Below are 144,179 nucleotides of genomic sequence, written 5' to 3'. Positions count from 1 at the left end.
ACTCCTTCCTGGTGACAAGGTTAAAACTAACAAAACTTTTAATACATAGATTTTTGTTTTAATTTTAAATATAAATTTTTAAAAAACCTGATAAGACAAATTTGCCTTGGATATGAATTATGAGCTAATGGTGGTATACAAATGACCACAGTGGGTGATTTAGTCTGAAGAATGTGGGAGGATTTTTAAAACCTGAATGCTAGTTCTTGGCATTTCCAGGTGTGTATGTATGTGTGCTCGCGTGCACACATTTAAATTCTCTTTTTGCTTCCCATTCTTGGCCTACATATAATTATGACATTCCAAAAGAGGCATGGATTTCTGAGCCAATGTTAGGTATTAGATTGTGAAATTAGAATTTCCAGCTTGGGTATTTTATATTCTCTTTATTAAGACTTTCTCAGTGGTTGATCCTATCCTGTCTACAATTATAATGTTGTATTACATTCACAAGATCATCTGAATTCTCATGAGGATTAACATATTTCCTCTGAGGATCGCTCTGGAGGATAAGCCTTTAGGAAGCTTTTTCTAGAGAAAAGCCAGAATGACCGGCGTGGGAGTTCAATGAGCTAGATTATTCCAGAACTTCACAGCCATTCTCACCTCTGAGCCTTACACATATGGGGATTCACTGTAAGGTATGTCACAAGTATTTTTCTTGTAAGTAAAATACAAATGTTTCTAAATGAAATGCCTAAATGCAAGTGGATTGAAGGTTGTCCCTAAAATTATGTGGTTCTCTGGGGTGGGAGAGAAAGGAGCTGTAGTCACAGACATTTTGTATATGGCTTAAAACAGATGTCCCCAAACTCTAGCCTACCTCTGAATCCTCTGGGGAGATTGGTAACATTCAGATTCCTGGGTCCTACCTCCAAGAAGTCTGATCTTGTACATCTGGGTTGAGGTGCCAATGTGCATCTTTAACAAGCAACCCAGGTGACTCTGACCCAGGTGGGTAGAGATCATATTTTCACAAACAGCCACTGGACTTCACAAAAGGCAACCGGTCTCTAACAGATCTCACGACTTCCTTCCAGCCTGACTGCCTTCTCCTAGCTCCCAGTCTAAGACTTGCTGGTATGTTCTCAGTCAAAAGTGGGTTGGCTCACAGACCTTAATTTCCTATGGCAGGTGCTGACAGCTGTCAGTTCCTAACATGAGTCAACCTCCTCCTCACCTGCGCTAGCAGAGATTGTAGAGGACTTCTCTAAATTAGATGTCACTGCCACCTACAAATAACAGCACAGAAAATGGACAAACAATTTTTTTCATTTCTAAAAAGAACATATTACATGAACAAAGCTACTAAATGGGTGGGATAAGAGAGTCCAAAAAAGGCTAACATTATGAGTGACTTATCTAGTATGAGGAGAGATGATAGGAAGGGAGAAAAGGAGCAAAACTTTTCTAAATATTCATAGCTTTCCCCAGAAATGCTACAGACAATATTACAGTGCTTTTGGTTTTGCTTTTTGTCTGCAAGCTATAACAATGTGAGCTATGTTTTATTATAAATTAATACTTCTTATTAATTATGCTCTTTGCTTTGGGCTTTTAAATTTTTTCTACTGTTTTAAAATACCTACTGACAAGTTTTTTTAAAATACTGACTGTTCTTGAATCCCTAATCATTGATGTTTGAGATTTTTGCATCAATTAGTGTCATGCTTTCAACAACATTGTGCCAGAGCTAAAAAGATAGATGACTCATGCTTCATTTGTATACAATGGAAGGTCCATCCTTCCTTACTAGCCATTCTTTCATGTCTCTGTCCATTCACACATGTAAGGAAACTATTTCTTTTGACTTTCTATCAATGCAATTGATGATCTCTTTCAGAATCTTATAATTATTCAATTCTGGAATAAGGCAAATATTCTACTTACAGTCGGATATGTAAAGGCAGTAAGTAGCTCCTTTTTAAAAAAAAATTGAAGTATAGTTGATGTACAGTACTACTTACAAGAGTACAATATAGTGATTCATAATTTTTAAAGGTTATACTTCATTTAGTTATTGTGAAATATTAGCTATATTCCCCATGTTGTACAATATATCGTTGTAGCTTATTTTGTACCTAATTGCTTGTACCTCTTACACCCCTACTCCTATATTGCCCCTCCACCCTTCCCTCTCCCCACTTGTAACCACTAGTTTGTACTCTATATCTGTGAGTCTGCTTCTTTTTTGTTATATTCACTAGTTTGTTGTATTTTTTAGATTCCACATATAAGTAATATCATACAGTATTTGTCTTTCTCTGTTTGACTTATTTCACTTAGCATAATGCCCTCCAAGTCCATCCATGTTGCTGCAAATGGCAAAATTTCATTCTTTTTTATGGCTGAGTAGTATTCCATTGTATGTATATACCACATCTTCTTTATCCATTCATCTGTTGATGGAGACTTGGGTTACTTCCATATCTTGGCAATTGTAAATAATGCTGCTATGAACTTTGGGGTGCATGTACCTTTTCAAATTAGTGTTTTTGGTTTTTTTGGTTACATATCCAGGGGTGGAATTGCTGGGTCATATGATAGTTCTACTTTTAGTGTTTTGAGAAACCTCCATACTCTTTTCCATAGTGGCTGCATCAATTTACTTTCCCACCAACAGTGTAGGAGGGTTCCCTTTTGCACCACATCCTCACCAATATTTTTTATTTGTGTTCTTTTTGATGATAGCCATTCTGACAGGTGTGAGGTGATATCACATTATGGTTTTGATTTGCATTTCCCTGATGATTAGCAATGTTGAACATTTTTTCATGTGCCTGTTGACCATCTGCATTTCCTCTTTGGAGAAGTGTCTATTCAGTTCTTCTGCCTATTTTTTAATCGAGTTGTTTGTCTTTTTGATGTTGAGTTCTATGAGCTGTCTATATATGTTGGAGATTAATTCCTTATCCATCATATCATTTGCAAATATTTTCACCCATTAAGTAGGTTGTTTTCTCATTTTGTCAATGGTTTCCTTTGCTGTGCAAAAGGTTTTAAGTTTAATAAGGTCCCATTTATTTATTTTTGTTTTTATTTCCTTTACTTTAGGGGACAGATCCAAAGAAATATTGCTGCGGTTTATGTCAGAGTTTTGTCTATGTTTTCCTCTAGGAGTTTTATAGTATCTGGCCTTATATTTAGGTATTTAATTCATTTTGAGTTTATTTTTGTATATGGTATTAGAGAATGTTCTAATTTCATTCTTTTACATGTAGTTGTCCAGTTTTCCCAGCACCACTTATTGAAGAGACTGTCTTTTCTCCATTGTATATTCTTTTTAAATTTTTACTTATTTATTTATTTATTTTTGGCCGTGTTGGGTCTTCGTTTCTGTGCGAGGGCTTTCTCTAGTTGCGGTGAGTGGGGGCCACTCTTCATCGCTGTGTGTGGGCCTCTCACTGTTGTGGCCTCTCTTGTTGCGAAGCACAGGCTCCAGACACGCAGGCTCAGTAGTTGTGGCTCATGGGCCTAGTTGCTCCGCGGCATGTGGGATCTTCCCAGACCAGGGCTCGAACCCGTGTGCCCTGCATTGGCAGGCAGATTCTCAACCACTGCGCCACCAGGGAAGCCCCTCCATTGTATATTCTTGAAGGTAGTAGCTATCTCTTTTTTTTTTCTTTTTTAGTAACTATCTCTTAAAGCTCTAGGAATCTTTGTTTCATTTGTTTGTATAGAGAAGTGAAGGATAATATTACGATTTTATTTGAATTTTTAATGTTTACCTGGCAACTCTCAGCCCTGGCTGCCCACTGGAATCATCTGGGAGCTTTTATTAAACAGTATGCCTTGACCTCCCTGCCCCCAGAGATTATGATTTAATTGCCGTGGGGTGGGGCCCAGGCATTCATATGTTTTAAAAGACCCCCAAGTGATTCTCATGTGCAGACAAGCTTGAGAATCACTGCTGTCAAGTAAGGGAACACCTGCCTTGCCAAATCAGCTCAGCGGGAAGAAATCCAATAGGATAACTAATGTGTGTGAAAGTATAATCCTATTGTAAGAGGGTATTGAGGAATAGAATAGCAAAGTTCTAAGAAAGCAACACGAAAAGGTGTTTGTTTTTGTTTTGTTTGTTTGTGGTTTTTAACCTTAAAAGATACCTCTGCAAGGACGAGCAATTGACTCAGGCAGTAGACAGTCTTAGAAGTTTCTGTGCTCCTCCCAACAGCCAGGAGGACCATGAAAGCCCTCCTGTCTGAGCAGGCATTTTACGCAGCCCCACCCACTCCGATGGAATAGCTGTGCTAGCTGTATATTTATAATTGCTTACCTTGGGATTTCTGTGCCTTTTTCCTGCTTTCTAAGCTATCCACTTGCCTCTCCACTTTCTGTACATGTCTCCAGGCAACACATTCCAAGACTTGTATTCTGTCTTGTAGGCTTGGCCACTTAATAATTGTTTGGCCTTGGGCAAGTTATTTGAATTCCTTTCCCATCCATGCTTTCATCTGTACTCAAGTTTGTTGTGAAAATTAAACCAGGTAATACATCTAAAGTGCTTAGCACAGTGATAGATGGATTGTAAGCTCTCCAAAATGGGTAAACCACAGGGCTCTGCAGTGCTATACATTAGTTTTACTTTATTTTATGGTTTATTTATCCTCCACATAGCCCAGATGTTCCCCTAAAACAAAATATTTCTATGAGCATTCACAGCTACATTCAATGTAACAAACAACAGAAGAATTAGAAAGATAATATACCTGTGTAAGTTAATTGGTAATTTGTACGTAGTTTATTTCATTGCATAATTTATTTCATTTAGTCACATCCAATAGTTTTGCTATTTTATAAAGGACTAAGTTAATTCCCAGACCCCCAATGTCATACACACTCATACAAATGGTGTTTAGAAGAAATATTCATGTTAGCAGATCCTACAGTTTTTGTAGATTTTCTACCGATACTTAGAGAGGCTGGACCTGTTTACAGAGAGATAGCTGATTAAGACTGTTTTCTTTGGATGTGCACCTTTGTTACATAAGTTGTGTTAGCTATATAAATATAGGTTATTGTTACTGCTGTAATTATTATAAAGTATTGACTTTCCTGTGAAAGGAAAGAAAAATGTTGGAAATGGGACATTTTCTTTATAGGGCATATTGCTCTGTTGACACTTGGAAATGTTTGTTTACTTGTATTTTAAAAAATCACTTAAAACTTTCACCTAAAGGAGAGTTTTTGGATCCAGAAATAGTTTCTCCATAGTAACACACTATGATTGGTTCCTGAGAGATCTTCTAGGATTCCTCCCCTATGGGACAATGTAATTCTCACAACTGCAGATCACATTAAATGACAAGTGGGCAGTGTCCCTTTCAAGGCACTTTGGCATTTAACCTCCTCATAACTAAAGAGAGCCCCAATAACATGGGCCAACAGTATGGACTGCATGGGATCATCATTTAGCTGTAGTTTTATAGTGCAAACACCTGGTCTGACCCCAGATCCCCATGATTATTAACATTCAGTTTGAATTCCTGATAGGAAAAGTTGATGATAGCAAATGCCCCTGTTCCATCATAGCCATCAGAGTTCCATCAGCCAAATGAATCTATCAGAAAGTAACCTAGATGTCAGTGAGCAACGATCATGTAGAAACATTGCACAAGACGATGCTGAATATTACACTGAGAGCATATAACAGTGTTACCACAATGCGGTTTTGGTCCAGAGGCTTGCATGAAATCAAAAGCAATTAACCCATGGAGACCTCTGTCCATTAATAGTGCCTGCACTTTGATTGGCTATTTCAATAGAGATCTGAGTAATATGATCTTTTTGCAGTTTGTGTCTCTATACAAAAGGGAAAACATCTATCACTGAGTAATGAAGAATGATAACTGAATAATGTCATCAAACTATTGAAAAAAGTGTGAAATGATCATTGATCTGTCAGCCAGGTAATTCTATTGAACTTGACCTCTACTATAGGCGTACCTCAGAGATATTGTGGGTTTGGTTCCACACCACTGCAACAAAGAGAATATCACAATAAAGTGAGTCACAGGAGTTTTTTGTTTCCCAGTGCATATAAAAGTTATATTTACACTATAATCTATTAAGTGTGCAATAGCATTATGTCTAAAAAACAATGTAGTACCTTAATTAAAAAATACCTCATTGCTAAAAAATGCTAACCATCATCTGAGCCTTCAATGAGTTGGAGTCGTAACATCAAAGATCACTGATCACAGATCACCATAACAAATATAGTAATAGTGAAACAGTTTGAAATATTGTGAGAATTACCAAAATGTGACAAAGAGACAGGAAGCGAGCAAATGCTATTGGAAAAATGGCAATAGACTTGCTTGATGCAGGGTTGCCAGAAACCTTCAATTTGTAAAAAGCACAGTATCTGCTAAGCACGATAAAGTGAAGCATAATAAAACGAGGTATGCCTGTACACAAAAATCAATAGGAATGATCCAGGAATGACCAAAAACCTTGCCTATTTCCCCCCCAGTGATATTTTCCTTAAGTAACAGAAAGACCATATGAAAATACCATTTTACATTTCCCTGGAATCACTGCCACCATTTCTGCCTTTTCTTGATGTCTACAATTTGCTCCTCTTTCAACCGGAAGCCCCTCCTTTCTATTACACATTGCATCTAACTGATTCATTCTCCCAGGTTGTTTTAAGTCTCTCTACATTGACACATTCACTGAGAACCCCGAATGCTAGTTCAATTTTTCCAGATTATAAAATACTGCTTTACTAGCATGCATTTTGTCCCGGCCCCCTCTTCTTGCCCCTGGGAACAACACACTTTGTTCAGAACTACCTATTCAGCGTGGCAGGTAAGGGACTGTTCACTCTGGAACTGGTGTTGTTCAATGGAAATCTTCTCTGCTGTGTCCTGGGCTGGATGTATTTATGTGTCTGGACAAGGCTAGTCCCAGGCCAAACTGTGATGTACATTTGTCTAGTTTACCTTAGCACTATGGCAGATACTCATGTTAAATGAATGGATGAATGAATGGATGCATGCATAGATGAATGGATGAAGAATGAAGGTGATAAAGGAATGAACTACTAAGGTCAGTTGAGAAACTATTTTGCTTACAAGAAAATGAATTTCCTATACCTGTCACCTTAATCTTCAGCAAGTTTTTAATTTCCAACTAAGCTTTCATGCTGCATATAAGTAAACAACTTTTAGAGTAATTCTCATTGAGACAGTTCATCCAGATCTATCCCACGTGGCGCACAAGTGGTAAGGGCTTCAGATAGGGTGGTCCCTGCAATGGTCGCTAGAGGTCAGGATAGAGCTGGGAACCAGATGGGCAGAGGGCCATTACACTCAAAGCAGCCAACTTAATGGGAAGACCAGGCCCAGGCAGCAGTCCTGGTTTTAGAGCAGGAGTAGACAAAATCTCAATTAGGAGCCATACACAAATATCAATACAGGACGCATGAGCAGAATAGGAAGTAGACAGGTCACAAGTATTAAAAAGACACCAAAAGTCAGAACAGAACAGGGATCCTGGAAACCCTTGGATATCCAAGCCATTATCAGGGACAGTCAGAACCAAAATTTGGAGATAAAATTAGAACTCTGGGGGGAGGAGGAAAGGAGCTAATGCTCTAACAGCATCTGAGGGGGTTCTAACCGCTATTACATGTCTGTTGGATATCAATTAAAAAACTATTTCCTTATAACATTTGCAATTAGTCGTAACTTTTGACCTTAATTTTTCATCTTAATTTGAGAGACAGTGATGGATGGCATAGTGGTCAACAGAGAATATGAAATTCAGTCTACTTTTTCCTGAGAAAGTTGTTGATTATCTAATTTTATTATTTAAAATATATTTTGTTATGTATAAAGTGAATTCCTATGTGTATTTGCCAATAACTGAATATTAATAAATTAGTATAAATTATTGCAGAGACAATGTAATTTATCCCAGGGAAGAGTGTTTTGTCAGAATAGAGACTGAAAATGGTTATTTATCTTTCTGGTAAATATTTAAGGACAAAATAATTCTAGTTGAAATTATCATAGTGAAAATGGAAAATAATAGGTTTTATGGGGCCTGAAGCTTGTAGTATTTGGGGGGAGCCTCTTTGATTTGATCATAAATAAATTAATTATGAATACAAAATTACATATGGAAGCAAATAATTGAAATGACAAAAACAAAATAAATTACAAATTCTCTACAAACTGAAAAATATAAGAAACACCATAAAATCTAGAAATATTTGTATTAATGAATTGTCTGATGCACTTCTGTAATACCTTATTTTTCTATGGATTTTTTGGTTACATGTTCTTCATATGTTAAAGATTTGTAGGATCATTTTTTATAGATAGAATGGAGAGATAATTCAGTCTCTCTATTAGCATAATTGATCAGAATATGTGTGTGCAGCCTTGCATGTGTATATATACGTGTTTAACTTACTGATTATGTAGAAAAGATTTTTTTCAGTTTCACACCATTTTTGGTAGCATCATATACATTTATAGAATTGTAGACAAATTTGGTAAACCTCTGTCAGGTTTCTCTCATATATGAGCTGTAGGTTTTTAAAACATTTCAGGTTTTCTTATGCAGTGTCTAATCTTTTTTTTTTTTTTTTAATAATGTCACATGCCCAGATGAGTCCATCGCTCTTAATTATTTTATTTTATTTTTTTAATTAATTAATTAATTAATTAATTTTTGGCTGTGTTGGGTCTTCGTTTCTGTGCGAGGGCTTTCTCTAGTTGTGGCAAGCGGGGGCCACTCTTCATCGCGGTGCGCGGGCTTCTTACTCTCGCGGCCTCTCTTGTTGCGGAGCACAGGCTCCAGACGCGCAGGCTCAGTAGTTGTGGCTTACAGGCCTAGTTGCTTCGCGGCACGTGGGATCTTCCCCGACCAGGGCTCGAACCCGTATCCCCTGCATTGGCAGGCAGACTCTCAACCACTGCGCCACCAGGGAAGCCCACAGTGTCTAATCTTAAGTGCTATTTAAGTTGGTGATGCTCATTTACCAGTTTGTCATCACTGTCCTTGTTGTAATGACGTATTTTACATTTTGTGTTATTCTTGTCATCCATATTTTGTGGGAAATCAGCAAGAAATTTAAATCTTTTTCCAGTGTCCATAGATTCACTCCTCTTCATTAATTAAATTATCAAACTATGAAAGAGTGTTGATTCATTACTTCTCTTTAAAATATATTTCCTTCTCTTAATAAATTGTTGCTTTTGGAAGATAATTTTTACCTGATGTTTTTGTTACAATCCTCTTGATACCAGATTGATTTCATTAACTTTCAGTTGATTTTTTATCTGAATTTTCTCTCAAATCTTTAATGAATGCTGTTAAAGAGAGAAAAGAAGCTACTTTTCATGTATATTAAATCAGGAGTTTGTAAATACTCAGACTGTCTAAATTGTGGTTAAAATGGAGATTTTCAACTCAACATTCCCTTAGCCAAGTCCCCAAAATACTCATGGCCACTGATATATGTCTGATGTGAGAGGAAATGTGACAGAGGAAAAGTCAGAATGGAAATGGACAGTGTTCTTATCCAAGGTAGTTAAAATATCTTATTTTTGTAAATTTAGCAAAAAATATATGACCTTTTGATTACCCCATGCAAGTAAGGGGACCTGAAATTTATGCTTCATTCGCTTTATGGCAAATCTTTTTATGGATGACCCCTAACATTTATGGATGACCCCTAACATATGCATGTATAATTTGTCTGCATATGAAAGTATGAAATATGACCCAATCATTTACAATATAATCTGCATGACACTAGGTAATGCACAAAAAGATCATAATTTTCATTTAAGAAAGATGTGATCCTAAAGTTTTTTTGCAAGCAACATCCGTATTAGTATTTGTAAATTTCCTAGACCTAGGAAATAGGGAAAAACAGTAACATACTTGAAAACCAGTGAAATAAAAGTTATATACACCACACACATGGACTCACAGAATGACACAGACTGCTTGCAAATACTAACAGTGTGACCTGCTTTGAGATCTGATGAAACACCAGCCAACAATAATTTGATGTCTCTAAACCCCGAATTCAGTATTTCCCTAAATCTTGCCAGTCACGCTCGCCATATTATACCCAGGAAGGTCCGCTCTAATTTAGATAACGAATCAGAAAGAACGTATGATTCTTCCTTAAGCTCTGTCGCTGGTAAATAGCGATCCAGATTATACCTTAAACAGAGCAGAATCTCAATAAACGTGCTGATTTTAAGTGAATTATTACTTTAGTCAGGTGCTATTACCTATTTTTAAGTGCAGCTAGTGTCTTACTGTTTAGGAATCTGACTCTTAGAATCTTAGTTTGTCCAAAGCTTGTATATATAAACTTGACCCCTACCACTAAACTCTCAAGAGTTCTGGCCTGGCTCTTTCTCTACATCTTCTAACTGAATAGCATTGTTTCACGTTATGTGAAATCAATAGCAGTGGTTACTAATATCATGTAAAATGCAAAGCGCATCTGAACCAAGAATTGATTTTTTTCATAATATTCAGTAGATTAAAAGCTGTATTTACTGTACCTGCCAGAAATAAAGTCAGATTTTGTGTTAACTCAAATCGTTCCCCCAGTAAATGCAAAGGTTCTGAATTTTTACATGTAGCCCACTTGTTTGAATAATTAGATCCAAAACATAATTTGGTTTCTAAAAGCTCCAGTAATTATTTTAATTTGTCAAACATGTATGATCCTTCAAAATTTTTCTCTTTATTTTTGATTTGTATCTTTCCCTAACTTACCAAGTAGGCTTCCTTGAAAGCTCTTTTTAAAGTATTCATTTGTATTATTTAACAGATTCCCCTACCACCACCACCCACAACCACCAAACAAAGAAATACCAACACAGTCTTCTTCAGAAAGGACAGCATACTGTAGGAAACCAGATAATCAAGAATTGTACTTTTCTGTCACTAATCTTGACATCCCTTTAGAGCAGGAAGAATTCCTTTGTGAAATGGGTTGTGATTCAGTGAGTGTGGTATCTTTTCTTTATCTGGGGAATTAGAAGTGTCTTTCACTGGAAAAAAAAAACTATTTTTGAAGGATCTATGAATGCTAAGTATAAGATTAATGCTGTGTTTTGTAACCTAGGTTTTTTCCTGTGTTTTCCAGACAATTCTTTGTCCTCTATTAGATAATAACCAAGTGTTCTTAAAACAGTTTCTAGTTGGAGGCATGACAATTAAGATTGTTAATTCCCTGGCTATTTGATTGAGAAACTACCTTCACTGTAATTTACAGAACAGGTACAATATGTGGTAATTTCTCATTGATTCCATTCAATTTACCAAATACTCATGAAAGCCATTATGTGTACAGTACTGTGTTAGTAACTGCAGGTGATATGAAAATAGAACAGATAGAGGTTTTACCTTCGAGAAACTGACAATGCAATGAAGAAAATTAAACAAGCATACAAATAAATATAGTACAAAATTCAATAATAGAAATACCTAAAATGTGTTATAAACAAAGTATTAAGAGTTAGAGAGGGGAAAATATATCAGATTTGGGAGGAATTAGGAAAGACTTCATGAATGAAGGACCATCTGAGATGGGTCTCAAAGGTTGGGGATGGAGTGATCAGTAGACCAAGGTGCCTCTGTCCAGCTTGCAAGTGACCAGAAACAAACAAAAACAGAGGAAGAGGATGGAGCCAAGAGATCCTGCTGGATTCTAACATTAATTTTTTGCCCTCAGTCCACTCCATGTCACTCTAGATGAACGAAGATGTTGGACTCATGATTCCAATGTGCTCTGTAGTGTGTTGAAGTAGGAACAAACATCAGTGTAGCAAATAGGAGTTAATGAGTGGTCACCAATTAGCTTTGTGTAACTAACCTGTTCAGACCTTGATACCTCCTTTTAAAATGAGTTTGAGGGAGTCAGGAGACTTCAAAATTCTCTCTGGAGAATTATACAATTAAACAGAAACCCAGCACCAACTTCTATTATCATATTCTTACCAGAGGTAACAGTATGTTTCCTTTTCATTTTTTTAAATTGTGAGTATGCTATTCCATCTGTGAGTAACACTGATCTTTGCACACAGTAGTTGGTCAATAAGTACATATTGAATCACCACTAGTGTCAGGAAATGTGGCAAGTCACTAACTGGCTCTGAGTGTAGATGTGCTGCTTTGCAAGATACTGTGTATTCAGAGGGCTGTAAATACAAAGATAACTAGGAATCCTGGGTAAAACATAATACATATCAAAAAAGTGGTAGAGAAAATGTGTTATTCATTTATTAAATAAACATTTAATTAGCTACGTCTCTGTTCAGGGTGACCGCCAGGACACCTAGAGACAATCTTGACTAACTCAGATATAAACCGAACTCAGAATCACCCAAGCATATATTTCAGGCATGATAAGTGCTATAAAAAATGTAAGATGCAATGAGCACAAAAAAGCAGGGTACCTGATCTAGTATCATGGATTGGAAAAGTATTTTCGAGGATGGGATGCTTGAGCTTAGATCTAAAGGATGAAGAGAGTGAAGCTAGGAAAGAGAATTATTATTTCAGGTCAGATGAGGTAGGTGGGAACGTGCACACAGAAGATCGGGCCAAGAGTGAGTAACTGTGTAGCAGGTAAAGATGGGGCTGTAGCTTAGAGAGAGAACCTGGAATTTTACTCTATGTGGAATGGAATGCTATCCAAAGGATTTTAAGCAATAAATCACATAAGTTAACTTATGTTTTGAAAATATCATTTTGGCTGCAATGTGGAAAATAGACTAGATGAATTAGTCAGGAGGCTATTGCATTAGTCCAGGCAAGAGATGATGGCTTAAACTTGTTGCAGGGTTGCCCCAAACTTTCAATTTATGAAAAACGCAGTATCTGGGTAGAGCAATAATACAGGTATGCTTGAATGTGGAATCTAAAGCCAAAACAAATGAACAAGCAAAACAAAACAAAACAAAAATCACAGATACAGAGGACAGAATGGTGGTTGATTCCAGAGGGGAGGGGGCTTCAGGATGGGTAAAATGGGTGAAAGTTGCCAAGAGAATAGATGTTAACCATTCTCATCACACATATTAAAAAAATAAAATTGTAACTTTGTACTGTGACTGGATGGTAACTAGACTTATTGTGGTGATCATTTCATAGTGTATACAACTATTGAATCATTATGTTTTACACCTGAAACTAATATGACCTTATATGTCAATTATACCTCAATATATTAAAAAAAAAGACTTAAAGATATTTCTAACTAGTTACTTGCAAATTGCTTTCAGCTCACTATTTTTTCAGTGAAAGGAAGTGATACCCATACTGTAATGAATGTAGTGAAATGTGTAACAATAATTTTAATAGAAATGTTTCTAACTAAGAAAAAAAAAGAAAGAAAGAAAACCTGGAGAATTCTGAGTGAGAGAGATGGTGTCCTCTTCAGGCAGGGCAGGCAGAGCCTGAAGGCAATCACGAGAACGCCATGTTTAGAGGACATGGCTTTAACTGGAGCCCTGACTCTCTTATGGAAGGAGGAGAAAGTATGAGAGTTAGACTGAATACCAATCTTAGAAAATGGAAGAATATTCCTTAGATAATAAATAACAAGAGACCATTGATGAATCAGTGGGAAAGGTCCATGGAAAGGCAATTGTTAAATAAGGGGCATACTTGGTCTTTATTTTGTACTGAATATCAAGAAATGTGCTTGAGGACCTGACATCACAATGGGGATAATTTAGAGTATTTCATTTCCTTCATTCTCCCTGCATGGCCTGTCTCCCTGAGGTTATAACTTGGGAAGTGAATCAAGATTTCAGCTGAAACTATTACCAAAGCACTCAGAAGTTCATATTGATTCTCATTATTATTTTTCCAGCTGAGCTTAACTTCTGAGGTTCTTTAAGATGCAGGTCTTGTCTTTCTTCTCAGATGGGTGAGATCAGTTTCCTTCCCTAAAGAGAAATATTTCCATTCAAATAGATTCAGTGAATCAGAATATAGAGTTGTTTTTGTTCTAGGGTTTACATAAGAAATGTGGTACATTTATCCATCCCTGTCATGTGAATGTATTTTCCTCCCTCAGAACAATCTATTTATCTTTAAAGTTTTGCTCTATTTGAATTGCAACAAAATGCATTACATCATAGATATACTTAATAAGAAACACCAAATATTAAAACTGGAAAAGGGACCCAATGTCCCCTGCCTACATACAACTGTTTGTAAACCATCATTCAGGTTTATCCCTTATTCACAGCAGACTCAATCAGGCAATAGCAGCTACTGGGCTGCCACATAACTTTTTCTTTTCCTAATACCAATGCTTCTCTTATTTACAAAGCAGTGAAGAAGAAAAACCCAATAAGTCAAAAACCCTATGTGTCAATAAACCCTATTGGCTTAATTAAAAATAGATCTAATAGGACCACTTCTCACCACATGTCTACTGTTACCAACTCAAGCCACATGATCCCACAGATGGATTGATGACATCTGAATCCTTTCCTAACTGCTCTGGATGCTTCATCGTTGCTCACTGTGGTGGATTGAATAGTGGTCCCACCCCTACCAGCCCGAGATTCATGCCCCCCCTGAACCTTAGAATGTGGTTTTATTTGGAATAAGGTCTTTGCAGATGTAATTAAGGTAACGATCTAGATGAGACCCTACTGGATTAGGGTGGGTCCTAAATCCAATGAGAGTGCTCTTGTAAGTGACGGAAAAGAAGACGCAGAAATACAGAAAGGAAGGAAATGTGAAGATGGAGGTGGATATTGAAACAATGCATTTACAAGCCGAGGAGTGCCAAGGATTGCCGGCCACCACCAGAAGCTAGGAGAGAGGCATAAGACGGTTTCTCCCTCAAAGTCTCCAAAAGGAACCTACCACGCCAACACCTTGATTTTGGACTTGTGATAAATTTCTGTTGTTCTAAGCCACCCAGTTGGTGATAATTGATTATGGCTGCCCTAGAAAACAAGTCAGTCCCTTCCAGTCTAACCTTATTTCCTTCTACTCTCCTCTTTCTCACTCTGCTTCAGCCACAGTGGCCTCTTTGCTACTCCTTAAACCACCAAAATATACTCCTGTCTTGAGCCTTTACACTTGCTATTCCCTCTCTTGGAAATAGTCTTCACCCAGATATGTGCTTGACTTGCCCAGTCAACTCCTTAGATGCTTTGTGCAAAGATTACTTCTCTCTTGAGGGCTTCCCTGATCATTTTACTTAAAATTGCACACCTCCTTCCTCTCCCCACCCACTCCTTATCCTTCTCCCTGCTTTATTAGTCTTTCTAGCATGTATCACTCTTTGGCAAATATTTTACTCCTTTATTTGCATATTGTATGGCTCCTTCCTCTGGTCTGTAGGCTGTGTGGGTGCGGATCTTCACTGTTTCTGTCACACTCGTGTCCCCAACACCTGTAACAGTATGTGTCATAGCATACCCAGGCAGAGAGGAAGAAATGCTTAGACTAAAGAAGGTTACTTTACTTCTTCCAACAAAAAATTGGCACTTGCCATCTGCCTCTGCAAGGATGAAGTCACTAGCCACTGCAGCCACTGACCCTCAACACACCCTGAAAGGAGTTCAGGGTGGAGATCAAGGGTGAAGCACTCTGTGCTCTGGGAAAACCTGGCAGAACAAGCCTTTAGTTAGATATTTTCAGGAGAAGATTTTATGAGCCCAGTTCTTGCATCTTATATCTAGAAAAGCACTAAAATCATTAACAGTGACATCTGCTCCTCATGACTAGCAGCCAGCCTCTGCCAAAATGTGTGCTTGACTGCACGTCCCCCCTTCACTAAAGTCATATATATACTGCCCTTCCCCCTGCCTCTCCAGGGCAGTTTCTCAGAGCTATCTGAAATGCTGTGTCCCGGGCTATAGTCCTCATTCTGCCCCCAATAAAAATTAACTCACAACTCTCACACTATGCATTTTTTTTCAGTTGTCAGTCGACCTTCACATTTATTTTTCTAATTAATTAACTCATCCATCCATCAAATATTTGTTGAGTCTCTAAGCTCAATGATTTGATGAATACTTTGATCCATAAAACTTGGTCCTTGCCCTCAGGAAACTTAAAACTTAAAAGGGTAAATTATATATACAGAAAAAGTAAGTGAGGGTAATGGAAAGTCTCTGAAGTGAGAGTACCATGGTTCATATACTGCATCTGACATTATTTTGAGCATTTAAAATATTTTATTAACTTCCTAGTTTTGTAGATCATGCTTTTTGAAAAGCCACAATACAGACCAGTGAGTGACACAAAAACACAAAGTCCTTCCAAAAGCACAAAGTGCTAAAGAGCCCAGGAAGGGAGAGTTCATTTCAGGCAAAGGCATTCAGGGAAGGCATCCTGGAGGAGAAGGTATTTGAGCAAAGCTATGAAGGTAGGCATGATTTCGGTTGGTAGAGATGATCAGAATGTACTCCAAGGGTAGCAAATAATACTACAATACACTGTATGTTAATACATCTGGCAAATGTACAGCGTCTCCAGCTTTAGTGGGAGAGATGCCTGGGAAGGTTAGGTGATAGACTGAAATATCCTCTACATGATTTGATTCCTCTACTTCTGTTTGACAGAGAGAGAAACAGGGATAGGAGGAGTCTCTGTCATTCAAATACATTTGAAAAAAAAGTTATGACTCAGGCTTTCGCCCTGAAACTCCTATGCATCATTTGTTTCTTTTCTCTTGGCCCCATCCCCTTTAAGTACTAAAGTCCCATACTCAATCCAGGACTGCAGCAAGAGTCTGGTCCTAGTAGAAACTGGCAAATTGGATGAATGAGAGGTATTAATTGAACCTGTTTTTCATTCTTGGTTTGCCTGAAAAGGACCAGAATTGAGAAGGGAAAAGTTTCAAAGTTCTCACTCCCTAGTTTGGGCGTTTGTCACCTCTAATCAAGCCATCTGTCTTTGGCAGCCTTGACATCTTAAATATTGAACATTCTTCTTCAGTCAATCATGTGCTGTCTCGCCTGTAGTAGGTACTCATGAAACAGTAGTTAACCTTGATTTATATTTAATTTAGCTTGTTTATTGATTGCTCTCTCTTCCTCTCAGCCTTCCCTAGATGTAAGTCCTTGATCTACATTCATCATCTTTCCATTCCTTCATCGAGGTCACAGAACTGAGCACATATCAGGTACCTCATTAAAGCTCATCTAACTGAACTCAGTTCTCATGGAATAAATACAATGTCCCTACTCCAACTTTCATATCTATGTGGGTAAACTTCAAGTCTGTATCTCTGACCAGGCATTTTCTTACAATCCTATACCTCCAGAAATGTAATATGGTAAAAGAACGTTGACTATAACATCATGAGATTGGGATTAGTTTTGGCTATACTCCCTGCTGAGTGTGTGTGTTTAGAGCAAAACCCGATATTTCTGCTATACAATTTTCTTACCTGAAAAGTAGAGGTGATAGTGATCATATCTATATCTCATTTGGAAAATGAGCTAAGATGGGTGAGTGTGCTTTGCAAGTAGTTGTGTTTCCTCAGTCACCATTATGGTGATGGAACATCTCTCCGTGGGTATTTGCCATCATGTCCTCAACGCTCTGTTAATGACACTACCACTCTCTTAGGTTTAAAGTTGATTGCTATCTTTTTCTACCGTCCCTTTTCTTTGTTTTCTTTATTTAGTTGCTCTGCAGGTGTATTGATTCTTTCTTCAAAATGCATTTCAGACTTGTCCACTCCAGGGTAGGTTTGTCCTAAACTCCTACCTTTGTCTTCTAACTGATGGCTACTCCTTTGTGATATCTCACAACCCCAGCCCATCTCAAACATCACCAACCAGATTTATTTTCAAAAAACCCTGCTGGGTCATCTTACTTTCCAATCAGAAATCCTCCAGCTGTTCTCCATTGTACATCTTTTATTCATTCATTTGTTCTTTTCAATGCCTATTTCATGCCCAGGCTACGTAGAAGGTGCTAAAGATGAAGAAGACCCACAACTTCAGGAAGACTCTTGAATTCTCATTAGAGGAAAGACATTTAAATTCTGCATGTACCCTGCCCCTCCAATCTTAATTTCCTTTCCCCTCAAGCTCAATGCTCACCCCTAACCCCACTCCAGGCAACCTAGATTCTTCACTTTTCTATGGCTAAAACATTGCAGTGAATCTGATTTCAAGATACTGTTCATGCTGCTCTCCAGCCCAGAATGCCCTTCATTTGTTAAGCAAATATGTATCGATCAAGGCACTTTGTGCAAGGCAAAATCCTTTCTGCATATACTTGTGGGTCTAATTTAAAATGTACTTTGTCCCAGTTGAGCTCAAGTCGAAAATTCTAATGGCTTCATCTGTGCCTTATGGGGATACTGGATGCTGAATTATTCACTGCCTTATGATTTTGCTTACTTGTGTGTTTGTCAAGATTATAAACTCAAGAGGTCTAGAGTCTTGTTAACTTCCTACATTTCCTTCTCCCTCCCCTCTCCCTATCCCCACCCCCACCATACGATGAGCTGCCTACAGAAAACATTTTGCAAATACTTTTTAATAAAATGAAGTATTGAAGGAGGAGATACTGGGCCACACCCCATTGCTCACTGTGATAAAGCAACTTACTAATGTTTGTTCTGTAGAAGGTTAGTTCTGTCAGAAAATGGTATTAGGTGCACACACACACACACACACACACAAAGACTTCCATATTCAAATATGTTTGAGAAATAATGGGTTAAATAAAATTAAACTAGTTTATTTACAGCAGGACTCCTCAGAGCTTTTAATATGCTGATAAACATTGACTTCTTCCAGCAGGAACTATAGTTTCTCAAATTTATTTAACTACAAAACACAAATGTTTTTGTTGTGGCACATTTTTAGTATTAGTGCACAACAGTCCCACCTCTGGAATTGCCAGTTTTAGACTCGGTAAACCCACTAGTTCCTCGAGTTTAGTTCCAGATTTGTAATTGCTGCAGGAAGTAACACATGGCTTTATTCCATTTCACCATTTTATCATCTTCATGGTAAACCCTCCAGAGATTAGCAAAAGCAGCAAACAATACAAACAAATATAAAGCAAAGCAACATTGGAACATTAAAAATGGGGTCAATATTGGAGAATGAAAGGGCAGTGATGACCCTATAAATTTAGCTTATGGAGGTTGCATAGCAGGTAGAGTAAAAGCCGGCAGACTTATGCAATGAGCACCAAATTAGGATTCAGGAGAACTGGGTTCCATTCTTGCCTTTGCCCTCAGTTGCCCTAGGATTTGACCAGGTAATTTAATATGTCCAGTCGTCAGCTTTTTCCATTTATAAAGTGAAGGGGTTAGGTTAAATGAGTGCTAAAATATATTTCGGGTCTAAATGTCTATGTTTCTGTACTGAGGTTCTTTTCATTTTAGTTGTGTCTTACCTCTGCATACAAACCCATGAATTATGCCTCAAGACATCGACGTAGTGCATGAAATGCTAGAAATCTCTGATAAGGGATGTGCAGGTGACTGGCTTTTGTTTCATAAGCCCTCCGGTAGTTTGTGTGCTGGTTCCCTAGAGATAATAAACTCAGCTTGTTGGTTTTGAAATGTCATTTCAGTTGCTCATTCTAAAGTGAAGAAGCGATGCCTCCCTAGGGAATTTTTAATGTGAATCAAGGAGCTAAATCATCACTAATGCATCATAATGTGACTTTCCTAATGGCTTCTTTAGAAGGTTGCTGCTGGTTTGCTTTTGGCTCTTCCTTTAATTGTGCCAAATGACAAGAATGTAGGCATTTGGCCACAGCTGACGAGGAACTTTTGATGACTATCCAATTCACTTAATTTGTGAATGAATACAAATTTAGACTCTAGACTCAAACAGGGAAGGTGGGACAACTTTATCACAAAGGTTTTTCCCATCCTGAAAGCCAAAGATTTTCCTTTCTTTTATCTAAGACTTTTAACATATTACCTAAAGGAAATGAAACACTAAACTACTTTCTCCATTTTCCCTCTGAAATGTTTGCTCTAATACTCCCCGAGCAGGTTTTCACATGGGTAAATAACCTGGAAGGGCAAATAACTCTACACACAACCAAGGTTTACCCAGTGGCTCACACTGACGTGCGGTAGGCAGTACTGACTTTTCAGGAGTCGCCCAGCTGTTCTAACTAAGTGGTTAGAGGTCACAGTATAGTGCTCTGGTGAGATAATGGCTGTGAGGGCATTTGACTGCAATAGCTATTTTAACTCCCTGTATTTTCGAGAGAACCACCAGTAGATGGTGACTGATTAATGGTCTTTCTTTAAAACAAGATACAGCTAAAAATAATCTAGGTAGGAACAGTTTGTATCGAGGTGTTCACAAACACAGTGAGGCAATCATTTTAGTTTTATTTTAGATAATGACACTGAATACTATGAAGTCAGCGAATGTTGTTTATCTTCCATTTTTATCTTATTTAATGTACACTCATTTCATTCCATCTGGTCAGTCCTCAACCAGCTGAAGTCAGACTTTGGTTCTTTTGCCTGTTTCCCACAATTCACCAAAGAGCACACAAAATACCCACAAGTGCCACCCTCTGCACATTGAATGTTGCTATTGTTGTATGATTGAGCTTTACCTACTGTGTGGACACAGCAAGCTCAGCCTTATCTCCAATAAAGTGATCAGATTGTAAGGGAATGATTTGCTCCATAAAAGTAACCTGGAATCATTTCAGGGAATGCCTGTATTGAGGAAGCTAGTGAGAAGATTAAAAGGTGAACCGGGACATATGATAGATAAGAGACGATCCTTTCTTCCAAGAATCCCAGGCCAATAAAGGAGAAGAAAGACAGGCAAGCAACAATCATAGCACTGCCTGGTAGGAGCCATTGCAGAGTAAAGACAAGGAAGGTGTGTAGGAACTGGATGGATACCCTGGAGGAGGTGAAACTTGAACTCCCATTGAGGGATGAGTAGAAATTCATCAGGTAGTTAAAGAGGAAATCGTTATAATGGTAAATCCAAAGAAAAGGTAGGGTGAGAGAGTGGAGCATGTCCTAGGAATGGAAAAATATTTCCTATGGATAAAGCACGAAGGTGTTTGTGAAAATGGAGAGCTGTGATGATGGAATAACAGGTGATGGTCAGATAGTGAAGAGCCTTGAAGGGCAAACAATCTTTAAAAAAATTATTGCCTAAAGCTAATAAAGAGCCATGGAGAAATTTTAAATTCTCTTTCCTTCACTCAAAGTATATATTCTTTTCATAAATACTAAAAGTGAACACATACAGGCTTTCTATATTTGATTTCACCTTAGCCTCTTGTCTTCTGTATTCTCATCACCAAACTACCCACTCAGGATAATTGATATTAACGCTCTGATTTAACCTTCGTGCTTTCTCACAGTTTGTATAATCATATACAAATATGTAAAAGCACACATAGATGGAGTTATCATTGTTTAATAAGAATTTACTCATATTGTCCATACTTTTCTGCATCTTGGTTTTCTCACTTAATGCCTCTTTGGAACTCCTCCAAATTAACTTACATTTTCGAGGCTTCATGAAATGTGAATGTATCATATTTTTCATGTTTATTTAATAATCCACCTATTCATCTATTGATATGTTTTTTCTTTGACTCCAGTTTATATATACACATACACATTACATATATATTCTTACAAACTGGTGTTTATTTCTAGGGTAAATACTTAATTTTAATAAATTGCCAGATTATATTCTCAGGAGGCTATAACAACACACATTTCTGCCAGCAGCATATGAGAATACCTTTTATTACAGAACTTCGTTAGCACTGGATGATATACTTCTTTTTTGTTTTGGATGGTCCATTGTGTATGAAATTATTACATTATGCCACCTCATTAGAGCACATTTTCTTATATTTCTTCACCACTAGGATTTGATCTTTGGGGAATAGCTTTCTATTCTTTGCCCAGTTTTGTTGTTTTATTTTTTTTTCTTGTTAATTTTTTGAGAGCTCTTTATCTATGCTCTGAGATAGTAATACTTATTCAAAATTTATTTTGTCTAGTGAGTTTTAATAATAGTGTATTTTGTCATACAAAAGGTTTAATTTTTATATGGTATCTTTTCATTTCTAACATTGGGGTTTCTGGTTGTGGTTAAGAGGATCTTCCTTTCTCCTACATTGCACATGTATTTGCTGAGATAGTCTTTCATGATTTTGTGGTTTTATTTATTACAATTAATTATCTAATTCATGTGACATTTATTTTTGTATATTATGTATGTCAGGGGTCCAATTTCTTTTCCTTCTAGTTAAGTAGCCTACTATTTATTAAGTAAACTACCTTTTCCCCCACTGCATTGAAATACCACCTTTATCATGTGTTAAATTCTTCTGTATTCTGGGATCTATTTCTGCAGTCTCAATTCTGTTTCATTGATCTATATCTCCGTTCCTATACCAATACCATGTGTTTGAAGAGCAGCCTTATAGTACTTTCTACTATCTGTAGAAAGGGCAAGGCTTATCCCTTCCTTAACGTTCTTTTTCAGAATTTTCTCCTGCTCTTATTATTCTACATAAATGTTAGCATCATTTGATCCAATTCAAAAAATCTTGTTTGGGCTCTAATTAGAATTGAATTAAACTTATACATTAATTTGGGAAGCAAAGGCATTATAGTTTTCCTCATTTACGTTCTGTCCCGTTTTTGTTAAACTGGCTAGGCATGACCAGATGTGTATTTTAAAGGTTCAGTGCAGCATCAGAAGGGAGGAAGGATTAGACTGCAGTAAGACTGCACAAGGAAGATCATTATGTGGATATTGTCACCATCCAAAAGATGCTGAGTCCAGGCTAAGGCAGTGACAGGTGAGCCAAGAGGGGACTGAAAAGAGAGTTATTTTGCAGGTAAAGATCAACATAAATTTTTAATGGAACCGATTCAGAAGTTGAAGGAGATGTAGGAGTATTTAATGCCTTAGGATCTTGGCTGGATTGTGACTGGATTCACGTGTGTGCCATTTATAAAGAGGCATCAAAATAAGGGAAACATTTCCAAGAGTAGAGAGACAATGAGCTCAATATTGGATGTATTTCATTTTAAAGTGCCTAGAAATAAATAAGAATTTGGAGTTGAAGTGAGAGATCTGGGTTAGAACTGTAAAGGGACTATCATAGGGTGAAGGTTATAGTTGAGGCACGTGCGTGCGTGTGTGATGTGTGTGTGTGTGTGTGTGTGTAGAGGTTGAGATTGCCCAAAAAGACCATGCCAAATAAGACGATAAAAGTTCATTAAAGGAACTCTTCCACTCTCTCTTTAAAACGTCACATCTGATTCATGTTTGGCAAAGTGACAAAGGATATTTCTACTTGTAAAGAAGCCAGACTGAGGATAAATCTTCACTCAGTTTTCCTAAAATAGTTAGAAGGATGGATTAAAATCCAAGCAGCCTTGGACACTGTGATCTGAAGACTCTGGCAAGAATAAATATTTGCTTTATTTATGGTGTTGAGGAAGTCTAGTCACTAATTTAGTCAATAAAAATCATCCGTATTACTTGATGGAGTAAAGACTTTCTCATTTGTGTACATTCATTGACACACATGCAAACCCACAAAAACACACTGAATTATTTAAATGTTCCTCTTCGATTTCTTCATGTTATGTTTGCTTTTTGATGAGCTGCCATGTTTATTTCTAATGATGAGTTTCTTTAGAGAATGTGTCTCTTTACCTCCAGTGATAATATTATCAGTATAGTCACATAGAGGTCCTGGATGGGGACTGCTTTGTTAGATGACATTTGGCAGCTGGCTGACAAGGTTCAGCCAATTGCCATGCCAGATATTTAGTAACATAATGTATCATGGGTTGGATGCCAGTGGTTCTTGGACCATTTCCTCTCCGTGCTTACGTGCTATGGACCCAGGGGGTGACTAACAAAGTGGCATGCTTTATTCATCTGTGAATAACAGCATATGCAAATGAAGCCTGGGAATTAGAACTCTCCTTCCTTTGCTGGAGAAAAGAGAATGCTTTGGTGGCTCATCCTTAATTCTGCATTGGTCTCTAGGCTTATCCTTATTGATTGTTCCCACATTTCCCTGCAGCAATTTGAAACAAAATGTGAAATCTTTCATTTTAAAAGTTGTATGCATCCAAACTTCAAATAGACATATACTCTGAGAATAAGAGATGTTTTGCACTGAACTAGGACAGTTAAAATCCTTACTCTAAACCCAGTTCTCCTTTATTAATTACTGCAAAGTAATACTTAAGATATTAATATCTTAAGATATTATATTTTATACTCAATTTGTTGCATACTTAGTAAGCAATGCTTCTTATTCACTCACTTATTTAACAAATTTTTATTAAAGATATACTGTGTGTAGTCACTAGGCTGCATGTTGTCCCATCCCATATGCTTTATTACATGTGATTCTTACTGCTTTCATTTGTTTGCTCATTTCTTCATACAACTTACCTTTGCTATCTGGAAGAATAATACCAGTTTCTTTCACAATTTAATTCCATGATCTTTTCATGCATTTTGTACTTGATTATTTATATGCAATTTCAAATCCAATGTATTTTCAGAATTTTTTAAAAAGCGGGTAGACCAGTTGTCAAGCCTGTATATCCTTCTTTCTTCATCAATCAATTTTGGTTCACTTGGCAACGATCATCTCATATTTTGTCCTGCATTTAATTGAATTGAGCAGTTATTGGCTTTGAAATTTAATTTTCTAAAACACAAAAGAAAATGAGTCAAGCAAACAGTTAGAGGGATCAATATTTCTTGCTCCTTAGGCCAGGATCCAATGTAGTAATGTTCATCCTCTTTAAGGATGCTCCTGGGTGGATCTTCTAAACAGAAGCTCAGCACCAACGTCATTGGCCTGATTCTCCCCAAAGGAAACAGCCCGTGGGGCTCTACAGGGGAAAGGGAAGGGGGTATTGCCATGGTGGTGAGCCCCAGTTCCATTTTATACAAGTGTGGCTCAGTACGATGGCCTCTTCTCTGTCACTTGGCTATTATTTATTATTCCTTTCCATCAGGCTATCAGGTCAAATTGACCTTATCTTCTAAGCACTTAACTCTGCCAGGCACTGTCTTAGGTGTTGCAGATACACATGAATACGGAAGTTTTCTTACATAAGAATGCACACTCTAGCAGAGGATACAGATACATAAAGCAGGATATATGCTACTTCCTAAGGCCAGAAAGTGTCAGTTATTTAACTTTTGACTAGTAGGAAATATACCTTCTATTTTTTCTAACATATTCATTTTCTTCAAATGGTAACCAGAAAAGTCTTTAAAGAAACTGTATGAATGAACAACTAAAACACACAGTAGGTATCTCTGCCTATTATACTATCAACTGACACTCTATACTCTCCCCCCTCAAAAAAAAGTGAGTGCTATCAGAAAAAAAATCATGGATTATCATTCAGAAATAATTATAGTCCTGTAAGGTTGATTTTCATGCTGGGAACATTTTTCTGAAAAGGTTACTGTATTAATAGATAACTTATATTGAGCATCTATTCTATGTGACCAGCTCAGAGCTAAGCACTTTGTATGTAATATTATCTCATTAATCATTCCAATAAGTCCACAAGGAAGGTACCATTATTACTTCATTTTACAGACAGGAAAGCAGAGACCTAGAAGGGTAAATTGGGTTCACTGACTAAGGCTATGTGGATTTTAAGGCATGGAACCAAAACTGAATGCAGGAAGTTTGGCAGACTTCTAAGTTCTAAGAGAATTTAACTACTCCAATGTTCTCACCCTCAATAATTATGTAAACTACCCATTATTCACTACTTGCTATATTCCAGAGAGATGGCAAAGCCCTTCATAACTCTGTTGCATTCATTTCTTGTTATAACTTGGAGAAATTGAGACTATTCATTTCTATTTTCATTTTCATTTTACAGTGAAGAAACACTGTTTAGTAATTGCTCCAGATCCTAAAATAGCATCTCTTCCTGCCATTCTTTATCCTCATATCCTGCTTTATTATTTTATTTTCATAGAACTTACTTCCATCTGACAGTTTTGTATTCATTTGTATATTGTCAGTCTCCCCTCACTCCATCAAAGGCTTCTTGTGTTTTGTTCACTGCTGCATCTCCAGAGCCTGGATCTGTGTCTTAGAAACACCATGCGCATAACAAATATCTGCTGAGAGGTTGAATGAATAAATACAAAAGGGTCTGTGTGCTTTTGGGGGGCTGTCAGTCACTGCTCTTGCATCCTGGGAGGAACTTGGCCTCTGTCCTTTCCACTGCGTCTTCAGAGGGCCTGGCCCTGTAGTGGGCAGTTCAGCTTCACCCAGGCTCAAGTTAGGAGTGTGTCTGCCATTCTTCTTTTGGATGGCCCCCACCTGGAGGAGGCCATGATCACAGTGTCAACATGAAGCAGCTTTGAAATCACGTAAAGCCCAGAAATGATGTCTGGTACATTCTCAAGCTCCCATTAGCTAAATAATGGAATGTAGCAGTTGCACTTTAGACCTTTTTCTCGAGGCTGGAATTGATGCCAATTTGACAATATTCTATCCATTACACTTCCAGAGAACAGGTTGAATTTCTTGGCCTATTTTTGTCCTCTTGGCATCATATTGCCAGGGAAAACATATCTAGGGATTTGTCCGCCCAAACCTGCTGCCCCAGCCAATAATGTGGTCCTTGCAGCATCCATAAACTTTTCCCATCTTTTCAACTGCCAAGCTTTGAATCTTAGCCTTTAGGATAACACTAGTGTATGTGGATCACAGGGAGTCTGACCCCAGAATAACTGTTCTAGTGAATTGAATCTAATAGTCCCCTGAAATCTAGCCCTTGTCTATTTCATCTTCATCTCCCACCACCCCCTGATAGAACTACTTGTAATGTCCCCCATGTCAGCCATGCTGCCTTCACTCAGAGCTTTTGCTCATGCTGTCTCCTCTTCTTGAATGCCTGAGTATCACCCCTCCTCTTTGTGACCTAGCCAATTTCTAGTCTTCTCCAACTTTCTCCCTGATACCCCCACCACTCATATGAGTGTATGATCGGCCTCAGTGCCATCACTCACCATCATATACACATTGAGCGTCCAGGTGCCTTGCAGTGTGCCAGATTCTGAGAAGCATAGTGATGCTACAAGGCAACCATAGGAAAATGCTGAGACCCTCTGGCATTCCCACAAATGATTTCTCATGGAAAAGATATGGAGTTACTATACTGTGATCATAGCTGTTAAGTATGTTACTCCAAGATTTATGTGCTGCTTATTCAGAAAATATGTCAGATGGGACACAAAGACCAGACGTGTAGTATTTTCAAATCCCTTGGTATAAATCCCATTTGTTTGCAAATTGAATTTGTTTGACTGCAATGTTTTTAGAAAACAGAGAGAAACTGGTCCTTCAGTGTTTCCAGTGAGGAAAGGAAGTTGCCCGTAATCGCAGCTACGAGCTAGAGCACCACCCTTCCTAGGAAGGGTTTCCTGCTCAGACACGTAAGGCCTGACTGCAGGCAGAGCCCCCACCCACTACTCTTCACACACCTTTGCATTCCACCCCAAAATCAAGTGAACTGATCCCTCGCTGAGGCCTCAACCGTTCATGAAACCAGGCTTGATAAAATCACCTTCAGAGAGCAGGAGCAGCCAGTTGTATGTGAGCATTTCTGGGCCCCGCATTTTGTAGGCAACAGGGGCCAGTCAAGCTCAAGTGTCTGGTCTCTATCCCTTGGTTTCCTGAAATCTCCACCTTCTGTGGTTGAATGACTCATAGCAAGGACAACCCAGAAGAGAGGTGCCATCGCTGCTTTGGGGAGATTGCAAAACCAGCAGTGAACAAAACAGACGACTTCCTTATCTTCCTGGAGGATAGATTCTAGAGGGTGTTGCCATGATGCCCTCTGCAGATTTCTATGTGGGCCCCTTCAACACTGTTCTATATCAGTTTATGTGCCTGTCTCTTGGACTGTGAAAATCTTTGGAGTCTTTTCATTTTGATGTCCACAGTGCCTAAAATAACTCCAGCTCCTAATCAGTCACATGGGGAATATTTGGTGAATAAATGAATCTGATCACAATAACATAATCATATATAAAAATAGGGTGCTTAGAAGTACTCTCATATATACTTCGGAAAAAGTGAGAGGAATTCTTAAATGTACAATAACTTTTATAATGTGAAATAATTGTTACAGCTTTGAAGAATATGAGCTCTGGCCTGTTAAAGTAAAGTAGTCAAAAAGGATAAATGGGGACTTCCCTGGTGGCGCAGTGGTTAAGAATCCACCAGCCAATGCAGGGGACATGGGTTCAAGCCCTGGTCCAGGAAGATCCCACATGCCGCGGAGCAACCAAGTCCGTGTGCCACAACTACTGAGCCTGCGCTCTAGAGCCGGTGCTCCGCAACAAGAGAAGCCACTGCAAGGAGAAGCCTGTGCACTGCAACGAAGAGTAGTCCCTGCTCGCTGCAACTAGAGAAAGCCCACACACAGCAACGAAGACCCAACACAGCCAAAAATAAATAAATAAAAATAAATAAAAAGTTTTTTTAAAAAAAGGATAAGTGTTGAGTGGTGAGAAACGAGAAGAGAGAGACCGTTCAAAACACAGAACTGCAATCTCTTAGGGCTGGGGATGGGGGCAGGGGGCGAATGAGAAAATGTTACTAGAGATGCACTGATGTGAAAACATTTTTACAGAGTTGGAAACAAGGTCAGTATTTTTGCAGCCCAGCATGACTGCATAGTCTGTGCTCTGGCTGCACTTAAATTTGGTGGAAAGTTCTCTAATAAAAACTGGAAGGATTTAGGAGAAATTTAGTAAGCAGCATGGAGGTAACTTACCTTTTGTTTAAGTAATTAGCTTGTGTGCTCAAGAAGTATATTGTCTGTGTTCTTGGCTGTAGTTCTTTAGGGTGTCTGTATTTAACATGAGGTATTAACTTTAGTTTGTTTGCTATTTGTCTTAGTTTTCCCTTTTACCTCCTTAAAAATAGATTTAAATTGCAAACTGTATTTCCATATTTCCTTCATGATATAATCAAAAACAAGGTTCCTCACAAATTTAATTAGGAATTGGCTATTGGTTTTTAAGTACTTCTTTGGATATAATGAGTGGCATTTTTTCTCTCAGTCTAGCTTTCACTTTCACTTACTGATTCTGGTAAAAACATAAAATAACAAGACAAGAAAAACTTGCTATACAGGTCGGTGTACAAATGAAGAAGCCCCTCCCCTGCCAATTTGCTATAACACTTTACAACTTTTTTTTTTTTAATTTTTTTCTTTTATTTATTTTTTTATACAGCAGGTTCTTATTAGTCATCCATTTTATACATATTAGTGTATACATGTCAATCCCAATCTCCCAATTCATCCCACCACCACCACCCCCCGCCGCTTCCTCCCCTTGGTGTCCATACATTTGTTCTCTACATCTGTGTCTCAATTTCTGCCCTGCAAACCGGTTCATCTGTACCATTTTTCTAGGTTCCACACATATGCGTTAATATACGATATTTGTTTTTCCCTTTCTGACTTACTTCACTCTGTATGACAGTCTCTAGATCCATCTATGTCTGTACAAATGACCCAATTTCATTCCTTTTTATGGCTGAGTAATATTCCATTGTATATATGTACCACATCTTCTTTATCTATTCGTCTGTCAATGGGCATTTAGGTTGCTTCCATGACGTGGCTATTGTAAATAGTGCTGCTATGAATATTGAGGTGCATGTGTCTTTTTGAATTATGGTTTTCTCTGGGTGTATGCCCACTAGTGGGATTGCTGGGTCATATGGTAATTCTATTTTTAGTTTTTAAGGAACCTCCATACTGTTCTCCATAGTGGCTGTATCAATTTACATTCCCACCAATGGTGCAAGAGGGTTCCCTTTTCTCCACACCCTCTCCAGCATTTGGTGTTTGTAGATTTTCTGATGATGCCCATTCTGACTGGTGTGAGGTGATACCTCATTGTAGTTTTGATTTGCATTTCTCTAATAATTAGTGATGTTGAGCAGCTTTTCAAGTGCTTCTTGGCCATCTGTATGGATGGATTTTCTTTGGCGAAAAGTCTGTTTAGGTCTTCTGCCCATTTTTGGATTGGGTTGTTTGTTTTTTTAATACTGAGCTGCATGAGCTGTTTATATATTTTGGAGATTAATCCTTTGTCCGTTGATTCGTTTGCAAATATTTTCTCCCATTCTGGGGGTTGTCTTTTCGTCTTGTTTATGGTTTCCTTTGCTGTGCAAAATCTTTGAAGTTTCATTAGGTCCCATTTGTTTATTTTTGTTTTTATTTCCATTACTCTAGGAGGTGGATCAAAAAAGATCTTGCTGTAATTTATGTCAAAGAGTGTTCTTCCTATGTTTTCCTCTAAGAGTTTTATAGTGTCCGGTCTTACAGTTAGGTCTCTAATCCATTTTGAGTTTATTTTTGTGTATGGTGTTAGGGAGTGCTCTAATTTTATTCTTTTACATGTAGCTGTCCAGTTTTCCCAGCACCACTTATTGAAGAGACTGTCTTTTCTCCATTGTATATCCTTGCTTCCTTTGTCATAGATTAGTTGACCATAGGTGCGTGGATTTATCTCTGGGCTTTCTATCTTGTTCCATTGATCTGTATTTCTGTTCTTGTGCCAGTACCGTACTGTCTTGATTACTGTAGCTTTGTAGTAAAGTCTGAAGTCAGGGAGTCTGATTCCTCCAGCTCCGTTTTTTTCCCTCAAGACTGCTTTGGCTATTTGGGGTCTTTTGTGTCTCCATACAAATTTTAAGATTTTTTGATCTAGTTCTGTAAAAAATGTCATTGGTAATTTGATAGGGATTGCATTGATCTGTAGATTGCTTTGAGTAGTATAGTCATTTTCACAATATTGATTCATCCAATCCAAGAATATGCTATATCTCTCCATCTGTTGGTATCATCTTTAATTTCTTTCATCAGTGTCTTATAGTTTTCTGCATAAAGGTCTTTTGTCTTCCTAGGTAAGTTTATTGCTAGGTATTTTATTCTTTTTGTTGCATTGGTAAATGGGAGTGTTTCCTTAATTTCTCTTTCAGATTTTTCATCATTAGTGTATAGGAATGCAAGAGATTTCTGTGCATTAATTTTCTATCCTGCAACTTTACTAAATTCATGGATTAGCTCTAGTAGTTTTCTGGTAACATCTTTAGGATTCTCTATGTATAGTATCATGTGATCTGCAACAGTGACAGTTTTACTTCTTCTTTTCCAATCTATATTCCTTTTATTTCTTTTTCTTCTCTGATTGCTGTGGTTAGGACTTCCAAAACTGTGTTGAATAATAGTGGTGAGAGTGGACATTCTTGCCTTCTTCCTGATCTTAGAGGAAATGCTTTCAGTTTTTGACCATTGAGAATGATGTTTGCTGTGGGTTTGTCATATATGGCCTTTATTATGTTGAGGTAGGTTCCCTCTATACCCACTTTCTAGAGAGTTTTTATCATAAATGGGTGTTGAATTTTGTCAAAAACTTTTTATGCATCTATTGAGATGATCATATGGTTTTTATTCTTCAATTTGTTAATATGGTGTATCATATTGATTGATTTGTGTATCTTGAAGAATCCTTGCATCCCTGGGATAAATCCCACTTGATCATGGTGTATGATCCTTTTAATGTGCTGTTGGATTCTGTTTGCTAGTATTTTGTTGAGGATTTTTGCATCTATATTCATCAGTGATGTTGGTTATAATTTTCTTTTTTTGTAGTATCTTTGTCTGGTTCTGGTATCAGGGTGATGGTGGCCTCATAGAATGAGTTTGGGAGTGTTCCTTCCTCTGCAAATTTTTGGAAGAGTTTGAGAAGAATGGGTGTTAGCTCTTCTCTAAATGTTTGATAGAATTCACCTGTGAAGCCCTCTGGTCCTGGACTTTTGTTTGTTGGAAGATTTTTAATCACAGTTTCAATTTCATTACTTGTGATTGGTCTGTTCATATTTTCTGTTTCTTCCTGGTTCAGTCTTGGAAGGTTATACCTTTCTAAGAATTTGTCCATTTCTTCCAGGTTGTCCATTTTATTGGCATAGAGTTGCTTGTGGTAGTCTCTTAGGATGCTTTGTATTTCTGCGGTGTCTGTTGTAACTTCTCCTTTTTCATTTCTAATTTTATTGATTTGAGTCCTCTTCCTCTTTTTCTTGATGAGTCTGGCTAATGGTTTATCAATTTTGTTTATCTTCTCAAAGAACCAGCTTTTAGTTTTATTGATCTTTGCTATTGTTTTCTTTATTTCTATTTTATTTATTTCTGCTCTGATCTTTATGATTTCTCTCCCTCTAACTTTGGATTTTGTTTGTTCTTTCTCTAGTTCCTTAAGTGTAAGGTTAGATTGTTTCTTTTAGATTTTTCTTGTTTCTTTAGGTAGGCTTGTATAGCTATAAACTTCCCTCTTAGAACTGCTTTTGCTGCATCCCATAGGTTTTGGATTGTCGTGTTTTCATTGTCATTTGTCTCTAGGTCTTTATTTCCTCTTTGATTTCTTCAGTGATCTCTTGGTTATTTAGTAATGTATTGTTTAGCCTCCATGTGTTTCTGTTTTTTACTTTTTTTTCCCTGTAATTGATTTCTAATCTCATAGCGTTGTGGTCAGAAAAGATACTTGATATGATTTCAATTTTCTTAAATTTACTGAGGCTTGATTTGTGACCCAAGATGTGATCTATCCTGGAGAATGTTCCGTGCGCACTTGAGAAGAAAGTGTAATCTGCTGTTTTTGGATGGAATATCCTATAAATATCAATTAAATCTATCTAGTCTATTGTGTCATTTAAAGCTTCTGTTTTCTTATTTATTTTCATTTTGGATGATCTGTCCATTGGTGTAAGTGAGGTGTTAAAGTCCTACTGTCAATTTCCTCTTTTATAGCTGTTAGCAGTTGCCTTATGTATTGAGGTGCTCCTATGTTGGGTGCATATATATTTATAATTGTTATATCTTCTTCTTGGATTGATCCCTTGATCATTATGTAGTGTCCTTCCTTGTCTCTTTTCACATTCTTTATTTTAATGTCTATTTTATCTGATATGAGTATTGCTACTCCAGCTTTCTTTTGATTTCCATTTGCATGGAATATCTTTTTCTATCCCCTCACTTTCAGTCTGTATGTGTCCCTAGGTCTGAAGTGGGTCTCTTGTAGACAGCATATAGATGGGTCTTGTTTTTGTATCCATTGAGCAAGCCTGTGTGTTTTGTTTGGAGCATTTAATCCATTCACGTTTAAAGTAATTATCGATATGTATGTTCCTATTACCATTTTCCTAATTGGTTTGGGTTTGGTTTTGTAGGTCCTTTTCTTTTCTTGTTTTTCCCACTTAGAGAAGTTCCTTTAACATTTGTTGTAGAGCTGGTTTGGTGGTGCTGAATTCTCTTAGCTTTTGCTTCTCTGTAAAGCTTTTGATTTCTCCATGAAATCTGAATGAGATCCTTGCTGGGTAGAGTAATCTTGGTTGTAGGTTCTTCCCTTTCATCACTTTAAGTATATCATGCCACTCCCTTCTGGCTTGTAGAGTTTCTGCTGAGAAATCAGCTGTTAACCTTATGGGAGTTTCCTTGTATGTTATTTGTCCTTTATCCCTTGCTGCTTTCAATAATTTTTCTTTGTCTTTAATTTTTGCCAATTTGATTACTATGTGTCTTGGCGTGTTTCTCCTTGGGTTTATCCTGTATGGGACTCTCTGTGCTTCCTGGACTTGGGTGGCTATTTCCTTTCCTATGTTAGGGAAGTTTTCGACTTTAATGTCTTCAAATATTTTCTTGGGTCCTTTCTCTCTGTCTTGTCCTTCTGGGACCCCTATAATGCGAATGTTCTTGCATTTAATGTTGTCTCGGTGGTCTCTTAGGCTGTCTTCATTTCTTTTCATTCTTTCTTCTTTATTCTGTTTTGCAGCCGTGAATTCCACCATTCTGTCTTCCAGGTCACTTATCCGTTCTTCTGCCTCAGTTATTCTGCTATTGTTTCCTTCTAGTATATTTTTCATTTCATTTATTGTGTTGTTCATCTCTCTTTGTTTGTTCTTTAATTCTTCTAGATGTTTGTTAAAGATTTCTTGCATCTTCTCGATCTTTGCCTCCATTCTTTTTCCGAGGTCCTTGAAGATCTTCACTATCATTATTCTGAATTCTTTTTCTGGAAGGTTGCCTATCTCCACTTCATTTAGTTGTTTTTCTGGGGTTTTATCTTGTTTCTTCATCTGGTACATAGCCTTCTGCCTTTTCATCTTGTCTATCTTTTCGTGAATGTGGTTTTTGTTCCACAGGCTGCAGGGTTGTAGTTCTTCTTGCTTCTGCTGTCTGCCCTCTACAACTTTTTAGAATTATACATTTATGTGTAGTTTTTATCTCAAAAATCTTCTTCTAATGTTGCAAGGCCTGGCAAGTTACCTCTGGCCAATAATCCATATGTTCTTTCTCTGAATATCTCACAAATGCCGTAATTGCCATTCCTTTCCCTGGGTACTTCCAGAATTTGCATTTGAACATCCTGCCATCACCTCCGTCTGAACACACTTAAAGCCATATTCATCATTTTTTTCTCCAAAATCGCTACTTAGGGTGACCCCATAATTACTCCTGCTCAAAATCCTCCCCTGCTTCCCCTTTTCCTGCAGCATCAGAATGTAACTCCTGAACTCAGAGAGCACTGCATGTATGAAAGCAACTGGTCTTTGACTCAGAAATCCTGGTTGCAAATCTGCCTGTGACACTTGGACAAACTGATTAACCTCTGTGAATCTATAAAAGAAGATGAAACACTTGAGCACATCATTGATGTAAACCAACTAAGTAACATAGGGCTTTACATTCCTTCATTCAACCTATTTTTACTGAGCACTTACTTTGCAATGTGCTTGGTTCTAGGGATAAAAGACTCTGTCCTCCTAGAGTTTATAGTCTAGCTTTTAGTAAATGTTCAATATATAGAAGCTATTAGCCATAAATGATCATTATCTTATATTCAAGGCTATCTCATTCTGGGTTAACTCAGCTTTCGGCCCTTATTTCTCTCCTCTCCATTCTCCTTCCAATAAAGATGATTTGTGTGTGGTCCCTGGATACAACTTGTGCTTTCTTTCGTCTCTGCTTTATTCACCATGGCTTCTACTAACCTCTAAGTTCTTTCTCATTACTTTCTATACATGTAAATCTTTTTCACCCTTCAAGGATTAGCTGGCTCTTTTGAAGTCATTCTAGGTTATTTTAGATAGCAATTCTTTCTTCCTCCTCTAAAATTTTGTAGCATTGGTTGTCACCATTGAGTAAGATACAAAACACCCAAAGATGTTGTTGACAATGCAGTTCTTACACACTGTGTTATACTCCACACTGCATAGTATTGAAATAAAAAGTATAGGCTTTGGAAACATACAAAGTAACATCCATGACAAAACATTTTTCTATTTTCCCATTAAGAATTCCAGGTTCTGGGACTTGAGGGAAGCTGGTCCCATCAACCAGGACTGCTCAGTGGGGCACAACACAGATAGAATCCCAAGATTGAGGTCTCATGTTATGAGGGTGCAGTCAAAATCAAGTTCAGCACAGCCAGGGAAGAGTATACATGGCAAAGTACAAGGGTCCAGAACTGGGAAGCCATTCCATCCTCTGAAAGGACCTGATCAGTGACCATCAAGGTGTGGTTCTTCAGGTCAGCAGCAGCAGCATCACTAGGAATTTGTTAGAAATGCACATTATTGAGTCCTATCTCAGACCTACTCTATTAGTTTGCAAGGGCTGCCATAAGAACATATCACAGCCTGGGTAACTTAAATAACAGAAGTTTATTTTCTAACAGTGCTGGAGGCTAGAAATCCAGATCAAGGTGTCAGCAGGGTTTGTTTCTTCTGAAGCCTTTCTCCTTAGCTTGCAGATGGTCACCATCTCCCTGTGTTTCTTTTCTTTCTTTTTCTTTTTTTTTTAAAGTCTTCCAACAGTGTATTAGAAAGAATATAGACAGTTTTAAAATCTCCACTGTCATGATCATAAATTGAGGTTTTTAGCCCTGGTACAAGCAGAATCAAAAAAAGAAATGAAAAATCCAATAGTGTATTAACATTTTTCACTCATTTGCTATACAATGCAAACATAAATTTGGTCTAAATGGACTCTCAAGCAACTCAAGCAACCATGTACAGCCTTTCTTTGCCCTCCACACTAAAAGATGTAAGAAGATGCTTTTTTCAACAACAATGTAGTGTGTTTTAAATACTCTAGGAAATTTTTCTTCCTACCCTCTTCCCTTTCTATTTCTCTTCTTGTGTTAAACAACACTAAGATACAAACTTATGGCTATTCTTATATATTTTCATCATTGATTGTCACATAAATTCCAAGAAAACCTCTACAGTGGTTTTCAAACTTGTCATTAAATCCAGTGATCCTTTAAATTTGATTGTAAAACATACAGTTCATACATGTTCCATTTTCTGAGCAGTAGTGATGTTGACTCTTCTGTAACTTCAGAAAACCATAGTAACAAATCAGTCAATAATAGCTAAGGCAACATGTTTTTTAAACTGGAAATACAACTTGCAGTACTCCCCTCAGTTCCATTGATGAGATAAGTATACAGTATCAGAATCCTGTATGAAAACCAGAACTAAATGTGCAGCTGACACAATGACAGGGTCATTATGGATTTCTTAGGATAATAATGATAAGATTTTGCAATAATATTTTAAACTGCTTTTGGGAACACACCAAACTGATGCTTATCATTAGCACAATTCTTTCAGAGTTTGAAGAGTGTTTTATCACCTCCCCTACTGTGATTTTGCAACTCTGATATCCATTTTTAAAAAGCATTTCGAATGTGGTAGCTGAATTAGTAAATATTTTGCTTCCAGCTTTAGAATGTTAATCATGGAGCCTGTGGATATATATTTTTTTATATTTATATATTTATGTATATGTATGTATGTATGCACAGTAATCATCATACTTTTAGATCTTTAGTTGTCACACCAGAGTCTTATGTTAAAGTTTTCTGATTACATATAGTTGTAACTAATTCTAGGCAATTTATTGTGAGGATACAAAGATTTCTCATGGAAACCAAGGAGGGCACCACACAGATGTCCTGGAAGCTGCTCTCTCCCTCTCTTGTCTCTTTGCTACTCTTTAGGTATGGGCTTTATTCTTCCCTTCCTCTCAAAACCAAATTCTTCCTTTTCACGGTGGAAAGTCTCCATGGTGGAAACTGATGCCAACCACATGTTCCAAGCTTACACCTCCACTCCTCAGGAGAGCAGCCAGACTCTGGGCTCTCAGAATTACAGATACCCTTGGGAAGCAGCCCATTGGGCCAGCGTGGATCTTGTGCCTGACCGTGAACCAATCAGTGCAACAAAGGCAGAGTCACATTATCCAAATGTATTTGCCCCCATGAAAATAGGAGAAAGAAAGGAGGGGAGACAGTTCACAGAAACAAATGGACTGGGAGAGTTATCCATAACGAGTCTACCATGGTATACCCATCTGGTCATATTCCAGAAAATAATTGCTAAGCTGTGGCTGAAGAGTGATATGATTAATTGAGACAACAAGGCAGAAGTTGGAGTGAGGGGGATTAAGGGAGAGACGTCTCATCTGGTTCTGTCAGGCTGCCAAGGAATCAAATAATTGCCAAATTTCAAATTTCTGTCGATGTTGGCCTTACCTCTTTGCATCCCATTTTCAATACAGCAGCCAGAGTGATTGATTCTCTTAAAACATATGTCAAATCATGTCACTCCTCCACTTAAAATGCTCAAATGGTTTCTCCTCTCACTCAGAGTGGAAGCCTCTACCATCTTGCTCACAACCACCTTCCTGACCGTATACCTTTCCCCATTCCCTTTGTTCATCCCTCCAGCCATTTCCAAGTTTAAAATTGTCAACAAGTGCCTGCCCGATCAATCAACAGACACACCTCTATCTCAGGACCTTTGCCCTGGCTTTTGCATTTGACTGGAATGTTCTTTACCCTCAACTTTCTCAGATCATTTCTTAAAATGCCACTCTATCAGTGAGACCTTGCCTGACCATTCTTTCAAAAATTGATTCCCAGGACTAACTGTCTCCCTTCCTGTATTTCCCTTGGTAACACCATCTTAGATAATGAAGTTTATAGTCTACTTATTTATTTTGTTTATGGCTATCTTCTCCCATCAGGATATAAGCTCCATGAGGGTTTTCAGTTTTGCTTTCTTCCCTGCTGTCTGCTCAGCTACAGGAACATGGGAGGTATTCAGTAAATATTTGTTGTTCTAATGTATTAATGCATATTGTATAGACACTGTCTAATAATAAGGACAAGAAAGGGAATGCATGTTTTTGAACAGCTGTGGGCCAGCTACTATAGCACATGCTTCTAATGCCTTAAGAGAAATCTAAGATCAAATCAATGAATAAGGGATTTTTCCCACCCTACACTTGTGACTATAGAGGCCCCTAACATGAAGTAGCACGTCCAAGCGAGGTGTCAGAAATGGGGTGTAAACCTATGCCAGTTTGACTGGCGTTTTCCAAAAACACGTTTTCTTTCCATACTTTTTGTGGCTAATCTGCCTCTTCCTTCTCCTCTTCCTCTGCTTTCTCTTCTTCCTTTATATTTTCTGCTCCTCTTTTTCCTCTACTTTTCCATCATTTTTGTCTTCTGCAAAATACTTCCTCCTCCCTCGGACAATGTGGTGTTTGCTTTCAACTTTATGAAAAAGCCAAAGTTCCTTCCCTTGTGTCTTTTCAGAATTACTCCAACTAATTCTAAGTTGTTGGAAAAAAGTAACATCAACAACAACGTGCCTTTGACATTTCCTGCCTCCCCAGACCTGTTCTCACTTTTCTCTCTATGTGCAAATCTTAGTCTAGTTGAAATGGAAGTTCACTGGGAGCAACCAGAATCCAACCTTCCTTTCTGCCTAATTCCCTGGTGACACACTAACTCATTACTTTGTTTCATATACAAGTCAGCAAGATAATACAGCTGTCTGAAGGAAGAATGTACCATCTGAAATACCATTGAAATACCAGGTTAGATTAGATAATATCTTTCTTTTTTCTAAAACTTAAAAAAAAAAGTTTATAGTTGTACAATATTATATGTTACAGGTGTATGATATAGTTATTCACAATTTTTAATATATATATTCCATTTAGAGTTATTACAAAATATTGACTATATTCCCTTTGTTGTACAATATATCCTTGTAGCTTATTTTATACCTAATAGTTTGTACCTCTTAATCCCCTACCCATATATTGCCCCTCCTCCCTTCCTTCTCCCACTGGTAACCACTAGTTTGTTCTCTAATCTGTGAGTCTGCTTCTTTTTTGTTATATTCACTAGTTTGTTGTAATTTAAACTCCACATATAAGTGATATTATCTAGTATTTGTCTTTCTCTATCTAACTTATTTCACTTACATAATACCCTCCATTTGTTGCTGCAAATGGCAAAATTTCATTCTCTTTTATGGCTGAGTAATAACATTTAGACACACATCCAGACATACATATTGCATCTATAACACATGCAGTGGAAGTATAAGAGAATAGTCTTTAAAGTATTTGATAGACTGACACCATTTGAAGTGTTAATAAAAGTTTGAGAGTTTAAAAATCACTATAGAACCTAATTTTCAGTTAATTATTTTTTAACATTCCTGAAATACATTTATTTGAAAATGATGTATTTGAGGTTTGACAACTACAACTGGAGGAGGTATGTTCATAAGTAAATTAAATTAAAGCACTTCAGCTATGATAAAGTGGTCTTATGATTTATTACAAGGTGTTATATATTGAATAACAGGATTTTTAACACATCTCTTTGCATCAACAGAGATCAATAAAGTTCTGTTGTGCTCATATGCACTGATTAATTAGAAATTGACTCAGGTTTATTTGCTTTGCTTAATTCATCATGCCCAGAGCAATTTCATATTTCAGGATACAGTAAAGATGCTGAATAGTGCAGCTCAAAAACTCGGTCCCACTCTTGAAGACAGAGTAATAGCTATGTAAAAGAAATATTTAATAGAATAGTGAGCAGAAAAGAGTTAAAGCTTTTCTCTCGTCCCCTGTGTTAGTCCAGTTCAGAAAAGTCTTCCCTTTCGTTTCACACTCTGAAAGTGAAAACAAGAGTTGCCTTCTTTAGATGGCATCAAATGTTGTTTTGAATGTTTAGTGTTTCTCACAAAAGCAGGAGTCCTGAAAGGTTTAGGAGCAGAGTGATCTGCAAATAGGGATAGAGTCACCATCTGAAACTGTCATTAGGGTCATTCAATCTCCCCCCATATCTAGGCTCAGTTGTCCTGGGTTGACTCTGTTGATAGGCAGTTCTCATCTGTAGGGGCAAGATAGCGGCCACCTGTTCCAAGTTTATCACCTACTAACACAAAAATATTCTAGAATCGTGTCTCATTGCCTTTGAGCCTTTTGCGTTAGGTCATGTGCCCACTCTTGATACGTGGGAAGGTTCTCTTTCCCACAAGAACCACGTGGTCTGAGAGTGAGCAAAGTATAACTGCAGTGTTGTTATCTTCAAAAGGGGAAGGAGCTCTGAGTCAACAAAAACAATAGACCTCTGCCTTACTACCTGTAACTCTGTGATAGGGAGAGATGGAGAGGATCACCTTGCCTCCTGCTCAGAGAGAAGGCCTTATCTCTTGCTAAGCAGGCAGAAATTTTGACTTCTCAGCACACTCACCTACACACACACAGAGGTAGAGAGAGGATAAAAAAAAAAAAAAGAAACTAAAATCTAAGAAATAGTAATGGCATCAAACTTCAAGAAATACAATAAAATGTGCAGAAAATCTGTAAAGATCAGTGTAAGTTTCCAAAAGAACATATTAACTGGCTAGAAAACTGCTAAAAACTTGGGAATCCCTAGTGAGATGATTAAAGTTAGATTTATGCCTAAATAATGACTTTAGTTTTATATGTATATGCCCAAGTTAAATGTTCATAACTTGCACTATATAATTTTTTCACATGAATTCTTTAAAAGTCAATTTAACTGGTCTAAAATTTCAGTAAAAGATTCCATTCAAGCAATATTAAACCAAAAATATTGAACCTACAGAGTCCCAGTTGTCACTCAGAAGTCACTCTTCTGGGATTCATGAAGAGATCGACTTTGAGTATATTGCTAGCACCAGTTGTGCATATCTATGTTTTTGGTATATTTCTTCCTGTGTTCCTCCCATTTTCTCGGTGAGACTAGAAAAATACTAGAGTGGCAAGAATTAGCCCAGACAGAATTAAAATGGTTAAACTAAACAAGCTCTAATAGAGAGATTTGATTGGAAGAAGTACAGATTTAGAGACTTCTAAACTCTCCAAATATTTCAGTGTTTGTACGCATCATGGCTGATTGCACATGGTGCTGAAGTGTGGTGATTCCATTGATTATTAAAAGCACTGAGACTACAACCATGGCTCTTGGAAATCTGATAATTCTACCATTGGCAGTCTTCCTCAGCCTCAAAACAAAATTAGGAAGGAAAATAAAAAGAAAAGAAAAAACAAATGATCTCTTCTTCTGACCTCTTACCCTAATTCCCAGCTGTTTCTTACTTCTCTGGGGCTGTCCACAGTTTCTTCTTCTTCCAGTTTTGACCTTTAGCATCCTAGTCAATAAAAGCAAAACCCTATCCCAACTAGTTTCTTATTTCCTTAGAATCAACATCAAATGGGAAATAAGCAAAAGGAATAAACTTCACAAGAGAATTTGCATTTCAGAGTTCAATTAACTCAATGAGCTCTCCCAATGGTGGCATCTGCAAAGGAGCTACTTTTGAGTCGGAATGTTTGTTCTATCCCCCAACTATGCATCAGGAAATAAAACATATAGAGTTGGCCAGCATCTAGTCCCTTTGCCAGAGACTTACATCCCAAGGAACTCAGTAACTGAAAGGTTCTTTGAAAAGAGTGTGTGCTGATTTTTCACAGTGCATAAGAGAGGTCACTGAAACTGCAAACTATGAATTCCACAATTTCTGTTTAACTCATGGTTCTAAGTAATTGTGACATTTTTCCTAGCATTATTTATTCCAGATATTGGGTCTGATTGACTTTCCAATAATGCAGATCTTAGCCACTTAGCAGAAAAGGTTAATTTTAATTCCACCTTTGAGGCTGAAGAAAAGTAGATCATCTGGGTCAGAGCTATAAGAAATTTTTCAATTCTTATTTATGGTGATATCCGTAACATCCTTAAAATAATATTATGAACTAAAAGAGCACATCAACATTGAAATGTTTTATTTTTATATTCATACCAAGGACATTAATTTACACTGTTAATTTTTTAAGGATCAAAATTATAAATTTAGGTATATTATGGGATGCTTTCATTCAAACCGATCAATATTTTTCTAAATCAGTATATAAATACTGTTTAAATAACAATTATTTCTTTTTAAATTATAAGCAAACAAACTACTGGAATACTGTCTAGTTATTATTGCCCCAATAGTTTATAAATGATAGATGTTTGAAAAGTAATAAAAATTCCATGGTGCTTCATAAATATGTATGTATACATATTCATTTGATCATATTATTACCCAAATATAGTTTTCAGATGTCGTATCTTGAAATTTTTTTTCCCGTTTTCCAACAGCAAGTAATGTTTCATGTTGGAACTAAGTAGCTGTAGCAATAATGTTTTACATGTGAACTAAATAAGTTGTTGTAAATGAGTAGTGTTAGAAAAAACATACACTACAAGGGGCCTTTCATATCTTTCAGATGGGGTTTTAGATCAAACATCTCTGTAATATAATTATCATGTCAGAAGAACTGGCCATGTTCAAATTGAAATTAACTTCTGCTTGCTTCCTATTTCACTAGCAGAATTGAAATGAAACACAATGAAACAATCTGTTACTAGGATATTTTTATATTAACACTCCAATCCCACCCTGGTCTATTCTACATTTACGAAGATTTTGCTTTTACATTTGAACAATGGACTATTTTGATTAAATTTGAGCTCAGTTGCTATAAGTTCTTAAAATTAAATTGTCTAGTTTTAATTGACCATCAGTTCATTCAAAGTGGCAGATTTCTTAGGTCTTTTTTGACATAGCTTAACATGAGGCAAACTTATTGATGGAAAATTAATGAAGTAGAGGAATGAACTATTGACATTCTGTGTTTGTCAGAAAAGGAAAAATAGTATTTAAAGATAACTTTGTTAAAGAAACACACACTATTTGTTGATATTATAAAGTATTCTCTAAGTGCTTATTTCTATAGATGAACTATATTAATGGATGAAGTATGGCATATTTTAAAAAGAAAAAAGAAGACATTAGGTATATAAACCAGACAGTTGTAAAAGTGAAACTTAGTTACGGTGTTTAAAAATAGAATCCAAGAAACATTTATAACATTTTCTAAAAGAGTGAGTACATTTGTGAAAAATTATTCCTTCCAAATACTCTGAATGATCTGGGCCCCTGCCATGACCATACCTGAATTTATTTTGGATGTTGACTACATAAAGACCATCAGTAATTTAATCTTGCATGGTGCCAGAAGACAAGCACATTAAGATTGTCTTGTATATTAAGATATAGAGGTAAAAATAAAAAATTCAATAAACACTTAGATGTTTTCAAAGAGCCAGATAATTAGCATATATTCTTAACAGATGTAATTTTCAACAAAGAAAAAAATTTTCAATTTTTCTTGAAGATGTTTTTTATGTAATATGTCCACAGTCTTAAAACATTATCTAGAGATGACTCCAACATTTATTATGGCAGAATAGCTATTTGTAGTATTTTTTTTTATTTTTGAAGGAAGCATATAAGAATTTAGAAACTCAAATGAGTGTTGTCCCTAAAAAATTGTCCTAGAAAGTTACAACACTTTAAAAATGCCAAAATTTCTATAAAACATTTTAGCACTTGTAGAATTATCTTCAAGGCTTAATTTTGAAACATGCAGAGCAGGACATGACTCAACTTCTTGAACTCCTCTCTTTACCACACTTGATTCAGAATGGTTTCTGGCTCTTTATAAATATCAAATTCAGCATCAAAGTACCAAGATTTTTGAGTGCTAAGATCTGTTTCAAAGATACTTAAGACAGTTTAAAAAGTGGAATTTGAAAAACATCTTGAACAGGGACATTGCAATAAGAATATTGTCTTAGGTGACTAATCATTTGTCATTTGGATTTTAGAATTCTACATAAGTTTTTTTAAATCCCTCTCATTATTTTATAGCCTTATCTCATAATAAAGGGGGATCTAAATCATCAAAAAAAAAAAAAAAGAAAGAAACAAAAAGAAACCTCAACTCTATATGGACCAAGAACATCAGATTCACAAACTAACTTTGCTTGTTCTCTCTACAAATTGATTCCTGTACATGGCTATTTATGTCATCAAAGATGCAGAAGTAAGGCCAATAAATAACAATCAAAGCCCCTTGATTCAATTGTGCAAACTGAGCAAAGGTAAGAGATAGGAACTTAGATGAACACTTGTGTTAATGAGCAAAAAATATATTTATGTTTGTAAGATAGTGGATAAATGGAATATATCCTAGCTTTCTAAATAATCCTTCATTTGTTTCCTCTAGTTATTACTGTAATAGATATTACTATATTCATTTATTTTCAAAGCAGGAAATAATTTTTCCTTCCATACTCCAATAGATATAACACTCTCTAATAATAAGGAATTCATGAAACCCTCTGCTAGATTACTACCAGAAGAAAATTTGCTCTACAAATTTCTAACAAAAAGTAGGTTTTCTTAGGTTCTGGTAAGAGTCATAAAAGGTAAAATATTTGGATATGTGGGGTTTGTAAAACTGACATCAGTGTCAATAGCATAATAGTTGTTTTTTTTAATAGCAACATAACAGTAAATTTCTGATATTATGTGAAAATCAAGACTGTCTCAACTCCTGATGTAAATACTTGGTAAATTAATGGACATTGAAATATCCTTGGGTCTTTGAGCAAAAGCTCAGCAGAAAAAATAGGAGAATACTTTGGATTTAAAATATTTCAACTCTACTACTTAACAGACTTTGACAGAAGCCATTTGACCTGATTCCTCCTCATTTTCGTCCCTGGAGAATTCTCCACCATCAGGAAATGACGTCCTTTTTCAGGTGGTGTGCAACATAAAGAGAAAGGAACATAGATTAGTGATAGAGGAAAAGGACTCCCCTATATTCTCACTGAATTTTGGTGGTCAATGGAAAGATAGATGTCCTAATTCTCATTTAGTTTTCCCAAGTTCCCAATTAAGGGTAATTTGGACCAGATGATCTCTATGGTCTGTTCCTTCTAATTTTTATTCCTCAGCATTTTGTGAAATATTTGAAATGACAACAGCAAGTGAGCAAATCAAATGTTGCCATAAAGGAATAAAGTCTTCCTTGTGTTGCATATTGGACCGAAAACACTGTCAGTGGTTCATAATGGATTCAGAAGATGGCACACTGGAACAGTCCATTCAGTTACAGAATAGTTACCTCCTATATACTGCATCACAGGAATGCACCAATCTGAGATTCTGCTGTAGTTTTCATGGTTCACATAAAGATGGACAATCATTTTGATATTTATTAACTTTTTAATTTGAAAAGCTGGCAGAGGTATTAATGTTGGACTCCGGAGCCAAACTGCTTGGGTTCAAACCCTGGTTATACCATTTACTAGCTGGGTAAGAAATTAGACAAAATACTTAAACCTCTGTGCTTCAGTTTCTCTATCTGTAGGGAGATGATAAAAATAATACCTACATCAGGTAGCTGTTATGTGAATTAAATGAATTAATACACACAGAGTACTTAGCATAGAGCCTGGGACCCAGGAAACACTATACAAGTGTTTGTCATCATTGCACACGCTAACCTTCTAAGAACTCGCTATAAACTCTGAGTGCCGGATGAACACTTCGGCATATTTTTCTGAGTGCCCTTATCAGTGACATTTAAATAGGGCTGAATTTTCATTAAATAAAAAGTTGAGAATAATCAAAATGAGCTCCAGTGGCTGTATTAAAAGGCATGCTTTTTTCTCTTAGTTAAACTGGAATGGTGAAATGCCATTCAACTCTGATGTGAGCTCTGATAGAGTGAAACATCTTTACACTTTCCTAAGAAATGAGATCTGAACCTTATATGTAGGAGAATTCTCAGTCTGGAAATACCAAAGTAGTTTTACAACAAAGGTCACAAATCAATGTGTTTGATCCATACACTGTTGAAAAAATATTGGAATTACTTACTATTTTTTTTTAAACATATATTTGTATTTCCAAATAAAGTCCTTCAATCAGTTCTTTATTTATTTATTTATTTATGGCTGTGTTGGGTCTTCGCCTCTGCGCGAAGGCCCTCTCCAGCTGCGGCAAGCGGAGGCCACTCCCCATCGCGGCGCGTGGGCCCTACACCATCGCGGCCTCTCTCGTTGCGGAGAACAGGCCCCAGACGCGCAGGCTCAGTAATTGTGGCCCACGGGCCCAGCTGCTCCGCGGCATGCGGGATCCTCCCAGACCAGGGCTCGAACCCGTGCCCCCCGCATTAGCAGGCAGACTCCCAACCACTGCGCCACCAGGGAAGCCCTACTTACTATTTTTTAATGAGAGTTCACATAAATATCTTGATTTCCCACTTCTTTTGAAAGAATCATAAACCTGGCAATATGTGCCATGATAATGACCAGCTGAGTTGAGCAGATGTAGCCCCCTTTGGAGTAGAGGAGTAGTTTCCAGAATGCCAGTCCCCAGCATTCCCTCATTCCCTTTGTTTTTCATACAGTGTCTAGACTGTCCCTCCAAATATGTTTGTGTTCTTGCTTCCTTCTTTTAGTGTAAAATAATGAAAAATATAAATAGAAACAAACGACCAGCAATCCGGTCACATAACACACAAATGATGATTTCCTTTGAATTACATGGCTGGCTACTCTACACGTTTGTTGCTTTCTTGGCTATTCCACTTTATTGCAGAGACTACGAGCCATATTTTTCAAAATGAGGCCCTTCGTTTCTCACTGCAGCACAACAGCAGGCTGATCTGTCTCCTGCCACCAGCTTTGCAAATGTCCCATCCTTATATCAGAGTAGAAGTTGAGCTTCAGAGTGATTTTTAAAGTTTTTTATTTTCCACTTCAGGTTAATGTTACAGAATTTGTGATGCTACCATGATGTTACTCCCTTGTCACATGCCTGAGTTGATAACTTGGACGTATAGCCTCAAGACCCCTCATTCTGGGATGAACACCTCAAAATCTGGTTTTAAGTTCGACATTATTAATTAAATTTTTGCCGTTATTACTGTTCTTATCATCACCATCCAAATCTAGTCATATCAACTTCTAATGGGAAAAATATGGATATTGACTGATCAAACAATTGATAGATGAAACAGAGTGAGTTTGAGGAATGATCTTCTTTCCCAGATGTTTTAAACAATCAGAGACTAGTGCTCTGTGAAAATATGTTCTCCTCATACTTTCCCAATTTATATCTACAGTTGGGAAAACTATAGTCAGGAAACAGTCATTGTAGCAGATCTGAAGTTAAGACAGTAGCCATGTGACAGTTGTATTAACAGCTGTATCATGTGGTACTTGGTCCTGAGCAGGGTGTAGAGGCAGAGAATTTTCCAAAATATCAGAGTCTAAGATGACTCATTGCAATCCTTACCCCATTTCAGAAACAGGGATATAGAGTTTTATCCATCTGATTCATTTCTGATGTGACTAATATCTAACTCTGTCAACAGCAAGAAAATATATTTCTAGCCCTATAAAAGTATGTGCACAGTAATTATATAAACACGTGTAGGCATTTGAATGTGCAAGTGTGTATACAGGCCTTTAAGAATTTGGAATTGTTTATCAGGATCCACAGCTTTTTTAAAATGCAAAACATTAATTCACTCCTTCTTTATTCAGAATATTTGAGTCTAATTTACTTTCTTTATTTATGGTAACAGACTAAAGAAACAACTATCTGTCTCTATTTTCCAATGACTGAAGACTGGAATCTAATAGGAAGCAAATTTTAAAATACTGCTCACGTCCTTACACTCTAGAGAGTCTCAACCCTGGCTGCCCAATAGACTCATTAAAGGAGTGACTTGTAGTTTCTTTGTAAACCAAGAAGAGTTAAGATTTTTAGGTTTGTAGATATTAAAAAAAATCTCCATTTGCATAAGAGTATTTCTGCATTGACTTATTTTCTCTCTTTCTCAAATAATTCTCTCACCATCATCTTGTCTTGTGATTCTCAGTCCTGGCTGTGCAAAAGAGGTGCCTGGGAGTCATTATTTTCATTCTTGTTTCAATATCAATGTCAGCCCTATCCTGGAAGATTCTGATTTAATTGATTAAGATAAAGCTGAGCATCTTGTTTAAAACTCCCTAGGAGGCTCTAATTCTAATGTGCGAATCACTGGTCTATTCTATAATCTAACAATTGAATTCTCTTCCCATTTCTCTGTTCTTTCTGCTTGTCTTTCCCGTTAATATTTCAGATTGAGAGTTTATCTCCCCTCTCTTATTGTTTAACAATTCATTTCCTATTTCCTAAGAACATTAGAAGCCCAGGAGACAACTTTCCAGCTCAGAGCAAGTGGAACATACAGGCAACCCTCTTCAAAGGCTGAGAGATGCTAAAAGAAGGCTCCAAGGAATCCAGGATTAAAGCATATTTCCCAATCTGGTCATAGAATCAGAGAGGTTTGGGGCTTGAAGGGACCTTATCTATTAGGTTGCAGAAGTCTTTTATTTTGCAGATGATGAAACAGAAGCATGAACATGTAGAGATCAAAGAGCTAGTGAGGGCAGAGCCCAGATGAGAACCAAGGTCATGGGGCAACCAGGCTTACTCTGACTCCACTCCATCCCAAAGCCACCCGTGTTATAAAAGAGCAGATGAGTCCCTTCAGATAAGTATCAAGGCAGAGAAAAGTCCCAGTCTTTCCAAGCCAAACTACACTTGTGAAGTTTCTCTGTGTGTTAAGCCCTCAAAGAAAGTAGGAAAAATTTTGTCAGCATGGCAACATTTCAAAGTACTACTTACTATGAAGAGATAGATCTTGTAAATTTTAGAACTTCTAAGTTGCTAACATTCTTAGATTAGATTCTATGATCCAAACTTTAACATCAAAGAGTTCCTAGTTGTTTGAATACCAAATACTATTATTTATTTATGAAGCTATTGTTTTCACTCATAGTATTAGATATTAATGTAGTATATCCCACAAGTCTTGTAAATTAAAAACATTTTTTTAAATATTCTTTTTTGAAGTGTATTATTGACATTCAAGAGATTACAAAAACATTGAAATCATCAAGAGGAGTGGAGATGAAGATGAAGATCAAAATGTACATTTTTTTTCAAAGTTACATTTACTTACTCTAGGATTAGTTGCATAAGGAAGCATCTTTTGTTCAATTTCTCTGGCAGTTTTCATGTAAAAGTAAAATAAAATAGCCATCTCCAGTTGGTTTCTACCTGCAAGTGATTTCTTATTTAAGGTTATGTTCAGCACTAGTTATAACAATTTAAAGGTTCTATAATGGTAGACTAATACTTATTTTTTTAAACCAAAATTGTGATTCACTTCCAAATTGGTGTTAGTTGATGAAGCTAGAATTTGGGAGAAAATATGATGTTTACATGTTTTATTTGGACCACTTAATTCATCATTAACGACAAAAAATGTCTCCTTTTCTAACTTAATGGCACTTTTTCTTTCTCTAACTATGCCTTTCTCAGACTTTTAGAGACACAAATAAATCTACTGGAATTTTCTTGATTGCTAACAGAACAAGTAAAGTCTGGTATTAATGATCTTTTAGGTCATGACATACAACTTCATATAAAAAAATGCTACACTAAATTTTCCCCGAGGGTATAATGTATGGATATTCTACCTTTAAATATATATTATGTTTCAGATTGATTTATGCATGAATGTAATAATATCTTATGCTTTAATAGCAACTTTTATTCCTTTTTTCTTATAGGAGGAAGATATATTTGCAATATATATAGGAAAAAAAACCAGAAAATATAGACAATAATTTTTAAGCAGAATAAATATTATCTCACCACCCAGAAACAAGCAGTAAAAACATCAGTCAACAGAAACATGAACTATTGAGAACATTTCTTTCAGTGCCTCCTTTCATTCACTTTCTCTCATGCCCTCCCATCTATTTTATGCATTTATAGTATTTTGAGTATTTCTTTTACTTAAAAAAGGCCATAAACTATCTTCTCCATACATATGGACATCTCATTCTCTTCGACTGCTGTTTAACACTCCACTGGGTGATTGTTAATATCATTTATTTTATGAATGGGCATGTGAGTTATTTCTAATTATTTGCTATTATAAACCATGTTACAAAGAACAGAATTCTACGTACATCTGTATCCACTGATTCAATTGTTTCCTTAAGATATTTCCTAGATGTGGACTTGTGCATGAAAGAACGTGTACATTTTCAATTTGAGAGCAATTTTATTTTATTTTTTATAGGTTTTTAAAAATATAAATTTATTTATTTATCTATTTTTGGCTGTGTTGGGTCCTCGTTGCAGCGAGCAGGGGCCACTCTTCACTGTGGTGCGCGGGCTTCTCATTGCAGTCGCCTCTCTTGCTGCAGGGCATGGGCTCCAGGAGCGCGGGCCTCAGTAGTTACAGCATGCGAGTTCAGTAGTTGTGGCTCGCGGGCTCCAGAGTGCAGGCTCAGCGGCTGTGGCTCACGGACCTAGTTGCTATGTGGCATGTGGGATCCTCCCAGACCAGAGATCGAACCAGTCTCCCTTGCATTGGCCGGCAAACTCCCAACCACTGCGCCACCAGGGAAGTCCCTTTTGAGAGCGATTCTAGATAGCAAAAAAAAAGTTTATATTTGCCAAGAGTGCACTAGTGTGCCTCTCTCTCTCCTCATTGCCAGGCCACCCTGGGCAGTACTTCCTTTTTAATTTCAACAAGGAAAACTGTCTCATTTTAATTTGCATAGATTTGATTATCATGGAAACTGAGCATCTTTTGCAACTGTTTGCAATTCTTTTTTTGAGATTCACCTGTTTGTATTTTTTTCCCACTCTTCTACTGTTTATTCTTTGCATCATCTATCTGAAACAGTGTTATAGATCACAGATTTTAAGACTCTGGCCCCTGCTTACCTCCTTAGGGTCTTCTGTAATCTTATCAAGTACATGATATTGTTTAAATTTTGTTCTTTATTTTTTAAATAGAATTTATTTTTTTAATTTAATTTTATTTATTTTTTATACAGTGGGTTCTTATTATCTATTTTGTACATATTAGTGTATATATGTCAATTCCAATCTCCCAGTTCATCCCACAACCACCCCTCCCCACTTTCCCCCTTAAATTTAGTTCTTGTTTATATTAACATTTTTTTTACTGGTAGGCATTTTCTCTAGTTATTGTTCGGACTGATGCCCATTTTTAAACTGCTGTCTGTCCTCCTAGGTGCTCAGACTTAATTGTGCGATTATAGTCATCTCATGTATAATAAATGAAGTACTAAATCTGCAATGGCAATCCAGCAATCCATGGGCCAGATCCAGACCACTGACATATTTTTTTTTGGCTCATGGTGTGGCTTTATGTTTTTTAATGTTTTGTTTCTGCGTTTTAATTTGAATTGGTTTTCAACATTATAAAATTGATTTCCAAAATTTATAAAAACCATTATAAAACTGGTTCGCAACAATATAAATCACCCATTAAAAACCCAGATTCCTTTCCTCTCTTCGTAACTTGTCATCACTGGGCCCATAGTGCTGTATCCCAGCTCACCACCATCCCCATGATGCCCTATTGATCCATGGCCAGCTTCACATTTACTGTTGTCCATCTGAGCCCATTGACCTTTGAGTGGGATTTCTAAATCTCAGAACTATTGACATATTGAGCCAGATGATTCTTTGTTGGGAATCGGAAGGCTGTCCAGTGAATGTTAGGATGGTTAGATGCATCTCTGACTTTTACCTACTAGATGCCAGCAGTACACCCTCTACTACTCAGTTGTGACAACCAGAAATGTCTCTAGCTGTTGCCAACCTCCCCTGGGGAGAGGGGGTCAAAAATAGCCACTCTGTGAGAACCACTGTCTTAGAGTTTGGGAGCTCTGATCTAGATTGGTTAAAACCCATAGAAGAGTTGAACCTAGCCAACATTTGTGTTGGTCACTTTGTGCTATCCCCTCTGGAAACTGTCCCTCGTATGTTTTCAGTGTGGAGGAGGGCTACAGAAAACCGGGAGTAAGCCCGAAATTAGGACCTGTGAGTAGATGGAGATGGAACAGCTGATGGACTTTCCTTCAGAATATGTGTAGATCAAGAGCAATCAACAATGGGTGTCCTGGTGCCCTTTTTCTTCCATTAAGTAAGGTACTTGATTGTGGGATTCTCTAAACGGCAAAGCCTCCATTTCTGTCAGTTGGCCAACCACAAGAGTAAAGCAGAAGTCCAAGTTATTAAAGGTGCAATGAAGCTTGGCCCTAGCAGAGTTCACAGAGTCTTTTTCTTTGCTCCAGTGCCTTCTAACGGTATCACTGGAGAGTGTATTTTCTTCTAACGGTATCACTGGAGAGTGTATTTTCTTCTAACGGTATCACTGGAGAGTGTATTTTTCCTCCCAGCAATAATTATCAGTGGGAGGTAGAAAGGACATTTCCAGAGAGAGAACACTGAGATTTTACTCCTGGGCTGAACCAAGTTTCTTCCTTTGTTTCTTTGCTTTGGAAAACTGAAGGGAGCTGGTGTTGAGGGCAGTGTCCTTGTTCCCTTAGTCTTTCTGTTGGCCTTCACCCACTGACTTAGTCCTTGCCTTTGCATCTGGTATGTGGTGACCCAAGATTGGACATTTTCCTGGAACTTGTTGAGAAAACCTCTGCATCTATGGCTAAGGTGGGTTCTTTCTTTTCTTGACTGGATGTATAGACTGGTCAGCATGGGTCAGATATTCTCTCAGGACAAATCCATTATCTTTACATCCTCTTGACATTTTTCAAGTTTCTTGCTGAGGATTTTACCATTTTCTATTTTCCTAAACTGCTCCAGATATTTTAAATCTTTAAATTCTTTAGTTATTTCTATGAAATATGGGGCAAAAGGAGTATAAACATGTAGGCTCAATTTACCTTCTTGAAACCAGGAGAAGTCAGAAGAAATTCCCTGGCAGAAATGAGGGACGTTGGGCTGCCAAAGAGTATAAGGTCTAAATGGACTGGTATCATTCTGCAAAATTTTAAGTAGCCTCCTGGACATAGCAAGAGGAATGGTCCAAGGGCTTCACATCAATGTCATTCCAGTCTAAAATCTATGTTGATGGAGCATGCACAGATTAGAAAGGATACGCTGGAGGTGAGCAATCATGTGAGAAGTGATACCTTACCAATTCCTCATTGGCAATCTTTTGCTTACCAAAACATTTTGACTTAGGCTAGCACTCATTTATTCCCTCTTTCATTCATTTTTTTCCAGTTAATATTTATTGAGTGCTTATGTTATATCTGGCATTGGAACTTAAATACATCAATGAAAAAAATACAATGTTTCTTCGCCTACAAATAAATAAATAACTTAGTTTCACAGAGTGATGATGCTTACCAGGAAAATAAAGGTAGTGAGTAGAGAAGTACAAAAATTGGGGAAGGGGCCATTACAGATAAGGCAATCAGGAGGTCCTTGGAGGGGTTGGTTTTTGAGCAGAGGTCTGAATAATATGGAGTAGCAAGCTATGCAAAGTTCAGGAGGAAGCTTATCCAAGGCAGAAGCAGCTTGAAGCTTGGCTGGTCAGAGAAAATACAAACAGGCCAGTTTACAGTACAGGCAAGGATGAGATGAGAGAAGTCACACAAGTCCTTGCGAAAAAGAAAGGAGCTTGGATTTTTTTTTTTTTTTTTTTTTTTTTGCCTAAATGTAATAAGTAGCCAAGAACCTGGTATGCTCTTTCAAAAAGATCTCTCTGGTGGCTGTGGGGAGGGGGACAAGAGTGGGAGCAGTGAGACCAGATGGGAAATAATTTCAGTTGTGCAGGAGGCAGTGGTGATATGCAATGCATTAAGAGCAGCAGAGACAAATAGAAGTGAACAGATTTGGGGTGTTTTGGAATTAGTGTTGCCAGATTGGCTGTGGGAGCAGAACAAGAGAGAAGAATTAACGATGACTTCTTGGTTTTGAATTTAAACAACTGGGTGGATGAGGGAATTATTCACTAAAATGATGGTCAGGACAAGACTGGGAGTTCATTTTGGGATGGAGGAAATCAACGGCTCTAGAAGGCTGGGATTTCAGGTGGTGAAATCAATAATTTTGGAAGGTTTGAGCTTCTGGATATGACAGCATTAAACAAGCATGAAGAATGGTGGGATTAGTCCCGATGAGGGGGGATGTGGGTAATCAGCCCTAATTATAGCTTCCTCTTCTTGACTGGGTGTCTTATGGGCTCTTTTTAATCAAAGTGTGGTCAGCACCATCAATGGCCTGGGGGCTTGTTAGAAATGCAGAACCAGGTAAACAACGAGGACCTACTGTATTACTGTATAGCAGAGGGAACTATATTCAACGTCTTGTGATAACTTATAATGGAAAAGAATCTGAAAAAGAATATATATATATATATATATATATATATATATATATATATATGAATCACTTTGCTATATATCTGAAACTAACATAACATTGTACATCAAATATACTTCAATTAAAAAAAAAGAAATGCAGAACCAAGAATCTCACCATAGTCTTATTAGTCAGAATCTGCATTTTAACATGATCTCTGTGAGATTCCTATGTACCTTAAAATATGACTGTTATTTTGAGTGGTGTTACAGGAAGGAAGGGGGAATTCTCATCAAGTGTCAGAGAGGTAGCAAGAGGAAAAACTTGGGTGGACAAGGGGGAAACTATGGCATTCATTCCCAGAAAAGGCTCTACAAGAAAGCACCATAGAAACATTTTTAATTCCGGATCCCTTTTCCTTCGGGTTCATGTTTTTTCCCCATCAATGCATAATGGTAAAACGTTCTATTTGTCTTTTTCTCCACTTGTAGAAATTTATGTCTTTCTATTTGAAATTGTCAAGATACTACCCTAGGTATATCTCCAAAGCACAAAACAATTTTCTCAACCTTAAATTGTAATGACTTGCTCCACATACTTGGAGAATCCATGAGTAGGTTTGTCTTTACCCAATGTGGTTGAAGATGTCCCTCTCTGAAAAGACTACAATCTGGTAGTGATGCCTTGAAAACCCTAGCATGAGATTGTGAGTTTAGAGATCATGTGTATCATGCCCTGAAAACGAAGGGCAGATAATTCTTAGAAAATATTAATAGAGTTGAATGTAATCTCAAGGTTGACTCACCATTCACTAAACAGGTACCTTTAGTTGTTGTTTGCCGCATAAGTTTCTAAACTGAAGATCAGTTTCAAGAGATTGGGTTTCATGTTGAGTAATAAAAATGCTTCAGAAACCGTGTATTTTTTACTCCATTGGAAAATAAAATTTAGGTCCCCAAATGCATGGATCGAATAAGTAAACACTGCTCCATTAAAAGCATGCATTGCTTTCTCATAAGTTGAGACAAAGCAGTTACATATGAAATTGTGTTCTCATTTGTTTTTGTGGCTCAGTTGCAGAGCATCTGATTTAGCTGCTTCTTCAGGATAAAAGTGAATGATGTATTCAGTCCACTGGATTTTCTTGCAAGCTGTGGGATTTCCTTCGGAGATATGAAACATTTTGCTGCTGCTTCCTTATTTGTTTCCGATGCCCACATCCTGTGCTCAGAGGAGAGTCACGTGTTTTGAGATAGTGTTGACAGCCAGTACAGATAAGCAATGTACTCAGCCTTAGGTCAAGGACCGGAAATCGTGCTGGTATCTGAGTCATCTGCTTAACTCAGAACTCGCCTCTTCTTAAAGAGATGAAGCCTGTTGTGACACGGAAACTATTGTGTGTTACCTTGTGGGGGGCATGTAAGACTTTGATTAGAGGAGCCGTCTCTCTTTTTATCTCCTTGTTTAGGTAGTCACTTTGATTTCAAGTGTATACAAGCATTGAGGATCCAAATAACAAATGAAAAAATTCAGCCTACCTAACACTCTTGGGTGCTTAAATGTATGCCTAATTCAAAAGTTATTATTACAGGAATTATCACAATGAAAATGATCATAATAATGATTCTCTAGTTCAGGCTCCTTCTTTTCTGTTAGGTCTGTTAGGTGTTAAAAAAGCATGTTTTCTTCTCATCAGTCACTTGACATGTTTCTCACTTCCAAGGTGACCTACACATGGAGAATGTGTTAGGAATAAGATCGCATTTACCTGAATGGATCTGCAGAAAGATAAACACGTTTCTAAGACTCCTATCAAAGAGGGGAGGAGTTAGCAGGGACTGAAGCAGTGGCAGATGAGGCATGCTTTTATCACTACCAGGCAGTCTCTGGTTAGTCTATGTATTTTCAAAAATATTTAAAGTTTGTTGACCTAAATGTTTCTAAAATTGCTTGCTTCGTACAATAGTGTAAAGAGCTGCTGGTTGTCTCCACTTGTAGGAGATACATTTTCTTCTGTAATAAAGGCATTAGACGTATGACTGCTAATACCAACGCAAAGTATCTGCAGATTGTAAATTCTTACAATAAAAGGCATGTGACTTTCATATAACCATATCTACGTACTTCATTTTGGATACCCTTTGCTGTTAGGCGCTATGAAGCAAATATGAGTTTCCCTGGAATCTGAGGGAACAATTGACAGCTAATACTGACCTGTGACTTCTCTTTGGGTTGATTAGTTGAAGTTATTGCCTCTCATGGATCTCATAGAAAATTTCAAGTTCCATTTTGCAATCCTTACATCAAGAAATAGTCTTCATTTAACAACTTTTCTGCAGTCATCTGCTCCTGTTAGGAACTTGCCATTCTCCTTCTAGTTGCTAAATCTAGGGAAAACAAGAAGTCACCAGGATTGTTTCTGCAATCAATGAATCAATGAGCGGTGGTAAATCCAATCTTCATCAGTTCCTCAAAGCCATACCAATTAAACCTATCATCTACAAAAAAAAAAACTAGCCTTCTCATTTTGCACACTCATTGGGGAATTTGTATGATATCTCACTCCACCTGAACACAAATTGATCAAGTTGATGAAGGCACACTAGTCCCCTACTCTCCTTCAACACCTCTTTGTAGGAATTCTCAAGTTACCCTTCTGAGTGTCCTTTTTTTTTTTTTTTTTTTTTGGCTGCGCCATGCAGTCTGTGGGATCTTAGTTCCCCCGACTAGGGATTGAACCTGGGCCCTCGGCAGTGAAAGTGCAGAGTCCTAACCACTGGACCGCCAGGAAATTCTCTTGAGTGTCTTTATAATAGGTCTTAATATGTAACATGTAATCCTTCTCATGCTAGAAGCTTATCTTGCTCTCAGGGACCTTACAATCTGGTAGGGGAGAAAACACAAATAAATAAGAAACAATTCGGGTGTTACATGATCAATCAATTCAACATAGGTTTTGTTATCAGCTGTATTTTTCAGAGAAAACTATTTGAGAAGGTGGGACCTGATCTGATGCTGTAGGAATAATACATGAAGGATTTGAACTAGTCAAGGTGATGGGTTTGGTATCCATGAGGGGAAGGAGACCTAAACAAAGATACTGAAGTGGAAAGGAATTTGCTCTAACAAACTGTGAGGAAATTTATCCCATTTATGTGAAGAATTTACGTGAGAAATTACTAGATAAGAAATATCAGATTATGAAAGTGAGGCAGAAATGTACGTTTAATGTTGTAAGAATTAACAAACCAAATTTTGAGAAATGGCAGGACATGATTAAAAAACCCACACTTACACATTAAGCTAACTGAAAGAAACCATACTAAAAAGGTTATGTATGATTCCATTTATTTGACTTTTTTAATTTTATTTTATTTATTTATTTATTTATTTATGGCTGTGTTGGGTCTTCGTTTCCGTGCAAGGGCTTTCTCTAGTTGAGGCGAGCGGGGGCCACTCTTCATCGCGGTGCGCGGGCCTCTCACTGTCGCGGCCTCTCCCGTTGCGGAGCACAGGCTCCAGACGCGCAGGCTCAGTAGTTGTGGCTCACGGACCTAGTCGCTCCGCGGCATGTGGGATCTTCCCAGACCAGGGCTCGAACCCGTGCCCCCTGCATTGGCCGGCAGACTCTCAACCACTGCGCCACCAGGGAAGCCCATATTTGACATTCTTGAAAAGGCAAAACTATAGGGACAAAAATCAAATCAGTAATTGCTAGGATGTTGAGGTCAGGTAGCGTGGAGGGTTTTTTTGAAAAGATGGAACTGTTCTGTCTGACAGTGGTGGTGACTAAATGACATTTACCAAATACATTTACCAACACTTGCAGAATTACACACCCAAAATGGTGAATCTTACTGTCTCTATATTATACTCTTAAAAACTAGAAAAAACCTTGTTTAAGGACAAACATGGGTTGAAAATGATAATGAATGTTGACAGGAGCAAATAGAAGAAAGAATTGTTAAAATTAATAACAATATATTAATCAAAAACTTTGAAATTTTCAAACCTATGAAAGAAGATAACATACTTGGAATATAAATACATGTCTGAGGACTATATACATGTAATTTTATAAAACGTTTCGGATGTATAACGGCATAGTTAGATTAGCTTTCAGGATGTTTTGTTAGTTGCTATCAAGCTGGGATGGTTAAGTGAATAGGAAACATGAGTCTCTAACGCCATGTTTGATCTGTTACAGACTAGAAAAAAATAACATTCAAAAAATTAAAAGATCACATCAATACTGACCTGCTCAATATCAGAAATAAGCATTCTAGGTCTCTTATAAGCAAACAAGAGTAGGTCTGAGCAAATTTGAATTGACTAGAAGATGGTCAATTCTGAAATGCTGAACCACTTTCTGAGGTTTAGTTAAATTAACTGGAATTTAGTTTTCCTTTAACTGCACTTGTCCTGCTTTGAGATATAGTCCATCATGTGCAGTGTCAGTATTCAGAAAAAAAAAAAAAGTTTCCAAACATTGATGGGCACTGACTTTGAGGATAATCTTCTTTTGTGAGGGTTAAACTTGTCATGTAGGAGTGGGCAACAGAAGAGTTGGGTAGGCTTTGTATAAGCCCTCATCTTTTTGCCCTAGAACATAACCTCCCCAGAAACTTGCGGCTTTACAGGGGTGACCACAATAACTTGACTCATATCACTAACCCCCAGCCTTTGACAAAACCAGCTAATTTCTTGACTCTGTCAATATGCATACCATTTGACAGCCAGCTATGGAAACAAGCTTATCTTATTCCTGGTGAATGCGTGTCAGTAATGATACCTTTGTGGGATTTAAGTACCACCTGCAATGTCTTGTTAGTGATGTACTGGTTTTGTTCTTGAACGCTCAGTGGGGAACAGACCAAGTTACCCAAGCCCTTCATCTACACTTGCATTCCCAGATGAGTTCTGAAAACGGGGTAACTCCATGCTGCACTGCAGGGCACACACTGTGAAAACCACCCATGTCTGACCTAAGGGGAAGAAAGAGTTCAGAAAATAAATGAGAACTTAAAATTTGTCTTATTATTTCATCACCTCAAGGGATATCATCTCTCCCTGAACATAGACATACATGGTACTAAGTCTGGGTCTTTCAGATCTTTTTCTTGTCCCCAGTCTGTTTGTATCTTTAAAAATTGGAGTTAATTTGGCACTATCTACATGTTAAACATTGATAAAAAGTAGTAAAAAGCCAGAGGAGCTTCCATTATAATGAAAGTAAGGTATCCTGTAAGAATAAACAAAATTGGTTACATATCATGCCATTATGAATATTTAGAATTTGTTTATTGTTTACTACTTAAGGTACTATATATTCCTTGTACTCATCTGGATAAGTTCAGTAATGCTGTGGTAACAAACAAGTCCCCACCTCTGAGCAGTTTATTCCTTATTCACATATGATCTAGGCGACCCTTCTGGGCAGCTGTCCTCCGTGTGTTTTTCCAGCATCCCAGGCTGCTGTGGTCTCATGGCATCTCCAACTCAACTCATGCTTCTGTGGACCCTGAGGCAGAGTGGGCACCAGCTCAGAAATGTTTCCTCCTGAAAGTGGCACACATCACATCACCTCTGTCTATATTTCCCTGACCAAAACCAATCACATAGCCAAAGCAGACCTCAAAGGGCAAGAAAGTGCAACTCTTCACCAACACTGAAGTAGAGAAGAACTAGCTAGTGGGAAACATAAGAAATTTCTACCAGTCATCAACAAGTAAAGATGCCACAAATCAACCTATTCAAACAAAGCCAGTATACTAGTGAATGTGTTTTAAAAATATATTAATTTATGATTGATCATGCAGTTCTTTACTGAATAAACCAAACCAATTTATTTTTTCCAATCTATGGTCAAAAACGTAAAATGATTATCATGCATGCATAAACACATGTACATAACTTAAAAAGCTTCCAATTTTCAATTAGAATACCCAGTTAAATACTCCCACCTCACTAAAGTAACACAATTAATATGAAATATTAATTAAAATAACAGAAAAAATATGAAAAGTAATCACAATATCTAGCCGTGCTGAAAAACGAGATGGGCGTTTACTAGACCAGGAACTAAAACAAATTGCTAAGAGAAAGCAAAAGAAAGGCCACGATGCCAAAAGGAGTCCACTGTGAAAAGATGCAACCCAGGGTCCACAGAAAAAACTTTTCCTAAGGAAAGATAGTTATTAGAGCAATTAATACGTGATCAAGTCTTTTGAATGAAATTTTCCCAATTAGACAATAAACATTGGTTTAAGGCACTGCAGTTTGGAGTGATTTATTATGTTGCATTGTTGCAGTAAAAGCTTAACCAGTATGAAAATCAAAACCAAGTGTTTGGAGTCAAACATGCTTAGAAACACTTTTGTTAAATAGACAGCAGTTGATTATATAAAATAATCATTCACTTCAGTACAACACCACATTGAACATCTACCTACATGCCATATAAGACACTACTAAAAATTAAGTATAAATATTATTAAATAGATCCCACATTAAGATTAATTTTTTTGGAAAATTGGGCTATCTTTCTTTAATTGCTTTGTAGAGTACACTCATGCCCATTTATGTACAGATAATCCTATTTTGGATGACACTGATTTTGAAAAAGCTTAAAAAGTTAGGTTTTCCTATTAATTAAGAATCTAAATAATCATAATTTTATTTTTCTCACTGTCCAGCTTTTCAACATTTGTGTAAGGTGAAGTTTTAAGAATATTGATCTGAAAGTATTATTGAAAATATACCATGTGAGAACAAATAAACATCTTCAAAGTATAAAATAGAAGAACCAGTGCTTATAAGGCACCCCATACTGAGGGAGTCAGAGTAAGGGGAAAGGAGTTAAATAAAAAGATAATGGTGTCTCTTTTTTTTTTTTTTAATTTTATTTATTTATTTATGGCTGTGTTGGGTCTTCGTTTCTGTGCAAGGGCTTTCTCTAGTTGCGGCAAGTGGGGGCCACTCTTCATCGCGGTGCGCGGGCCTCTCACTATCGCGGCCTCTCTTGTTGCGGAGCACAGGCTCCAGACGCGCAGGCTCAGTAGTTGTGGCTCACGGGCCTAGTTGCTCCACAGCATGTGGGATCTTCCCAGACCAGGGCTCGAACCCGTGTCCCCTGCATTGGCAGGCAGGCTCTCAACCACTGCGCCACCAGGGAAGCCCGATGGTGTCTCTTTTAAGGGGTTACTATTTAAGCCTATTTTTATGTTTATGTTCTTTCTTTTAGCCAGCTTTATTGATGTTTCACTGACATAAAATAAACTGTACATAATTAAAGTATACAATTTGATAATTTGACACACGAGTATATGTACTAATGAACCTTCACCACAGTCAGGACACTGAATAGATCCACCATGTTTAATGTGTCTTCCAGCCCATTTGTAATCCCTTCCTCATTCCCCACTCACTTTTGGTAAGATTAAACTTTGGGGTTCCATTATAAGGCCTCTCACTTAGTAGGCTCCCCATAAATTTGGTTGAAGAGAACTTTGTTCTAGGAAATACTGTGCTTTCTCATTTTTATTATCAGAAATATCTATCAAAGTATTTTCAGGCATGCAACTCTATGAAATAGTTATTGTTATTATTCTTATTCCTTTATATAAAAGGGGAAACAAAGGATTAGAGAAGTTATGCAACTTATTCGAACTAATATAGTTTTGAAATTCAGACTCAGAACCTCACAAAATTTGTAGATGCTCACTAAACACCTGTTGAATAAATATCTTAAAAAGTCTGCAAAACTTTGTGAGCCCCCTGAACCCCAGCAGTTGTAAATTTCTAAAGACCAGGAATATGGCTGTCATATAAATTTTACTGTTAAGGAATCTTTGTATCCCCAGCGTCTAGTCCATTGTTTTTATATAGTCAGTGCTCAGCGATGGTGACCTGCAACTAATGCATTTCCTATGAAACAATAATTATTCATATAAGAATAATTCATATAATTATTCAATATTCATATATGAATCTAGATTGATTTATTACTTTTCAGTTAGCCTTCCTGTGCTTCATCACCCACCTGAATCACTCAGAAATAGCTATTTCCTAAGCTTCGGGTGGGAGAGGAGATTCTCTGTACAGTGATGTTCACTCAATCCTTATATATCAGCTTCATACCACGTGTCTCCAATGAATCCTTCACCCTCCCCTGTGTCCCCCATGCAGGGACTTAGAGGGTTCCCGCCACTCTGCTAAGGCAGTGAGCACACTTCCATCTGCTTGCTAACGTCAAAATATCTGTTGTCCCTTTCTCTTGTTCTTGTCCTTATGCATTAATACCTTTCTAATTCCTTCATTGCCATTTTATGGCGTTTTGGGATGGAGAGAAGATAAACGTGTATTCAACAGGACTTCGGGATCTAGAAAACATTTAGATTAATGGTTGGCAAACATAAATGAACTGAAGACATGAGTTGCAGTGTTCACTTTTTTGTTATACATGATGATATTTCATTATCTATAGAATGAGTGAATTAAACTAGATGAAGACTTACAGATGTTCTGGGAAGAATACTTCCAAGAGATGTGAAATAGGAGTTTATGAGTGAAGAAAGTTTATTGCCAAATTACTTAGGATAAGACAGGCTTAATAAGATTGAAGAATTTTTTGCTGCAGACACTTCAATGTGTTTGCACTCATTGTGAATTTAAAGAGGCAGTAGCAGAAGCAGTGTTTCCCAAAGTAGTCTGACTAAGGAATGCTTCTTACACATGCACACAATTAATACCTCTCCTATACAGTGTTCCTTGGAAGAGAGTTTAGAAAATTCTGACCTAGATGATTGCTTTCAAATTTTGAGTTTCTGTGACTCCAAATTAAGTAACAAGGACATTTTAGGAATTACATTTGTTAATAACTTTCTTATTTCTAATGATTTAAAGATAAAATGAAGAAGGATTTCGTGTAAGGAAAAAATACATACAAATATGTGTGTATATATACACAAGTAGACACACATATATACACATGTATATGTATACATACATACATAAATATACAAAATAATGGCAAATAAAACTAATAACTTAAGACTTTTTTTTTTAACCACTTCTTGATGCAAATGATAATTCTAAGTTTCAGCACGGGGAATAGAATGAATAAAGAAGCATAGTTCCTTTGTCATGCTCTGCAATTATGGCCTTAATTGACATAAATCAGAGAAGAAACCGGATGTCATGGCATAGAAATATATTATTACCCTTTTCTCATGTGGCTGTCAGTGGTGGCTTTTTTCTCTGGGGCTCTGTGGTCCTTATCTATCACTGTGCTGAGGAATGCCTCAGCCCTTGAAAGGGTTTTCCTTACTCCTTTCTCTATTCCATCTGCTTATTGAAAAAGAAATAATAAGATAGGAGTTTCTTGTCTCTTCTCTTGTCTATTTGAAGCAGAGGTAAGAGGAAAAATTTTAAATGTAGTATGCCTTGCTATGTGCTGGACATCATATTAAAACTTTTATGCATTTTATTTCATAATTAAAATCACCATAAAGGATAGATATTGTTATGTTAATTCACCTCAAATCAATTTTTGGAAGGGGGGGAGAAATATCCATATTTGAACATCTCCAGTGTATAAAAAAAGAAATGGAACAATAAGGTAAGGTAACTCATCTGTTTCAACACAATTGGTGATTGATCGGGTCAGAAATGGAATTTGGGCCTGTCAGACTCTGACATTTGGGCTCCTTCAATTCTAAGCACCCCACATAGTGCACCCATGATTTTAACAAAAATTGACCTCTACCGTGTATATTGTTTTCAGTTGCTTGGTTCATATGCATTGTGAATCTATTTTCATCTAACTACACATTCTTTTACAGTAACATTTTAACGGATTCAGTCCTGCATCAAATGGATAAACAAGAATTTATTATGGTCTACTGTTGGGGACAGCAAACTTTCTTTGTAAAGGGTCAGATGTTAAGTGTTTTAGGCTCATGGGTTACTTGGCAACTACTTTGTCACAGCAACTAATCAACTTTGACATTGTAACGGGAAAGCAGTTATAAACCCAGATTTATGATCCAGCTTTATTTACTATAACTACTCTTCTTGAAAAAATCCTGTATATGAACATTAAGAAGCTTGTGCATACATATAGTGGTCAATTAATATTTGAAAAGAAAGTCAAGAATACTCAATAGAGAAAAGACATTCTTTTCAATAAATGGTGTTGGGAAAACTGGATATTCACATGCAAAAGAATGAAACTGGACTCCTACCTTTCTCCACTCACAAAAATTTACTCAAAATGGATTAAAGGCTTAAATGTAAGACCTGAAACCATAAAACTCCTAGAAGAAAACTGGGAAAAAGCTCTGCGACATTGGTTTTGGCAATGATTTTATGGATATGACATCCGAAGCACAAGTTGCAAGAGCAAAATAAACAGGTAGGACTACATCAAACTAAAAGGAAAGTGATCAATAAAATGAAAAGGCAACCTACAGAATGGGAGAAAATATTTGCAAACCACACATCTGATAAGGGATTAATATCCAAAATATATAAAGAACTTATACAAATCAACAGCAAGAAAACCAAATAATTCAATTTATAAATGGGCAAAGGACCTGAATAGACATTTTTCCAAAGAAGATATTCAAATGGCCAACAGGTACATGAAAAAGTGCTCAATATCACTAATCCTCAGGGAAATGCAAATCAAAACCATGAGATATCATCTTACACCCATTAGAATGGCTATTATCAAAAAGCCAAGAGATAACAGGAGTTGGTGAGGACGTGGAGAAAAGGGAAGCCTCGTGCTCTGTTGGTGAGAATGCAAACTGGTGCAGTCACTATGGAAAACAGTTAGAGAGTTCCTCAATAAATTAAAAATAGAACTACCATATGATCCAGCAATTCCAATTCTGGGTATATAACCAAAGGAAATGAAATCACTATCGTGAAGAGATATCTGCACCTCCTTGTTCATTGCAACATTATTTACAATAGCCAAGACATGGAAACTATCCAAGTATCCATCGATGCAAGAATGGATAAAGAAAATGTGATGCACACACACACACACACAATGGAATGTTATTCAGCCATAAAAGAAGGAAATTCTGCCATTTGCAACAACATGGATGAAACTTGAGGGCATTATGCTTAGTGAAATAAGTCAGACAGAGAAAGACACTTATGATCCCACTTAAATGTGGAATCTATAAAAACCGAACTCATAGAAACAGCAGATTGTCAGGGGCAGGAGGTGGAGGGGGAGAAAATGGTAAAGGTGGCCAAAGGGTACAAATTTCCAGTTATAAGATGAATCAGTTTCTGGGGATGTAATGTAAGGTAATGTACTGTACGTGAATACAGTTAACAATACTGTATTGTATATTTGAAAGTTGTCTGAGAGAGATTTTAAAAGTTCTCTCCTCACAAACACACACAAAATTGTAACTATGTGAAGTAATTGCTGTATTAACTAACCTGATTGTTGTAATCAGTTTGTAACATATGCATGTATAAAATCATTACATCGTAACCTTAAACTTATACAACGTTATATGTCAATTACATCTCAATAAAGCTAGAAGGAAAGAAGCTCATGGAAATACCTTTGGTTAACTCGAGGGCATAGGATGAAATGGAATAAGGGAATTTATGGCTTTTCTTTATGTGTTTTTACATTGTTTCACCAGTTACAATGAGGAAATTCTATTTTTAAAAAAATTAAATTTCAAACTGTGATTCCACTTCAGTGATCCAGAGCATATTACCCTCTGGCTACTTTTTATTTTTAACAATCACAAGATACACTTCTTGTGTGAGCTACATCTACTCCCTCCTACTGCATACCATAAAAAGACAGGGATTGTTAAGCAATATAATGCAATTTTTTATTTTCCCAACATAGGATTGACATTAATAGAACAACAACCAAACCAAAATATTAATATTCTGAAACCAAATTCATCTTTTTACTAGACATATTCCAACATTTAACTGAGTTAACTTATTCCTTTACCTGAGGATATACAATACAAATTATTTATATTGAAGGATACTGAATGATGTTATGGTGATCCAGTTTAAATGTTTAAATGTCTGTGAGTTAGGGCTGGAGAAATGTAGCTGTTATTATTTTGTGTTTACATTTGATTTCATCAGTTTTTATTAACCTTTATTTCACATAAAATCCCCCACCCAGGGAGCACTTTCAGTTATTTTTCCCCCTAATTGCCCCCCCCACCATGAAATATTAATACCACAGTTATACTGTATATCTGTTTATGTGCTGTATGTATATCTATGTTTTATACATAAAAAGAGTAAAATTATTTCACTCTCCAAGAATGAATTTCATCCACTTACAGGTAATATTGTTCCCATTGAAAATGCATGGATTAAACCTACTTCAATTCTTTTCCAAGAATTGGACTGATGCTCCATGAAGTAGAACTTCAGGGACGTGATGACTGTTTAGTAGCAAAGACCCCAAACTGCTTCTGAGGAGCCTCCTTTGGTTTAACCTTGAGCAGAAATAGGGAACTCTTCTATCATACACACACCCATGCCAAGCTTCTCAGCTTTCATAACAAGGTGTCACTCTTTCCCTCATTGGTTAAAGCCCATGGATTCTCATTTAACCAGCAGTATAATGGTTGCTGTCTATGTACCCCTGAGGACATATAGTCTGAAATCCACTTGCCTCAGGACTTATCAAAATCTATGTACTGAGGATACAGTCTATCAATTCCGTACTCTCAAAATCAATTCCTCAATTAGATTAAACCTGCAAAGAATGTTATTTTGTGAGCCCCTAATTTGCCCAAAGAACTACTTACTTACTTTTACTGAATTAAAATCTACTATTAATACCATGCTTCTACACTAATGACCATTTTAAGAAATCATCCCACACAATTCATTATGGTATTTTACTATCAGAAAGTTCCAGAAGTCATAGTTCATTACATAGGATGACTCCTCTTTACAAGCATGGGAGCAGAGATCTTAATTCTATGAATGGACGGGTGTCTCTTGAGCAACACATTTGGTTTTTTATGGACATAATGAATGATATTAACTTCATGGTCTCTAACAAATATAACAAATGTTAGAGAAGGTATTTTTCTATCCTAGTCTAACTTCTGACTTCATCCGTCCATATTCTCTTTTTCACCTTAATCTGATTTCAATTTTCATTTGTTGTTAATTTATATTTTAAGATAATTTTATGGCTGAACAAAATGCCTGCAGAAATGTGTACAAATTGTACATATGAGCCTGAGTAAACTTCACAGAACAAATGCGTCTATGTAACCAGCACACAAATGAAGAAATAGAACATCACCAGAATCCCTCTCCTGTCTCTTCTCGGTCAGTACCCCCAAACCCGACAAGATAATCACTGTCTTGACTGCTAACACTATTGATTAATTTTGCCTGACTTTGAAGCTTATATATATGAAATCCTATAGAGCATATGGTTTAGTGTCTGGATTTTCTCATTCAGTATTATGCCTGTGCAATTCGCTAATGTCACAGGTAGAAATACTTTATCCCCATTGATGTGTAATATTCCATTTTATGAGTACACCTAAGTTTAATTTTTATCTTATTAGTAATGGACATTTAGGTTGTTTTCAGTTTGCAGCTACTATAAATAGCTCTTGTAAAAGACTTCTGGTGAACATACTACAAAGTTCTACAAATCATATATTTAAAATGGGCCATATCTCTGCCCAAGTTCAGTTTTCCAAAATAGTCAAACCAATTTACACTCCCACTGGCAGTAAATAAACATTTCATTTGCTTCACGCCCTCACCAACACCTGGTATTTTGTTTTATTCATCCTGGTAGATGCATAGTTGTATTTCATTATGGTTTAATTTGCATTTCTCTGATGACTAATGAGGGTGAGCAACTTTTCATGCTTACTGGATATCTGGATTTTCTCTTTTTGTAAAGCGCCTTTTCAACTTTATTACCCATTTTTCTATTAGGTTATTGATTTCAATTTTATTTTTCTTACTGGATTTAATGCAGTTATAAAAAAAACTATCATCTTCCTAAAACAAATTTGGGTATAAACAGACACAAATAAGTGAAAAAAATAAAGTAGGTGTCAAATCCAAACTAACCATAAGCAAAGCATTTGGGGCATAGGACTTGACAGTTTAGTACTAATAAACTGTAGAGGAGGCTTGAAGGGTTAATAGCACCATTTTTATGCAGAAAGGACATAGCATATCCATCCTAAGTCTGATGTTATTGTCAGTCCTCAGTGATCCTTTGTGCTGATCAAGGTTTAGTTAGTCACTGAAGAACTTCATGAAACTTATTCTGAAGAAGTTAAGAACCATTGGAATTGGGCAGTCACATATGAGAGGTACAGTTAGTAACAACATTCTTATGCCCAGTATACTGGAGAATTTCATTGTGTAAATTACTATTCATTTAAAAATATTTATGTGCTAAAGGATAAATCAGCAGCAGTTACCTTTTTGGGGTTAAAATGATAACTTTAAAAAATATAGTCTAAATTTTCGACTATAGATTAGTCACAATGTATAAAATCTGTGCTAAGCTATGTCTTTAGGAAAATTAATCAACCTAGAACTAGGAACTCTTTAGTTATAAAAGGACATTACAGTTTTAATTTAATGGATAAATCAATTAAGCTAAGGTATACAATAGAATGCTTCATATTTTCAGGAAATATGAAAACATTTTTTTAATGGTCAAAAACAACACTGAGGACTCAAGAAAATAGTTATGATTATTACATGGGTCCTAGAACAAACCATATTATACTTAATTTAATACCACCTACCAAATTGTTAAAAAATTACATTTCAAAGAAAGAAATTTAATAAGAACTGTTGAACAGAAGTATTTGTTAAAACTCAAACCTTTCCCTCTTACCAATAGCACAATAATCATGAGAGCTATTCAGTCAAACAATGCAATTTTAAAATTATAGGTAGATATTAATTGAATGAAGAAACATGCATTAAACAGGGACCCCTAAAAAGACAAAGTGGAGACTAAAGGGTTTTATTTTGAGGATCAGTAAATAAATAGATGACATAATTATTCTAGCCAATGGAATCCAAAAATATGAATTTCAATTTTCAAGGTTAAAGCACATAAATGCTTGACTTCTGGGACATCGTCAGGGAATTTGATATTCTACTTAGTATTTTTAATTTATCAGCTAAGTAAATCTTGTCTTTTTAAATACAAACAAATTTTTGTCTTAGTGTTTGTATTTATTAAATTTGAATATATAATCCTTTGCTTTCTTCAACTGGTTTATTGACTATAATTTAACTGTTTTTGTGAAAACACAAATTCAGCCGTATAAATGAAACTATTTATGGTTTCTATTAATAGTGTAAAGCACTATTATAACATGCAGAGGTGTAAGTAGCAAGCCCTTTTAGAGTTACTGTGGAGAAACAGATTTGGTAGTTACATGTCTTAGCTAAAAACCGTCATTTGTGCCAGCAAGAGTCCTAGGAGGGTATTAAGGGACTACAAATGCTTTATGGTCTCCTAGGACCAAATTGAAAGCAAAAAGCCAATGTCAAATAAAAAATAACTTACATACAATAATAGTTGGAACTACATGAATCATGGGGTCATGGAGTTATGGGGTCAGGAACTGTATTCAACTTTGAGATACTTTACAAATTTCCAGTGTTATCAAAAGGATTTATTTGTGCTATTTTTCAATCTGTAAATATAGTTATCCCCAAACAACTGAGGAATGGCCATGTGTGGAGCTATATACTAAATTTTTCCTCTAACTTATTGGGTGGTTATTAATAATTGAATGAATTATTTAAGCAAACATTTCATTTTAATTTAATTCCTAACTTTAAAACAGAGAAGCTTGAAGGATAACATTTTTGTCTTTACAGTGATAGTCTCAAGGAGGAAGAAGAGATTAGAAAACTTGCAATCACTTGCCATTAGTTGGAGAAAGCAGATTCCAAATTGTGATGACCAATGTTAAAAAATCTTAGATCATTAAATGCAAGTTGGGCCGTGCATTTCTAATTGTTACAGATCCAGTTTTGTCACTGATAGGATGAGTCAAGGCTCAGGGTTCCCAGCAGTAGCCAAGGCATTTCTGTGATTTATTTATCTTACGTTAAATAGTAGGAGAGGGAGTTGCCAATGTTTACCTTTAGTTGTGACATAAGGTCATAATAACTAAAATGAGAGAGTCAAAGTCTCTCTTTCTAATTTTCATTGAAAAAAAGATACACATCCCATTTGTATCATGATGCCTCAAGGAGTTTCCTTAGTTTGCTATGAACCCTTTTATTTCAAATCACGTTTACTTTGAGAGTCCGATATACAGTTCCTTGAATCATTTTCACAAATCTATTTTTCCAACTCTTAATATTTCAGTTATGAAAAGTAAGATTTGATGAAATACAAAGGACAGATGGACAAGAGACTCTTCTCTGCCCCACTCCCCCCCAACGGCTTTTTTTTTTTTTGAAAACTTCCTAGCTAAGGATGTCAAGGTAGTGAACAGATTCATTTATTTATTGACTCATTCAACAAACATTCATTCTTTGGACACCTATACTGGTGTCAGACATGAAATTTTTATGAACAGAACAAATTATTTTAAATCCCTGTTTCTAACATGTAAGATCAAAGAAGAATCATCACAAATGTCTTTTGGCTAACTATGGAGTGAATGTCAAGCTTTTTGATTTAGAATTCTTGTTCTAAATCAAAGCAAGTTGTAACATTGCTTTTCCCAGGTTTGATATTTTATTGTCCCCGCTCCAGGGCATGCTGGCATAGAACTAGAGTTATAAGCCTAAAAGCATTCGATCATGTAATTAGAACACCACCATGGGAACCACTCAATGCTATTGCATCCAGACCCTGCATACTGCCACCCCTGTCATGAGTATCCGACCCCTTTGGCTTTTATAGGGGACTCTCACCAAGACATGAATTGGAGAAGACCTCACAAACAAAAAAGGGGTTTGAATGCCATATACCAAGAAGATGACTAATATTTACCACATTTTACAGGTGGAGAAATGCAAGAAAGTGAGTTCTTATTAGCTGTTGTATCTTCATTCTGATCATGTTCTTTTACCAGTTCTTTTAAAACTGGTAAAGAGAAAGTCTTCTCTCCTGAGACTCACACTAAATATATGACTATAAAAATAAATTATTTATAATTTATTTAAAATAAGTTGAATAGTTCTAATGAAATATATATTTTATATGAAGTACACAGAGATTTCCTTCCATTCCTTCAATCTACAGTAGTAATAAAATATGTAGCTAAAAATTCCACAGAATGGGAACCTACTTAGTGGTTATGGCAGCGATGCATATTTCAGGAAATAATATATGGCTATGGTACTTAAAATTTTCATGTTATTTTGGAAATAGGACATTTAAATATATCTTAGAAATATAATAAAAATTATTATGGGTATATAAACTTTTACCATACTGATTACAAAAATAAATTAGATGATATTTCATGTAATTATAATGTAAGATTGTTTAATAAGACAGTCTTACTATTTCTTAAAAATATAGTTTTAAAAAGTAATCAGGGGCTTCCCTGGTGGCGCAGCGGTTGAGAATCTGCCTGCCAATGCAGGGGACACGGGTTCGAGCCCTGGTCTGGGAAGATCCCACATGCCGCAGAGCAAACTGGGCCCGTGAGCCACAACTACTGAGCCTGCGCGTCTGGAGCCTGTGCTCTGCAACAAGAGAGGCCGCGACAGTGAGAGGCCCGCGCACCGCGATGAAGAGTGGCCCCCGCTTGCCGCAACTAGAGAAAGCCCTCGCACAGAAACGAAGACCCAACACAGCCAAAAATAAAAATAAATAAATAAATAAATAAGCTCATTTAAAAAAAAAAAAAAAAAGTAATCAGTTAGCATGGGATTCTTGGCTATCACCAAATCTTCATTTGCTAATTGTTATTTTTGCAAATTATCTTTTAATATCATATATGACCAAACATAACAAACATCATTTCCCAAATTATACCTTAAAAAAGAGATGTTTATCTTATATTGATGTCATTATAGATCTCTTATAATGGAACATTCATGAAAGAACTTTAATTTGATCAAAAAAGTATTTTGGGAAAAAGACATACTTGCCTGAAATTACATCAATCAATGTTAGTTTGGATGCGTGGACAAATTACCTGATAATTTGTTAAAAGGCAGACAAAAGAATTTAAGACAGATTTAATTATTCCTAAGTGTATGGCATCACAATCTGAAGTGTTTGCAGTTAAAAAGTAGCAAAAGTTGTAAAGAACACTGTTTTTGATAACATATTTTGGGAAAATGAAGGAATCACCATACAGTTGTTTACACTTATACAATAGGCTCATATGACATTTTATTTTGTAGCTCACTATAAAGCTAGCATTAAGCATATATACGTATATACTTTACATGTGCTTGTAAAGGACTATACTTATGTTCACACATGCAATTATATATGTAGATATATGACTATATTTATGTGTATGTATATATATAGTCATTACATTCTTTTCTACATTATAGAAAAGAATGCTTAGTTTTTATGAATATGAATTTATTAATATGAATTATTTTTAATTAATAATAAAATTATTAATTTTATTAATATGAATTTATTTCTCCTTAATCAATTTGATAAATTGATTTAAGTTTTATAATTGTAATTTTGTCCATAATTATAACATTTTTTTGTTTTTTGTCTAGATGCAAGCATTACTCATGAAACCATTTGTTCCTTTCCCACAGAATATTCCTTTAACATAAAAAGAGAGAATTAGCCTAAGTTACATAATTTCCATATAAGGTTCCAGTGTATGTCCATTTCACATTTTAAGAAACTGAGTCAAAATGAAATTAGAAGTGGGAAAGTTAAGACCTCACCATAGAATAGATGCTGTACATATAATTATGTGAACAGGTCCACTTCGATGCCTAAAATAGGTCTTGATATGTTACACATTTAAAGTAATTTGCCAGTAAAACTTCACTTAAGCATATATATTCCTTGACGTTATATCTTTAAAAGTAGTTAGGAAAACTAGCATGACCTGGGAGTCCAGGCTTGTGATTTTGAGCCATGTTGTGGGGTTTCCTCAAACTGGGAAGGGGTTGATTTTTATTTGTGATTAGACGACATCGTATGAACTGCAAATCAGCAGAGGGTGGAGGCAAACCCATGTGTGACTACCTGGCAAAGCTTTCACTGCAATCCCAGGAGTGGGGTGAGTTAGGAAACCTCTGATCTCATCAGCGTGGGGTTCAACTCGAGAGACAAGATGGCACTTTTTAAGAGTATTTTGAAGGATGACAGGCAATATCTTACCCTAAAAGTTAAGTCAGTGGCTCATGTCACCTAGGACAAGAGAGAAGAAACCAAATGTATTTGTTCTTTAAAGCTTTAACATGCTCATTTTCTCAGAGTACCTTATGTTTTTCCTTCATGTTCTTCACTTTATCCCCCCCGTGCCTGATATCCCCAAGTATCAGGCACATGTTACTTAATAAATGTTTGTTGAGTGAATAAATGACTGTGCAAACCTTTCAAATCTATCTTCAGTCTGCACCCTAAATTCACTTTCTCCATTGCTCATAGGTTATTATGCAAAAAATATGCAAATACTTTAATAATAAATTGTAATGTTTTCTCTATTGAACACATATCTTTTGTTTTCCTATGTATATTTTAAAACTAATATTATTTTTATTTTTATTAAGGTAAAATATCTCATAGTGTTCAAAAAAAGGGTGTTCAAATTCTTAAAAACTAGCACAGATTTCCTCTTAAGTCCCAGTTTCAATCCCCACAGGAAAACATTTGACTCTTTTAGTGGATTTTTATTGTAATACTTACATGTGTATTTCTAAATGGTTTGCTTATCCTACTATTTCTTTATTTAGCAATTTCACACATTGTTTATTGACTATGTTATAATAGTTGAGAATTTAGTTGTCTTGCACATGCATATACCGTCTTTCCCTATGCCCACCCTCCATATGCAGCTATGTTGTAGTTTATGGTTACGCTCTTGTCAGTGTTACCATTATTCTGATTATATTCACATTTGAACGAAGTGCTATATTATTATTGTTTCTTTTCTCATAACCTTTTGTTTTTCCTGGAGTTATTAATATCATTTTTTCAATTTGTTTAGTATACTTTGTACCTACTGTAAATTATTCATAAATGCTCCCAAATGATCTTTCAAACTGAAACAATCAGAATAGTCTAACTGCGGGACTTCTCTGGTTGTCCAGTGGTTAAGACCCCATGCTTCCACTGCAGGGGGCATGGTTTCATCCATGGTCTGGGAACTAAAATCCCACATGCCGCGCAGCACAGCCAAAAAAAAAAAAAAAAAAGAATAGTCTAACTGCTTTAACAAACAACTCCTAAAAATCTCAGTGGCTTATCTCAGTGTAAGTTTATTTCTTGCTCGTATCACAGCCCAACGTGTGGCAGTTAGGGTTTCTATGCCACACAATCATTCAGAGCTACATATATCTTTCATCTCAGAACTTTAATGCCTTCTAGTGTCTCAGAGCTCTTCACTTAGTCTTTGCGTCTGGATGCTAATAAGGAAAGAAGGAAAGCATGGAGGATGTCATAGGTCATTTAATGGGAATGGCCTGGAAGTGGTGTATGTCACTGCTGTGCACATACCATTGGTTGGAACTCAGTTACATGCCTTCTTACTGGCAAAGGGCTAAGGATTGAAATCCAGTGGGTGCACAGGAAAAAGAGAATGTGGAATCGGATGAGCACTTCCAGTCTCCACTACACAGACGTTATCAAAGATTTTTCAAATGTACATGTACATTAAGTAATTATTTTCTTTTTCTTTTTTTTTTTTTCTGGAGACTTTCCCTCTGCAATCCAGCCTTCTGCTTCTCTCTAGTCCTGTTGTTCTGGAGAATTCACTTCACTGTCTCCTGTGTTGGACCTTCCTTTCCTGGGTTCCATCTCTTCCTCTTTCTTGATTTATAAGCTTGGTTGGGGGACATTTCCTTAGAAACAATAAAGGAAATACATTTTTGAATCCTTATATGTCTAAAAATATCTTTAATCACACTTGGTTGACATTTTGTATGGGTACACAATTCTCATTTCAAAATAATTTCATTTATAAACTGTGAAGGCATTTAAAGAATTTTCTGGATGCATTGCTCTTTTTTTTTGGTTTATTTTTTTATTTATTTTTATTTTTGCCACTGTCATCTTTTTTTTTATTATTGGAGTATAGTTGCTTTACAATATTGTGTTAGTTTCTGCTGTACAGCAAAGTGAATCCGCTATATGTATACATATATCCCCTCTTTTCTGGATTTCCTTTTCATTTAGGTCACCACAGAGCATTGAGTAGAGTTCCCTGTGCTATACAGTAGGTTCTCATTAGTTATCTATTGTATACATAGCATCAAGATATGCAATGAAATTTTTCTTCTTTTCCTTTGTATGTGATCTGCTTTATGTTTCTGGAAGATGTCTTTTGCTCTTCTCTTTATTCCTGGGCTTCTATTATTTCAGAATGATATGTCTTGGTGTGTTTAATTATTTAATTAAAAAATTTATTTTCCTGGACATTTCATCTTATAACCCATCTTTCAAATTTGTAAAATTTTTAGTATATTTTCAATTTCGAGAGGTTGTTTTTTTTTTAACTGTCTTTTTTTTTTTTTTTTTTTTAAGGTATTGGAAATTGAGCAAGTCCGTGGATAACCGATTTGGGGAGTACCTAATGGCAAAGGGAGCTATTTCTAGTTCATTTTGTGGTCCAGAGTTTTAACCAACATTTTTTTTTTTAATTTTATTTATTTATTTATTTATGGCTGTGTTGGGTCTTCGTTTCTGTGCGAGGGCTTTCTCTAGTTGTGGCAAGTGGGGGCCACTCTTCATCGCGGTGCGCGGGCCTCTCACTGTCGCGGCCTCTCTTGCTGCGGAGCACAGGCTCCAGACGCGCAGGCTCAGTAGTTGTGGCTCACGGGCCTAGTTGCTCCGTGGCATGTGGGATCTTCCCAGCCCAGGGCTCGAACCCGTGTCCCCCGCATTGGCAGGCAGACTCTCAACCACTGCGCCACCAGGGAAGCCCTTTTTTACTGTCTTGAAGGTACATTTCTTTTTAATTCATTTTCTATAGGAGCAGAGTAAAACATGCATGTGTTCAGTTCATCTTGCTAAACCACAATTTACTCTAGTTTACTTTCTCCAGAAAATAAACCTCCAGTCTCCTGGAGGCTGGGTTGAGCAGATGAAGGGACTTATGGTTGGTTGATTGCACGACAGTGGGGAAGGGAACATTGGGTCCAAGCATCCTGAATACAGACGTCTAACCAAACCCCTGTGTTCACCCCACCAGCTGGCCTCCTTCTCTGGTGGTATTTCCACCTCCTAGGCGTGAGCCTCCCAGGTTACACAGGGAATTAATGCTTCTCATCCATCAGCCCTCCTACAGGCATGCAGTGTCCAACTCATCCTCTTCCAGATCAGTTACCCAGCCTCCATCTGACTTAGGTTTTTCCAAATCATCCAATGCAGTTTATTTTGTCTCTTGATTTCTCTTCTCCCTTTTATTTGTCTTTATGGTTTCATAACGTATAAAAATATATTTATTCTTGTGTCAGAGGAGTTTGGGGAAGGGGAGATGAAACACATGTGATCAATTTACCATTTTTAACTAGAAGTCACCCATGTACATTTATATATCCGTTTACCTCAGTGCTGTGTTTATTCAGTGATAAAACTATTGACAGAAATTACGTCTATCAAATTTGTGCTATGTAAACTCCAGGTGCAGAAAGACATTTATTTTTTATTACAACACAGGATGCTGTCACCTTGTTTTCATGGTTTTCCAGGGTCTTTTATTCTGCTCTATCTCTGGTCAAAGTGGCCAAGAATCATTTTGCTCATATTCTCCCACTGCCGTCTCCTCCTTGGAACCCTCTGCCCACAGGGAAGGAAAAGTTCCACCCTCTCCAGTAGCTGAATAACATCACCATGTAACACTAGTACCTCTGAGCCTTAGAACCAGAAACACAGGATTTCTGTGGCAGGTGACTCCAGGAGAGTTGTCCCTGCAAGAGTTAACCTTACAAGGCAGCTGACACACTTACTTATCCGGGGAAGGGAAGGGTGACAAAGAGAGCAGATGATAAACGTGTGTGTTAGACTTTCTCCCAACAGGAACTTTGTCCATAAACAGAAGGGAGGCAGCACGGTGTCCTGACCACTGTGAGCTCTGCCTTCCAGACCAGCAGACCTGAGTTCTACATTCATGGACCTTTGTGATTCTCGGCACATTGCTGGGACTTCCTCAGCCTCACTTTCTTCATTCTTAAAAATGGGGACAATAAAAAATAATAGACGCCTTGCCCCTTTCAAAGCAATATTGTGAAAATCAAATGAGATGATCTATGGACAATGGCATTATAAAAGCTGTGGAGTATGGGAAATAATAGCTACTAGGATTAATGTAAGTGAACACATAAACTAGGTGAAGAATACACATTACCATTTTATATCATGTACAGAGAATCATTTTAAATTAATGTGCTATAAAAAGAGGAATAGGGCTTCCCTGGTGGCGCAGTGGTTGAGAGTCTGCCTGCCGGTGCGGGGGACACGGGTTCGGGCCCTGGTCTGGGAGGATCCCACATCCCGCGGAGCAACTGGGCCCGTGAGCCACAACTGCTGAGCCTGCGCGTCTGGAGCCTGTGCTCCACAACAAGAGAGGCCGCGAGGGTGAGAGGCCCGCGCACCATGATGAGGAGTGGCCCCCGCTTGCCGCAACTGGAGACAGCCCTCGCACAGAAACGGGGACCCAACGCAGCCATAGATAAATAAATAAATAAATAAAGATTTGGAAGAGGAAGGAAGAAAAAAAAAAAAAAGAGGAATAAAGTCAAAGTTGTTTATGTATTTCTTTTATCTCTCTCAGGCCCCATAGATACACACAGCAATAAAAATATTGCTGATGGTGCAAAATAGATTTACTATAAATGTATATTCCTAGCATATGTATTTTGAAAATCTACAACCCAAACCTCCAGTAATTTTTCACAGTAGATCAGAATAATTTTTATGAATCGGACCTTACTTTGGAGGAATGGAGTAGATAAGTGCTACCAAAATAATAAGTATAGCCAACATATACACTTTACTGTGCCAGGTGCTGTTCTATGCACTTTGCTGATATGAACTCATTTACTCACAATAACCCTATGAAGAAAGACATTTTATTATCCCCATTTTCAAGATAAGAACACTGAGGCACAGAAAATAGAACTTCTCCCATATTTTCCTAGTAGAATAGACAGATTCCTGGGAAACCAAATGTTTTCTCCAACACTCCTATTTTCTACTGCTTTGCTATTGTTTGTTTATTTACATTTGGTGTTGGTTTTAGGTTCTTTCTTTGCACACCCCTCCCATAGCACTTCTCCAGGAGATGATCCATAGCTGATGTCGGTGCCTCTCAGATTGTCTCTAAGGCACCTTGTCAGAACTGGGTCAAACAATTAACATTTTAGCAGTCACTTCATCGTTTACCAACATGAATGCAAGCAACATATTTGGAACTTTTCGATTTTCTTCACAGTGGAAAAAATCAGTTGCTATTATATGTCTTCAACCTTGGATTCTTACTGTTACCATCAGTCTATACATCAGGGATGTCAGAGTCTGTCTGAAATGTGACCTCAAGAGAGCCAGCCAGGATCTTGGTTGTGGACAGATGAATCCAAAGTGTCTAGAACAGGGTCGGCCACATAGTAGGTACTTAATAAAGGTTTGTTCAGTGAATGTATGTGCTCCTGATTTCTTCTGATCTCATAGACATGACCCCTATTTACTAACCTTCGTATCTCTGAAATGACTTTAGGAGGCAAAGATTAGGGCGGTGCATACTGATTAATGTATTCATATTAACAGATCCTAACTTTTAAAACACGGGTTTCCTTCTAAGCCCTTTTATTTCCGGAAGCCTTTGTTTGCTCTCCACTAGCAGTTCCTTGCTTTCTCTCTAGTTAATGAGACATCTCCCCGGAGGAGAGAAATGCAATGCATTGGAAGCAGTTCTCCCAGTGCCCAGGGCTCTATGAAAAAGAGAAATCAAAGAAAACACGCAAAAATAAAGGACTAAAAATGAGCTGCCTGCTAGGGCTTGGAGCCCTGCAGTGAAGAGAAGTGAACCAGAAGCCGAGCGCCTTTGAGTCACCACCAAGATTAGCCTGAGGTGCGCTCCGCACGTCCGCGTTAGGACTGGGAGACACGCCTTCTTCTCACACAAACCTTCCAGATCCCCGCGGACTCAGGGGTGGTGCTACAAGTCCTGCCACTTGCAGTCGTGACTGGCAGGGGCTGGGAACCGGCCGTCGTTGGACCGATCCAGCGCCACAGGTTGGAAAAATAGGAGCTGTCCCCAGGACTGTCGCCCTGGAAGGCAGATCTCGGGTCGTTGCTGGTGTCGGACCCCAGGAGTCCAAAGGCTTGGGAAAGGGGCAGGAAACCTCTGAAACCTGACACCTTTTGCCGCCGAGGAAACTTCTCAGGCTGGTGAGTTGGGGAAGCCGGGCTGTTATTGCTGGAATGTGTTCCCACCAATTCGGGGTTTGCTGGGCGGCTCGCCTGCGGAAAGGAAGTGAGACATGGATGAGGAGCCGCGGGCTCGCGGCGAGGGAGCCGGGTCTGGAGCCTGGTTTTGGGTGTGAGCGCAGTAGGCGGGCGGCTTCCACCGAGATCCAGGTGCAGACGTGATGGGTACGCGGACGTCATCAAGAAACTAGCTGGTTGTCTTCTTTACTTTGGCCCTTGCCTATCCAACAGCTGGTTCGGATTACAGAAGAACCTAGCACAGCAATGTCAATTTCCTTCCATCTGTATCTCCAAAAAAACCCAAAAACAAACAAACACAATTCATCATCATAATGTGTTTAGAGTTTGATTTAAGGAGAAGTCATTTCATGAGGCAAGCCAGGCAAGCGATAGGACGTTTCTATGTCCGTCCGTCGGTGAAATAGCCTCAGAGACGTCAAGAGTAATGTCTGTCTGCCAATTTTTTTTTTCCCCCGTGTTCCTTCTGAATTGTGATCCGGGTGTTGCAGTCCTAGAGGGTGTGTACATGTGTGTTTGTTCAACAGGTCACAATAAATTAGCTTCCAAGAGTTTTCCACTCAATACATTATCTCATTATCTGAAAACTACTAAAGCAGGTGAAATGTCCCTAAACAAAAGCTAGAGGCTGTGTTCCTAGGAAAAGGCTGAGTTTGGTCAAAGTCATCACGCTTGTAATATGGATACTGCTTTTTATTTCAAGACCTAAAATGAAGAGTATGTAAGATTCCGGTTGTGTATATGGCACATTACTAAATTAAGCCCAAGTTAATAACATGTAGTTTCAGAGTTCTTAGCAACAAAATTATTATTGAACGTAATAATAGCTATGAATTTTGATTTAGTCTGTTTCAAAGAAAAATGTGTACTGTTCTTAAAATTGAGTTACATTCACGGTAGTAGTATAAATATATATTTTTTATATGCATGGGTATAGAGTTCTAAATTTGGAAAGTTAACAGAAAAGTTAACTTCAGCATTATAGCCTCAGGAATTTAAGTTTATTGAATTTTTAAGCTACTATAAAATCCAAATTGTAGTATGAAGTGAGAGCCATACTTGCCTTGTGCTGTTCCCCCTAAATACTTAATTTTCACAGTTTCCTATCATAATCCTCTACCCAGAGGGAATCAGTCCTTCTTGAAGGCAAGAAGGGATTCTCAGGAATGACCAAAACAAGGTAATCTTGGCAGATAGTTTAATATTAATGAGTCTTTTCTGCTTAAGAACCGACAATGGCCTCCCATAAAATGTTACCATCTTTGCTTTAGAAAGGAGAACAAAACATTGCAGATGAAACTGGATGGGCCTGTTCTCAAAGATGCCAAGAAGGAATAAAGGGAATCTGTCAAATGTAAGCAAACCACAACTCTCTCCTAGGCCGTTTCTGGAACAGGAATCTTTGACGACCTTACAGGGAAGGTAACCCTAATATAATTGATTTGCTCAGCTCCTTGGTGCACCATCTTATACTAAAATTATCTACTGGTTTCTGAATTGCTTTTCATTTATTTAGCTGTACTTCTGGAAAGGTGGAAGTCATCCAAAGCCCCAGGTGGTTCAGAACAGAAATCTGCTCTTTTCCCACCCTCAGCCTGGGACATTTCTGGTTAGTTTTTTTTGGTCTTTCAGGTCAGGAGAGCATGAAACCTAGACCAACTATTCACATAAAGCTCAGCTCGTAATTAATCCAGTTGCCTGAGTTGATTCATCGAGGTAGGTTAACCAACAGTTCAGCTCTTAAGCAAGTTTTTGCAGTGTTGAGAGACAGGAAAACAATTACAGTAAAAACAGACAGGACAAACCAGGGGTTTCCCATGAAGGGTATGCCACTTTCTGGAGCTGGCGGCTAAAAGGGAACGATTTTTCACTCATTATTAGATGTAGTATGGAGCTGACATTTATTATTTAGTAGTGGGAAGTAGCAACACCACAAAGCATAATAAAAACCTATTGTAAACCCCATAAATGGAGTTCAGAGTATTACTTAATTTGTTTCACACCGTTTGCAATATTCATATTCCTTAAGTACTAACCTTCTCTCATAGGCCCTCCTTAAATTAAGGAAACTTGTCTGGATTATCACTAATGAGAATAAAATGCTGTTTAACACATAGCCAAAAAATCTTCAATAAGTTGTATTTTCTAACTAAACAACTGCTGAATGCAGTGAGGAAAAGAACTTAAGTTTCTTGTTCATTTATTCAACAAATATTTATTAATAGTGTCAAGCCCTATTCTGGGCTGTGTGTGGACAGAGGTAGACCAAATGGACCAAAATGCCTGGCCCCAGAGAGCTTGCCTTTTACTTTAGAGAATAAACGAGATGAGCAAGTTGGATCCATGCTACATCAGAGATAAGTGCTAAGGAGAGAATATAAAGTGGAGGAAGCACACAGAAAGTGGCAGTGGCGCGGCCCAGGGAGTGTTGAAATTTTAGATCAGGTGCCCAGGGAAAGTCTCACTGAGAAGGTGACATTTGAAGGTTGCTCTGAAGGAAGCCAGGCAGTGTACCTTGTGGTTGTGGGGAGGAAGAGCTGTCTAGACTGAAGGAACAACAAGCAGAGGTTTGCCTGGCATCTTTCAGGAGCAGCAAAGAAGCCTGTCTGTATGTCTGGGGGTGGGGCGATAATGGGGCAGGTCACAGAAGGCTTTTGAAAGTAAACATGTTGGCTTTTGATTTTTATTCGGAGTGAAAGAAGAAGACTGTCATTTAGATATTGTCTATTGAAAAGAAGAGTTTAGAGAGTAGAAAGCAGGGGCTGGAGAGGGGCACAAGGTGAGGCTGGAGAGAAGTGGGAAGTCATTGCAAAGGCTCGATAAGATCTGAGAAGACTAAGAAGTCCACTCCATGACTTATTCATTGTAGAGATGGTTTGTACCAAGAAGAGGAACTAAGTGACCTTCAACCCCTCTTCCAAAACTGTGATCCTACAAACACAAGAAAGGACACAATTTGTTTGGTATTTGATAGATATTCTAGATCACAAATTAAGAGATAATAGTGAAAGTTTAGTTAATACAGTTGTAAAAAATAATATCAAAGTAAAGTAAGTTGTAGCTGCCATACAAACCAAATGCCTAATATCCAGAAATGCAGGAACAACATTTTTTTAGTAGGTAAAAAGGACATCAAGACTCACTCACATAATCTGGGAGAAAGTTTAGAGAAGGCAGATATAGATATCAAAAATTGGTGGGATTTAAATCAAACCTTTAAGAAGCCCATCATTAATCAAATTCTACTAGTGCTGAGTAGTATAGCTATGGGTATGGCATTCAGCCTCCTTAAGGCATGATTTTCTCCTGTGTAAAATAAAAGCAATAGATTGATTATTTTAATATCCCTGTTGTCTAGCTCTAGACCTGGGTAACCTACAACTCTTACTTCATGTTTAGTTCCTTACCTTCCTTTTTTTCCTTGTTTCTTTCCTCTCTTTCATTTATGTACCTATCACCCATTTAGTTAGTTAGATAGATAGATATTCAGAGTTATAGATGTTTTTATGTGTGTGAGTATCAATAGTCATAGATATAGAGGTATATATGTGTAAGTATATACACACACATACACAGAGAGAAAAAGAGAAATACATAAACTCTATAAAAGAGGAAAAATTTCATTTTAAGAGGCTTAGGAAAAAAAATACAAGATTTTATTTTAGTTTCTTTCTGTAGCCCATAAATTTATTTTCAATTATAGTGAACTTGGGGTCAACCCAATCTGTTTCCTTGTTGCTCTCTTCTTAACTTTCTCAGAAAAATGAAACTGTGTGTTAAGTCTGACCTGAGGGATACACCAGAACAAAAATAATTAGAAAAAGCAAAATGGGTTTGTATGATATTTGTCCAATATAACTTAGGCAAGGTCCTCAGAGCCTGAGAAGTTCTTTAAAAGAGTTACTCAGTTCTCATGGACTATTATTCAAAATATACTGTTTTCATAAACAAAATGTACCGTTGATAAGTGTTTCTGGATATGTCAAAATGTTAAAAAATATAGAACGAAAGTAGAGTTTTCAAAGAGGGAACAAAAAACAAAGCATCTCTTAGTGCTTAAAAGAAGTAGAAACCTTTTCCAAGATCAAGAGCTGCCTTATATTGACCCAAGGCACCTCCTTGGACTGACTTAGGCTTCGGATTTTCCGAAATTTTCTTCCAAATGCTGTGAAGCACAGGAGCAATGCACCTCATTTGCTAATTTCTTAATTTCTTGTGTGAACTAAAGATGAATACCACAAGTAAATATGTGGAAACTATTACTCCCAGTCTCTGCCCCTATCCCTCCCCGATTCAACCTTTGATCTTAATCATTCCAAGGTTGGCAATGCCAGTTATCAAAGGCTGCTTCTCAGGGTTTGGAAGTGAAAGCTTCTATTAGAAACAATAGAGAAAACAAACACTGCAAAACATATCTTAGGAAAAAGTCACTTTAGTGAAAATAACCTGGTATTTATAACTGAGGGGTAAAAACATACTGAAACAGGTTTAAATAAATAGGACATGATATGACAAAGATCTATTCTTTAATCTTAAGTTAGAAATGGGTTGCTAAGAAGATGTGGTATATAATATAAAGTATATATATTATAAATGTATATATATATATATACACACATACAATGGAATGCTACTCAGCCATAAAAAAGAATGAAATTTTGCCATTTGCAGCAACATGGATGGACTTGGAGGGCATTACGCTAAGTGAACTAAGTCAGAAAAAAGGTAAATACTGTATGGTATCACTTATACATGGAATCTAAAAAGTACAACAAACTAGTGAATATAACAAAAAGAAGCAGACTCACAGATATAGAGAACAAACTAGTGGTTACCAGTGGGGGGGGGGGAGGGGCAAGGTAGGGTGGGGCAGTGGAAGGTACAAACTATTAGGTGTAAGACAGGCTCAAGGATGTATTGTATAATACGGGGAGTATAGCCAATATTTTGTAATAACTGTAAATGGAAAGTAACCTTTAAAAATTGTATAAAAATTTTAAAATTAAAAAAAAAAAAGAAACAGGATGCTAGTTGATGAAGACTACATGGTAGCAATAAAGTGTAATGAACAACTTTGGGTTTGCTTTTTTCTCAGGACCACACTAGGCCATCATCAGGTTCTAGTCATTTTCAAATTGACCTATTTAATTTCCCCAAACCCCCTTGTTAGATGATAATTTTGCACTTAGCTACTAGAAAACCCAAGGAAACAAAAGAGGAATGTATAACTCATTAGTAGGCTCCTGGATCACTTCTTTATTTATTTATTTTTGGGGGCATTTTTTTTTCAATTTTTATTAAAATATAGTTGATTTACAATGTTCTGTTAGTTTCAGGTGTACAGCAAAGTGATATATATATATATGTATAGATAGATAGATAGATATTCTTTTTTAGATTCTTTTCCATGATAGGTTATTACAAGATATTGAGCATAGCTGCCTGTGCTATACAGTAGGTCCTTGTTGGTTATCTATTTTATATAAAGTAGTGTGTATTTTTTCTGAATTTTATTTTATTTATTTTTTTATACAGCAGTTTATTAGTCATCAATTTTATTCACATCAGTGTATACATGTCAATCCCAATCTCCCAATTCATCACACCACCACCCCCACCTGCCACTGCATTCCCCCCCTTGGTGTCCATACATTTGTTCTCTACATCTGTGTCTCAATTTCTGCCCTGCAAACCGGTTCATCTGTACCATTTTTCTAGGTTCCACATATATGCGTTAATATGCGATATTTGTTTTTCTCTTTCTGACTTACTTCACTCTGTATGACAGTCTCTAGATTCATCCACGTCTCTACAAATGACCCAATTCGTTCCTTTTTATGGCTGAGTAATATTCCATTGTATATATGTACCACATCTTCTTTATCCATTCGTCTGTCGATGGGCATTTAGGTTGCTTCCATGACCTGGCTATTGTAAATAGTGCTGCAATGAACATTGGGGTGCATGTGTCTTTTTGAATTATGGTTTTCTCTGGGTATATGCCCAGTAGTGGGATTGCTGGGTCATATGGTAATTCTATTTTTAGTTCTTTAAGGAACGTCCATACTGTTCTCCATAGTGGCTGTATCAATTTACATTCCCACCAACAGTGTAAGAGGGTTCCCTTTTCTCCACACCCTCTCCAGCATTTGTTGTTTGTAGATTTTCTGATGATGCCCATTCTAACTGGTGTGTGTGAGGTGATACCTCACTGTAGTTTTGATTTGCATTTCTCTAATAATTAGTGATGTTGAGCAGCTTTTCATGTGCTTCTTGGCCATCTGTATATCCTCTTTGGAGAAAAGTCTATTTAGGTCTTCTAACAATTTTTGGATTGGGTTGTTTGTTTTTTTAATATTGAGCTGCATGAGCTGTTTATATATTTTGGAGATAAATCCTTTGTCCGTTGATTCGTTTGCAAATATTTTCTCTCATTCTGAGGGTTGTCTTTTCGTCTTGTTTGTAGTTTCCTTTGCTTTGCAAAAGCATTTAAGTTTCATTAGGTCCCATTTGTTTATTTTGTTTTTATTTCCATTACTCTAGGAGGTGGGTCAGAAAGGTTCTTGCTGTGATTTATGTCAAAGAGTGTTCTTCCTATGATTTCCTCTAAGAGTTTTATGGTGTCCGGTCTTACATTTAGGTCTCTAATCCATTTTGAGTTTATTTTTGTGTATGGTGTTAGGGAGTGTTCTAATTTTATTCTTTTACATGTAGCTGTCCAGTTTTCCCAGCACCACTTATTGAAGAGACTGTCTTTTCTCCATTGATAATCTTGCCTCCTTTGTCATAGATTAGTTGACCAGAGGTGCGTGGGTTTATCTCTGGGCTTTCTATCCTGTTCCATTGATCTATATTTCTGTTTTTGTGCCAGTACCATATTGTCTTGATTACTGTAGCTTTGTAGTATAGTCTGAAGTCAGGGAGTCTGATTCTTCCAGTTCCACTTTTTTCCCTCAAGACTGCTTTGGCTATTCGGGGTTTTTTGTGTCTCCATACAGATTTTAAGATTTTTTGTTCTAGTTCTGTAAAAAATGCCATTGGTAGTTTGATAGGGATTGCATTGAATCTATAGATTGCTTTGGGTAGCATAGTCATTTTCACAATATTGATTCTTCCAATCCAAGAGCATGGTATATCTCTCCATCTGTTGGTACCATCTTTAATTTCTTTCAACAGTGTCTTATAGTTTTCTGCATACAGGTCTTTCGTCTCCCTAGGTAGGTTTATTCCTAGGTATTTTATTCTTTTTGTTGCAATGGTAAATGGGAGTGTTTCCTTAATTTCTCTATCAGATTTTTCATCATTAGTGTACAGGAATGCAAGAGATTTCTGTGTATTAATTTCGTATCCTGCAAATTTACCAAATTCATTGATTAGCTCTAGTAGTTTTCTGGTGGCATCTTTAGGGTTCTCTGTGTATAGTATCATGTCATCTGCAAACAGTGACAGTTTTACTTCTTCTTTTCCAATTTCTATTCCTTTTATTTCTTTTTCTTCTCTGCCATGGCTAGGACTTCCAAAACTATGTTGAATAATAGTGGAGAGAGTGGACATCCTTGTCTTGTTCCTGATCTTAGAGGAAATGCTTTCAGTTTTTGACCATTGAGAATGATGTTTGCTGTGGGTTTGTCATATATGGCCTTTATTATGTTGAGGTAGGTTCCCTCTATGCCCACTTTCTGGAGAGTTTTTATCATAAATGGGTGTTGAATTTTGTCAAAAGCTTTTTCTGCATCTATTGAGATGATCATATGGTTTTTATTCTTCAATTTGTTAATATGGTGTATCACATTGATTGATTTGCATATATTGAAGAATCCTTGCATCCCTGGGATCAATCCCACTTGGTCATGGTGTATGATCTTTTTAATGTGTTGTTGGATTCTGTTTGCTAGTATTTTGTTGAGGATTTTTGCATCTATATTCATCAGTGATATTGGTCTGTAATTTCCTTTTTTTGTAGTATCTTTGCCTGGTTTTGGTATCAGGGTGATGGTGGCCTCATAGAATGAGTTTGGGAGTGTTCCTTCCTCTGCAAATTTTTGGAAGAGTTTGAGAAGGATGGGTGTTAGCTCTTCTGTAAATGTTTGATAGAATTCACCTGTGAAGCCATCTGGTCCTGGACTTTTGTTTGTTGGGAGATTTTTAATCACAGTTTCAATTTCATTACTTGTGATTGGTCTGTTCATATTTTCTATTTCTTCCTGGTTCAGTCTTGGAAGGTTATACCTTTCTAAGAATTTGTCCATTTCTTCCAGGTTGTCCATTTTATTGGCATAGAGTTTCTTGTAGTAGTCGCTTAGGATGCTTTGTATTTCTGTGGTGTCTGTTGTAACTTCTTTTTCATTTCTAATTTTATTGATTTGAGTCCTCTTCCTCTTTTTCTTGATGAGTCTGGCTAATGGTTTATCAATTTTGTTTATCTTCTCAGAGAACCAGCTTTTAGTTTTATTGATCTTTGCTATTGTTTTCTTTGTTTCTATTTCATTTATTTCTGCTCTGATCTTTATGATTTCTTTCCTTCTGCAAACTTTGGGTTTTGTTTGTTCTTTCTCTAGTTCCTTTAGGTGTAAGGTTAGATTGTTTATTTGAGATTTTTCTTGTTTCTTAAGGTAGGCTTATAGCTATAAACTTCCCTCTTAGAACAGCTTTTGCCACATCCCATAGGTTTTGGATTGTCGTGTTTTCATTGTCATTTGTCTCTAGGTATTTTTTGATTTCTTCTTTGATTTCTTATTTTTTTTTTTAATTAATGCCTTATTTATTTATTTATTTATTTATTTATTTATTTATGGCTGTGCTGGGTCTTCGTTTCTGTGCGAGGGCCTTCTCTAGCTGCGGCAAGCGGGGGCCACTCTTCATCGCGGTGCGCGGGCCTCTCACTATCGCGGCCTCTCTTGTTGCGGAGCACAGGCTCCAGACGCAGAGGCTCAGCAATTGTGGCTCACGGGCCTAGTCGCTCCGCGGCATGTGGGATCCTCCCAGACCAGGGCTCGAACCCGTGTCCCCTGCATTGGCAGGCAGACACTCAACCACTGCGCCACCAGGAAAGCCCTCTTTTTTGATTTCTTCAGTGATCTCTTGGTTAATTAGTAACGTATTGTTTAGCCTCCGTGTGTTTCTTTTATTTACGTTTTTTTTTTCCCTGTAATTGATTTCTAATCTCATAGCGTTGTGGTCAGAAAAGATACTTGATATGATTTCAATTTTCTTAAATTTACTGAGGCTTGATTTGTGAGCCAAGATGTGATCTATCCTGGAGAATGTTCCGTGCGCACTTGAGAAGAAAGTGTAATCTGCTGTTTTTGGATGGAATATCCTATAAATATCAGTTAAATCTATCTCATCTATTGTGTCATTTAAGGCTTGTGTTTCCTTATTAATTTTCAGTTTGGATGATCTGTCCATTGGTGTCAGTGAGGTGTTAAAGTCCCCCACTATTATTGTGTTACTGTCGATTTCCTGTTTTATAGCTGTTAGCAGTTGCCTTATGTATTGAGGTGTTCCTATGTTGGGTGCATATATATTTATAATTGTTATATCTTCTTCTTGGATTGATCCCTTGATCATTATGTAGTGTCCTTCCTTGTCTCTTGTAACATTCTTTATTTTAAAGTCTATTTTATCTGATATGAGTATTGCTACTCCAGCTTTCTTTTGATTTCCATTTGCATGGAATATCTTTTTCCATCCCCTCACTTTCCATCTGAATGTGTCCCTAGGTCTGAAGTGGGTCTCTTGTAGACAGTATATAGATGGGTCTTCTTTTTGTATCCATTCAGCATGCCTGCGTCTTTTGGTTGGAGCATTTAATCCATTCACGTTTAAAGTAATTATCAATATGCATGCTCCTATTACCATTTTCTTAATTGTTTTGGGTTTGTTTTTGTAGGTCCTTTTCTTCTCTTGTATTTCCCACTTAGAGAAGTTCCTTTAGCATTTGTTGTAAAGCTGTTTTGGTGGTGCTGAATTTTCTTAGCTTTTGCTTGTCTGTAAAGCTTTTGATTTCTCCATCGAATCTGAATGAGATCCTTGCCGGGTAGAGTAATCTTGGTTGTAGGTTCTTCCCTTTCACAACTTTAAGTATACCATGCCACTCCCTTCTGGCTTGTAGAGTTTCTGCTGAGAAATCAGCTGTTAACCTTATGGGAGTTCCCTTGTATGTTATTTGTCATTTTTCCCTTACTGCTTTCAATAATTTTTCTTTGTCTTTAATTTTTGCCAATTTGATTACTATGTATCTCGGTGTGTTTCTTCTTGGGTTTATCCTGTATGGGACTCTCTGCGCTTCCTGGACTTGGGTGGCTATTTCCTTTCCCATGTTAGGGAAGTTTTCGACTTTAATGTCTTCAAATATTTTCTCGGGTCCTTTCTCTCTCTTGTCCTTCTGGGACCCCTATAATGTGAATGTTGTTGCGTTTAATATTGTCCCAGAGGTCTCTTAGGCTGTCTTCATTTGTTTTCATTCTTTTTTCTTTTTTCTGTTCTGCAGCAGTGAATTCCAACATTCTGTCTTCCAGGTCACTTATCCGTTCTTCTGCCTCAGTTATTCTGCTATTGATTCCTTCTAGTGTATTTTTCATTTCATTTATTGTGTTGTTCTTCTCTGTTTGTTTGTTCTTTAATTCTTCTAGATCCTTGTTAAACATTTCTTGCATCTCCTCGATCTTTGCTTCCATTCTTTACTCGAGGTCCAGGATCATGTTCACTATCATTATTCTGAATTCTTTTTCTGCAAGGTTTCCTATCTCCACTTCATTTAGTTGTTTTTCTGAGGTTTTATCTTGTTCCTTCATCTGGTGTATAGCCCCCTGCCTTTTCGTCTTATCTATCTTTCTGTGAATGTGGTTTTTGTTCCACAGGCTGCAGGATTGTAGTTTTTCTTGCTTCTGCTCTCTGCCCTCTGGTGGATGAGGCTATCCTGGATAGCTTCTCAATTGAGGTGCCCTCTCCCCCAACCAGGAGTTTGCACATTTGGTGAGAAGTCATTCTTTTTAAGATCACAAAGAGTATACTTAGATAAAGGTGAGAGTGAGGTGAGAAATGGAACGTAGGGACACATGTCCCACATGTGTTTTGTCCTCTAACCGGGGTAGTTGCACCAACTGTGGGCTTGCTTTGCTCTGCAGACTTGAAGGAAGCCTGGCATGCATCTGTTTCTGACGCAAGTTGGGGAGGAGGTCTTTGAGTTGTATGGTGTGGTTTTCTCTGTAAAACAACTATATGACAATAACTGAGTTGCTATGAAGATGAATTTCCTTTGAATTGTAATGTTCTTCTTTCTGGTTCCCAACAGCTTTGCTAATCAAGTGTGGTTTTCATGGTTCTGACTCATTACGGTTTTCACTCTTTCAAAGTATACTTTGACTTTTTAAGTCAACTGAAGTGTGAGGCCCAGGGAACCGGAAACTCATTTCCTATCCTTTAATTCTTGGAAGGTGTTGGATTAGGGTGATTTTAGTGAAAAAAAAACCTGAGGTATGGTGCGGTTTTTCTAGAGTAGTAATGTTGATTCTTAAAATCAATAGAGTAAAAATGCAGACACCTATGGGGATAGGCTTGGCACCTTGAGAACAGAAAACTAATTCAAAAGAGAAAAAGAAAAATTCAAATTCATAAATGTTAGCTATATATTTAAAGAAAGATGTCTGTTTCATCATAATATTTTATAACCAGCAGAAACGTTTTTATTTGTCTTATTTCTCAGGAATCATGTTTTTAAAAGTGCGTAGAAATTGAAATTGGAAGGTTAAAGAAATAGCTCAAAACTACTTTTAATTAGTCTTTTCTACCATAACCATGTTATTGTGCATCATCACTTGACACAAAACATGAAAATAAAAAATCCAAGAATTATTGACATCCTTTGGAGAGCACAAATTCTACCTGCATCGTATAAACTTTAGAGAAAATGTCAAGTTAGTTATGTTAAAGTTGACAACATTATTAATTACAATAAAAAGATCTGCTCACCATGTTAAAACTAATAATAGCAACTTAATTTCTGGTATAATTTTTACATATCTGAATTTTTTACTAGAAATATTCATTAAGTGCTATTTTTGTGTCAGCAGCATATTTGGTGCTTTGGTTGTAAAGATGGATAAGACATAGCTTGTGCCCTTGGAGAACTTAGAATCCGGTGAGGTAGATACATGAGCAGATAATTTGAGTGTAATCCGGTAAAGTTTAAGTTAGTGGTTTGAATGCAGTATTGTGGTAATAAAGAGGAAGATAAATCTAAGGGGGTTAAAACTGTAGAGAGATCAGTTAGAAGTGGGAAATACAAATGGTCTGAAATTAGCTCAACGATTGTAAGGTTGGAGAAGTCAGATTAGGGAAATAATTAACTAGTGACGTTGACTAGATATTGGGAGAAAAGAGAAATTTTTATAGTCACAACTGCTGGTTTTAAGGAGGCATTAGATGAATGAACAGTGGTCCCCCAAATTGAAATTAGGTGTAGAAAAGGTGAAGCACAGTGAAGGAGGAAGACATACTGCATTTGTGTACCTATAGTGATTCAATTGGATTTGTTCAGGAAAATGGCTTCTGGAATCTAAAACTCCTAGGAGAAGTCAGGCTGGTAATAGTAATTGGGAAGTACTGGCCTGCAAGAGATCATGAAAATCCACAAGACCTAGTGCCATCTCTTAAGGAGAACCTGGAAAGAGGGAGGAGTAGTAGCCATAAGATAGGAGTAATGATTTTCTTCCTATTCTGTCAGCACTGATTCGCTTTGGCTAATAATGACATTTAAGCTCTGGAAGGACTTCGGGGAAATATAATGTTATATGTAATTATGTTTATTATTATTATTATTATTAAATTGGGAGGATGTATTAAATATGCCTGTAGCTCTTAGTTGCGGATGCCATTTATCCCTTTCTGTGGGACAACCACTTTAAGCATTTCCTTTACCTAGAATTCTATTCACCCATATTTTCTCCCAGCCCCCCTTGTGAAAAATGACAAGTCATAGCTCAGTTAGGAATGTGTTCTAGTACCATAGAACAAAAAACCTAATAGATTACTAAAGTGATTGAATCTATTGATTTTGGCACATTAATATCATGCTTTAATAACTGATGCCCAAACAGTATGAATTTAAGAACAAATTAACTGCCATTCTCTTTATTTTACTCAATAGCTTTTTTCTAGCTCTGCTGTGTCTGAATTTATGACACTTTTAACCTCAAGATCTGCTTACGAAAGCACGACAAAATGTATCTCGATGTTCTAAAAGAATTAAAGAATAATTGTCTAGTAATGATTACTTTTGAAATTTCCAACCTATATAAAATATTGTTAAGTAATTGACTTGTAAATATATGTCTAACTGACCAAGTTTACGGAAAGTTATTCTCTCTCTCCCGCCTTCTCTTCCCCACCCCATTTCCATCCCCATGTTAATACTCTTTCCAGTTCATTGTTTGAAAAAGTTTGGGAAATATTTTATTAAATTTAAGAACATTCCTTATACAACCATCTGGCTGCCTCTCACTCTCCATCAAAGTATTTCTGATTATTAGATTATCAACATGAGAACATTCCGCATGAGTACTTGTCCAATTGAGACGTTTCTCTCTGTTCCTTCTGGATTCAGGTGTTTAAAGTCTTTTTTGTTATGGATGCATCATTTCAGACATCTAGTTCTGAACAAATGTATTTTTCCATAAAAGCTTCTTGTAATATGCCAATAGCTCAGTTATTTGTGTTCTGATTATTATAGATGGAGAAGGAAAAATTCTAAACAACATTTTAATGACTCATCTATGAGTTAGACACATAATCCATGTCTACAAATATCCCAGTCAAGATTTCTAATTAAATCCATGTTGACTTTAGTCCTTTTTGTTCTCCAGCATTTGGTTACTTACATTATTATTATTTTTTTAAACAATTTTTTTTGTTTTTTTTTAATTATTTATTTTATTTATTTATTTATTTTTATTTTTGGTTGCGTTGGGTCTTCGTTGCTGCGCTCAGGCTTTCTCTAGTTGCGGCGAGCGGGGGCTACTCTTTGTTGCGGTGTGCGGGCTTCTCATTGTGGTGGCTTCTCTTGTTGTGGAGCACAGGCTCTAGGCACGCGGGCTTCAGTAGTTGCGGGTCGTGGGCTCAGTAGTTGTGGCTCATGGGCTCTAGAGCGCAGGCTCAGTAGTTGTGGTGCACGGGCTTAGTTGCTCCGTGGCATGTGGGATCTTCCCGGACCAGGGCTCGAACCCGTGTCCCCTGCATTGGCAGGCGGATTCTTAACCACTGCCACCAGGGAAGCCCTACTTACATTATTTACTAAGCTATTATCCAACTGTGATTGTGAATCTTCTAGAATCTAGATTATCCCATTCTGTAAATTCATCAATATTTCATAGTCTATTGGGAAATATCAGTGTGTTTTTTTTTCTTGTATGAGGTTTGAATATAGGTAAGCTAACATTAGGGACACAAATCTCTAGTGTTTGGCAATCCTACTTGTGTGGGAGTATAATAATAAATATGAAGAAAAGACAAATATCTTTACTGCAAAAAAATCCTTTTTATAACTTATGATGAACATTTGTAGATCACTATAAATTATGACTGTTTGACACGGTTGTCAAGGGTAAAAATTTGCACTGATGTTTAACCTTGGATTAAAGACTGACAGCAAGCATCCTCATTTTCAGCTTTGAAATATCATCACCCGAAGAATGCATTCATTGAATGCACCAATCTTCAAGTCTAGGCCATTGTGGAAGAAAATCAAAAGTTTGGTAATTTTTATCTTAATGGGTACAGCTTTACAAATTCTACTTTCTCTTACAACTGCTTCCTGTTTGGAATAATTTTTTGCATGTAACTTGTTGAGATTTCAGGACACTAATACAGGCTACATGCCAAAGTATGAAAAAGATGAAAGAAGGTTAAACAAACGTTTTTCCCATTCTAGCCATAATCTTATGAGTCTAGTTTCTTTTAATATGATTGACAAAATTGGCCCCAGGCACATTTAAAGACAAAATTGAACTGAGTGACCCAAGCAACAGGGACGTCTTCTCCAAATCACAGAGTCCCAATGAAAGGGGTATATATAGGCAGAAATAGAAGTTTTTATCTATTTAGGGCCTTTCTCTTGTCCTGATACTGAGAGCATATTTAAAATCTAGTACTAATTAAGAAAAGCCTAAGGAGTAGACTAGATCTTGAATAATATTTTTTGTTTGTTACAGCAAATATCACTTAATTCTGATTACTTTAAAAATATTCCAGTTTAACTGGATCTGAAATGAATTTATATTAGAATTAAATAGAGTGAATATTTTTATGATATCCATTCCAGGAGTGAGTTTCCAGAACTACATTTATACTATAGCCATGGTGTCTATGAGTAAATCTATAACATTCTTAACAATAGTAGGTTTTATCATGAAGCTTTATTAAGGAAGAAACAAAAGATGCTTTTCTGCAGACTTTTTGTAAACATGATATATCCTCAGCTTCTCCTATGTAATTGGAAATAATGAAGCTTTTTATAAGGCCAAATATTCCCTACAGCCCCTAAACTCCTGTCTAGGCAAATAATTTTATTACATGTCTATTATATCATGGAGGGAAGACTGTCTCCTTGAATCTTTTTTCTTTGACATTTATTGAAGGTGGAGCAAGGAATTTTCTTTTTAGTACAAGTCATGGGTAAAATTGATGTCTCTCAGAACTTTATCTCAGAGCCCCCTTTTATCTCTTTTGATACTTTTCTACAGTGCTAGTACGAATTTGTTGCTACCGATTTGTTGTAGCTGAAAACAGCTAATGAATCACTCTTCCTGGTAAGCATGTTTGCTTTAAAAGATGTAGCAAAAATCCAAAGGTATGCCTAATGTTAGAATTTCCAGGCTTAAGAATAGAGTTGTAGGGGAACAATTTGGTGCAAAAAGAACTTTATCAGTAAAAGCTAATGTAGCCTATGTGGATGGTGACGCCCTGGCTGAGAATTTCTGGAGCAGCCACCTTTTAAAATCTTCCATTACCAGGGCAGAATCTGGGTTAGATAGATATTCAAATCCCTAGTTCTGAAAATATGGTCCCTTTGTAGAAAGGATGTCCTTTCGGTAGAACCTCCTAAGTCCATCCTCAGAAAGGTTCTTTCACGGAGTTTGAGAATTGATCACCAAAACTGTTCTAAACACTTAACTGTGTATTCTTGACAGTAAGTTCTTAGTTTCCTGTCTTCTGGGTGAACATGACAAGTATATGTAAATAAACTCAGTTGATAAACTGGCAGACAGTCTGGTTAGTCTGCAGGTTAAATTAATAGTAACTGCCTGAGTATTTTTCCATCAGGAATGGTGGCATTTTTCTTAGGTAACCTCAGCCAACTGCTAATATAAGAGGTGGGCTCATAAAAAACTGTAGTTTCTCTAAATAGATTCAGATCCACAATGGCAAACTAAATCTGTAGTTTCTCTAAATAGATTCAGATCCACAATGGCAAACTAAATAGCCAAACTTATAGACACAAAAGATCTCTTTTTTTTTTAATAGCTCTTTATTGGAGTATAATTGCTTCACAATACTGTGTTAGTTTCTTTTGTACAACAAAGTGAATCAGCCATGTGCATACATATAGTTGTTTGCATCTTGGTAATTTTAGAGTAATCCTTAACATCATTACTGCCCTCTGAGTTGCTACCTTCAGAAATGGATACCCATCTACTATTCAGTTCATTTTCTAGCCTGCCAGCCTAGAAAAACAGACTTATTACATAGAATAAAATGGTTCAAAACCGAGCATTTCAACAATTCACAGGAACCACAAAGAGATAACAGTTTGATTTTCCTTAGAGACAGAAACATACCTTATAGATCATAGTAAGCAAAATGGAGTCCAGTATTTGCCACATAAAAATATTTGGAAGCATTGTCAAGTAACAAGAAAGGTCAAATGTCAGATGGCAGAAGACCGCTATGGAAGAAAGAGCCCTAAAGTAAAATTACTTAGTTCATCATGGGAAAATTTAGCCCTGGTTTTCTGTCTGTACTTGGCTTATTTCCAAACAATAATTAATTTTAAGTCAGTGAAATTTAGAAAACTGTCATGAAAGTGGTTGACCCTCTTGTTTGAAAGAAGTGACATGTAAACAGTTTCTCATTTATTCCACTATATGGAAAACCTATGTCGGATAAGTACTGAAATTTTTAGAAATATTTTATGGATTTTTCTTTGCAGAACTACTAGAACATGTCAACACACTGAAATAATTTCTAGTCTCTTTTCAAGGACTTGAGGTTTGTGAGCTATTTTTCAGAAAGAGAGTTCTGTAAAGCTTTATGTTTGAAAGGAAATTTATAGATATTTTCAAATAATTTTTAAGTGTAACACAGTTTATTGGGACATTATCAACTCCATCAAAGCTTAGATGATAATATCAAAAAACCAAAGAAAATATCCATTGAGAACATGTCAATAGGCTAGGTAGAATTCCTTTTTCCTGTGGGTCAAAGCAGAATTCAAAACACTGACTGCAATATATGTTAAAACACCGATTACCATTAGGTTTTATCTGTCTCTACTTCTAAGAGCAAAAAGCCTATTTAAAAATATTCTTAGTTCGGAGGGCTGCTGCAACCAAAAATTTCACCTTAGATTTTCTAGTTTCAGGTGAACATATCTTGAATTCATGCATTTATATTATTTTTTCATGAGCTGAAACTGTAAACTTCTATAAAGTCAGTCGCTATCCTTCAAATTTACTTGTACCCTTGTCACTGGGCATTGTGTCAGCAAGTAATATAACCCGATGAGAGTTTGTGGTTAAACTTTTTCTGGTGATTGAGGTTCAGGAAGGCATTAAAAAAATTAGCACCTCGTACCGTTGATATTTGTTAAAGCTTTGTGGTAATAGTGTACCTATAATTTTACATTTTCAATAAAATTCATTATTTTGTTTTAGCAGTGGTAAACTACCCTATATTAAGAAGATGTTTCTGACAGGAGAACTTGCACTTGTGGTTTTAGAAATAGCGTCAGGGATATATTTGCACTCATCTTTCCTGTTTCCTCTCCTGATGTCCCAAGGGACTAGGGGTTTGATATTAAACACATTAAACAACTGCCATGGCACCTGCTGACCAATAAGAATAACAGGAACATTTAAGCCACACTGCTATGTACCTGGTGCATATCAGCTGGGCCGGGGGACCAATGTCAAACTATTATAAAATAAAGCAGAGCAAACTGGCTTATTTGGAAATAAAACACATTCAAACTTTTAGCTCAATCCACTTGATTCTAATGCTTTAAAATATTATATGATAACAAGATGATTACTTCTATTCTCGTGAAATATAAAATGTGAATGATAAAGTCTTCTTTGAAAGGTTTCTTCAAACTCTATAAAGTTTGGCCAAACTCTAGCTGTACATTTTTCTCCCTTTTCAGATAATCAAGATTAAACTAATTTTTTAAAACATGAATATTAGAGAAACCATTCCTCATACACTGGAATCTGTATGCCAGTTGCTCATCCAAATAGATTTAGGACCATAGTCCAAATGAAGCACAGGAAGTATAAGTGCCCCAGAACTAGAAAAGCCCTTCCGTTACCCTGAGATGGCTTCAGTGAGCAGAGAAGGAGTTTCACAGTAATTAAGGTGGGGTCTGAAATAACAAGGGCGTGACTTCAAGAACCAAGCCAAGTTCATGAATAAAGCACAGTGTACAATTATGGTTTATCTCTATATCAATATCTTCTACAGACAATAACTTTGTGAAAAAGGCATTGAATCAGCCATCAACCATGACAAATAGCCATGAGTTAAAATATCTACAGAGCCCTGTGGTGCTAATAATCTCAATAATTTTCGCTGAATGAAAGATCCAAGAGGGTTAATTAGTGTTGGCGATAAGCCAAGTACTGGCAGAAAACCAGGCTGAATTTTCACTTCATGAGCTAATAAGTTTTAATTCAGAGCTACTTCTTGCATAGTTGATCCCTGGAGGACTTCACTAGGTGCAACATCCTAATTGAATGGACTGATCTGCTTTACTACTAGCCCTACAAAATTCACAAGAATCTTTCCCAATCTGCCTTTCTGCCAGTTTTTGCCTAGTGTGTGTCTTTATGTTGGTGTCACTGGGAAAATGGAGGTTTTGGGGAGGGAAGTGGCTGTTCCCGGTTTAATTCTGTTTCTCATCATCAACACTAGAAAGAGGGATCTTCCCTCTGAATCTGGTATTACAACTTTTACTAACAATTTGGCCAAAATTAACGAAGTACATATGAAGCTGCTTTTCCCTCAGACATTTTAGCATTGCAATACTTGGTCATATAGTCTGATACATGTTTCTAACTTTAGGGTAGGAATCTATTGGGGAAGAAAAGAGGTTCCCCTGAACTCCCTTAGGTAAGCAAGAAGTTCCCCTGAATTCCCCGAGGCAGGCAATAACGGATATAAAAAAGGATCACTACAATAGGAAAAAAGTAAAATTGTGAAATAGGTTAATGCAATCTCCTTTTTAGCCTCATCTTGTTTCTCCTATACTTTTCCCAGAGACCTGAGTCCCTTGTGGGACTCTCTCGTTGCTCCCTTTGCATCCGCTCCTCTTGTCTTTACCCTTCTCACGTTTCCACAGGATCATCAAAAAGTACCTGTCCCTGATTGCATTCCCTGAGGGCCCTCCTTTCTACTCAATCATTTAGTATTCTAATTGTTACTAATGTGCTAATTGGCCAAAATATAATAAGATGTTCACCTTGGGAAATCATACAATCCATCCTCATGATTTACTGATTGTGTATTTGTGAATTTGCCTGCTGGCTGAAATTCCTTTGTAACCCCCAAATCAATACTCATGGTGGTTTTGCAGGCGTTCACAGACACGCATGGAGTGGGGAAAATTTTGTGCAAGTTCCCAGCTGAGGTCAAACAAGTTGACACTCTCCCTTCTTATTTCAACTCTCATACAGTAAACAAGTATCCTTTTTGTGGTTTTTTTAGAGCCACAATTTTTGCATTTTTGTGCTTTTAGATGGTAGTTTTTCTGTTTAAAATGGCTCCCAAGGATATTGCCGAAGGGCTGTCTAATGTTCCTAAGCTCAAAAAACTGTGATGTGTCTTATGAAGAATATATGTGTGTTAGATGAACTTCATTCAGGCATGAGTTATGGTGCTGTTAGCTGAGTTCAATGTTTTTGAATCAACAATCTATATTAAATAAGGTCTCTTTAAACAGAAATACACATAAAACAAGGTGATGTATTGATCACTTGGTGAAACTATTGTGACCAGAGGCTCACGGGAACCTCACCCTGTATTTTCCCTAGAAGTAATTCTTCAGTGTTTGCTAATTCAGTGTTGGCAGTGACTTTATAGAATAAAACTACCATAAATAACAAGAATTGACTATGTTTACTTCTTCCCATAAAAGGATTTGCAGTAGTTAAGGGCTAGTGATAAAAATGCAGTCAAGTAGCTAAAGGAAGAATAAAAAACAAGCAAAAACTGAGTCATGTAGTTCAGAATTAAAGAGAAGTAAAGTAGCTTAAAAAAAGAGAAACTTGTTGTTTATTGTATTTAAGCAAAAAAAACCTGAACTCTGATCTTCCAGGCAAAAAAGATAATGAGTACCACAGCTTTTCTTATCAGATTAAAGAAAGTATATCAATTTATTGAGAGAGACTTTTTTTTTCTATTATTGTGTTCTAAGAGTAACTTTATGGCACAAGCACAGACTAGATAATGTTTATAATGGTAGTTTTGTAAGTGATGTAGAAAAGGACCTTATGTGATTGCTTTCATATTGACAACAAAGCCCAAGGCACAAATACTATTTCATTGTCCTAGGAAGGATTTCAAAAGGGATCTGAAGTTTCTGTATATTGCTGGGACACTGACATGGAATGCAGTACTATCACAGGTATTATGCTGACATTTACATTCTAAAGAGCTTCAGATGAAATGATTGTAATAGTGGAGTTACCCAGTTCTCTGGTAAATTGGAGGAAGAGATATCTTTGAGCAGGTGGCTGTTTTGGTGCCTCTAAAATCACTGTAGAACAAGGATATCTGCATTTGCGTATGGATTAGAGAGTCATCAGGGGGAGGCCAGAAGAATGAGGAAGGCTATGGCCTCCAACCCACGCCAGACAATTCCAATTAGGAACATGATGTTAACTAGAAATATCATGTTGATTATGAGCATAAATATACCTGAAACTGTCCCCTCCAAGCTTTGACTCTTTTAAATAACAATGACCATTTTTATTTATTAATTAATACTACCACTGGTGCTAAGAATTTTCTGGTACGATTTGGAGGAAAGTATAAATTATAGGCTCAAATAGTGAGTAAAGAAACGTTACGAAAAAAATTCAGCAAAAGCTTATAAACTCATTTAAACCTCCCAACATATATTTCATGATTGTTGATGTCCAAAATCTTGAGCTTGATTTGTCCTGATTTGAATATTAACCCAATTCTTGTCAGAATTTATAAAAATAGGTGTTTATGGCTGTTTCATAACCCTATATTATCAGCAATTTTTATATAGAGTTTTTTAATTGAGTGTTGGCCTTCATATTATTAAAATATTAAATGGGAAAAACTCATGGAACTTATTCATAAATAAAAGTACGAATATTGCCCCAGACTCTAGACGAGGAGACATTTAAGGAAGAACAGGCTACTGACCTCCAGAGAAAAAAAAAAAAGGCCTTCAGAAAACTGAGGGAAAAACATTTTTTAACCATTATGATTTATAAAAGATATAAACCGTTCAATTTCCCTATTTTTGAAATTAAGAAGAGTAAACAAAAAACTTGATTCAATTAGATGTAACAAATAGAATTAAATGGAGATACGATTTGATTTGTTGGAAACTATATGAGTTTTTATGCAGATTAATTCTTGGTAATGCCTTACCAGAATGTGATACATTCTGGAAAATATCTACTAAATCAAATATGTGTAAATATGTTAAAAAGTAAATAAATTTCATGGTGCTGGGTGGGGTGGTAAAAAATAGGGAGATGGAGGGGTGTCTGTTTCCATGGAGTAAAAGTAATGTAAAATTCTCAATTACTCATGGCCTTTGAGACACAATCTTTGATGGTGTAGATCTAGCATTTTATACATATCCTTTAATTTTGTTCTTCAAAGAAAATGCTCACTTTTTAAGGAATAAAGAAGAAAATAAATAGAATATTCAGATGATGGCACAAACATTGCTCTGCAAAGATGGCGACCAACACTGACAAATGGAACCATTGCCCAGCCAACAGCACCTCTGGGGCATAGTCTTAAATGTTCAGTCCAGAGTTGATTTTTTAAAAGCCTGAATTTGGAATTGTAAAACTGGCTGCTCAGAAGAGTAAATGTGTGATGGGAGAAAGCACAAAGTTTGAACATGGGGAAGTCAAATCTTGCCGAAACCTCAGCTGCCCTGCTCTGGTTGCACTTGGGCTGGAGAGGACGATTACCTGCCTCACCACCACTCCCATCCCAATATCTGACAAAAATCCTGACAACTATTTAAGGAGTCTGTGGCTCTCCTCTCAATGGAATGATAGTTTTTGGTCAACTGTTTTTAAAACTACTGATTTTTTAAAGACTAAATATTAGCTTTCAATTGTCATACCCAACAGATAAACCCCTTCATCTTACTCACCACACCCAGCAATATAAAGAGGACAGATCATTGGGAAATGTACAGAAGGTGTAGATCAGAACAGATTTTGGAGAAGTCTTTCTAGTCATTCATGTTAGAAAACGAAATATTCCTGTGTCTGATAAGCTGCGAAGACAGGTTTGATAAGTGAAGTGATGTTCTGCTTCTCCCTGGCAAATATTTACTCATACTTTTTAGACATTAAATCTGCTAAAGGTAGGCTCCAGTTAGAAACTTAATTTAACTAGTTAAATCCTTTGTCATTTAGCAAAGTACCCTCTCCATACATAGACCATCCATCATGTTTTGTATTAAGACCCCTAACTCCAAAGGACAATTATCAAACTCCAAGAATATCCCATTTTGTACCTTGTCCAAAACCAACTGAATCTGGGTCAGCCATATTACAGAAATAGCTTCCCTTCAAAAAAGAATTTAACAGTTTATCTAAAAAGTAGACTCCCAATTGCACTCTAAATATGGTTACATTTGCATAAATGTCATTTATAAAAATGGCTGTCTTGGAACAGAAGGACCTCATAAAGTGAAATATACCTGCATATTTACTTAGAAACAAACACGATACTTGCCCGTGTGTCCGTTTTCATAGCTCAGTAACTGATGTTAGCATATGAGAGTGCTCATTCATTGCTCTTCCTTTCTGCATCAATTTTCATGCCCAAGTACAAATGTCCTGACTTTAGGAATTCATATTCTTGAAGACAGTACAGTGATGTCTTGTGTTTAAAAGCAACAGGCTGTGCATACTGAAAAACCTGGATTCAAACCCCAGGCCTGCCAGTCGTTAAGTGTGTGGTTCTGGGCAAGTCCACTAATGTTTCTGTTTTTTAGCATTTTCATTTGGAAAACCCCCAAAGATTATTGTGAGGATTAAATTAAATTAACATAATAGCAACTCAACAGGAGATTGCTAATATTAATTCCCGTTATAGCCTGGCAACTCAGCAAGTGGTTGTTAATATTCTACTTACATCTAACTACCAGAGTATAATAGAATAAAATATTGGGGCCAATTTCAGTCAGTTTTATTTTCTAAGTGTATCATGTGTATTAGTTTTGTCTCCCTATAATGAGTCTTCACTCCTTTTAGAACTTATTTACTTTTAAATTTTATAATTTTATTTGTTTTAAAAATATGTAATACATTCATATGTTTCAAAATTCCAAAGGCACAAAAACTAAACAGTGAAAAGTATCTTTCCCTTCCTTGCCTCATGTCTGGGTTTCCTCCCCAGAAGCAAATCTTCCAAATCCGTTTTATGCATATCTAATTAAACAATTGGATTCACATACTCTTTTTTCTCTCTTTTTTTTGCACAAAATTAGCATAGTATTTAGCTTTGCCAAATGAAATACATGACATCCAGTTAAATGTGCAATATTTGAGACACACTTACACTAAAAAATTAACTGGTGTTGTATCTGAAATTCAAATTTAACAGAGTGTCCTGAATTTTATTTGCTAACTCTGGCATCCCTAAATCACTATTCACATTGTTTGGCATCTTGTTTGTCTACTTTTGGTTTTTTATTTTTTTCATGTTAGAATCACCTGGAATGGTTTTAAAACTTCCTGTATCCAAGTCATACACTCCAGACCAATTTCGTCAGAATCTCTAATGGTTGTACTTGGGCAACAGAATTTCTTTCAGTGATTGTCTTTAATTGAGGAATAATTTACACACAAAAAATGCACCCATTTTAAGTGTACAGTTCAATGAGCATTGACAAATACACACACCTGTTTTTACTTAACAATATATTTTGGCAATCACCCAAAAATAATTTCTTAAAGTGTAAATGCTTTAGAGCAAGCATTGTATTTTATGCTACTTTTCTTCCTTAGCACTTGAGCACTCATAACGTGTTTCAGATAAATGCAGTTTGATTAGCCACAAAGTCCTTAATTGCAGTCATTATTTAGGTTTAATGCACAAAATGAAAAATGTTATTAATGAGTGTTTGCAACGCTAATTACAAAGACACACAGAAATTGCAAAGAAATAGTTTCCCCGCAGTGCTTTATACAAAGAGATCAACTCCACCTACTCGCTGTCTCCCCACTGGCTAAATGGTGAGACAGGGGCTTTACATATACTGTATGACGGCGCCCCCCACCCGCCCCGCCCCGCCCCCGCCCCCGCCCTTACACAGGTGGGATCTGAGACCCAGGTTAAATAAAATAGAAGCCAGGTAGCTAGTAATTAGAGGAGCTGGGATTTGAACCATGACTGACCTCAAAGTCTTGCTCAGGTCACATCCCAATCTGGCCTAATTTTGAGATTCCAGCTCTCTTAACACTATTCAAAAACTCCTATTTTTAATTTGGAAAAAGATCTAGAGCAGCAGTTTCTGTTTCTCAGTGGATGACTATCTCAGCTAAAATACCTTCTTGAGAGAACCAGCCGGAGAGAAACCAAACAGGAAAAATTCCTTCAGGCTCGAGGCTCTTTCATGGCTATTAAATCCTTTAAGGTCGTTCTGGATTTTGTGTTTTTTGGTTCACCTGCCTTGTATCACCTGAGCGTGATGGACTTATGAAAAAAGAGTTGAACAGACATAATGACGAGTTGTGAATTAGAGGGAAAGGAAGCAGTGTCTTTTGCTAATGAACCTTATCTTTCTGATCAAATTGGGTGTATGTCATATCCATGTCTGGATGTGTGACTAAATGAAGGAATTGAATTAAAACACTGCCAGTGTATATCTTGTCCTGCACATGGCGAGTATTTTCTTTCTCTTCCTTTCTGGTCATGTTTTATGAAATGCATGAAGTAGAGACAGACCAAAAACAATTCTAGTTTCTGCAGCAGAGAACACAATGGGAATATCTGTTTCAAGGTCATTTCCTGATAATGACATCTTCCAGTAAACTTGAGACATAGATTCAGAGAGGAGAGAAGAAACTGAATTCTATTCCTGGCTTAGCTGCTTTCATCTGTCTCCATATTTACGGCACTTTTTTGTGGGAGGAGGGGAATGAATCTATTTATTTCAAAGGTTATAACAGTGTTGTGAGACGGAGGAGTTAAAAGATGAGGAAAACACGCCAAATAAGACTCATATGGAACTGATTATACAATGAACAGTTAGGTCATATCACACCACCAGTCTCTGCATTGGAGATTGATGTTGGGAAATTCCATCACAGTACAGATTTTGGCACTTAATTTTCTTCATTTATTCCTTCATTTTAAAAAATTATTTATTTTTGGCTGCGTTGGGTCTTCGTTGCTGCGCGTGGGCTTTCTCCAGTTGCAGCGAGGCGGGGGGCTACTCTTCGTTGCGGTGCACGGGCTTCTGCTTGCGGTGGCTTCTCTTGTTGTGGAGCACGGGCTCTAGGTGCACAGGCTTCAGTAGTTGTGGCGCGCGGGCTCAGTAGTTGTGGCTCACGGGCTCTAGAGCACAGGCTCAGTAGTTGTGGTGCACGGGCTTAGTTGCTCTGCGGCATGTGGGATCTTCCCGGACCAGGGATCAAACCCGTGTCCCCTGCATTGGCAGGCGAATTCTTAACCACTGGGCCACCAAGGAAGTCCCTATTCTTTCAATTTCAATTGAAGCAAATCTTGCACACTATAATGTGGAGAGATCATGAATATACACAGATTAATGACTATTTCAATATATAAAAATGTAACCAATGTCCAAATCAAGATAGAAAAATCCTAATTCCCCAGAAGGTCCCCTCATGTATACTGTACAACCACCACTGCCTCCACCATTGCCCCACTCTCATTTCCTTCTTACTCCCCTCTCTTGTACAACCGTTCTGATCTCCATCACTACAGATGAGTGTTGCCTGATCTTAAACTTCACATAACGTAAATGATAGAAGGGTTCTGTGACAGGCCCCCTCTCCTCATGCTCATTCATGAAGATTCACCCATTTTATTGCCTGTAACAGTAGATTTTTCTCCTCCCTAGTGTTTTAGTTTCCATTACATGAATACACTACAATGTCTATATGTACTTCAATATTGGTGGACTTTTATTGTTTCCAGTTTGGATACAGTTTATTTGTGGGCTAGCACAAGGGCTTCTGTATTAACTCTTGTTCATTATCTCTTGAGGGGATGTAAATACTTACATCAGGAGGAAAGGAGGAGAAACTTTAAATACAGTTCTGAATTTTTGAAGACACGCAAAAAACACACAGGACAATACAGACACTTTTGAAAGTCTCTTGCATGTAGCTGATGTTCAGTAAATGTTTGCTGAACTGTCTTGACGTTCTTTTTGAAAACTGAGGGTTTACTATGTTCTGGGTATTTTAACAATGTGGAGACAACAGTGGGGCGGAATCTGAAAGCATAGTTATCATGGAATCAGAGACCATAAAGCTGCAATGGGATCTTAAATTCTTTTAATTTTGACAACTTCAATTCACCTAGAAGCATCTTTAGAAGTTCAACTAAACTTGAAATGTTAACATTCAGCAAAAAGTAGATGAGAAAGAACTCTTTAAGGCCCAGTGAATTTCAGAGAAAACTTGATGCTTGGCAGTCTGTAGCAAGTGTGGATTTGCTTTAAAAAAAAAAAAAAAAGACATCCATGAAACCACAGTTGAGTTATTCCAGTAGTTTGGAATTGGGTCTCAGCCCAGAATCCAAAGGATAATGCTGTGACAGCATCAAAAGAAATTGTAAATAGTTTTCTCTAAAGACTATGAAAGAAGAAAAAAAAAATGGAAACCAGATCAACTTCTTAATTTTTATTAATTCTCTTAGTGTTTTTTTTTTAATTTTATTATTTTTTTAAATTTTATTTATTTATTTTGGCTGTGTTGGGTCTTCGTTGCTGTGCGTGGGCTTTCTCTAGTTGTTACTCTTTGTTGAGGTGCGCGGGCTTCTCATTGCGGTGGCTTCTCTTGCTGCAGAGCACGGGTTCTAGGCACGCGGGCTTCAGTAGTTGCAGTATGTGGGCTCAGTAGTTGTAGCGCACGGGCTTAGTTGCTCCGCGGCATGTGGGATCTTCCCGGACCAGGGATCGAACCCGTGTCCCCTGCATTGGCAGGCGGATTCTCAACCACTGCGCCACCAGGGAAGCCCCTCTCTTAGTGTTTTGTTAATTTTATGAAGTGGCCTGAAGTTTCCTGACTCTTTTTCAGAAGTATCACAGTGGGTGCTTTGCCATAAAGTGGGTTCTCTTCATGTGTATTACTGTTAGTGCACCTTCTTTTCGTTGAGGGACTAGCCTTTATAAGCTCAGAATGATATATAGCTCTTGCTGGAAGTTTATAAAATCTCTTTTGTCCAGGCCAGGCCTATCGTTATCTCACATCTAACATTTTCACCTCTCTTTCTTCAGGCCACTTGCATTTGAATTTTTGGTAGCCTTTTGCCTGTGGCTTCTTTTGCTTCTGGAATCACATAATGCGAGTATGTCTTTATAAATTCTAGCTGTGAACGATTTGGTGTCTCCCCTTGACTCCTCACCATTTTACTGCATCTTTTGTCAACACACAGCTTTAGACTTAGTATATTAGTAAAAGTTCAGATGATTATAGATTTAATTAAATGCCACCAGTAAAGGGCAGAGTGGTTTTCCCAAGTTAATTATTTACAATAGCTTTTAGAATCTGAAGAGCTCAACAAATGTGGGCTGAGACCATTTACAATACAGATATTTAGGATGTGTTATGACATCTTTACGGCCAACTAGGAGCAAAATTCCAAGTGGGGAGTGATGGGGCCTTGGCTTTGTCCCCCGTCCCCCATCGTTTTTAGTGTCCCTCCATCTGCCTGTGGACCTTATTCTACTAAGTTTCTCTACTTTCCCATTCAGGAATTTCATTAATACAAATATGTCCTGTTCTGATCTTGTCCACCTTTTCATTATCCATTCAACAAAGTATGTTACATCTCTTTTTACCAGGTACACTGCTAATGAAAACTTGCATTGGTGACAGTGGGAGGTAATGAGTTTAATGAGTTAACTTAGTCAACACTAAGAAGGGAGCTAGTTAATATATTACTTCCTTGGTGACTTCTTGCCCTAATACAGTTAACATTACTTCTTTTACTAGACTCATTATGAATGTCTGTTTCACCCTGATTTCATGAGGATTTCAGTCACTGTGGCTGGGCAGATGCTGGGGTCCAGGACAGTCTCAGTATACCTCAAAAAACAAAAACAAACACACAAAAAAACTGTCCACAGAGGCCACTTGTAGAGAACAACTATGGAAAAAAGATACGGGAACGCACAAGATACAGTTTGCATTTGCATCACACAAGGGAAGATCAACTGTAAACCTTATTTTAAAAATATGTGGAGGTTGAAAAATAAAACAGATAAATTAAGTAAAAAGTTTCCTAATCGTCCATAAGATGTCTATAATACAGGTTCTGAGGGTTTCAATGTAGCTGAAATTTGTCCACAGGCAGACCTGCCTCCAGAGTCTAGTCCCTTACTGAGCAATTAATTTATTCTCTTTCCAAGAATCAAGTCCAAAGTAAAAACAGTGGCTCAGTAGCAAGCTTCAGTCTTCAGTTTGCATATAATATGAGTTATTTGCATGCTATGGTGATAATGTTTTCTTGAATTTTCCTGAAATACTAGCCATTTTTATACATTTAAAACATGGTCTTGCTTTTACTTGAAGTACAGACTACTTTTATCATATATCCTCAGAAGTGGATATCCAAGATAGTGCGTTGCTCCATTAAGAACCTTGCATATGGGATGGTAGAAATGAGGGCTTGAGCCAATGATTCTCTTGCATGAGATCCTGTGATATTGTGATTTGTAAGAAATATATATATTTGGTCATTCAGATGATCAAAATATATTTCTCATATATATTTGATGTTCATCCACAGTTCCTGGCCCACAACTCCCCAAACCCTTGAAATTTCCTAAGTGATAAGAACAATGGGACATCTTTTATTTGAATATTTGGTCTCTTGTCCTCAGTTCCTGTGCTTCAGAGCCATAAGGGCAAAATGGGTGTCTTGTTATTCATAACAAACTCCTTTCCACCACAACTGAGTTTATGTGAATGAGGTGACTTTTGGAAAACACCTAAGGATGGTGCTGGATACCAAGGGGACCAACCATGAATAGGGGGTTAGAACTTTCAGTCTCTCCCTTGATTTGGGGGGAGGGGGTAAGGGCTGGAGGTTGAATCAATCACCAGTGGCCAATGAGTTAGTCAATCATGTCCAAGTAATGAAGCCTCCTTAAAAACCCAAAAGAAGGAGGTTTGGAGAGCTTTCAGGATAGGGAATCATAATGAGCCCACATGCCACCATGCCTGGCCCCAAGCTCCAAGAAGACAGAAGCTCCTTTGTTCAGGGCCTCACCATATGTATCTCTTAATCTGGTTGTTGATTTGTATACTTTAATATCCTTTGTAATAAATCACTAATCTAGTGAATAAGTGGGTTTCTTGAGTTCATTGAGCTACTCTAGCAAGTTAACTGAACTCCAAGAGGGGACTGTGGGAACCTCTGATTTACAGCCAGTTGGTCAGAAGTTCAGGTAACAACCTGGGTGTGGGATTGGCATCCTGAGTAGGAGGGGGTCGTTGGAACCTCCGATTTGTAGCTGGTTGGTCAGAAGCAAAGGGCTTGTAATTGGCATCTGAAGTGGAGGGCAGCCTTGTGGGACTCAGCCCTTTACCTGTGGAATCTGATGGGTAAATAGTGTCAGAATTGAGTTGAGTTGAGTTGATTTCTTAGACACCTGCTCATGTCTGAGAATTGCTTGTTGGTGTGGGGAAGGCTTCACGCACATAGACACACACATTGGAATTAGGTCCAGGAGCCCAAAGGAGATTCCCTCTTCAGTAATCTACCCTTGGAGCACTTAAATAAGACCCTTCCCAGCACCTCCTCAAAATCCCCCATCACTTAATTTTCCTGGACATGGTTTTGAGAATCAAGGAAGCAGAGGTAGGTATTAAGCCTTTTACCCTCTTAAAAATAGGTATTAATAGAGTTGGAAACTATACATTCACCCATCAGAGTCTTTAGTTCTGTAGCTTTATACTCAACTTGTAAGTTTTAGATTGGTTTCTTCTTAAGATACAAGGTAACTTTGTTGGTAAAGATACATTTTCTTATACAGAGTATTCAGGTTTTTTAGTGCACAACCTGAAGCTCTCCAAGACCGGCAGTCTTTATAACAGAGCTACACTAAATTAGATCTAACAGAGCATATATTAGTGCATCCAGCAAATATTTGTTGACGCCTATTTTTAGCTAGACCTCAAAGTGCACAAGGCCTGTAAGAATTCCACCCCCCCCCCCCACCAAGAGCTTGCATTCTAGAGGGGAAAGTGAGTGATAATAAACAGGAAGACAGATATCTGTGGGGCAGAAGTGCTATTCAACAAATTAAAACGGGGTGATGCCATAGAAGGTGAATGGGAGCCTTCTACATTTGGGGGCCCTGCAAGATCTCTATGACAAAGAAACATTTAAACTGAGAACTGAATGATAGTAAGGAGACAGCTTGTGAAAACCAGCAAGGGGAATAGCCAGTGCAAAGGTCCTAAGACAGGATGAAACTTGGCTCCTTCAAGGAAAAGAGAATTGGTAGAGAAGAGTCAGAGGCAGGTCACGTGGCACTTTGTAAGGCAGAAGAAGGACTTTGGATGTTTAGATTCAGTTTGATGCAATGCCATTGGCAAATATTAAGCGGAACGGTGACATGGCCTGTATTACATGTTTAAAAGATAACTCTGCCTGTTATGTGGAGGATGGATGGGGGCAAGGCAGAACTGGAGGCATGAACACAAGTTTGGAGGCTCTTATTAGTTTCAGTGATCATACGGTTTGTTCAGATTACTATCCTTTTGAGAGTGAAAGGGGAGACTATTAATAGAATAGCGGGGGAAAAACTGGGCCCTGCTGAGCATACCAGGACCTGTGGTTGCTGTAGCTCTTACAGTTGTTCTGGGAGGGTGAGAGTAGCAGAACCTGTTAGGTAACTTCATTTGATCCCCACAGAAAACTCTCTGTGCCCAGCGCACAGTAGGTGCCCAATAAATGTCTGTTGAGTGAGTGAGTAAATGACCGAATCTGGGAGAGATTAGTATCCTTTCCTTATAAATGTTGCTGTGCTACAAGTATATTGTGAAGTCTCATTTTGATTATAAAAACCACACTCTTTTTTCAATTTTTTTACATAATACCTCACTGTTGTTGCTCTTTAAATGTTTCTAAACCATCTCACACGTACTTCCATTTTCTTCCTTCATCTCCTCCTCTCTCCTGGGTTTAGTGTCCTACATACAGAGGTTCTGTAAATGTATTTGCTGCCGTAGTTTTATCAAAGGCAGGAATCCGAGAGGCATTGACAGTCTAAGCATCCCCAGGCAACTTTTTGATCTTTTCTTTGAAGCATCCTGTGCCATTTTTAATGCCCAGTCTCAGAAGGCCTCCACCTGGGCAATCTGTCAGGGTTCGTTTAACAAGGCTGATGGTACGTGGTGCCCTAACATCCCACTCGCTCCTTTGACAGGGAACCCCCTCCTCCGTCCTCTTCTGTTCCTCCAGGAAATTAGTACCACCTTTTTCCCAGGTAAAGAAACCTAGGAATCATGTCCATAAAACCACCTCCCACTCTTTACAGGTAGAGACGCTTTTGCGTGACGTATAACTTGCACCAAATTCTCAACATGAAATATTATCTTGCTCTCGTACTTTGATTTATGGACATAGAAAAAATTCAAACTGTTTTATTTTATAAAATTTGTATTATAAATTGTATATATTTCTGGCTTACTCCATTAATATTCAAAGCAGACATATCTTCTGACAAGGTCAAGTGAAATAGAGGACTGACTTTAGAGAGTGTATACACAGTCGTAATGATTCCATGCTTGATGTGCCTGCGTGCACGTGTGTGTGTGTGTGTGTGTGTGCACGTGTGTGTATGCTTGAGCATCTGTGTGCATATGTGCTCATTACAACCCTGCCCATCCTTCATAATCAATACCTGATGTAACCCAGTCAGTGCTGTTATGCTGGAGAAAAAATATTCCAGCTTGTATTCTTATACTCATTCCTCACATTTTATCCTACGTATTTGAGATAGACTATATCATTTGCTGACATTTGTGATTATTCAATGATGACACCTTACCTCTAGCTGGATTTATAAAACTAGTTTCTGTTTCAGATCCTAGGGAAATTCAACTCCTTCAGATGACGTTGGAAGATTTCAAGGTGTATACTATGATAGTCCCACCCTTTGCTTAATTAGGAGAAAGACAAGGAACTTAGTATTAACCTCTGTTCGTCATTATGTAAATATGAACTAGAAGATTAGCTGCTGAGTAACATTATCAGAGTAGAGCAGAGCCAACTTTATCCTAAAATATAAACCCCCAAATAGTCACCCACGTTGGTGTGTATATTCACCTTAATATATTCAACAGAAATATTTAGAAAGAACAAATGTGGAACTTCTCTCTTTTGCTATTCTATGTAACTAGAAGTTATACTCCTGAAATTTAATATGCAAGCATTTAACTTTCATAATTTTGCCTCTTATTGTAATAATAGAATCTACCAAAATGGGCACAGATTTCAGCAGGAAAACCTTTAGTTTAACTATAACAGAAGCCCCCGCTTGCAGTTAAAGTTACTGGAACTGTAAGAAACAAGACAGTGAAAGCAAGATATTTGAATTTTCCTTTTTAAAACCTTGATGGAAATGATATAGGAAGAACATTCTTTGATGTGGCAGAAATTGATTGATTGCCAAGGATTTCTTCAAGACACAGACCTTCTATAAACTAGAAAGTGTCAGATATAGCAAATGTATTCTTCATGTCAGATAGCTTACTGTGATTTTTTTCCACTGAAATGCTAACATTTATCTTTCAGTATTTTGACTTACTATAGTAAATTATGATATTTGTCCTTTTGGCCAAAAATACCAGAAAGTAAAATGTAAATCTTTAATGGACAATGTAATCATGTTTTTCCTTGGGCAGGAGTGGATATCAGGAAGGTGATTTTGCAGAAATGAGATACAATGTAAGCCAGTCTGTGTTCTCCCAGCCTCCCATGAGCTTTCCTCTCATTTTAGGTCAAATCTGGAAAATACAGGCCAAGCTAATTTCATAAGCGCTGTCTTATCACAAATGCTAGGTTATTAAAAGTCCAACTCTCCGCCCTTATTTCTTTGCTAAAACCGTGATCCTTTTACAGTGAGAACATTTACTATGGCTAGGAGCTATGGAGAGAGTTAAATTTCCACACGAAAGTCCCTTTTTCGGTTTAAGGAAAAGTTAACCAAAGGCATAATGCAAAATTCTGAGGAGCAACCTTTTCATAAGTGTCGTCTCAGCAAACCACTCACACTTTTGAACATTTCATACCTTTTCTCAGCCCCAAATTGTTATTAACCAAAAAATGTTCACCTACTGTAAAGTTAAAGAATATTGTAGAAAGGAGAAGCACACGGCCCTGTTAGGACTCTCTATGTTGTCAGAACCTTAGCGGGCTCTGAGCAAGGCACTAAATAAGCTGCCTTCTGCTGTGTTCTGATTAGTCTTTAAAATGCACCAAACAGCAGGAAAAGGAGGGCATTGCTATAAATGTCTTTGTGCCAATGATGACTTTTCTTTTCACACCAGTAACAGCTGGGGGTGAAAGTTATCCAATTCAAAATTATAAATATTTGATATTGGAAAACGCTAGGTGAGTTTAAGACATGGTTAGTTGATTAGGTTACCGCCAAGAAGTAAACAATAGACTCATTAAAGTTGTAATTAGTCACTGTTGACATATTGTATTTTTAATCAGAGCTCCATCAGGGGATAAAGTGGCTGAAATAATCTAGTGCTTTGTCAAAGAGAAGTAAGACCGGCTTTTAAAAATGCAGCCATGTCTTTTCCTTGGGATTTCTACACCACCTTTGTTCTGAGAAATTTGGTGACTTCATGTTAGGCTATGAAGTGACCCATGTTAGTTGATTAATCATTTTGTGTTTTGTTACACTGTGTCATCAATCAAAACATTTTTTAAGGTTCTCTGCTTCTTGGCAAGTCCAGAGTGAAGGGGAATTCATGGTGACTGAATGCATCAAGCCAGGTATTTTTACCTACTTACAGCTGCAGATAAAGACCCTAAGAATAAGGGGTTAAGTAATTTGCCCGTGGCCACATGGTTGGCAAATAGCTAAAACTGAACTTGTAAACAAGGGCTATGGACTCCAACGCTTACCGTTACACCTCTTACAGTCAACACTTGATCCCGCACATCCCACCGCATCAGCCAAGGCCCCCAGAAAGCCGCTTCTGCTTCCATCTGAGCCACATTTCCTGTAGCCAGGGCTCCACGGTGCACATGCTGCTTCCAGGACCAGTGCGTGTTCTCCTCATCCCAATCCCTCTCTCTCCCCTTTCCCAGTCAAACTCCAGCTCTCATCCCACCTCCTCTATGAAGCCCGCCTGATTACTTCCGGCCCCACCTGCATATCCCTCTTTATGAGTTTTTCTCTCTCCTCTGAACACCTATCAGACTTCGAGCCCTAGATTTTCTGATGTAGACCTCATCTCAAATAACTTATCAGAGAAAAGGACTGAACACTTGTTCATTTTTCTCCCCAACCACATAAGGGTTAAGAACCACGTGGAATAGCTTTTTAAAATGTTTTCTATTCAGCCTCCGATCATATCTATTGCAGAAATAAAATTCCGATTTAGAAATTTCAATTAACATATGCATCTACATAATGTGGAAAGAGCCCTCGTGAGACAAATAAGCACTTTCTTTGGACTAACTCCATTCTTTGTAGATGCAATCTCTCTTTTCCCCGCATTTATTAAGCTAATAAAATGCATCTTGTTAAATATTGGCTAAAATAATGACCAGCCAACATTCTTTTCCTAAAGAGGCCTTGGACTTTTTATCTGTCTTATTCTTGGAGTTGTATGGCTCTGGGAGTTATCTAGAATTATGTTTAAGTGAGAAAATTGTAATAATATGGCCCTCATCTTATTTTCATAGATATTTGCCTGTGAACTCCTAGATGCTATCTAATTTGGCTTCCTCACATGTCAGTGAGGCAGACTTTGTGGGCAGATATTTTGATTAGTATGTCCTTTCTCAGATATTGAAGCAAAGCAGTAGAAGTGTGGCATGACTTTCTCAAAGCAGCAGCCAGCTGGAAAATGAACCCAATCTGCAAGATTATTAGGCCAAAGTTGGAAAACTTAGTAAAACGTCTTATTCAACAAACATCTCTTTAACTTAAAATCATGTCTTTTTTAATGTGAAGACATGGTTTAAGAGTAGAGGGTTCAATTTACATATATACACTTAATGTCCTTTCATATATCACATAACGCTACAGAGAAAAGAGATGGATTGACCGCTGACATAGAGGATGACATGTCCTTGTTGTGATAAGGGAAAGGAACACTCCTGTGACTGGTGCTGGTTGGCCCATTGAGCAGAGGCCTATAGTGGGAAAGGACCATCTTTCCAACCAGCCACTATCTTAGGAAAAGAGATGTCTTTATGAATGTGGTCCACTCTGCTCTTCTATTAGCTATAGGGTGGGGCTGAGGTTACTTCCAGATTAGAAATCATTCATTGGCAGTGAAGAGTCTCTGGGCTAGGAGGTAGGGCAGTGGTTCTCAAAGGTGGCTGCATATTGGAACCATCTGGAGAACATCAAAAACTACTAACACTTTTGTCTCACCGTCAGGATTCAGATTTACTTGGTTTGGGATGTGGCCTAGGCATCAGGGAATTTTAGATGCAGCCAAGTTTGAGAACCACTAAGTTGGAAAAACCTATTTTCTGGTCTTGCTGATAGATTTCAGGAAGGCATTGACCTCTTTGTGTATACTTACTAATCTGATTTATTGCATCACAAGATTTTCCAGCCTGGAAGAGATATATCAATAATATGTCAAAGATTCTTTCAATATAAGGCTTTGCAGAATTTCAGGGATTTACTTTTTTTTCTTGCTCCTGGCTGAAGTTCTGGAGAAAAGAACCTAGGAAAGCATTTAAAAAAAAGTACGACTCCCTTAAAAAAAGTAAGTCATGCAGTCCATTTATGAAGCCAAATGGAAAAGCTTTCCGGGTCAAATGTTAAATCTTGCAAAAAATTCTTGAAGCTTAATTTATTTAATCCAAATATTTATGTAACATCTCAGTGATATAGTGTATGTGTTTAGAGCAAGTAAAGTATTGATTTGGGGCTACTAATTTGTAGGGAAGCAAAATTTAGGATATGTGAGGGAACAAAAGTATGTAGCTGGGAAAGCATATTAAGGGCATTGTCATAATGGGTTTCAGCAAAAGAAGGAATCCACTATCTGTATGCCGAGATTTGCTGATGACAATCAGCAAGAAGAAATTGCTCCAAACTGTAACAGGATCAAATTAGATAAACTGACTCCTTTCCTGACCATTGAGTTTTTCTACACTAGAATGAGTTGTTGAAAGGGGTTACAGAGTCTCAGGAATATACTTCCTTGAGTATATACTACAGGCCCTTTCCGTTAGGTTGTAAGAGGGTATTGTTTGAATACACAGGACACTTACTAGGAAGTGGCTCCATTGTAAACAAGTATTAATTAACACCTAGCTAGAGGAGCTAGGCCCAGTCAATTATAGCCACCTAGTGGGTAGGAAGTGGTATTTCATTGTGGTTTTGACTTGTACTTTTCTAATGATTGATGCTATCTTAGCATCTTTTCATGTGCTTATTGGCCATGTGTATAAAATCTTTGGAGAAATATATCTATTCAAATCCTCTGTCCATTTTTTTTAATTGGGTTATTAGTCTTTTTATTATTGAGTTGTAAGAATTCTTTATATAGTTTGGATTCAAGTCTCAAATATGACTTGCAACTATTTTCACCCCAACTGGGGGTTGTATTTTCACTTGTCTCATGGTGTCTTTTGAAGAAAAAGGTTTGAAATTATGATGAAATCCATTTATCTATTTTTTGTTACTGGTACTTTTGGTGTTATATCTAATCACGGTCCAATTTAAGGTTATGAATATGTACTCCGATGTTTTGTTCTAGGAGTTTCATAGTTTTAGCTCTTACATTTGGGTCTATGATCCATTTTCTGTTAATTTTTATATATGGTATAAGGCAGCAGTCCAAATTCATTCTTTCGAATGTGACTGTCTAGTTGCCACAGCACCATTTGTTGAAAAAACTATTCCTTCCCCATTGAATTGTCTTGGTCCCCTTATCACAAATGACCATAAATGTATAAGTTTATTTCTAGACTCTCAATTTTATTCCATTGATCTATATGGCTACTCTGAGGCCAGTGCCACACTGTATTGATTACTATAACTTTGTAGTTAGTTTTGAAATTGAGAAGTATGAATCTTCCAACTTTGTTCTTCTTTGATCAAAATTATTTTGGCTATTCTATGAATTTTAGGATTGGCTTGTATTTTCTGCCAAAAGGCAGCTAGATTTTGATAGAGATTGAGTTGAATCTGTATGTTATTGGGTTATGTTAAAGATTAAATGTGTTAATCCTTAGTACTTAGTCCTTAGAATAAGTGCCTGATATATAAGAAGGCAATATAACTCTTGTTAGATATCACTATGTTATCATTTGAATTGTCTCAAGTAATCCTTTCTGTTTGATACTTTTGTATTTTATACTGCAATTGTCTTCTGTGTGGCATTTTTCTCTTCATAGTCACAATTTGCTTTCCTTGGTAAAAATTATTATATTTATATGAAAATTACGTTAATTGGTAAAATCTATTAGAATTGCCTGAGTGTAATTCTTACATGTCTGGAGAAGCAGTCATAAAATCCTACATTGTAACATTGTAGAGAAGCATCTGTGAAGTTTCTCATTACTATTTCTAAATTTCATGAAGTCTTAAACTTAAGAATAATATCTACAAATACTCTTATTCCAATCCATAAAATAATTATTTTCCCATTGGCTTAATACTCTGTAAATTGGGCTAGAAGCCAACTTCCGCCTATGTTTTCCTCTAGGAGTTTTATAGTGTCTGGTGTCACATTTAGGTCTTTAATCCATTTTGAGCTTATTTTTGTGTATGGTGTTAAAGAATAATCTAATTTCTTTTTTTTTTTTTTTTACATGTAGCTGTCCAGTTTTCCCAGCACCATTTGTTGAAGAGACTGTCTTTCCACCATTGTGTAGTCTTGCCTTCTTTGTCATAGATTAATTGGGCATAGGTGTGTGGGTTTATTTCTGGGCTTTCTATCCTGTGCCATTGATCTATATTTCTATTTCTGTGCCAGTAACATACTGTTTTGATGACTATAGCTTTGTAGCATAGTCTGAAGCCAGCGAGCCTGATTCCTCCAGCTCCGTTTTTCTTTCTCAAGATTGCTTTGGCTAGAAGCCAACTTATTCCTTTAAATCACCAATGTGAGCTGAAGGCTAATGTGTACATTTAAAGTGAAAGTTCGTTTTTGATTCACTTGCTCATTGATTACAGTGACATGTCAGCATCCACTGGGCTTCTTTTGGAGATTTTGGTGGGAAATGCCAAAACCATGTCTTAGAGTCGAGTAAGTTAATGTTAAAGCTTAAAACTATCTTGTGGTGGATATAGAAATACTATAGGACAGTGCACTGAAAGACCCTCTCAGCTGTTTATCAGGATATCTAAGCAATGCTTAATGTGGTAATTATGTGGCTCTCTTTCAAAACTAGAATTTATGAGTTTGAAGTAAGTTATACAGGAGATCTGATATGAAATAGGTATCCTTTCCATGGCACTATCTTGTTTATAACAATGTCCATTTAATTTTCTAAACCTTAAAAAATAAAGTGAAGTGAGATTCTCAAGATTCTAGAATTTGGTATCAGTGAGGGTTTTATCAAAAAAGCAGAATCACTGTAAGTGATACAGAACATGCGATTTATTAATCAGATTGGATTTTTCACAATTGTGGGAGCTGGCTTGGCAGTCTATGTAAGCCTATTGCTTTTCTGTGTTGTGTTGTACCTGAAGTCATCCGAACCAGGGTCAGGAGAAAAAGATGGACATAAAGTCAGAGCAAGGTCAAACAGGACAATCCATGAGGACAAACTGGAATCCAGGAGGATGCCTGGAACTTGCCTGCATCTCTCACCACCTCTAACCTCAATGATGCAGATGACCTGCCAAAGAGTCTGTGCCTTCTCTATGGAGCTGCACACGTACCCAGCCTAGGATTCCGAGAAGCTAAACAAGGAGATCTTGTCAGAGCTAGAGAAACTGAACGCCCAGTTCTTTCCTGTGCCAATAAGGTCAGGTGACAGATCAATGACAAATTATGTGAGCTTCAAGGCCTGTGCCCTCAGTATGACCCTGGACACACTTTGGGACTGCACACATTTAAGTTTCTAAGAAGACTGTGAAGTTTTCTTTTTTAAGAGGTATTTCAGTTTATCAGCATTTATAAATATAAGTACAAGCCTTCAGAGGTTTCTCTGAATCTGAAACAGCAACTTTGTAAAGTACTATTTTGTTCCTGTTGATAATTTACTCATCTGAAGCCAAAAGCCTGAATTGCTTTAACTGCCCTGAGATTTGAGTCATGTCTGCTAAACAGTGTTTTTAAGCACACATCAGTTAGGGGTTTGCTTTCTATCCAGGGGTACATGTGAGCTTCAGAGATAATGCTAGACCATTGCTCTCATGTCCTTTTCAGAATGATTCCATTTAGAACATCTGTCAATATCATGCTGCAACTGGGGACAAAATAGCTTTGTGTTTTGCTGCCTCCTGCTGAGTCGTAATGATCCAATGTTAGGAAAACACATGAAAAGCATTGATTCTGAATGGATCTATATTAGTGAACCAAATGATTTAAAAGCTCTTTCAATTCAGGTAAAAATTTCTCAGATCAGGGAGCAGCCTTATCCTGACCCTGATAGTGAGAATTATTGGCAAGCTGCAGTGCTCTCAGTAAGAATACTCATTGAGCAAATTTGGGTTTTAGCAATTTCAAGTCCAGAATTTCAAGGTCTGCTAGATCTTGACCCCAGAGTACTATGCCCCTTATGGATACAGAAAAACTGGAATTGGAGAAGTGTAAGAACTCATGAACAAGGAAAGTGTGGATATGATTTGAGTTTAGAAGGTAAAGAGTAGGGGTAGAGAGGACATTCTAAGGGAAATATTAATGATAGTAGAAAATAGGATTACTGGACTATGGGCTATAATATGAAAATTAAAATAAACTCTTGAGATAATAAGACTGGTACTTTCATTGATTTTCTAAAGCCTTCCACAAATAAGTACAATACAATTATACAGAATTAGAAATGTCAGGTGGAAAAATAAGTATCAAAACAGGGGATTTAAAAAATCGTATGAGAGTAGTTTGTACAACTCTATAAAGTACATTTGAATTTCTAGATGAGATGATTAATGTCCTACAAAATTACAGCTTTGCAAAACTGATCCTACTGGAGACAGGATTAAAGGGACCAATTACCAGAGAAGAAATAGAGAGCAATTTAATCCCCCCCAACAACACACACATATCACTTGGACAAGATGGTTTCATATAGAAATTCTTTCGAACATTTAAAGATCAGATAACCTCCATAATACTTAAACTACTCTAGCGCACAGAAAAAGAAGGAAACTTTTCATATCCTTTCAATGAAGTGATTATCATGTAAAGCTCAAAACCAAAGATTGTTGCAAAAGCAAGACAAATCTTACCTATTAATACTGATGAAAAAGTTAAATAAAAGGTAAGTAACATAACCAATGGCACATTAAAAGATACTACATCATGAACAAGTGAAATTTATTTCAGAAATATAAAGGTGTTGCTATATAAGGAAATCTATTCATAAAATTAAGCTAAGGAGAAAAACCAGATCATCTCAATAGAAGAAGAAAGAGTAATTGACAAATTTAATATCCACTCATGTTAAAAGCAGCCAGCATCTTCCTTAATGGAAAAACACTAGAGAATTTCCAACTAAAATCAGAAACAAGGATGCCCACTATCTCTATTACTCTTTAATTTTATAGTAGAGGCATCAGCCATTGAAAGTAGACAAGAAAAAACAAGTAGAAGCATAAAAATTTGACAGGAAGAAATAAAGTATACCTATTAATCAAGGATATAATTGTACATCTGGAAAATTCAAAATAATGAATTGAAAAACCACTAAAAAAATAAAATTTGGCAAAGCACTGAGTAATAAAACCAATATACAGAAGTCAATAATCTTCACATAAACAACAAAACAATAATAGGCCAAAGTTGACAGATGAATCCCAAGTTACAAAAGCAAATAAAGAAAATCATATACTTAGTTGTGAACTTAACAAAAATATCCAAAATCTGTATGAGGAAAACCATAAATTAATCCTGGAAGTCACAATAGATGACTTGAACACATGGAAGACATATGATTTTGGATTAGAAGACTCAATATTGTAAAGATGTTAAGAAAATAACAATGAGGAGGGGATAACTTTTTCAGATATTAAACATTGTGTACTTAACTGGTGCTGCATGAAGAGACAGTTAGACCAGGGGAACAGAAGAGAAGAATCCAGGAATAGACACAGCTGTGTATGAAATTTTCCTATATAATAGAGGTAGTATCTTAAATCAGTGATGAAAAGATGAATTTGTACGTAAGTTGTATTTGGACAGCTATCATGAGATAAGTTTGGATCAATTCTTCATAACATATTTATGGTAAATTCCAGGTGAGTTAGATTTTTAAATATAAGTTGAAACCATATAAGTAGCAGAAGAACACATAAGTGAATTACTTTATTATCTGGCATGGGAAAACCTTCTTGTGATTCAGAATTTGATTTCTCCTCCCCCAGACATCAACAATAACAATAAAAGTCTTTTGGGTGGCATAAATATCACAAGCAAAGAGACAAATGGGAAAAATTATTTGCAACATAAATAACAAGGTTTTAATGTCCCTAATACACAAAGAACTTCTAAAAATAGGAGAGATAAACCATTTTTAAAAACTGAACAAGAGATATGAGCCTTCCAGTCACACAAAAAAGGAATACAAATAACCCTTAAGCATATGAAAAGATGCCTGACCTTGATCATTGTAAAAGAAACACAGGCTAAAACAGTATTAAGATATGGCTTCAGACCTATCAAATAGAAAGCCAGATGTTTGACAATCTTCTCTATAGGTAAGCACAATGTAAATGGTAAGTTGAGAAATCTTCAGAGATATATATTGAATTATTCATGAAAAAAAATGTTATGATGCCTGGTATTTGCTTCAAAATAATCTGGCAAAGGGAGAGTTTTGGATACATGAAACAAAGTTGGCCATGTATTGGTAATTTAGAAGCTGGGCCATCAGTATATGGGTGTACACTACTATTCCCTCAAATTTTGTATATGTTTGAAAGTGCTCATAATAAAAAGTAAAGGGAAAAAGGGGGAAATTCACACAGCTTCAAAGGATACCACAAAATTAAGCTAAAGGGAAATTTTTACCTTATAGAAAAAATAATTTTAGAGAAATAAAATTATACATTGGCTTAGAAGTGCACTTAATATGTGAGAATAATGATATATCGATGGAGAAAAACCAATGTAAAGCTGACTTGTGTTGGAATTTTTACCCTTTATTTTCGGGGTGAGTAAGCTCAATGAATTCTTGGTCTATCTCTATTATATTATATCCCTTGACCATAAATTGAAACAAAATGAACACATTTAAAAATAGATTTGATGGCTCCAGTAGACACATTGACCACTGTCAACAAATAAAAGTTCAGTTAAGTTGATGTTGATTTATATTTGCAGTTTAGTTTGAATGTTCCATATAGGCTCACATCCATTAATTCTAAATAGCATTTAGGAAGTATCAAAATAAAAATTATCTTTGATAAACTTTGCTAACCGAACAAAATGCTATGGAATACACTGAAGAGAATGTTTTGTTTTGTTTTTTAATTTACACCCTCCCCCCACAACTTCCCTCCTTCCAGAAAATGCCTTCTGTTCTGATGCACAGGCTACAGGCCCCTAGAGTACTTCAGCCGTCCATAATTTAACCGTAACCTCCTGGACATGAATGTGGTGGTAGGAAGCCGTATTTCAAGGTCAGTTAATGAGAACCACCTTTAGGCTATCATTCAGATAATGAAGTGCTTGCTGTGAGAATCCCAGACCTCAAATGCTCTTACTGGAGCCCAACACAAACCAATCAAATAAAGATAAATGAGGAAATATTAAACATCTGTCCATTTTATGCTTGATAGTTTTATTTTATTGAAACCATCTACACTGAATGCAAAGTAGTATCAGTGATATTTTATTTGTCTACTATTTTAAGCTTTCTGAAGTACCTTAAGAATGGTTTTATGAATTTAATAAGTTCAAGTCACAAGGTCATAACTTGTCATGGCATCCTTAAGATTGTTACTTGGAGAACTAGCGAAGTTTGCATGGGTTAGTCCATCTGTGTAGTAGTCATCCACACATATCTGTAGCATTTGTTAAGTTCCCCACTAGACAAATCGCAGTGTATCCTCAGAGCCATGCAAAATATCATGCAAAACAGGAGATGCCAATGAGTGTTAGATGGACAAATGGATGCTTTCATAGGGGAGCCCAGTTCTCTGAGCTCTGACCTATTCAACTGACAAGTTTATATGCTCTCTGCCAGCACAAATCTCACTTTCAAAAATTATAGTCCCTCTGTACTTTCTCTTTTCCCAGGTTATTTGAAATTGCTCTTCTGAAGATATAAATATTCTACTTTGAGGAAGTTTTTATACTCTTGTGCAACTTAAAATAGAAAAATGAGCTCAGGAAGCCAGACCTGGAAAGTACCAAGGTCATTATTTAATCTAAACATTCACTTTACAGATGAGGAAGGAAGGAGAATCCAAGCTCTGAACTTGGAGAGACACCACTTCCACCAACTGCTCAAAGACAAATTTCATTAATCATGACATTTGCATGGCTCTGAGAATCTTAAATAGATTTATACACTAACACATATGTATGGAGCTCCTCCTATATGCCAACCACTATACTGGGCTCTGTGGATCCAGCAGTGGACAAGGAAATTAAATTCCTGAGCTAATGGAATTTATGTTGAACAAGAACGAAACAAAGCAGGGTGAAAAAAAAAAGAGAGAGACAGTATGGGCAACCTCATTTGAGATATTCTAACTATGAAAATCATGTTCCCAGAGAAAATTCCCTTCCCTCATAGAATGAATATATTTCTACTTTCTACCTATCTAACCCAGTTTCCATTTCAAATCATAATGAACACCAGTCTTGGGGTTTCCTCTATTAGAAATGTCACCCCATAAATTAGGTAACTTCCCTGCACGTGATTTCTCATCTGTAAACTAAGGGCTAGACCACATGATTACTTAGATTTCCTTCTACCTTTAAGATTCTTCATTAAACAGAGCCTCATGGGCGTTGTGAATTCTTTTCCCTACTCTTTCCAGCCTCTTACCTTCCCACGAAAGGCTCTGAGGATGACGCTGCAGTTTCTGTGTCTAAAAGACCTTCTGGCTCTTGTGGTACAGTTTGTGACACAGTGATAATGGCAGAGAGTCAGACACATTTCCTGAAACATGGCAATCCTCTGGCTTTTTCTTCCCTTTTAGATTCATAGAACCAAGAACTAACAATCCCATCAATCATTGTGCAGGAATAAACAATACTGCTAAACTTGTCAGCTTTTTGATCCTTCCCAGATCTATATTTTTAGCCCAGTTCTTGGAAAACAGCCTTTTTTTACCAAGGCTTTTATTTTTCTTTGTGGTGGTGTATTTGCTGTGCCAAGGATAGACTATTGAGGTCACATGATTTTAGGACTCAGAAAATCACATAGTAATAAAAGAGGAACAAAGCTAAATACAAAAGAAATTTCTTTAAAAATTACAAACTAAATGCAAAAGAATTGTATATATAAAATAATTCATTTTTAAAAGAAACCTGTGGGCTTCCCTGGTGGCGCAGTGGTTGAGAATCTGCTTGCCAATGCAGGGGACACGGGTTCGAGCCCTGGTCTGGGAAGATCCCACATGCCGCGGAGCAACTAGGCCCGTGAGCCACAACTACTGAGCCTGCGCGTCTGGAGCCTGTGCTCCGCAACAAGAGAGGCCGCGATAGTGAGAGGCCCGCGCATCGCGATGAAGAGTGGCCCCCGCTCGCCGCAACTAGAGAAAGCCCTCGCACAGAAACGAAGACCCAACACAGCCAAACATAAATAATAAATAAATAATAAATAAATTAAAAAAAAAAAAAAAAAAGAAACCTGGAGACAAACTATCTCGTACCCAGCTTAATATGTCAATTTCTTTAAATAGTCTATTGAAGACACTAAATAAATGGTTTCCACAGTGCCAAGCTTTGCATTCATTTCAGGTGGAATTTATGTTCAATGCCACAAAATCTCCACCATCTTTCAGTTAAAGAAAAGACCCTGTGTAGGCTGCAGTAGAATTGATCCGTGTTAGCCAGGATTGTTGACTCTGGATTAGAGCCTGATTGGGAGGCAACCCCAGGCAGTTTATGGACTGCAGATTGGCTACAGGTCAGAAATACATGGTAGGGCATGTAGTTGGCAAGTAGTGATAGTCTCATTTTGTAAGTGACAATTAAACTCCTATGCGATGGTTCTGAATCTCCTCTCGTACCTAATTCCTCCCTATGCTATAAGGTTAAATGCAAGTTCATCTTCCTCTACAAAATCTGCTCTGATCATTGCAGTCCATGAAGATTATTGTTTTGTTTGAACTAAAAGCACAACTATTTGACTCATTTATCAACTAATCATGTTCCATCTTGTAAAATTATGCTGTATTTTCTTTCATCCTTATTCAACTTTTAAGTGTATGCATGCCTTGACAGAAACTAGATTATGTATTACATTTTTGGAATTTTCATCTTTGGGCCTGATACTGTATATTGGAGGTATTTAACTAGATTTGCTCAAGACTTAGCCTTTTGTGACACTGTCACCAAAAATATTGCAAAAAGCATAGCTAACTGTAAGCAACGTTTTAAAATGTGCTGATGTATCTTCTTGATTCTATTCTTTTCATTTTTCCAGGAAACCACAATATCCTCCAACTTTATCTTGTATTTAGGTAACCAGTAGCTTCAATTTCTTCCCTCTGATTATCAAGGATTGTGTCCAGGGAAGAATTTTGCTTTAATTACTTAACTCTCTTAGAATATTTAAATTTCATCTGTTTTTTTCACAAGAGAATTAACAGTTTTATCTGATTTTACTGGTGAAATGACAGACTTTATCACCCTTCAGAGGAGTTTCACATGAGCAAGTTCGGAAGGGAAAGAGAGACTAAGGTAGAGTGATGGTGGTGATGATAGACCTTAGATGGGGGAAACCTTACAACTTTGACAGCAATCTCCTCTAGCAACCCATTTGGCTCACAGACTAGAAGCAGCAACATCTTCAACCAAAAAGTCCTGGTAAGATATTTGACACCAATCCAAACGCAGAACTACTCACTGCCAGGCAGTTGATCAATGCAGACGTTTTCTAAGAAGAATTTCACATCAGTAGTGGAGATATCTGTATCCCTGCATTAAGGAAGGCTGGTTGTTGATGGTTGCTATGCACCTCTTCCTGAGCAATGATTATACTTTGTATAGATCTTAAAAAAGAAAAAGAGTACATTCACAGTCAGCAAACATCTACCCTGAGAGTCCTACTCAGTGAAGAAAGGATGTTATAAGAGAGGGAAGCTTTAGTGCAAAAATATATATTGGCAGCTCTCAAAACCCCTGACCTCAAAAACCATTCGTTAATTAAAGAAATACACATCCATCAACCATAATACATTTAGGAGGATTTAGCATCAATAGGGTTCAAATTTTAGAAAATTCTAATGTAAAAACATTGTAAATCTTCCAAATGATGTAATGATACTGGCTGGCTAACTACCTAATCATCATCTTCATCGTTATTTATCCAAAGACATGGAACCTTTTAGTTTTGACCCTGTACCAAAATGACAATGTAAAAAATAAAGTTTTGTTTAAATTGATGAATATGTGCATCATTTTCTTACATGTAGAAAAATGATTAGAATTATGTAGCAGTTTGCAGATATGTCCATGGAGCAGCCTGTTGTTGTTGACGTTTGATTTTGATCACCTCAGAACTCCTGAAAAGTACAATGTTTTCTGCATTGTAGAGGTGAGGAAATATTCCTCCTTCTCACATAGTAGGAGAGAAATGTTTCTATTCTATGGATGTCTTCATAAGCCTTCCTCTATCCATCTGTATAACCCACAAATCAGAAAGTTGTACCAAATGGCAAATCATTTTGCTAACCTCAAGTGTGGAAAGTACATCAAGTATTTAGTGGGTGATGGTGTAATTCAAAGGTATGTGGTGTTAGTTTCTGTGTCATCACTGTTTTTGGCATTAGCCCTTGGCATCACCCATAGCCGTTGTAACAGCAGAAGAAATTAAAACCAAGGCAGGAGAGGTTAGGGCAGTGGGTGAAATGGCAAGTGATGTTCCTTCAGGAGAAATATTAGCAGAATTACCATAGTTATGCCTCTGAATAGCTCTTGCCTTTTTTCAAGGCCTAGAAAATATTCGGCAGATTTGCCAAATACAGCATATTTGCCCGTGGAGAGCAGAGGGTTCAGTATTTCAGAACGTAAGATTTTAAAACATTGCTTTTGAAATGAGTTTAAATCCATGTTTTTAAAGGTTGTCATTTCAGCTGTGAAATTTTTTAAATTAAAAAGGAATATTTTGTATGCATATAATAGAAAGCTCATCCTGCAGGATTACATGCAGAATATTCCCCTAGGCTTTTCTCTTCCATTACTCATATATAATTTCAGTCTCCCTCTAAGCACACCTGCATCATCTGGGACAGTTTTTTCTATTCCCTGTGACTCTTTTTCCTAGCACCACACTCCTGTTTCCAAGAGACACTGGCTTTAAAAAAAAAAAAAAAGCTATAACTCTTTGAGTTCTACTATTGCTGTGGCAATAGCCGTGGTGGGTATCACATAGCTTTTTGTTCCATATTACCTGACATGATATAAAAAGATAGGTACTAAGTGAAATCATAGAAGAGTCCTTAATCCTGAAGCTGCTCTGAACTAGTTAACTCACAGATTCACAGAATAGAGGCATTCCAATTTTTTACCCTTGAAAGCTAAATTTACATTGCTTTGCAGGAAGGCAAAGGAAAACCAATTTTAATCATAAATACTTATTTTTCCTCCTACACAGGCCCACCAAGACCATCACTATGACCGATGGAGACTATGATTATCTGATCAAACTCCTGGCCCTTGGAGATTCGGGGGTGGGGAAGACGACATTTCTTTATCGCTACACAGACAATAAATTCAATCCCAAGTTCATCACGACAGTAGGGATAGACTTTCGGGAAAAACGTGTGGTGAGTTTTTAACCATACTGTTAACTGGTTGCTGATCCTCCTATATAAGATAAGGATTAAGAAGCTATGTTTATTGCATTGCAAGGTGACTGTCTTTTATCACATGAAATTCATAACCTGTCACTTTAATCCAATTTAAATATTATTTTTTACTGTCTCAATTATAAATAACATTTTGCTTAGAAAAAATTGAGTGGCACTGTCACTTGTCTCCACAAGTACGCAGGGCAACTAAAATCATTTATGGGTTTCTATAGTGTGTTTTCTATGAATTCTTAAGGAAACTTTCAAAACATGAATTATTATCTAAAATCGTTAACTCTTGATCTGAGTTCCTCAATAAAAACAAGTGTTCCTTTCCCTATGCTTACAAAAAAAGTTAAAAGAATGATTGGCAAATAGCTGGAACATGAGCTTTGTGAGTTCTTGCTGCATTTTTATTTATGTGTAGACTCAGCCATCAATCACTAGCTTCTTATGAACAGAATGTGAGACCAATCCATGCTATTTTTCAAGATAAGGGATTTTAAGTGAGAATCACAACCACTTCCTTCTCCTATGCTAGACGCTAATGACAGGAATAAGGATATTGTGACATGTGAGACGTGTAACATAGGCACAGAAGCTCAGCCAGATTTACTGCCACCCAAGGTATTCTTGATTGCCAAGATGGCGGCAGCTTCCAGTTGATATCACAAATCCAAAAAAAAAACAAAGAAAATGATGTTGAGAAGTTAAATCATGGTTCCTTATAATGTCCTGTACCTTATCTGAAAGTCCAGTAGTGTAGTCTTAGCAAACTTGCTCCCAGCCCTTCCAGGGTTTTTCTGTGCCTTCTCCCCTCCCAATTCCCCGCCCCCAACCCCAATCTAGGTATAAATCTTTGCAAAGTTTTCCCTTTAAAACATCTTCACTAAGCCATAAGTAAAAGAACTGGATAAATATTAAAATTGCTATGCTTTGTTTAGATAAGAAGTCAAAAGGCCATCATTTAAAAAATTTAAACTTTTCTAAAAAGAGCCTTTGAAGGAACGACTAGTAAGGAAAGACTTGAAATATCCTGTGTAAACTTAATGAGAAATTCCATGTGTTTTTCATTTTGAAAGTCCAGTTCACAGTAGAGGATATTCAGGTATTTGTAAAGCATTTCACTGTTTTAAAAATGCCTTCACATCTGCTATTTCATTTAAGTTTGCAGTAACTCTGTAAAGTAGGAGGAGATGATGGGTCTCAATTTGCTAAAGGAAAATAAGATTCTATGAAGTTAAATGAAGAGTCTCCATTTGAACCTAGAACTTGGGTCCTAAATCTAATGTTTGCTACCTCCATGAGGAAATGACAGAAGGTGTCTAATTTAAGTTTGCAGGATGCCTAAATTGTTTTGAAAACCATACTTATACTTGACATTTAAAAGTGAGAGTATATGTGATACTTCCGGGAAAAAAAAAACAGAGCAAATATTTATTTTGCACTATGAACTTTGATTATAGTAATGAAGAAAAAATATGCTGAGTGAACCCAGAGAATCTGAATGCTGACAAAATCCAAAGCAGTATCAACTGATGACATTTGTATTTTTTCAGGTTTATAACACACAGGGACCAAATGGGTCAACAGGGAAAGCATTTAAGGTGCATCTTCAGCTTTGGGACACAGCAGGACAAGAGCGGTAACAGTGAATTACTCTGTTTCTAGCTACAAATATCTTAGGAAAACTTATTTTAATGTGAATGCTGTATGTGGTATGTGGACTTGTAAGGATATGCAACTCTCCTCCTGGTTTCAAAATAAACATTTGTGTCAAAAAATAAAAATAAATTATTTGTAGTTAATCGACCATAACTAGCACTGTGTATTTGGTACAGATTTCAAAAATCAGATTTTCAGAAATCTCTGTGAAAATTCTTATGCATTGTCTTTGTACTTTGTAATGGGGGGGGGAAAAACTTCTCCAGAATTTAATTAAATTGGGTGGGAAATTGACATTGTTACAAGTACTACTTGAAGAGGGAGTTGAAGAAAAGGGTGTTAATATCTTTCTCATCTCTTTCTGCCCTTACACACAGACTCTCATCCTGTGCCCTTTGACTGGCTTTAGAGATTTTGGTCTCACCATCACCCTCCAACTGGAATGTTTTACTCCCTTCCCACCTTCCCTGAGCCTCTCCTTTCACCAGGCCTGGCTCACATTATACCTGCTCGGCGGGTGAACACCCCAAGTGAAACAAACTCCCTCTTTCTTGAACTCCTACATCTATTCATCCAACCCTTAAATTACTCAATTAATTATATACCACCTTGCAGTAAGGTGAATCTTTTATTTTTATCTCTAACTGCTGGTCTTTGATTCACTTGTGACCTTCTCACCCCAACACAATTGTGAGCTTTATAAGGACAGAGGCCATACTTGGTTTTTCAGCCTCATCTCTGGTACAACGTCCAAGTCAAGAGACACTCAGTAGACGGTAGTGTGGAATGTTTAGAGCCGGAGGTGCTATGCCATTATTTGATGAAAATATATTTCTTTGAGATTCAAACTTCCGGAGTGCGAAAGACCCCAAGCTAGTGAAGCTTTTCAATATTAGATTAAACAAAAATTGGCAATAGATTGTCAGAGAAGATATTTAGAAGGCACATACCTCCCAATTCTACATCACATGTCTTACAATGTTTATGCTGGTAAACACTTCAGTCTTTGAAATGAATCCAAAACATTCTCACTTTCAGTGAGTGTAAACGCCAGGAGAGGTGCTGGGCCCTCTCTGTGAGCTTTTTTGACTGTGAATTCCATTTACACACATCCTTCAACACGGCTGGTTCTTCTGAAGTCATTCCTTACAAGAATCTCTGTTCATATGTCAGTTTTGTTGTCACAAAGATGTATGTTTTACAGATCGATTTAATTCATTTTTTGAAGAAGGAATATGAGAAAATGTGGTTCCCATATGTCTTCGCACACGATATGTCAGCCTAGCATGATGGCAGGCTTCTCTCATCTGTCCCCTTAAGACAGCTGCTCCAGGAGTGAAATAGGAAATACTAGGGACAGTCTTAGTACCTCAAGGTTATTCATCCCTTGAGAATTTTGCATTCTGTATACAAAAGGTGCAGCTAAGCAGCAGGATAAACAATGCCTCACACCTCAACCCTGTGCCTGAGGACGCCTGGCATTATAACCCATGTAAGATAATGATTATTGCTAAAAGTCACATTATGGGAAGGAGGAAAAAAATCATACCCCTTATGTAAACCTAAAGGATGCAGGGCACAGACTTAGTTCTCAGTGAGGGAGAAAGAGCTATAATGTGCCCTGGGATCTGTTTTCTCATGGGGTCCTAGCTTTCCCTACACTGGGGACACAGTGAGCTTGGTGAGTGAAGCTAGAAATCAATAAGCTTTCCCCTGAAGTAAACCCTGGAAGGTAAGGGGGTTAACAAGGGTCCTGGGCTGAGTGGTCCAGGGTATGAAGCTGGTCCAGAGCAAGAGTATTTTACCCATGTTGCTGTGGATGCAGAAGTGTTTGCTCCAATGAGATCTTATCCAGCAAGTATGTTTTAAAGTAACTGTCATGTGCTGTGGGCAATGAGAGGGGGATAAGGCACAGTCTTATCCTCAAATGAGACACACACACACACACACACACACACACACACACACACACTCTTAAGGAGAGGACGGAGAGCAGACTGTTGTGGCTGAGTTAGCCACACTCTTGTGGTTTGAGCAGGAGACAGTTTTGTGAGTACAGCTAGTTCCCAAAGACAGAGAACAAACCCTTCAATAAAAGCCCTGTAATCTCTGAGCTTCTAGTGACGGGTGGGAACAAACCCACAGCAAGAAAACTGAGTAAAACTTTTGGTATTTCATAATCATCATAAGTATGTCCTACCAAAGGAATCTTATTTTGGAAATAAAAAGTCATTAAAATATCTCTTCTCCCTGCTTTGGTATTGAAAGTATTGTTCTCTATTGAAGTCATTTAACACTTTAATAATTTATATCCTTTGCTATGTTCTTTCTTTATTTCTTTATCTAAATTTGACAGACATTTAGCGAGCCAAAAATATGCTCAGGGCCATAGAAACACAATGGATAGCAAGTTAGAAACACAGCTCCTTTTTTCTTGGAGCTACCGGGGTAGAATTTGGACAAATAAACAATTGCAATAATAGCTTTAGGACAGTAACAGGAAAACAAAGAGTCGTTGTCAGGTGCACCAAGAGGAGTCCATAAGCTACGTGGGGGTGTTGGGAAGTCAGCGTGGGGAGGTGATACTGTTATATATAAATATATATACTCATACACAATATATAAGTGAATCTTATCCAGGCTAAAAGGATAGAAGGTAAAGGAAGCATGAAGGCGAGGTTACCCACAGGAATAACAGCATGTGTGAAAGCCCAGGGGAGAGAGTGAACTTTCTAAGAACTAAAAGAAGATCAGCACGCCTGTGGGTAGTCAAGAGACGAAGCTGGATAGATGAGCAAGGGTTAGTTCATGCAGAGACTTGACGGGTTGTTGAAAAGTTCAGTCATTATCTTAAGCAAAGTACCATCATTTAAATATTTTTAGCAGAGGATTTATATAGTCAGTGGGAAGAAATCAGGGAAGGGGAGGATCCCATACGACACTGGAGACAGGAAGCCTGTTGAGAAGGCTGTTGAAATTATCCAGGTGGAAGATAATGGGTCCAAAACTAGAGTAGTGGCAGGGTATGTGGACAGAAATGAGAAAGTCAGGAGATATTTGTTGATTGCTTGTATATAGCAGGTGAAGTAGAAAGGCTGTGGTGACCAAGGAGGATGGATGGTGATGTCATTGACAGAAAATCAGGAGGAGGGGCCAGTTTGGTTTTAAACACATGAAGTTGAGGGTACCTTAGTTTCCTCCAAGTGGAAATATCAAACAAGTAATTGGGCACGTGGTACGGAGGGCAGGAAAAATCTAGACCTATAAATTTGGGGTTCAACATATAGGTGATAATTGAGCCAGGGAAGTGAATGAGATTACCCAGTGAATATATGTAGAGGAAGAAGGGGTCAAGAATAGAACCCAGAGGAAACCCAAGGATCTACAAATAGGCCAAAATAGGAGATCAAAAATTAGGAGGACATTTAGGATAGGAAGTGATACGCTTCTCTGTTTCAAAGTCATGTGCCTTTCTAAAAATCAATTGCCAAATTCACTTCTTTATCAGTATAACCCAAACCTTCTCTGGACCTTATGTGTGATCTCTTGTTTTGCCCATTGCTGACATTGAAGTGGATCTCAGAGCATCTTCAACTTCCCTGAGGATGTTGGGGTAGAAGTGGTTGGAACAAGAGAAAGTCTTTACATCACACATGAAGGAGTGCATTCTTCAAAATCCTCCATCAGAGATGAGACTTCTTGCTTTCTCTCCTCAACTAACAAGTCTCTCTGCCCTTCCCTCATTCCCCTAATCAATGTCCTCTTTTTCCTTTCTTCACTGTCTTCCTTCTCCTTAAGAGACATGCATGCCAGCCTAAAGCTCAGTTTTACCCCTAAAGAGTGCTTATAAAGAGTTTTCTCACCAATGTTGTTCTTCCTTACAAAAGAACCCTAGTTCCAGCTGCTAACAAGTTGTGGTTTTCTGCATGTAATCACAGGCATCCATTTTCAGGCTACCATGTGCCAAGCTTCCTTCTGGGCACAGACAGGAAATCTGAAAAGTATAAGTTAAAGTCCCAACTCTAAAGTGGCTTCTATTTTAATTGTGGGCCACGAGATGCCCGTGAGCCAATGAGAGAAAGATTCCAAGGGGCTGTGTAAGCAAGCGTGTGGTCGAAGGTTACAAACTCTTGCTTGCATACCTGCTACGGAACATAAAGCCGGGACGTGATCTTAAACAAATCTACAACCAGATGTTCTCCCCGACCCTTCAGCAGTCTTTCTGCCCATTAGGTAGAATAAGCCAGAGGGATGCCATGGAGAGTTCATATCTGAAAGGGAAATAATGTTGTTTGTATTGTCATCAGAATTTGCATGTGGACTGACTGTCAGAACTATCCACTGTGCTTTTTTGGCAGATTCCGGAGCCTCACCACTGCATTTTTCAGAGATGCCATGGGTTTCTTATTAATGTTTGACCTCACCAGTCAACAGAGCTTCTTAAATGTCAGAAACTGGATGAGTAAGTGGGACTGAGTAACTTCCATTGGCCACGCTGCTTCTCTGCCTCACAAGATGAAACCAGACTGGGGACCACAGATTAACTCTAAAAAGTCACAGGTTTAGTGTTTCCTGTGTCACCTTCAAAGCGGTGGCTTTTATGTGGCTCATCCATAGTGGCTTAAAATGTGTTTTCCTTTGACGCCTTAGAAGAATCACCACCTATACGTAAGGACTTTATTGTTGCAAATGACAGGCCATTAATTCCACTTATCCAGTAAGTCTTGAAGGACTTCTTAAAACTAAATGAGTGGTCACATCTACTCCATCTAGCCTGGTGGGGACACAGAAAAACAGCAGCGTTTTCTGAGGAGGCAACTGGTACCTACAGTGTGTGCCCTTGCACGTGGGTTAGCTAAAGTGTTAATTGACTAATGGGTTAATTAGGTGAGAAATTGTTTCAGAGCAGAGCAGCCACATGAAAATACGGTAGTGTGTCAGTCAACAAGCTCACGTTGAAATTTCACTTCTTTTTTGAAAAGTGTTCAAATGTGAGGAAGACTGGTATGGAAAAATCTCCAGCCTTCATGGCAATTTAAACATAATATAAAGTTTCAAAGTAGCCTAATCAGTTATTAAAGACAGATTGATATGTCAGCCCAGAAGTGTGGTATTTGATTTTTCCTTTATTTTTTAACTGATGTAGCACTAAAGACAGTATTTCATTTGCATGTTTTAAATTACAAATACCAGTTTTGATCCTAGTGGGACATTCCAGCAGTCGCATGGGGCTGGTGCTACTTGTCATTTCTAGATTTGTCAGGGCTGTCTGTGGCCAGAGTGATATTTTTTACAAGACTAGATCATATTATTCCTCTGCTCAAAGTCCTTTTGGGATTTCCCATCTCACTTGGAATTCCTCTTTAATTCACTTTTACTCTGCCCCAGCTCACTGGCCTCCAGCTAAAGGTCGCTCCCCTGAAAAGCACAATCCTGCCTTGGGGACTTTGATTTCTGTTCGCCTCTGCCTTGATTTCTCTTTTCCCATTTATAGCGTGTGTTAGTTCTTTCATCTCCTTCAAGTTCTTGTTCAAACCTTATTTATCTCTTGGGAGAAGCTTTCCCTGACTGCCCCATCTAAAACAGTGCTCTTCATCACTCTGTATGCCCTCAGTACACTTTCTATTTCCTTTGGTCACTGCCACCACCTGACATATATTATATTATATTATATTATATTATATTATATTATATTATATTATATTATATTATATTATATATATTATATTTATTATATCATATTATTTCTTTGTTTACTTGTGGTTTTGGTTCTTTCTACCACTAGAATGTAAGCTCTATAAAGGTGCAGACTTGGTCTGCTTTGTTCCGTTGCAATACCCCAGATCACCTGGCTGAGTGTCTGGCTGTGTAGATTCTCAAATATATACATATCTTATTATTACATATTATATATAATTAATAATATATATAAATGCTTTAAATGTAAGTTCACTAACAGTGGGGAAAAATACCAACAAATTCTGACTTAATTGCTTCTCCAAATGAGTGTTTACCCTAGGATCTGTCTCCATTTTCTTTTGCTATTACATTTCTTTATCCAAATTTTGGTGTTATTATTAGATTGTGGGGCGATAAGGAGATAATAAGATTATTCAATTCTTTCAGAGACTGATTCGTTCATCATTTTTCAAGGTAGATGAGATGCTCCCTTATGACTAAAATTTCCAGGAGGATACAGTTGGGATTTAAGATAATTAATTGCCATATCTAATAAGGCTTTAATTTCTAACATCCAAATAATTGGTGTTATAGAGTAAGCCTTTGTCTTCTTCCTCTGACCTCAGCAAGGTTGCACATAGCTTGCCTTGAGGTAGACCGTAAAATAGTCCCGTACCCTTGAAAACATAGATTGACAAGTTTTTTATCATTTCCTTCCTCCCTCCCTTCCTTCTCCTTCTCCTCTCCTTCTCCTCCTTCTTCTTCTCCTCCTCCTCCTCCCCCCAACCCACCCCCTTCTCTTTTAAACAGTGTCTCCTGGAGAAAAGAGAAAAACAAGTGACCTGTCTTAATATTGTTTCTACATGAATCTGTGGTGGTTCAAAAATGTTCTGCTCTTATGGATCATCACCTTGAACTTCAGGAAAGGGAAATGTAGCAGCCTCCTAAAGGAAAGAGCAAACTTATGTACTTTAAGATCACGTTCTATTATTTCCACTTTTATTTGAAGAACAAATGGAATGAAAAACAGTATGTTCATCTCAAAGGGCATTTCCCCAGATCTAGAGGAGCACTGATAGGTATTCATACAAGTGCTTCATATACACTCTTATTAATCTTCACAACCTGCAACCTGTGAGGAATTATCTCCATTTTCTAGATGAGGAAACTGTGGCTGGGAAGAGTTAAGCAACTTGGCTAATATAACATAACTCATAAGCTGCCAAGCTGCAGATGACAATTAGATTAGGACTCGGAAGTATGAGCAGTCATTTGACATCACTTGTTTGTAACTAACTTGCTGTTTCCATCTGTTTTCTTTCCAAGGCCAACTGCAAGCAAATGCTTACTGTGAAAATCCAGATATAGTATTAATTGGCAACAAGGCAGACCTGCCAGACCAGAGAGAAGTCAACGAACGGCAAGCCCGGGACCTGGCTGACAAATACGGGTAAGTCAGTCACGTGGAGATGTCCTCTAAACTTGCACACTGCTGCTTAGTAATGGGGTAGGGTCACGAGATTGATTTTAGAAGGGATCCCTTTGATTCAGGAATGTCGCATGAATGAAAAAGATCTTCCAGAGGAATATATGTGATGTTTTTAATGAACTATTTCATAATAATAGCAGCTAACATTTACTGAATGCTTATTATGTGCTAGCAACTGTTCCTAGGCTTTAACTCATCTAACCCCTCATAATCATATATAGGAAATCTAGAGTTATCCCATTTTATATATGAGTAATTGAGACACAGAGAGATTGAGTAACTGATGGAAGGCCACATAGCTAGTAAGTAGTAGAGCTAGAATTCAACCCAGGCAGACTGAGATCAGATTCTATCCTTTTCAACACTGTACTCTCCTGCTTCTCAATCAATAACTACAAAACTCTAAGAAATAATACCTGACCTGGTCATAATATTGCAATCATTATCCTAGCTGAGCTTAAATGGCAGCTTTTAAAATTTTTTAAATATTCCATGTAATTATAAATTCACTCCCAAGGCAGAAATTGTCATTCTTTTTCAAATGTAAGCATCTTTGCCAAATCTGTCCATTTTTTACTGAAGGATTCTCCTTGAAAGCTTTATAAATGTACATGTCTTTTTGACACTTTGGATTCCAAATAAATATAGACTGTATTCACATAAATATCCTATACAGTGCCTGCTTATATTCTAAATCAGACTTCTAGATAACTGATTGGAGGGAAGTAATAGTTTTAATGGCAATATTGATCACTAGTTTAGGCATTTTTACCCTCTTAATTTTTAAGAATCAGTGATGATGCTTTGGCTTCAAGTCCCTGATCACCTCCTGTATCAGTTTCCTTGCCCATAAAACTTGTTACACCCATACTAAAAAGAAACCCACCAGCTTTCACTCACTGAGGAAAAACAAGGATGTTTTCCAACTCAGCCAGCAAAATCGTGATTATTTCACAATCTCTCAGCCAGCCATGTTTTTGCATGTGTGACTCATTGGCACATCTTGTTGTATCTTTTCTGGTTCCTTCCTCTTAAAAATATTTGTCATCTCTTCCATGCTAGCATACCATATTTTGAAACAAGTGCAGCGACTGGCCAGAATGTGGAAAAGGCTGTGGAAACCCTTCTGGACTTAATAATGAAACGAATGGAACAGTGTGTAGAGAAGACCCAAGTCCCTGACACTGTCAATGGTGGTAGTTCTGGGAAGCTGGATGGGGACAAACCAGCAGAGAAGAAGTGTGCCTGCTAAACTTTACCCTAGGAACTGATCATCCAGAACCCCACACAAGCATCACTTCCAAAAAGAGTGACAAACCACACAATTGTTGTTGAGTAGACCATGCATAATGGCATGTCTTTCTTTTTCTGCCAGAAAATCTATTTTAAGAAGTCAGAGTAGTCAACAGTGTTCAAAAGAGTTGACCAGTTGTCCCTGAGGCCCCTCCAAACAAGATCAAAGATTTTTCCATTGTCATCATACCATCATGGATGCTCAATTTGTTTTCCTTATAAAGAAGATGAGTATATAAGAGAGTATACAAGAAGAAATATCAGGGAGTTTTCAGTCAGAACCAAAGGTACCTTGTCACATTGGGGACAAGAATAATCTTCTAAAGGGATAACATAGAAAGATGACTTTTTTAAAAGGTTGGATTTACTTCTTATATAGAATCTGATTTGTACTTTTATAGGTTTGCATTGGGGGAAACATATTAGCTAAAAATACATATACACAAAAAAGAATTCTAAGTGGTTCATTAAGAGTGGCATTACTATGTACATCCTATAAGCTGTGCTAGAATGACTACCTTATGAGAGGATGAATGTCAGACTTCTGAGAAAATGTAGGAGACTGTGTAATAGTGCCATTTGTGTATTCTTAATAAATGGCAGATAGACAAGAATAGGACTGTGAATGACAGAGGACAAGAGAAATGCCCAGGGAGAAAAATGAAGGTATGGGAACATGGCATTTGGGCAACTGAAATTAAATGTATCTGTTACAGATGTCTGGGAGAGATACTTAGCCAAATTTCACTCAAGCCAATTAGAAGCTGACATTATCAGTTGGGATTAAGAGAGTCTCCAGAGGTTTGCATTTCCAACAAAATTTTAGAAATTGGTGTAGTGTTCAGCTTCACATTTCATATTTCTTAGCAATCATGATAAAAAGTCACAAGGAGAAATTAAAGATTGCTGTTTATTAACTATCTCTTTATGCACTCAAGAAAAACTATTTAGCCTTAATTTTTTTAGATAAAATATGTTGGTGATATGAAATAAAAAGTGACTATCAATTCTATGTTTCTTTCTGATTTACAAAGTACTGGAAACTCTAAATCACATTGCTCTCCTCCAACCCACACCCACCCCTGGCTTTGAATCAATTGTAAAAATAGAGGAGTGTCACTTTGTAGATCAACAACTTCAGAATAATGATGGATCGATTTTATGGTCACTCTGAATTTTCACGTCATTTATCACATAAAAATTGATGATACATCATGCCATATTACAGTGTATTTAGCATCTGTTTTTATTTTGCCTAAGGCAAAACACCTATGCTTGAACTATATTGGGGGGTTGGCAGAGATGGAGCTGTATCTTATCTAAGCAAAAATTTTGTTAATGGCTTTATTTTTCACGTAATCCTGTCTTTTCTTTCTAAAAATGACCACAAAGGTATTTTCCATTGGTATTTTGGAAAATTGGTATTTTCCATTTTCCATTATTGCGTCTAAACATTGGCTTTTGATTTAGTTTCTGATAAACATAAGCCACTCCTATTACTATTATTTATGTATTTCAGTCAATTTTGTCAATAACAAAGTCATCATACTTTAGGTTTTCTCTTTTTATTGTGAATATATGATTTTTCTACAGGATAGTTCCTCTTTGTAGAAAAATTTGCCAATTAAACTTCACTTTTCTAGACTCTCTGTATATCTTTTGTTAAGTTACAAACATAGGAAACTCTAAATCCCAGTCCCCCACCTTTAACCTCCGTCTACCGACCTCCACTGGGTGTCAATCAGTTTTAGGAACACAGATCCAAGGGACTGTCTAGTTACAAGACCCAGAAATGTGCCATGAATCCAGGTAATTTGGAAGCTTTAATGGAGTTAGTCCTTAACAGATTAACAAATTCTTACTGTCAGCTGCCCAGGTCCTCTGATTTCTGCAGCACGATGCCAACTTCTAAGGTTGGTCATGAGTGGGTATTCGCTCCCAGGATGCTTTTCTCTATGATGCTATTCATGACCTCAGTGCCTGTGCCAGGAGGATAGAAAACTGTTAGCTATCGTCAAAGATGTTTCTTCTGAAACGAATATGAGCAAAAACAATGTAACCATTGGTGTGGCAAAATTTGGTGAACTTTTTGGTCATTAAGTCGATTTCTCCTTTGGATTCAAATTATGATGCCCCCTGCATTTCCACAACAGGGAATACTTAGCCTTTCTAAAATCCAAAAAGCGTTTTATTTTGGATATGCGTTTTTGTTTCTATTTATTTTCCAGTTACATGATTGATTTACTTATCCAAGATTCTGTCACTGTCAGTTATTTAACAAGCCTTTATTCAGGGTCTATTTTAAGATCATTATTTGATAGCCATAGCATGAAGCAGAGGGTGATGATGCTTATAATTAAAGAACTATTCCTATAAAAATAACAATTATTGGGTAATAATCTCAAGAGGAATGAAATTTAAAACAGACAAGAAAATTAATTTAAAATAGTATTCTACTTACAAATAAACACTTAATCTAAAAAAAATGTTTTCTCTGTCAAGTTTGACATAAGACCCTGAAGTCTATGTAACCGTTACTAGTAACCATTACTCTTTCATTATTTCAGAATTAATTATTCTGTATAATTCATTTTACAATTTCGAATTGATTTGGGGTCACGAAGTATACAGACTGCTTTTAAAGAATTGCATACACCCTTTAACACACAGCAATATGTATTACTTATTTTGTCCCAAATGCTTTAGTTAACCATATCATATTTTGGAGAATTATTTAAAATGTACATGAAGTTCCTTTCTGATATAGAAACCATTTTGGAAGTGTTTACACTGGTTTAATGTTTACATTGCTCTAACACAGTGCCTCGGAGACCTCCTTGACCAAATTTGTCTCCAGCCCCATAGCTTATTTCCTATAATACCATGTTGTAGGAAGGTTACAGAGACACTAGTGCAGCTAAAGGTATTCTGAGGTCTTCAGCAAAGGGTATAAGAATCGTGTTCAAATCTGGAGATTATTACCACCATCTCCTGGTCACTTTTTGGGGAGTGGGTATTATTTGAGACTCTGTGATTAGGTACAAGGGTACCTTTTAATGTAAAAAAAAAAAAGTCCTTTGAAAAATGTATCAAATATAGTTGAGAGAACATGTTTGTCTTGGTGTGATGCGGGTAACAAGTCACAGATTGGCAGAAAAAAAATGCTAAATGCTGGGAATTGAGCTTGTGGGTCTCTACATAAGAATTTCAAAACTCTGGCCAGTCACCACTCCAGCCAAGTTGCTATCATTTCCATATTATCAGCTATCACTCTGCAAAAAATTTGAAACCAGGGTTTTCTAAAGTAAATATTGTATCTGTTGTTTTTAACCAGATGGGACAGTCTATGTATCAGTGGGTGTCTTTGTTATGCTTCTAGTAGGTTATTCTCTGGCAATCTGTACAGATAGGAGGAACGGGGCAAGAGTTTTTATCAGGCGTTTCTTGTCTTCTTTATAAGAGAGAGAAACTTGACTATAGAGAAGGACTCACTACACTAAAAGATAGTCTAATAACAGCTGAAAGATTCTTTAAAGTGTAAATTTTGTCCACTGGGAATCAACAAATTTGATGAAGCTCATATACATTCTCACCAATGGAGTGGGTGCATCGGTTAGAAGGCGAAGCAATATGTGTAAAGAGATACAGTGTATAACTAGGTGTAGCATATAACCTGGAACTAAAAATTTGAGGGAGAATTCTCACCCATAAGGAATTTTCGAGATTAAAACTCTAATTGTAAAGAGATAATGTTGAATTTTCTGGTGTCCTAAGATACTTAATAACTCTTTAAAAGGAAGATTTGGGAGCTCCATTAGCCAAAGTGATAGAAAAGTTATCTTTCACCTTCTACTCCCAAGCTTTAAAGCATTAAAAGAAGTCTAGTGTATTTGAATATTTTAGGGAAAGCTTTATCACTTTTAAAGATTCCAAGATACTGTCTATACTTGAAAAGCTTGTCTAAGAATTCACCAAAAGCTGTATTTTCTTCTTGATCTTTGACCAGAGTGGTGTAAGTTGATTTCTGGGGAGAGTGCTGAGCTCTTAAATCTGGAAGGTAGATAGAGAGTATTCTCTGAGCTGAGTGCTGTCTCAACGCTTTATAAATCTATGGAGATACTTGTCTCATAAAGTAGAACTGATAAAAATAAAACATAGTTAGCTGAATAGGGAATTTTATAAACTTATTGCCTTGGAGTTCTTGGGTAGAGACTCAACCACATTGACATCGTTGAGCAAGAACTATAGAGATTAGAGATTAAAGTTGTCTAAATAGAGTTTCTAACTATGGCAGAACATGGAGAAGACCATACTTACAAGGTTGATTTTTAGGCAGGAAAAAAAAAAAAAGACAGTAACAGAAAGAGGTTTGTAACCAGATCTATGGCAAATATTTATCCATTATTTTTAACTACCAACGAGAGGTTTATGCCCTTAGAACTAAGCTAATACAAATATTTAAACACTAAATATTTCATGATTGGCATCAAAATTTAGGAAAATTAGAAACATTTACTCTATCTGAATCAAATTTTCTCATAAATTGCACTTTAATTTTTTAAGAAGTAGCGTCACAAAGATGCCTTTCTGCAGAGCTCTTTTTACCAACAGCCCATGGTTGAGATATTTTCTAAATTCATATTTAGAGAGAATAACAAGCAAACAAACAAAACCATGAGTACCAAAATAATGGGGTTATTTTAAAAGGGTGTTATCTTTTGAAGAAAAAGAGTACAAAGAAATTGTCTTTGAATTGAGTTATTTAAATCTGTTTCCGAGTTCATTTT

General features: G+C 37.1%; 1 protein-coding gene across 1 annotated transcript; it reads left to right on the top strand.

The window, feature by feature from the left end:
* Positions 1–79,923: 79,923 nt before the first annotated feature.
* RAB27B (RAB27B, member RAS oncogene family) lies at positions 79,924–140,278 on the top strand. Its single transcript, XM_061169827.1, has 6 exons — positions 79,924–80,152; positions 129,071–129,242; positions 130,826–130,911; positions 135,290–135,393; positions 137,937–138,060; positions 139,162–140,278. The coding sequence occupies exons 2-6, from the start codon at positions 129,090–129,092 to the stop codon at positions 139,349–139,351; spliced, it is 657 nt and encodes a 218-aa protein (XP_061025810.1). The 5' UTR covers positions 79,924–80,152; positions 129,071–129,089; the 3' UTR covers positions 139,352–140,278.
* Positions 140,279–144,179: the final 3,901 nt, after the last annotated feature.

Source organism: Eubalaena glacialis, chromosome 15 (genome assembly GCF_028564815.1).
Source record: "Eubalaena glacialis isolate mEubGla1 chromosome 15, mEubGla1.1.hap2.+ XY, whole genome shotgun sequence".
Taxonomy (NCBI): domain Eukaryota; kingdom Metazoa; phylum Chordata; class Mammalia; order Artiodactyla; family Balaenidae; genus Eubalaena; species Eubalaena glacialis.
The sequence above is the reverse complement of the archived record's forward strand: the minus strand, read 5'-3'. Positions and strand labels throughout refer to the sequence as shown.

Coding starts and splice junctions, on each gene's coding strand:
- RAB27B (XM_061169827.1), top strand. CDS start 129,090: ATGACCGATGGAGACTATGATTATCTGATCAAACTCCTGGCCCTTGGA. Junction 130,912..135,289: donor GACACAGCAGGACAAGAGCG/GTAACAGTGAAT, acceptor CTTTTTTGGCAG/ATTCCGGAGCCTCACCACTG. Junction 135,394..137,936: donor AAATGTCAGAAACTGGATGA/GTAAGTGGGACT, acceptor TTTCTTTCCAAG/GCCAACTGCAAGCAAATGCT.